The following is a 144,179-nucleotide window of genomic DNA, read 5'->3' as shown; positions in this document are numbered from 1 at the left end:
GGGTACCTTCTGTGAAGAGCTTGGTTCTGGATTTCCACTGAAGAATGGGCTGTTTGAAATGGATGATCAGGCCAGCTCCACCCAAATCCTCCACATCCCTCCAGGGTGGGTGGGAGACTTGATATAGAGGCCACAGTCCACAAAATCTATGGCTACGGAAGGCATTAAACCATTGGGGTCCCAATGCCCCAAAGAGAAAGACAGAATTTTTGGAAAAGCCATGTATTAAGAAGTCAATGCCCACAAAGAGGATAAAAGACCCATTTTGAATAGAAGAGCTAAAATACCAGGAGGCCCAAGCAGGCATCTGGGAATTTTTCGTAGGCCCACATGTGTCTCCGGGCGGCGGGCTTGGCACTGAGGTTCCCCATCATGCTGACACATTGGCAGAAGGCGGAGGTGCTGGTCAACATGGGGTCTCTCTTCTACAAGTGAATCAAGAGAAATGGAAGCCTCAGAGAGCAGGTGGAGAATGGCACACAAGTCCCTAGTATCAACCCTCACTCTCCAGAGAGCTCCCCATCACCTCGAATGGCAAAGGGGTCAGCATGGCCACAGGATGAAGGCAAGAGGCAGACCAAAAAGGGCCAACAGGACCTGGCTCAGGCCTTTCCCTTCTGAGCTCTTCTTCACAGATGTCCGCTGTTGGGGTGAGGTTGGGTCCTGGTACTTTTCCAGTTCACCAAGTCCAACACTCTCTCCAGGGAGAACTCTTGCTATCTATCCTCGGCCTCATCAGCTCAGATGGCTCAACTGTCTTCCTGCTGGGGCGGATTTCCCTTTGGGGATGGAGTGGCAGGCTGTCCTGGTGACAGCACTGCACCAGGAACCAGCTGAAGGAGATGGATCTCCTCAGTCTTCCCCTAAAGTGCGGCTCACGCGCAGCCCGCCCATATGCCGTCTCCACCTGCCCCACCTGTAGTTGTTTTGACAACTGACATCTGCATCGATTCCAGTTGTAAATAAACGATGAGTCAACCTGAGAGACAACAGGCATTCTGGGCTGCAAACTGTATTTACACAGCTCTGCCTAGGTTTCTGAGCACCTGTCATGGAGAAGGGAAGGAAAATGGGGGGCTGGGAGGCTGCTCACCAGGACACCGGTAAGCATGGGCAGAACGTCTGGAAGGCTGGCCTGGAACCAGGCTTGAAATCTGTGGAGAAAACAGCAGCCAGTATTATTTCTAAATGACACAAACTGTCACCGGGACACACAGCCTCTTGGGTAAGGTAGCAGATGGTGATAAACGGTGTCCCTCTGATCTCCAGCAGGTGTGGATCATTTTCTCTGAGGCAGCAAAACAGGAAAGAAAAGGAAAAAAGTCACTGGGTGGATGTAAAGTGGCTTTTAGATGTCTAAGTCTGGCGAATCTGCTTTGATGTCGAATGACAGACCTCGGGGGCAGCTTTGCTGGACTCTGCCAAGCTGACCTTGTGCTGGCTCCCCTCCCCTGCTCCACACCTGTGCGTCCTGTGTGCCCTGCACAGGTGGCGACCACAGTGTGAGCATGTACACTTGTCACAGCCATCAGGAGGGCCCAGATGCACACACGTCTCCATGTGCTGGTGTGGCATCCCATAGTTCCAGCCAGCTGGCCTGGCTGTGAGAACCAGCCTTTCTCTGGTGTGCAAAGGTTTCTAGGCAAAACCCCTAAAGTGCATAGGGAAAGATAAAGAACCAAGAAAATAAGATATGACGTAAAAATCACAGAGCAAGGCAAGACAAAAAAGCCAGGCGGAGATGGCTACACACAGTGCCTCTGGCAGCCCAAGAGGGTGCTACCGTGTGCTTGCTCTCAACAGTCATGCAAGGGCCTGCTTCCAGAAGCCCCCTGGATCCCAAGGTCTGTGGGTGCTCAAGTCCTAAGAGACTTATATAAAATGGGGGTTAGTATTTGCATATAACCCACATGATCATTTGTGAGTGCGTGCGTGTTGGTACTGGGGCTTGAACTCAGAGCCCGGCACTCTTGCTCTGCTTTTTTACTCAAGGCTGGTACTCTACCACTTGAGCCACAACTCTAGTTCTGCCTTTTTGCTGGTTAACTGGATGTAAAAGTCTCATAGATTTCTCTTCCTGGGCTGGCTTTAAGGTCTGATCCTCACATCTTAGCTTCCTGAGTAGCTGGGACTGCAGCATGAGCCACCAGTGCTCAGCTTCCTTGGTCCTTTTGACTTTATTCTTTATTACCATTCTTTTTACTTTGCTATTTTTTTTTTCTAAAGGAGTTCACTTTTTCCCAGACAGGCCGGGACTACCACCTTCCTAGCTGTTTCCCTGGGGCTGTGATGACAGGACAGCATTACCACGTTCAATGTTTTATTGATTGAGATGGGATCTTATGAACTTTTTGTCCTGGCTGGTTCACACTGTGATCTTCTTGATCTCAGCCTCCCAAGTAGCTATGATAATAGGGTGAGTTGTTACCCAGTCCTCTTCTATCATTAAATAACCTCTACTCTTTAGGTTACTAGATACTTAATAGCATGGTGCCATATAAATAGATGCTATACTGAATTATTTAGGGAATGACAAGGAAAACATCTCTCTATATTCAGCACAGATGTACTTTTTCAACACTTCTGATGTGCCTTTGATAGAATCCAGATAGAAAGAGCGGACTGTTTTTAGCAGTTTCTGCTCCAAACTCATGGAGGTCTGACTACCCTGTACCCAGAGGGACTAGGGTGAGTATGGACCGCAGACCTCTGGGAGACGCCACGCTCTGCTCAGGGAATCTTGTGACACTCGGGAGGAGGCTGGCCTCATCTCTCTGCACACGAGAAAGATCACCTAGTGCTTCTCAAGTGGGAACACTATCCATTTCAGGAAATAAAACATTACCTTTCTTCCAGAAACAAGTCTGTGAGCAGTCCCATGGCGGTGTTGGCCTTCTTATCTGAGAACTCGAGAAATAACAGCAGGGCCTCCAACAATCTGCAACAAACAAACCCCAACCCCATAAACACCTCAGAGTGGCCTGTCCTCAAACTCCCAGAGGCCCAGCAAAGAGACCTTTTGAGGAATCTGGGAAGGAGCAGCATCCACGGGGAGAAAAGCTAGAAGGATTGTCCAGGCAGGCTGCCCCGGAAGCCCTGCCAAGGGAACTTGGATGCTTGACCTGGGAAAACCTGGCTTCCCTTGACACTGGACAGTGGGACAGGATGCACCTTCCAAAGGCTGGACCAGGCCTCTGCTGCAGGGTGGGTAGTTTGAGGCTGGTGTATGGAGAGAGCTTCTCAGGATGTGGCTGGGCTGCCTGAGGAGGTGAGCTCTTATCTTCCTTAGTGGGACAGGGAAGCCCACCCGCAACCCCGTCCCATGACAAATGGAAGCAATGACAATCAAAGCTCTGGTTCGGACACAATGGAATCTGGGCATGCGTGCTGGAAGGTCTCTAAGCTTCTACCCATCCCCAACTTCCTCAGGAGCCTACTCCAGAATTCCTGCTGCCAGACACCATTTGCTTTAGAGTCCCTTTGGATTCCTCCTCCTCCAACCATTGAAATCTCTTGTTTTGGTGAAGGCTAATGAAGTTTCATAGCACAGAATGAGACAACAGCCCGAGAGCATTTGGATTTAGTCTTGGGAGACACAGGCAAGTCAGCTTCCTCAACCCAGGACAACGCTCCTCCAGCGACACTTATTACCTACAGAGGACAGTGTGTCCTTCCTTCCTGCTGCCGTCCCCCTGCCCTGTGGATAGAGAAGCTGTCCCTGTGGGTGGACTGTAGGTCAGAGAAGAGTTTCAGGGTACCAATGACTGCACTGTCACCCCAGTTAGAGGTGACCCTGACTCACATACCCCGAATGACTGTAAACATAGGAATCCCAGCGGCATGACACTGGTGGCTTTTCCTACTGTCAAGGCTGAGTGGCCAAAGACACTCCCCAGAACCTCTCTACTACAGAAGCAGGGGACCATCTTCCCCAGCAAGGGTGACGTGCGACACAGTTCTATCCCGCCAGAAAGGAGCAGTCAGCAGTACCAAGGCAGGCTGACCGCCTTTAGTTCCTGTCTGTCACATGTACGCGGCAGGATGTTACCAGTGCTACTATTGTATTAGATTGAACCATAGGAAATGGCCGAGATGAAAACACATTTCTCATGCAAATGTGGTAATTTCATATGTCCGTACTAATAATCGAAAGCTAAAGAAAGCTAAAGAATAAGAAAACGAGTATGAATAAAACAAATAATAAAGAAAGACACTACCAGATACTAGGTAAGGTTCGTAGGAAGCTTTCTTAGGAGACAGACCACTCTAGCTCTGTAGACTTGAGCCATCAACCACATTTGTTTCATGAAGTTCTAGCCTGTGTTGTTTTAGAAAGGGCTCCGTGAGATGCAGAGATAGCACTGCTTCCGCTAGAAGCGGCGGTGTTCCCCTCCAGCGCTGTGTCTGTCACTGATCCCTCATAAAGGCTGATGGCAGCCACACATCAGAACCCAGGGGAGGGCGACAGGCCAATCTGTTCCTGTCTGTTGACTGATGACTTGGGATGAAAGCTGCCCGGGGGCCTTACTGGGTCAGGTCAAGGTGGCTGATGATAAGGCTCCGTCCGTTCTCTGTCTGGGCGAGCTGGAGAATCAGGGTCAGGCTCTGCTGCCGGATGGCCAGGACTGGGGACGTCAAGAAGGAGAGCAGCAGGCCAGCCCTGTCTGGATGCATCACAAGGAATCGCTGGTTTTCTTCTGCAAAACACAGGGGTGACGTGCTTTGTAGGAGTCATGGTGCCACCAAGCCCAGTTCTGCCCCTACCGCTCTAGTGGGTAAACAGGTCTCCACTCATTTGGGAGGCAGGATGATGGTGTCTAAGAGCAAGACCCCAGAACCAGATCTGGTGGGTCAGGATGAACAGGGGCAAGGGGTTTTAGATTCACAGTTATGAAGTCCTGACCCTCCCTCCCCCCCCCCCCCCAGGTTCCTGTCAGTAAGACGAGAGTGGTAATGCACCTACTGAAGATGAATGGGACTCGGTGAGTCAATATATGATTGCACCAGACAGGAACTGACACACATCAACCATCTCCTTCCTAATGTCAGAGGGCTCCGCCGTGTGTGTGGGGTCTGAATACAGGAGCAAAGGGGAAGGAACTGGCCTAAGTGGGGGCTCGCTTCAGACTATCCAAATTCAGACAGGGGCCAGAGCAGCCTTTGCCACCCAGCAGTGTCTGGAGGTGCTGGATGACAAGTCACACATCTCAAGACAAGCTGTACTTTTTGGGGGCAGAGGGGAAAGGGAACTCTCCATCCTTCTATCCCATTAGCATGAGCAGCCATCTCGTGAGACTTGGAGCAGGTGAGGGGATGGAGATTCCACCTACTACTCACTGGGCAGCCAAGGAGGAAGGTTCGGGAAACATAACTACAGTGCAGACCTTGCTTTTTGATCCTCACAGTTTTTGGAGAGAGCGGCTGAGAAGGTCTAGACACCAGCTCTCCAGGGCCCGGCCTTCGGGGACAGACATCATGCCTGGCCACGCAGCCAGTCACACCTGCAGCATGGCGGGCAGAGATGAGCAGGCTTACCGTTCTCGTAGCACACTGCTTGCCAGAGCTTCAGAACAGACACACAGACGGTCTCTTCTACTGCATCCTTCTTTTCGGCTAATAAGCACCTAGAGGGGACAGGGTGAGTGAGCCACATGCAATCAGTATCCATGTTCTTTCTACTTGGTTTTATCCCGAGTCTCACCGGATGCAAGGTTAAGAAAGTAAACGTTTAGGTGCAGAACCACAGGTCACCCACCAGGACTCAAGGACTGCCCGTCACTGAGTCTTGAGGTCCTGGCTTAGGACACAGGATGGAGGGGACAGGTCCGCAGTGGGTGCTGTGAGCCAGGGGCCATGGTGGCGAGCTCACTCCAACCCACGCTGGGACCTTAAGTCTCAGGGTCATCCAAGCACAAGGGAGATATAAAGTAAATTTAGATGGGATTCGAAGGGCTTAGCCAGGACCCAGCTGATTCCACTTCCTGTTATGATTTGCAAATTCAAAAAGCAGATAGAGAATAGACAGCAATCTTGGAGACTCTGGAGAGCAGTATAAAAGGGCCATTTCTCTACCACTGTGATGCCCAGAGCATCTCTGAGGCATGCTGCTGTCTCCCTCTCCATGTATTGCTACAGCCCAACTCAAGTGGCCCCAGGCTCCAAGCTCGAGGGTGTTCACATGGGAGCTTTGTACCAGAAGAGGGAACCCCAGCTGACAGGGATGGGGTGGGGGGGACACAGAGGAATACCACCTCCTGCGTGATCTGCTTACTATCCAGTTTCACATGCGATGGTTGTGTTCCCTGGCCCTGTCTGCCCAAGTGTCCCTACCTTCTTAGGACCTCGTTGTCATTGATGATGCTGAATCCACTGTGAGTTCTGAATAAAGTACGTTCTGTGCCTGAAACAAATCCATGGGAAAGGTGTCAGCTGGTCATGAGAACTCAATTGAGATGATCACGGCATCAAAACAAACCTCTCTCTCTTTCTCTCTCTCTCTCTCTCTCTCTTTCTCTCTCTCTCTCTCTCACACACACACACACACACACACACACACACACACACAGAGGTTCTTGCTATGTGGACCAGACTGGCCTCAAACTGCTCCTGCCTCAGTTTCCCCAGTGCTGGGATTACAGGCATGTGCTACCAGGCTGAACTAGAGACAAATACTTTTTCATTCTGAAAAAAAAAAGAACACAATTACTACCAGCCACTTGATGCCACAGACAGAGGAACTACTCAGAAAAGGAGGGCGGGGCTGTGTGGCTGGGCAGGTTTGTGGCACAAGTCAGCACTGGGAAGTTTCAGAGCCTCCAGGTGCTCTGAAACCTCTGGAGAAGACTGGCACACACATCTGATCTTAAATATTTATTTCCAAGCTGTTTCCAGGCTCTGGAGAAGAAACCTCAGAGCCTCCATTGAACACTAAAGAAAAGCCAGAGAGGCCACGGTTTGTGCAAAGAGCCTCCCGCCACTGAGCAACGAGACATGCTTCAGCCCTGGCTTCGGTGTTGACAAGATTTGGGAGCAGAGAGCAGCGTGGCTCTCATTAGGAGAAGAAAAAGTTTCCTCTGAAACTATGTTCACATTCGAAGTAGCCATTTAGTGTAATCGAGGTGAACTGTGCTGTTTATCCCACTAAGAATCTCTACTGGGTACCACAGGACATTTTGGGGGGAGAGGGGTACATGTAACGTGTTTGGGGCGTGTGTGATGACTGAGTGTGTGGACTAAATACGTGGATGTAAGTATTTATGACGTAGGAGGCATGTGGTGTGTATATACACGTCTATAGACCAGGAGAGTAAGTGCTGTGCTCGTGTGTATGTGGTATTTACTGCGTGTGTGCCGAGCATGTGCGTGTTTGGAAGAGAGGGTGGGGTGTAAGGGATCACTCGGGATCTACATTAGCATGGGTGTGCACTCGGTATTTGTGGGAGGGATTCTTGGGGTCACAACGTCAAGACCTCTAGGCGCTGGCCCAGCATGCTGACTCTACTCCGGACCCCGCCACACATCTGGGGCTTACACTGCTTCATCATTTCCGTCAGGATTTCCATCCCCCCTGCATAGAACAGCGGTGCCTGGTCCGGCCTGGACAGGGTCTCCAGGAGATTTTTGGTGGTCACAGCTGTGTTCTTTCCTAAAGCCAGAATTTCATGGGCTTCCTTCTCTTGAAGATCTACCTTCTCCTGAAGATTGACCTGCATGAGGTATTCTAGCAACATATGGGGGAAAAAAAACTCTCAACAAAGCAATACTCTAATAACTAATACTGTACAAGAACACCTCCCCTCCCTCCTTCCATCCCTCTCTTCCTTTCCTTTCCTTCCCTCTTTCTCCCTCCCTTCTGTTTTTCCTTCCCTCTTTCCCTCTGTCCTCCCTCTCCTCTTCCTTTCTGCCCTCCTTCCCTCTCTTCCTCCCTCCCTTTTTTCCTCCCCTCCTCACTGTCTCTCTCCTCTCCTCTCTTCTCCTCTCCTCCCTTCCTTTTTCCCCCTCTCTCCTTCCCTCCCTCCCTCTCTCCCTCTCAAGGGTGGGAGGTTGAGAAGCATAAAACATTGAAATAGTTCAAACTCTTCTTCAGCAAAGATCAGGGACACAGACAAGGCACAGTCTCTATCGAGAATCTTAAGGCCTTGTGGATTCAGAGCAGTGCGAAAGCTCTGCAAGAAGACACACAGAAAGAAAGGCGCGCAGGTGGCGGAGGGAAGCGAGGGAGGAAGCAGAGCAGGTTTTAACAGGGAGGCTGTGCAGGGAAGGCAGGGAGGGCTGCTGGCCTGGCCAGGGCAGAGAGGGGGAGGAAGGTGGGAAGGCACCTATGGGAGGTGCTGGAAGGGGAAAGAGACTCAGAGAGGACAGCAGCAGGACCGGACTCACCTTTCACCTGTGTCTGCAGCTTGGGGTTGATTTCTAAGATCTTCTCGTAACACTCTCTAGCCTGCAAAACAGAAGCAAGACCTTGCAAAGAGGTTGGGGGTGACGGTGATTACAAAGCAGGCAGGATGAGGCTTCGTTATTATAAGCTTGCTCCCAGCCTGCTCACGTTTCCCGCACGGGAGCTGGCCATGGGGTACAGGGTGTGCACTGGACACTTCGTTTACACTCTTCAGGTTCTGTGTGTGTGTGGTGGAAACACGCATCATTTCAAAACCCATCTGTGCAGTCAGATATAGACATTGGTGAAAAATATCCAGTCTTACCTTTTTTGGTAGGTTGTGTCTATTTGGGATATGAAAAATCATAATGTAAATTCAACGCATGCATATGACATTTGCAGTAAGAAAGAACAGGAGGCTAACTGTTACCTATGCCCACGGGGAAGTAAGGAATAAATGAAACTGGAGACAGTGTTGAATGAGAGATGGGAAGAAGAAGACAGGCTGCCGACTTCAGGACACAAGCTGAGGGCCAGCGGGGTAGCTCCCAGTTGTAATTGCAGCTATTGGGAGGTGGAGATGGGGAGGATTGCAGCTTGACCCCAGCTCAGGCAGAGTGAGACCCTGTCTGAACAACAAGCAAGGTGTGGTGGTATACACCTAATCCTAACGACTCCAGAGGTGCAGGTAGCGGGACTGTGGTCTGGCTGGCCCGGGACAAAAACAACAGACTCGCCTGGAAAATAACTAAAGCAGGAAGGGCTCAGGGTGTGGTTCAATGGGTAGGGGGCCTGCCTAGCAAGTGATCGGTCTTGAGTTCAAACCCAGGTACCATACCAAAGGCCCAGGGTAAAAAGATAGGTAGTCAAGGGTTCTTTCCTGGTGTCATTGACTCTACTGCAGAGCTACCCATCCAGCACCTTTATTAATGGTGGTTTTTGAGACGGGGTCTTGCTTTCTGCCTAGGCATGTGCCTGGACCACGATCTGCCTATGGTAGGCCTCTTGTAGCTGTTGAGGTGTCAGGAACATGACACCGCGTGCAGCTCCCCTCTGTTGAGATGGGGTCTCACAAGCTTTCCAATCCAGGCTAACCAGGAACCACGATGCCGACGTCTCATGCCTCTTGTATTCCCCTACGAACTTACCTCCCTGTAGTTTTTCAGGGCCAGGTGGGCTTTCCCCATGTGGAAGTAGGCCTTTGTGTAGGCTTCATCACACTGCGTGAAAGAGAATGGCTGGTCAGCGGTTTCAGAACGAAGGCAGACACACGTGTTCTCAGGTTGACTGCTGGGGCTGTGTGTCTGTGACTGGTCTGACTGTTGCCTGTGAGGGGTCTGAATGGAGGAGAAGTCCTCTGCCAAGGCAATGGGACACGCCAGTTTTCATCTGCGTTTAGTTGAGACACACTCAGGAAGCAAACCGGAAGCTCTTAACTTGGAAGAGCGCTCGCTTAACATGGGGTTCAGTTAGAATCACCTAGAATGCTCACGATTTCACTAGCTCCCTCTCCCCCCCACCCTTGCCCCCTGGGCCAATGAAATTACTGTGTAGGGTGGGGCCAGGCATCAGTCATTTGTTCAGCTCTCCAGGCCGTATAACTAAGTAGGTAAGTTCGGAGAACTGATTTATTGCAGGAGAAAGAATTGGCTCTGGGAAAACAGCTGGTGCTACCAGTATTTATGTGGGGCCAGGAGGTTTGTTCCTCCTCCCGAGCGAGCTGCAGTACATATATACGTCACATCTATCATTTAAGGTCTGGAGGATGTCCCCCGCTTTCCAAAGACACTACTGAAACATATGGCTGAGAATCTTCTATTCGGGGGAGGTGTTTCTACACTGACCTGTCCTCTCCTTTATCTTTGTTAGAACTCTGCAAAGAATAATTTGGCACAGGGACATGAATCTGATTTACAATAGCCTGGTTAAATTAGCCTCGTGTCCTTACAAGGCAGTAACTGGGTGAGATGTCCGTTAGGGATTAAGGGGTAGGGAACAACTGGTCCATGGACTCCAGACCCTCAAAATGATTTGGGACGAAATGGACCCATATGCTTCTTGCCAGCTGCCCTTGGCTGTCTAAAGAGGCAGATAATTTGCATAGCTAATGAGCTTTGGGGGCGGAGCAAGGGCAGTCAGTCGTGGGACTTGAACTCAGGGCCTGAGCACTGTCCCAGAGTCTTTTTGCTCAAGGCTAGTGCTCTACTCCTTTGAACCATGGTGCCACTTGCAGTTTTCTGGTAGTTAATTGGAGATTAGAGTCTCATGGCTGCCTGGGTTGGCTTCTCATCGAAATCCTCAGATCTCAGCCTCCTGAGTAGCTGGGATTATAGGTGTCAGCCACCAGTGCCTGGTCCCACAAGTGTTGTGATCAATATCCCTGTGGTTTTTAGCAGAAAAAAAGGTTCCCTACCCATAAGCCTTAGCAAGGTTAGGAGGTCATGTGTTCTGGGTAAATCTGTGTTCAACCCCTCACCAGGAGCAGGGTGCTGGCTAGGCCAACCTAACATACTGGATGTTCATTTTCCTGGTCTGGATGGTGATGCTAATAATGGCCTGGAAAGCACGGAGCATGGCTCCAGGCAATGCGTCACGAGCCGCTGCTGGTGGAGTTATAAGAGCGGGAATCCATTTCAGAGCAAAAGCGATCTAAAGAAAAGCCGACTCCTAGTAAAAGAGGAAGTGAGAATTGTCAGAGCCAGCCTTGGAGGTGCGAGTTTCCATGGACGTCCGGAGCAGAGCTGTGAGCCTGGTAATGCCACAGATACCATCAAGGACGCAGGAAAGACACAGTCAAAAGGGGAAAAGAGGCAACTCCAACATTTCAGTTCCTAAACTGAAATAGTCACGGCAAATAATTCACTGGCAGAACACTATGGCGATCCAGGTCCCAAGCTGAAAGCCTGAGCCGTGGCCTCGGTGGGTGTATCACTGAGAAGCAGGTGTCACCGTGGCTCCATCTTCCCCATGACCAGTGCAAGGAGCCACTGGTAGACACTGCTCATATCAGGCCCATTGTCCTGTGACCACGTGTCCACGCTCAGGCTCCCCTTGGATGAGCCCCAGGTTCCCTTGAAAGGAACTGTGACATGGAGGAAGAGTGTATTTCATTGTGTGTGAAGTGTTCTGACAGGAAAGAAATGATCCCAGTCCTGATTGAAAGCAGCCTTGCTGCCTTTACCTTCCTCGAAAAGGATCATCAGTCCTCAAATACCACCACACCGGCTTGTCTCCACCAATTTAAAAGTGTCAAGAATGCTAAACGGGTGTGAAAGCACTAATGCTAATAATAATGGTTCAGAGAATGAAACTTTTTCTTTGAATTTACCGCTTCCACGAAGAACCAACGAATGTTACTACTTTGAGAATTCCTGGAACATTTTGGCCCATCCATCCAAACCGTTCCACCTGGGAGCCTGGCTGGTATTTTAATAAGACTGCCTACTGTGTGTCGGCATGACCTCCCATCTGTGGGGGAAATCTGTGGGGAACACAAGTAGCAGAGATGGCCCTGAGAGGAAGTTGAGTGGGCAGAGCCGGATTTGCTCAGGTTCAGTGTGTAAACAACTCATGGAAGTTTAGGTGCATGATAAGGTATGGCCTTTCAGTGATTGGTTGGTTCCATTTCCTCTCCTCCCACACAGTCTTTTGCTTTAAAAAGGGGATGCTCCCTGTTAATAAACGAGTTCCTGCTTGACTCCTGGGCTAAGGGAGGCTGGGGAACTGGCGAGCAGCCGCACTTACCCCTCCTCGGACCCCGAATGGACGAAGACCCAACACACATCAGCTCTGCTCATCGTTAATTATGCTGTATTATAATTCAGATTTGGGAACAGGCCTTTGTGGAAACTATACCACATCAGGGGATTAAAGGGGGTTGTGGGTTGAGACAAGGCCATTTACGGCAGATGGCGAAGGGGGGTGGCTTACAGTCAGACTAACACTAGTTCTGTGATCCTGCATCCATTACTTAGTTCATCTCTGAGGCTTAACTTCTTGTGAGAAAAATCAGGACAACAGTGGACTGGAGCAGAACAGAACAGGCTGTGTTAAGTGTGTGGCAAATGATGGTTAAAACCACCAATGAGGACCCCTTGCCTTGTTCTTCTCTTGTAGGGTGATGGTGGAGAGAAGAAATCGTGATCAAACAAGGGGGCTGTGCAGGTTAGTGGCTCTATGCTGGAGTGAGGAGACTTGATACTGTCCACAGCTTCGGGTAACTCTTCTAACTTCAGGATCTCTCCAGTGCCCTGGAATGATGCTTGGAGACAGGGGATTCTCCAAATGTCAGTTTTGAAAGATCCCTTGAGTACTGTGAACCGTCACAAGCAAAGGTGGCTTCCTAAGTTGCCTCCATTTCCTTTGCTTACTCGGCTCCTCTTCTCCTACCCCCTATTAACAACCAAGCAGGTAGACAGGGCCAGCACACTAGTGTGAATGGGTAGTCTTGGGTTAGCCATGGCTAGGAAGTCAGGCTGAATGTGCTCTCCTAAGGAACCACCTGGAGCATTCTACTGCCTGCCCTAGTTTTACTTGATCACAAGCTGCTTAAAACAATATTGGCATATTAAAATAAAGAGAAATGCAATAATATAAGGGGATGGGGAGAGATGAGGAAGAATGATGCAAGAGTAGCATTGATCAAGCTGCATTGTACTCAGAAACTGATCTGCTAAATTGAGATGCTGTTAAAGCACTGGAATATTAAAAGTAAATAAATGAGTAACAATAAAACAAAGAGACGCATTTTAGAGAATGCCGTATGGATTCACGAGGGGTTTTTTAAATATTAAAAACATGTTTTAAAAGCAAATTTCTGCTTCTTGTTTGTGGCAGGGTGTGGGGCTTATTTCCCTTCTCTGCAGGCAGCAATGTGTGGGCGCCGACGTCTGAGATACGCTAGCTTTGACTCTTTAGTTACAGACCCCAGTGACAATGGAGCACAGGGAAATGTGGATGGAGGGTTATTTTAACATCTTGTCATCCGAAATAATGTCTCTAAGGAGGCATCATGCCATTTCCCAAACAAACAGGCCTTACTTCACTGCACCTTGGACTGCTTCCTCGGGCAGGCTCTGGAAGGAGTGTAAATCATGGTGGTAAGTGCCTGAGGCCTGACTGAAGTTGAACAACAGGAATTCTCTCTTGTGATTTTTTTCCCTCTACAAATAGGGGTCAGTATAATCCAATTCCAATTATTTATTAAGGCTGAAAGGAAACAGCCTAAATGGATGAGGAAGAATGGGAATATAGTGGAAATGAGCTCCTACAGCTGGCTCAAGAAGAAAGAGATTTCAATGGGGGGGGGTGGAAGGGAGGGAAAGTGGGAGAAAAATGAGGGAGGGAGGAACAGCTTTGACAAGAAATGTACTCATTACCTTACTTATGGACCTGTAACCGCTATGTACATCACCTTGACAATACCTTTTTTTAAAAAAATTAAAAAAAGAAAGTTTTCTAGTATGATGTAGACAAAAGCACCAGATAATAAAAGTGGTGATGGGGGGCAGGAATGAGCCGCTGCAATGCAAGGCCTTGAAAAGTACTAGCAGACATCTGCGGAAGTGCCCGCTCTGAGCTGGGCCGTTTCTGAGTGGTATCATGACCCTTGCAACATTCCATCTCATTGTGTAGGTGAGGAAGCAGGCTCTGGCTGCAGCTCATACTCTTTCCTACCACCAGACTAGCAGCACCCTCCATTATTTTAGGATTAAGACATTTGGCTTGAGCAGAACCAACCTGGGCGCCTGGGAAAGAAGATATTGTCTTACCTTCAGAGCCCAGTCGCAATCCGCCAGCACCTTCTGGTAGTCCCCGAGTTTACTGTAAGCCTGTAATGACACAGATGGACACTCAAACACAGCTCTGCACAGAGCACTCTTCTCAGTACAGAAAGAACAGCCACAAGGAGCAGCTGTATCGGCCGCCCTGTACCAGGCAGGGCCCAGCAGGAAGCAGGTAGCGTATTCACCCTGGAGATCCAAGTGGATTTTGCCAAGGGACCACTAACAAGGGCAGGACAAGGTTCAGGGGCCATCAAGGGTGTTACAGAACCCCAGGGCTATCAAAGTGAGCTGCCATGACCACAGTGAGGAGGACGGAGCACAGAGGAGGAGGAGGAGGGAGGAGAGAAGACCATGTGGGAACAGCTGACATGAGCATTCATGGGAGCTGTGAAGCCAGGAGATGAAGAACCCCATCTCAATGCTGTCCTTCCCTCTGATCTGAACCCCAACAGAAACTAGAGGAGTAGGGGGCCAAGACCTCAGTGCATCCTGGCCAGACCCTTGGTGCAGAGCAAGCCGGAGGAGGGTCAGGCATGGCAAAGAGAAAATGGCCAGTGCACTAACCACAAGTACAAGGAAGAGCTCATCTCCGTGTCCACCGTGCTGTGAGTGTTCCAAGAGGAATCAGGAAGGGACTTTGGAAGACAATGCAAACCAAACTGGGGATTCAGGTGAGGAAGGAAGGCCAAGCTCCAGGAGGGGAGAGTGGCTGTTCTAGGATCCCACCAGTCACCCATAATAAAGCCAATGCCACAGGCAGGGTTGCCTGTGACCAAAACCTTAACGAGGCCCTGTGACATCCCAGTGCTCAGATGAGCTGGTTACCCCAACAAGCCAGTTGTGAGGTCCATGGCCAAAGACAGGGGGGAAAGCAGGCAGTTTCTGAATTTCTGCAGGGCAGCTCTTTGTGGGCATAGGAAGCAAGAGCAGCCCAGTACCTTCATTAACCTGGGCTGTGGGCTAACCAAACAAAACCCTTGGAGCCATCTGTGTTCAGAGCCGTGGGCTGCATTTGAGAGTCAGCTGTGAGGGAGCAGTTAGCCTCTCCATAGAGACCCGTAACCACTGTGAGTCAGGGCCCAGTCTCTACACAGCCTCTTGCTTTTTATGCCATGGAATATTATTCACAGCCATGAAGGAGAATGAAATTATGTCATTGGCAGGAAAATGGGCGCAACTGGAGATTAATGTGCTGAGTGAGATAAGCCAAGTCCTTTTCCTTTTTAAGGCTTGCGCTCAGCACCCTGTCATGTCTCTGTTCTCCTTGGCTTTTTCACATTTGAGGAGGAACTATTCTCTTCTTCCAAAATGGTAATTAAATGCTAAACTCACATAAATGACATCAGCAATCTATTGATCATAACATTAATTCTGGGAGAAAAACAAAGCGGTAAAAGGGTAGGGAGTTGTTATTTATTTTTGCTGCTGTTTTTTTGTTTTTAGCAAGAAACACTCAATTCACAGGGTCCTTATTAAGTGTTTTCCAGCACTGCATGGAAACAGGAGATCCATTTTAAAAACAGTCAATGACTTTCTATTTGTCTCTGAATAAGCTTTCTCTTTGGGAAGCCTGAGAGAAATTACTCCCCTAAAGCTTTTCTTTTGCGTTTACTTGTATTAATCCAGACTCACTGTTGATGTGATTCTTCAGAATGTATCAAAGAGCTGCTTAAAACTGAGTACAGTAAAAATGTAACTAATTTAGACAAACTGGGGGATGGGCAGTCTAATGAGATATAAGTCTAAATTACATAATATTCCCAAAGCAATTCCATTTTATTGCTTTCGAATCACTTCAGAGCCACAATCCTGAATGAGCACCTATCAGTAGATGTTTCTAGGGACCAGAACTGCGAGATAAATCAAGAATGGGATGTAATTGCAGTATTAATTGCTTATATTTAAATGATTCCTCTGAATTGTCAACAGAAACTTAATTCCTTAAATGGATTTATTATGTCTCCAGTTATGTAACTTGCCAAGGATGTGCTGAAGAGCAACTGCAAGCAGAGCATTAGAGAAGGTATATGGCAGCTTTCTGCCTTCAATAACTATAGCTTTGCTACAATGATAAGCTGTACGGTGCTCAATCAACCTCTAGCCATCTTGTCTGTCAATTTACTTCCTTTTACAAAGTTTTACCACACATGAGGTAGGCAATTAATACCTCATCACCAGGTGGATGTCTGCAAAGGGCTGAACTAATGAGGTTATACTGTGCTTGGAATAGTAATAATCATCAAGTGATGCTGCTGCTGCTGCTGATTTTGTGCTAGTACTAGAGCTTGAACTCGGCCTGGGCACTATCCCTTAGCTTTTTCAATCAAGGCTGGAGTTCTATCACTTGATCCACAGCTCCATAGGCCTTTCAGTAGCTAAGAGGAGATAAGAGTCTCAGGAACTTATTCATGCCGGCTTTGAACCAAGATTCTCAGATCTCAGCATCCTGAGTAACCAGGATTACACTGGCAGCTGGCTTGTGCTTGGAATTATTCAACATTACACACTGTCCCTCCCTGGACTCTCTGGACTTCATGTGTCTGTTTCTTGCTATTGATGCTCTTCTTCCACCAAGCACAGCCAGCCGTCCCTGTGTCAGAGAGCCCGGAAGTGATGAGCACTGTGGAACAGCGTCTCCCTGTAGTAAATGACATGCATCAAAGTCGTCTCATCCCAGTCCTGCTGACAGGCACTGATCACCTGGCAATCATGCCCATCCATCTGCTAGCTTCTCAGGCCCAAGCCACAGAGACTTCCATCACACATGGAAAAACAACCAACTACTTCTCAGGGATAAGATCATAGACAACAGTTGTTGTTGTTCCAATTGAGAGCTGTCAGCCCTGTCCCTTCATTGAGCAGCAGGTAATAAGCATCAGGGTGGTGTCCTGGGAAACAGATCCCCTGTGATATAAAACTGAGTTGAAAGGGCTGTGGAAACTCCAATTGGCTGTAAGTCCTTCCTCGACCCTCCCTCCCCCTGTTCAACTCCAGTCACAGAATCTTGAAGAGGGGTAGACAGAATAAGTGAGAAATGAATAGGAGTTAGACGTTGAGATAGAACCAAAAAGAGGGTGGGGGAGGATGAGTCGGACGATGGTAGAATTCTAAGTGTCATAGATCATTGCATCCTGGTGGTCCTCCTACTCAGGACAGAGTTCTCCCCAACTCTTCCTGCAGGACTGGTCGCTTGACATCATTTGAAGCATGGAAACCCATACCTGCTACATACCCACCAGCTCCTCCTACTCCAAACAAGTGCCAGGTTTGGTCAGCACTTGCCAATGTACCATCCCCTAACACCCCACTCCCAACCCCCGCCATGGTACCACCTATTCTAGTCTTTGCTGTCATGAGGTTGGTGGTGACTGCTCCCTCCCCCCCCCCCCCCCCCCCCCCCCCCCGCCGGCGGCGGCGGCCCACTGACCTGGGCTCGGTTAGTGTACAGCACCTTCATGTCCTTCATCTTCTCCAAGCCCTCGCTGTAGTGTTGGATGGCCAGGTTGTAGTCGCCCTTGCTGAAGGCTTCATTCCCCTTCACTCTTAGGGCTGTGAGGATGGAAGTCGTGCAGGTGAGCTCACCACACAAGGTCCCAGCTTCCTGCAGACTGCACTCTCCCGGCTTCCTGATTCTGCTCTGAAGGTCCTAGCCACTCAGTTCTCTCTGCAGCTACTTCAGGACCTGTTCCTTTAAGGTTCCCCGCCCCCACCCCCTTCCTGGTGTTTGAACTCAGGGTCTGGGTGCTGTCCTTGAGCCTCTTTGTGTTCCAGGCTAGCGCTCTACCACTTGAGCCACAGTTCCACTTCTAGCTTTTTCTGAGTAATTTATTGGAGATAAGAGTCTCAAGGACTTTGCTGCCCAGGCTGCCTTTGAACCACGATCCTCAGATCTCAGCTTCCTGAATAGCTAGGATTATAGGTGTAAGCTACTGGTGCCCAGCTTTTAAGTATTTTTCCCCCTCCCAACCCACCTACAAGTCCTCCAGATGGCATCTCAGAGAACGCTTTGTGCATCAAAGTTCAGGAGCACTCTGAGCTTGCCACACATCTAACGTCCCCTGAAAACAATCTTCCATTATACATATCCACCCTCTCACACACTCTGTGCGTATGTCTTTTTTCTCTCCCTTTCCTGTCTCACATTTAGCTTTCTTATTTCGTTGTCCTTTCGGATTTCCTCATCCAGGGCTCAGACTAGCCAGTGGCAGCTCACTCCCTTCTCTCCCTAATGTTCAAGCACTGTTGAGGACTCCACATGTTTTAGAAAGAGGGAGGACTGAGGCTGCCCGCTGCAGCCGACCAGAGGAGACATGACCACTGGCTTCTGCAGGGCCAGGCTCTTGCTGACACGGTCCCAGCTGCAAACTCATCACCTGAGAGCAGAACTTCCGGTCCTCAACATCTGCACACAGGCTCCTGTGCACTTCCCCAGCAGAGTGAAGAGAAAGATGGATGATTACCGTCTGCTAGGACTTTGTTTTCCATTCTTCTCTTGGCTCGCTCCTTTGCATCCTTTTCCATAGATGCCAAGAAGGCCTCTGGCCACAGAGGGATTTCCACCATTAAAAGAAAAACACACATATGGTGTTCAGTTGTCTAGTGGAGATTCCAAAATGCGTTTACAGCCACATTTCTCACACGTGCACGCATACACATACACACGCGCAGATACTTCAGAGCCAACTAGAGTGACGTTTTCTTCCTCTGACATTAAATGGCAATCTGTGTGATACGGTATTATACATGATGACTGTGACTATAAATTATGTCTTTTAAAAGAGATTTTGTTTGAAGAGACTTTTTTCCCCCCCTGTTCCTTTTAGCATAATGAACTTTGAGGCTGAGCAACCGAGAAACTGCTGCATCCCTGGAGCAGCGAAGGGCAAATTAGATGACACAGAAAAGCAAATTCAGTTTACAAAGATTGGCCAGGAGAAAAGGCAGCCAAGTCCTGTGGCACTGTCCAAGCAGACCACTGCTACAGCATCTGGGTGATGAGCAGGATTTGGGTTATGGCTACTTGCAAGCCCAGAGGCTAAAATTTAAAATTTAAGGTCTGGAAATTATAGCCAGTAAAAACAGAACCTAAATGAATAAAACACATCGGGAGAAGATGCTGTTCTTACCTGGATTTATTCCATCTTCATTCTGCAAGGCACGGGTTATCATAGAAACAAAGAAACATATTTCAAAGACTACACTCGACTTAATATGCAACTAAACCAAAAAGGTAAACCAACTACAAAAGAAGAATGAGGCCATTTCTTTTAAATCACCAATACTGAAGGGTCCCAAATTTGGGCGCTTGCTTTAAATTAGCAAATGTGATTGTGGGTGCCGTTTCGAGGGGCTGAGAATCAAGATTTCCCAGGTCATGGGACACCCCTCTCTTCCCGGCAGTGATGGACATACAACTGAGTAAAATGCATCACCTTAACAGAACAGCTGGCACACTAGCTCAGTGGGTAGAAAGGCTAAATTTTCATTCAAACAAACCCAAGAGGCTGTTTAAAGATGTCCCAGGGAGACTAAGCAAGGGAAATCCAGAGTTTATACTCCCTTGTGGAAAATAACGTTAGCAAATCTAAGAAAACAAAAGACTATTTCAGTTTTCACAGAGAGCAGGCATTAAACTGCCCCTCAGTGCAGGTCTTCTTGATGAATCTACTTAGTTAACCCCATAGCAGAATGAAACCTCCTTGGGAGCTTGTGGAGGACTGATGAGGGTCTTGTCCATGGCGATGCGGCACGCGTCCTCCTCCTCCTCTAGGTCTCCCTCCAACAGCTGCAGGTGTCTTTCTGTCTCCAGGACAGCTTTCTGCTGTACCTCTGGGTCATCAGAATTCATGTCTTGAATTAAATTGGCTAGAAGGAAATCAGGTGTGAATCAATCAAGCTGAGTCTTCAAAAGAAACGAAAAAAAAAACCCCAACAACTTCATTCACCGGAAAGGATGGTGGAGAAAATTAATGGGGAAGATCTTAAGGAAGGAAACTAAGGCTGTAGAAAGCAAAGGCAGAATAATGAGAGGCAATATGGAACAATTAAGTACAGGATTTGTCTGGAAAGAGAGCTGCCAGAGAATTTAACGCTAGGCTTCAAGGAATAGTTTTAAGCCATTCTTCAATGCAACCGTAATTTAGGGAAAGCTTATTAGGAGGCAGATAGTCTGCAGAATGTGATAGACAACAATGATGGGTAAAAAAAAAAATCTTTCTGTGATTTGCTTTTGTGAAAAGCTTTTGATCTTGTGTAGGAGACGAAATGCGAGTACAAGCAGCTTTGAGGTTCACATAACAATAGCCCTTTACTTCTTCCCTCCCTCCCTTCCCTCCCTACCTGTATTTCCATCCGGGGCCCATCAACCTGCAGTCATCTCGCCAGGTACTCAACCCCTTTGTCCTCCCGTCCCATCTGATGGAGAAATCTATTCATCTCACTCCAATTCCAGAGGGATCAGTCCACTTCTGCATTATCCTAGGGGAAGTGAATCTCATCTCCTCACATGGGTCCCCAAAACCCCCATAGACCCACACTTTTGGAACCTCTGCTGTGCCAAGTTTCCAAGCACTGCCTTGGCTAATGTAAGTCAGGTGGCCAATCCAGGGTGGAGAAACAGACTCCTTTGATTAAACAACAATAACAACAAGGATTTATGACTTTTTATTTTACCATTAACCATTAACCAGAATGTGTTACAGGTATTTAACTGTTTTTAGTGATTTTTAAAAATAAAATGTACATTCTTTTGCAATCTTTTTCCCTCTCTTAATAAGTTATACTATTTCTACAAGCAGTGTAAAAGAAAGAGTTGCCATTCCTCCATGCTCTTGATATGGTCAGACTTTAACACTGTTGTCACTAAATGAATGGGAAGGATAGCTTCTTAATGCTTCAATTTGCATTTTCTGAATATACCTGAGATCAAATACCTTCTGGGCAGGTCGTTTGTATTTCTTCAGTTGATGCACCTGTTCCTATCCATGACCAATTTTGTAAAAACAGGTAAGCTGTCCATTTTATACTAATTTATATAATTTCTTTATACATTCTGAACTGGTTCCATGTATTTCTACATATTTTCCTCTTGGGTATGGCCTGTACTTTCATTTTCTTCTTATGGATGCTTGTTTTGAAGAGATTTTCATTTTTTAAAAAGAATTCTGTAGTTTAAGTTACCCAGCCTGCCATATTTTGTCTTAGCAGCCTATAGCAGGCTAATACAATTGCCTACACTGAGTTTGCTGTCTTGTACTTTGCAAGTCTCTGTTTCTGTCATATATTACTTTGAAATCATCTACTTAATATGTTTTTGCCACTCAACTAAAACTATCACAAAAGAAAGTAATTCGTCATCCTCTACAATTCCTAAGAATAACATAAAGCCCAAGAAATGAATGACGTAGAATCTATGCACATGAAACCACATAAAACCAAGTTAGTTAAAAATAAATTAAATCAGAACTTCAACTTTTCAGACAAGCCACGTTTCAAATGTTTACTGTCTACGTATCTAGTGATTGCACAAGGGACACTACAAATTGTATAGCATCTCCATTGTTGCAGGAAGTTCTACGGGGCAGTTCTGGCATAAATAATCCCGGGGGGAAATTCAAGGAGGGATTCAAGAGAGACAAAAAGGCCACGTGAGGAGTATCACACACCAGAGTCTGGGAGGGGAACGGCAGCTAGCTGCTGTTCTGGTGTGAGGTGGGCAGAGGTCAGGGTCATGTGAGGACTGAGGTCCTGATGCGGAGGCTCGAATTTATTGTGACTGTGAAGGAATCCAAGCAGAGAAGTGTCTGGCCAGAATTGCATTTCAGATACATTTCCCTGTGGGGAGTGAGAAGCCTGGTGGCAGGGATAACAATTAGGGGTTGTTGAAAGTCTATTGAGAGGAACCAGAATCAAGGGAAGGTTGGGACCGGTGGAGCTGGGGAAAGAGGCTGAAGGCAAGGGCTGATTGGATGCAGGGTGAAAAGGTGGGTGGAGTCCAGAGGCCTCTTGGAGCTGTGGATGATAGTGCCACCAACCGAGACTAGACAGAGAAGGTAGGACTAAGATGGGGGAAGCAGACAGGGAGAGACACTAGGACTCAATTCTGCACACATTCAGTTTGAGGTATCTGTGGACCACAGTGAAATGGCAGGTTCTGAAAAGAAGGCTGGGTGGCAGTTTTGATGTGGAAGTCACCAGCAAAACTGGGTAGTACAGACAAGAGGGCCAAGGCCAAAGTTCATGCAAGATCATTGAGGGCTGAGCAGAGGAGAGGCTGGTGGGGAACATGAACACATCAGTATGTCCTACTATGAGGTTACAAACTGTTTTCAAACTCATGTCTTCTTTATATCCATCCCACCTGCAGCAATTAAAACAGATTTTCAAGTTGCCATGTAAGGTTTGCTTGTTTGTTTCTGGCATCAAACAAGCTCCCTGAAGTCTGAACAGGAGCAGACTGGTATGGCATCTTTCCAACATGATGTGTGAATGCAGAGTGCATTCTCTGAGGCCCTGTCTGTCTTGGCTGCCCAGAGGGAGAGAGAAGATAATACTCATAAACCACCCATATAATCACAGAGAAAGCCATTTGATTTTTTTTTTTTTTTTGGTCTCTGTAGCTCAAACCCAGAAATGAATCTTTCCCTAAAATAGGAGAGATTTCAGACCAATCAGGTGGGCTCTTGAGCAAATCTCTTCCAAGTGGTGGCTCCTTGAAATGGGGGAAACAGCAATTCCTGTTTGCTGCAAAGGGGACTAAATATGGTGGAGGACTCTCGGCCTGAATTTCAATCAGGATGTTAACAATGATACCAGTTAACAACCAGAAAATACTTTCCTGAGGCTATAACTTATTTCTCAATACCCATTCTGTTTAATTTCAATTACAGTTGTTGTTGTTTTTTTTCAGAATAAGAGTCATAAACCTGCCAGGTAACTCAGAAACTACCATACAGCCCTCCTTTCTTGGTAGCCTTTCTACTTCTCCCTCTCCAAAGCAGAATTTAATTCGCTTGTTATTTATTAGTACTTACTGATTTCGTCCACCTTCTTAAGAAATTTCTGCAAGTCTTCGTCTTGATACTCAGCCATGGTGGAGCAGAGTCTCTAAGAGAAGCAGCATAAATTAGAAAATATATAATAAGACACTAAACAGAACTGTCAGGCTTATTAGCCTTCTAAGAGGAAGAGCCGAGTGATTATTTTAAAGGCAGATTTGTGCTTATAAATGTCATGAATAATGGCCTCGATCTATTTCACTCTGGCTGCTGTTGAAGGACCATGGGACACTCATTATTTGTGGCATTACTTCTGGAAAGCTGCCAGCCCTCCCTCCACTGGGAAAACTGTTTTGTAAATAAAGCCACCGTCAGCTGCAGCATGGAGACCAGAAGAACAACTGACAGGTCACCAACGATAATGGAGGATGCTAATGGCCAGCTCCGGTCCTACCAGGCTTGGATCTGGCAGGTGTCAGGTAATCAGAGACTGGACACTTTACATCTAAATGTCTACACTTGTTTACAATGTGTGCCATTGGCTTGTTTCTCAGGAGTAGAGGTACAAAACTGGCTGAAGGGATTAGAACTTGATACCAAGGTGCTTCTTGAATCTTCCCTATGCACCTGGGGTTTATTTTGTTCTGGTATGAGGGCTTGAACTTAGGGCCTGGGTGCTATTCCTTAGATTTTTCTGCTCAAGGCTGGCTATCATTTGAGTCACAGCTCCACTTCTGGCTTTTAGAGTTTAATGGGAGAAAAGAGTCTTACAGATGTTCTTTCCCTGGCTGGCTTTGACAGGCCAATTCTCAGATCTCAGCCTGCTGAGTAGCTAGGTTCACAAGGGTGTGAGCTCCCAGCACCTGGCATACCACAGCTGTATTTGAGAAGGATGGAGACCCCAGTGGTACCCAAAGCTTTGTCTGCACACTGCAGAGCTCATCCCTAATCTTGAAAACACATCCCTCTACCTTTGTCTTAGAGACTCTCAGTCCATGAGCCTGGGGGAGGGCCCAGGAATGCGTGCTTCCAACCTCCTCCTGGCGATTCACAGGTAGGCTAAGGGTAGCACACCTGTAGTGAGATTATGACCCGGCCAGGACTATGCTGAGAAGTTCTTTGCTCTAAGTTACAGTGTCCTTATCTCTTCCAACTACAAGCTGTGTGACCTGGGCTAAGGTCACAGCTCCTCTGGGGCCTCAACCACGCTATGGAAAAGGGAAATTTTGGGGATACACGGCCGGCACCAGGGCCCTCATCTCAAGGCAAGCCTTGTGCGTGGCTGGGCCTCTTTTCTTCTCCAACAAGTGTCGTGAATGAACTGGTCCAAGCCCACGAGGGTCAGAAAGATGGTTTGGAAACCCATGAACCGGGCCCACCACTCGGTTCGGGACTTGGGCGCACATGTCCGAGGGGCGCAGGGCAAGGTGACCCGGGAAGTGCAGCCCGCTCGGCCCTGCACCCGCTCCACACCCGGGACGGCGGCTCGCCCCGCCCCTCCCAAGGCCCCGCCCCTCCCAAGGCCCCGCCCTCCCAAGGCCCCGGCCCGGCCCCCAGGTCTGCCCTGCCTGGAGGCGGGGCCGGCCCCCAGGTCTGCCCTGCCTGGAGGCGGGGCCAGTCGCGCCGTTGCTTGGCAACCGCTCCTCAGCGTCCCCGGCCCCGTGTGCTCAATGGAGGATCCAGTTCCCAACCAATACCGTCCCATCCGTGGGGGCCCCCAACGACGAGGGCCGCTGCTCGGCTTTCGGGACCGGAAAGAACCAGGCCCCAGAGAAACTTTTAGGGCCACCCCGCTGCACTGACCTGGAGCGCCCCGAGTTGGACCGGAAATGACGGCTGTAGGCGGGCTGGGCTGAGGAGAGGCGGGGCCAAAGGCCAGGGGGCGTGCCGTAACTATGGGGCGTGGCCAGGACCGAGGGGCGTGGCCAGGAACCTGGGAAGGGGAGCCCAGCCAAGCACACCACAGGGTTCAGGGCCAAGTGGGGGGTCTAGAAAGACTTAGGGGAGCTGGAGAAGGCTGAAGCCAAGGATGGGGAGAGCTTGGCTTGCTACAGTGACGATATCTAGGGACCTTGACTGCACATTATAGTCACTGTGATGTACAGCTGAAGTGTCATCTGCTGTGTGTTTTTACATATAGGCAAGCATGTCAAGGGAAACAACAGGTTTTAAAAGCATTGCTGAGTTACACTTCGAATCTCTTTCTCCCAGGGGATACACCTTCGACTTGTGCCCAACCGAAATCCCTGGAATAGTATTTCAATTCCACTTTCCTTTTATGTCCTCAATAAGAATTGGAGAACCTGTGGTCACTTTCCACTGCAGAGTAAACCTGAGACTGAAGTGATCATCAGCTTCTGTCTCCGCTCTTCTAACTGCGCACTGGGTGTCACCAGCCCCAGCCCTTTGCTTTGTCTCATGGTCTTTTATAAGCCTACAAGAGATTCAACAACATCTCCCCTCACACACACCCTCATGAGGAATAAGGGCCCTACCTTTGAGATTAAGCTGAGATTAAGGTACATGGCTGCTGGAGCTGCAACTGTCTTTGTCTTCCAGGCACTGGAGGAAGCTGAAGGAGGTTAGCTCTGTTAGGTTAGCTCCTCTCCATTGCTTATCCCAGAACGTATGACCTTTCACAGCAATAGCAGGTAAAAGTGCCGCCTTTGCAGCTCACTTTGCTCCTTCCCTTCCTCCCTTGCTATCATTGAAGGTACCATCTCGGGACTCAGCCATAGACTGTCTGTGTGTCCTTTTGGGGGACAAATCTTCCATTCTGGGATTTGAACTCAGCACCTTGTCTTTGAGCCATGCCCCCAGCCCCTTTTGCTTCTAGTTAATTGTCAAGAGATAGTGCCTCATGATCTTTGCGTTGGCTAGCTAATCTTGGATCTTGACTCTCCTACCTTCCATGTAGCCACTCCATCTGGCTTGTTCTTGGAGATAGAATCTTGATAACATTTTGCACACACTGGCTTTGAACTGTGATCTTCCTATCCTCCCCCCCCCTTCCCCACTAAGTAGTTGGCATTATGAGCATGAGCCAGCAGACCTGAATTTCCATGCCTAACGAATGACAATTATCCGCCACAAGCATATTAGCATCCATGAGGCCAGGGGATGCTTGCTGAGGGCCATACCCTCTCCTGCACATGCATTATGTAATTTACTTCTCTTAGTAGCCCTCCAAGAGATAACTCCCATCTTGCTTCTAGAGAGGATAGGAGAATTGCCCAGTGAGATGTGAGTCCTGATTTGAGATCCAGCGACCCCATCGCAATGTCTACCCCTTCTGGGAGAGTTCTATGCTGGAAAGCCACTGCCCTTGCTTGGCTCTTTGGCTGTGTAAATCTCCTGTCACCCGTCCATGTGCCCAACCCTCCAAAGGGGCGCACCCCCACTCTATTCACAAGCCAGCCTACTCCAGACAGGTCTTTATTTGAAGACTTTCCCTGACAAGTAAAGGAAAGGTTGGGCCTTGAGTGCCAGAAGGGAAGGGTGCCTCCCACCCTGTCTAGAGTGGAGCCGCAGCGCCACCGTGTGGGCGACCTGGCTATACCACCCAGTGTAACCTAAAGTAAAGGCTCTGCCATCTCCCTCCCCTCCCCCCTCCTTTTATTTACTTCTGGCATCACCTACTTCCTGTATGTACTTGCAAAGTTCCCTCTAGGACTTCTGGGATTGCTCCTCTGGAGAATGAAATTATTTCAATAATTTCAACAACTGAGGCTGGCTCGGCCAGCACTCTACTATTTAAGGCTCTCTGCTTGTTTTAGTTACTTATATAGCTTTGTTCAGCTGTTACTGAGTTATTCTGTTATTATTCTTCTACTTTTTCCTGGGTGAATGTTCTAATTGTCTGAAATTATAGGTGAGCATATTACCTTTGCCTTTTTTTTACATCATCATCATCATATTATTATTATTATTATTATTTATTTTGAACTCAAGGCTTCACATCTTACCAGGCACCATGACTAGCTGTATATATATATATTTGTAGGGCCTGGAAGCTGTCCTTGAGCTCTTCAGCTCAAGGCTAGCACTCTACCACTTGAGTCACAGCACCACTTCCAGTTTTCTGGAAGGACTTTCCTGCCTGGGCTGGCTTTGAACCAGGATCCTCAGATCTCAGCCTCCTGAGTAGCTAGGATTACAGGCATGAGCCATCAGCACCCAGCCCAACCGGATCTTAATCCTTGGATTTATGTTGCTTACTTAGTTGGGATATCAGATACATACCTCAAAATATATCACCCTGCAGTTAGGAATCCAACATGCATTTGTTTTTTGTTGGTTGTTGGGCTTCAACTCTGGGCCTGAACGCTGTCCCTCAGCCCTTCAGCTTAAGACTAGCGCTCTACCACTTGAGCCACTGTGCCACTTCCAGTTTTCGGAGTGGTTCATTGAAGATAAGAGTCTCACTGACTTTCCTGCCTGGGGTTGGCTTTGAACTGAGATCCTCAGATCTCAGCCTCCGAGTAGCTAGGATTACAGGCTTGAGCCACCAGTGCCTGGCCAACACATGCTTTAGGAAGACAAAACATTCAGTCTACTTAGGAGGCTCAGACCTTGTGGAAAAGTCTGCTAGATTCTGTTTCCTATTTATTAACCAGCAAGCCCTACTGAAGATGTGGCTCAAGTGGTAGAGCATCAGCCTTAAGCAAAATAAAATTATGTGTGTGTGAATATATATATATATATATATATATATATATATATGAGAGAGAGAGAGAGAGACAGAGAGAGAGAGAGAGAGAAACACAAGAGCTCAAGGCCCTGAGTTCAAGCTCTGGTACTGGCACAAAACGAAACGAAACCAAACCAGAACCCTAACCCAAACCCCATAAAATCCATAATAAGAGGGCAGCACATGTTTTGGAATTAGCATCTGGTACTAACTCCACCTTGATGGTTACTATTACAACCTGCTGCTTTTCACATGTTAAGTTCACTTATTGAAGAGGAAGTAGAATTACTCATTTGCTATTACCTTTTAAGAAGCTAACCCCATGGACGTCAGCAAAATGGAATATGGGAGGTTGGATCCTGGGATTGGGAATTCGAGAGACTCCAAGCACGGCCTTTGATGAGGCTTGGTGCAGGCTCTGTCCTGTTTCCTGGGTATCGTTAGTAATGTCCTGAGCCTTCTCCCTGGGTGGTACCCAGAAACTTCAGGTTGTTCTCAGGGATTCACACACTACCACTTCTTTTACATTAGTAGGAGTTTCCATAAACATCCTCATAGTGCAAGGAACATTCCAAACCTCAAAAAGCTGTTACCAGAAGAAAGGAAAATTACCATCCCGCTCAATACATTGACCCAATGCAGATTTGTGGTGGGCATGGAAAGGTGGTATTTTGAGTCAGGCATCTGGTGGCTTGTGTCTGTAATCCTAGCTATTTGAGGAGATTGAGGTCTGAGGACTGAGGTTCGAAGCCAGCCTGGGATGAAAAGTCTATGTGAGTCTCCTCTCCTATACAATCAGCAAGAAGAGGCTATGGTACCAGTGGATCAAATGCAAGGGCCAAAAAAGAGGCAAAAAAGATTTTTTTTTGGGGGGGGGGTCTGGTCGTGGGGTCTGAACTCTGGGCCTGGGCGCTGTCTCTCAGCTCTTCAGCTCAAGGCTAGTGCTCTACCACTTGAGCCACAGCGCCACTTCCAGCTTTTTTCTTTTTGCTTATGTGGTGCTGAGGAATCAAACCCAGGGCCTCAGGCATGCAAGGCAAGCGCTCTACCACTGAGCCACCTTCCCAGCCCAAGAGATAATATTTTAAAGTGTCTGGCACATTGGGTTGCTAGCCTTCAAAGTTCCTGTAACAGTGATGAGTATTGTCATATCATTATTCTTACTTGGTGAAAGTGTATTCTGTACACTTCAAGGTTCCAAATCAGCGCTGGGCAGCATTTCCTCCTTTGGAGTTCAGCGGATGCAGATGGCTCAGTCCAGGAATGATTCAGAACCCTTTTCTCAGTCCCCAGGGAAGACGGTAGCTTCCATCCACAAGGCCAGCTTGGGGTAAGGCCTGGTCTTCCTGTGATTCTCAGGATGGCCACTGGGTGGCAGCTTTTGCTCGGTCTGTGCCCTTCCCAGCTAGGCCTCAACCATGAAGTACTCTTTAGGTGTTTCTCCTTACACCCCATGTCTGCTGAGACCCCGGGTATTCTGGGGCTGGAGGTGTGTGTGGTGGGGTGCACATAGGTAGATGCATGCAGAGGGTGTCCCTGATGTATCAGGGTGGCAGAGAAATCATGTTAACTCTGAGGCATGAACCCCCGACCTCCCTCCTTCCCCTTCCCTCCCCACCAAAGATTGGTTAAGTGTTGGCAAGAGGCTGAGTGTATTTTTTGGTGATCAGATTTGGTAGGAGACCCCAGTGGGCATGAGTCATTTTCTGGCTATTCTGGAAACGCAGGCATTTTTATGGAGAGCTACCCCTACCCCACCCCTACCCCTTACCCCAGTAGCCACGTAAGTATGGTCTGAACTAACAGGGTAGACACATGGCTTGTACACTGCCCGTTGTGGAATGGCCTTGCTTCTTACTTCTGTGAGATGTTAGGCTCTCTATGCCACCGTTTCCTATGTAGAAAATGGGGTGATAGTGTGTACTATCTAGGATACAATTAAATGAGTGAACACTTGTAAATGCTTAGATCATTCCTCCCAGAGGAAGTGTTAGCAGAAACACTACAGAAAATCCAACTGTCAATGTGGGGAGTAATTTTTGGGGGCTATCTACATTGCTTTGTCCTATTGCATTTAGCATCAATTTAAGTCCCGTAGCCTGTTTGATTTGGTGTTATTAGAATGTGCTCCACTGCTAAGCCTTCATCCTTGGGCTTTGTCATTTGGATTTTCAGGAGGTCACATCTGTCCCTAGGAGAGGACCAGATATCCTCTCTGAGGCTGTCTTTCTCAGCTGGCCTCAAGAGCTATTTTTTTTTGTCGGTCGTAGGACTTGAACTCTGGGCCTGGGTGCTGTCCCTGAGTTCTTCAGCTCAAGGCTAGCACTCTACCACTTGAGCCACAGTGCCACTCTGGCCTTTTCTGTGTATATAGTACTGAGGATCGAACCTGGAGGTTCATGCAAGCTAGGCAAGCACTCTACCACCAGGCCCCATTCCCAGCCCCCTCAAAGGCTCCTTTGAAAGTCCTGCGTTCTGTGTGTGGGGTGAATTCTCTCTCGGGGAGAATTGTCAGAAATTCCTGCGACACTGAGCATTTTCAGCCCCACTCAGGGGCGGGGTGGAGGAGGACAAGGATGGAGGGACAGGTGGCCAACATTTAATCTTCATCTAATTAAACTCCATGCCTGAACTCCATTTACTTATTTATTTATTCTGGAATAAATAAATAGAGCTGCCTGTGATTTTCTTTCCTGGGTTTGGGGCTCCATTCTCTTCTCTTCCGAATCCACATTCACTTCCACATGATTTTTCTCCAAGTCTTGTGTGTTTCTTCTCTTGACCTTCTGTGGTCTGCTAGCCAGCCAGCAGCCAGAGCGGTCATTGGGAAAACTCACGTCAGATGTAGGCTCACAAAATTTCCCTTGACTTTCCATTGCATTGAAGAAATGGGAGATGTTCTAACAGTGTGCTCTCCAGACTCCACATGATGTATCGAGCTCACCAATACCTTTGGTCCCTTCCTCTGTCTTTACTCTCTGTCTTACCCCCTCATTTGCTCTCTGCTCCAGTAAAGAGCTATTCCGTGAAGTCCCTTCCTTGGTGCCTTTGTCCTCTTCCCTCTGCTTGGAGTATTTTCCTTCCCATGTTTACCCACTTCCATCCCTCCCTCCTCTCAAGTCACGGCTCCAATGTCATCCTTCAGAGACCACTACCCCACTCTCTTCCTTAATCCCTGGATCTTGTCCACAGTGCTGTCCATTGCCCTGGGTCAGACAGGACAGGTAAATAATGCCTTGCTAACAAGAGCTCCAAATGAAGTGCTCAAAGTGTCAGGGCTGTCTAGCAGGTACTGGCTGGAGTTAGTTGTTCAACTATTATTTGTATATGTAGTCTTTGCTATGCATTATTTAATAACATTCATTATATTCATATTACCACCTATTACTATGGCCTGTGACCTGGCAGGGTTTTTATGGCTGGCTCTGCTTCTATTTGGTGGAAACACCAAGTAAGGCTGCATCTCTCTCACTCCTGGCCTGGGGGTGCCATTTTGGAAGTATTTACCCCCTGTGGAACTCGGCACGAGCTACACTGTTTTAGTGTTTATCTAGACTTAAAGTGATGGGTCAAATATTTGTGATGCAGATTGTGTGTCCTTTCTGCATCCAATACATGTGAATAGCGTGCACACACACACACACATATACACACACACAGAAAATTAGACAACATTCTTCTAGTGCTCAGAAACATACGCTGGATTAAAAGCCCAACTGGATTCCACAAAGGCACTCCAGCCATTGGCAGAGGTGTGAAGTTCTAAGTGATCTTTTTATGGTTTTACTTCATCTCACTTGTTTGTGGAAGTGAACATGTGAACTCCTTTGGGTTGGGAACTATATCCATGGCTCAGTCATACCTACCTTTAAGCAGGAATGGTTGTGAGTAGCCCTAAAGACAAGCACAAGGAGTTTAGTTCTTGCATATAGCTTCCACTCGAGGGCGGGTTTTGCCCATTGCTGCATCCTCAGCCTCTTGGAGATGCTCAGTACTTCCTGTCATCTGGAGGAAGGAGGTTCTGGAGGCAAGGCCTCATCGGCGAGTGGAGAGGGCCAGAATTTCTTGCTTTATCCAATTTTTGCTAAGCAATGTGATTTGTGTCTCCTTCCCTGCCCCTCCCCCCCAAACCATTTGCAGTTGGACCTCTGACCCCACAGATGCAGGTGGCTGTGTATCATTAGCACAGGCACTGAGGACACAAAGTAATGGTGGTGTCACCCTTGAGGGTGGGTACCTGCCCTTGGAGCAAACTTGGCCCTGTAGCCAGGTCTCTGTCAAGAACTCTGGATCCCATAGCACAGTGGGGCAATTCCAGCAGTATTGTCTGCTTCTTCCTGAGTACCACAGGCAAGAGAATTCTGTGCCAAGGCCTGGTTTTCATGCTACCTAGCTCAGAGACAAACTCTAGGGGCTGAGTTGGGGCCTTTGAATGCAGTCGGGCAGAGCAGAGCAATAGAAGAAAGGCACTAGCTGCATGCCGGTGGTTCACACCGAGCTACTTGGGAGGCTTCAGATCTGAAGATTGTGATTCTGTGGGACTTTTATCGCCAATTAACCACCAGAAAACTGGAAGTGGTGCTGTGGTTCAAAGTGGTAGATTGCTAGCCTTAAGTGAAAAAAGCTCAGGAAAGGACCCAAGTCCCTGAGTTCAAGTCTTACAACCACCACTGCCACCACCACCACCACCACCACCAAACAACAAAAAGAAACATGCTTCTCATGTATAAGAGCCTCATGTGTCTATCTCAGCATTGTGAACTGAAGCTCGGGTGTTGGCAATTATTACAACTGGACTTGTAGAGCACGCACTCCTATTTATAGGATCCTTCAATGAGCCAAGAAAGCACCATGCTAGACTCACATATCCATTGTCTTGTTCATTAACCAGGACTGATTCTCTCCCCCCAGGTTACATCTAGTCTTCTCAAAGAGGAAGTAGATTCTTAAGAGGTGGTGGTATGGGGGGGTGGTTTGGAAGGGCAAAAATTCAGTAATTCTTCTAAGGATCAACTGGGAAATGGGAAAACCAGGATGTGAATGAAATCTTTCCCAATCTGATATCTGGCCTTTCTAAATTAGGACTTATCAACCGATTAAAACAAATACAGAAATCTCCACTCAGGCTACCCACATTGAAGACATTGGGTTTCCCTGACCTTGCTTACAAGGTCAACACCATTAGCACAGACAGGTCTCCATTGGTCTTGCAGACCACATTCTCTCATAGAATGGAAAGAAATCCCAGTTGGACCAGCATTGCTTTTTTTTTTTTTTTTTTCCTTTCAATTTTTATTGAACACAAGTATTCTGACAGAATGCAAAGTCAAAATTCTCAGTTAGTACTCAGTATTTACACCGGTGAGAATGGAAACAAAGGTGTTGTGGATGTTTTCACTTGGTAAAAAGGTTTTATAACAAGAGAGAAGGCCCCCGAAGTACAGAATGCTGGGTAAGGGTCTTTGTTCATGGAGGTCTAAAAAAAAAACCCACCAACCAGACAGACAGCCTAGGGTGAAACCCTGGGATGTGGGAGGTTCCATAGAAAAGCGTGAAGACAGAACTCCACTGCGAAAGCTGCAACTATATACACCATGGGCCCTTCAGACTGGGAAACTGCTCATGGCACCCTAGTGGCCCTCCTGTAGAACTTGGCCTTGCCATTCTTTATGTGAATACATATGCATAACACACACACACACACACACACACACACACACACACACACACACACACACCAACATTGAAACAAATGGAGTTGATCCCTCCTTTAAAAGCAAAAAGAAAGAAAAAACCAAAAGGGAAACAAGAAGCTTGTATCTCTTAACATAAAAGATAGAACATCTCAAAAATGACGTGATTCCCTCTGATTTTAAGAGGAAGCATTGCGCTTTAAAAAAATAAAAGCTCATGCATGCCGAGACAAACATAATATGTAACACAGGAGAGGCAGACCAAAGGGTGGGTGGGCAGTTTGGAGTCCTAGCCAGAGTTCTAGGACTTGTCTACCCTGGGCCAGGCTATCTATGGGCTAACTATACCTCTTGTCTTTTCTCTTAACCATCAGAACCCCCAATTCCTTTGCCTACACACAACCAACCAGTTGGAGGAACCATCTCCAGGAGGCATCGAATGGCCTTTGGCCTGGTTGGTCAGGCCACTGATATCACAAGGTGAGAAAGCGATTCCCCTGGTCAGCCTGGTGACCGGAAGAACCCCTCCACTATCACCACTAGGCCCTCCCTGCCTCAGGTGCCCACCTCTCCCGTTCTGCTCGGTGCTCGGAGAGCAGTCTTCACCTTCCTTTTTCCTGTGCATTTGAATGACTGATCCATGCAGACTAGAGTCACAGGGCTGTGTGTTCTGGAATCCTCCATTTCCATCCCCAGGAGCTGAGAAAAATGCAACATAACCCCACATTTAGCAAATGACAAGACCATTATTTTTCACAGTTTGAAATTATCATCTAGCATCGCCACTGATCAGAGTGCAGACATGTCGGGACACGGGGGAGGGGGCGTGGAGGCCGACTTGCCACCCTAGCCTCTTGCTGCGTGGTACCTTAGGAAAGGAACGAGAGCCCGAGGATCAACTTCTGTTGACTTCTCGTCCTCTTCTTCTTCTTTATTATCACCATCATCGTGGTCATCATCACAATCCGTTTTTCACTTCCTCTGTCTTAAAGGCTTCAATTCCTTTTTAAGATTTATACTTTGTTTCCTGAATATGTGTTTTTTTTTCTGAACTATCTGCTATACCTTTCCACAACCAAACTATGTTGAAAGTTTTATTTCAATACTATGACAAAAAACACGTTTCACACTAAAGTTCACGCATCCACAGTGCACAACAAGCTTGCAGTTCTAAAGTAGAATGAAAAACAAAAAAGCAAAATTTCTATACAAAGGGCTGGCTTTTCCCTTCTCCCCCCTCCCATCCCTCTTGAAGTTTCTGTATTTTTTTCCCCTCTTCACTTGATTTCCAATCCAGGAAAGTTGTGTTATGACTCCAGATAGTTTTTTTTTTTGTTGTTGTTTCCTTTTTCTGTTTGTTTTAAAACAAATGCTGCTTAAGTGAACAGAAGGCCAATGTTACTTCACTTCAACAGATTTCCAAAAAAAAGACACTAATTCCCTGAAGTGTACATGCTCTTCTGCTCAAATCTAGATTCTGGGCTCAAAAGAAAATGGTATGTATATATTTTATTTGGCTTTCTACAAAAAAAAAAAGAGGGGGATGTTTGGGGTCAAAATGTGTGATCACCAAATACCAGCCCCAACTATACAATCTTTTCTGCTTCATTCAACAAAGCATTTGCGTGCCCATGAGTCAGTTCCTTTGTCATAGACACAGGCAGGCGGCAGCTAATCAGAAAGTGGTCTAACCCCTGAAGGATCACCAAAAAGAACCAAAAGTCCAAAGGCAAAACAATGTCAGAATGAGATGGATTTCTACCTGAGTTGGACACAGGCAAAAACTGCAAATGAGGACAGGGAGGAAGAGCCGCCCAAATCAAAGTTGTCCCATGTTCATGAAATAAGGCTGCCTCTAGGCGATATTTGTTACTTAAAAAAAAAAAAGGCAGTATTTTTTTTACATGGACATTGAAACAGAGAACTGAAGTCAAACACATGTCAACTTGTAAACACTGGAAACAAAGTTGTCAGAAAGGAAAGAAGAGGGGTGAAAAAAGGAAAGAAAAAGAAGCCAATGAAATCGGAATCCTGAAAATGGAGAACCCTTCCCCTCCCCGAGAATTTGCAATTTGGCATAATTATGAAATAATAAGCATCTACGTGGGAAATGAATTCAGCTAGAAAGGGTGACACACTTTGCATAAGGGAGAAATACAATGTGAACAGAAATGATAACTTATTTATGAGGTTTGACAGACGTCCAACTCGACTGAAAGTATAAAAATAAAGCGTGGACTTTGTTCATCCAGTTAGTCTTAGTGACTGGAAGTTTGTTTTGTTTTATTTTATTTTTTTCCTTTCTGAAAACTGGTCTGTGCCAATTAGGTTACACCAAGTATGGTCTTCCTGAACCTAGACATTTTTTTTTTTCTGAGCTTCCTAGATTCTTAATTTGGGGTCCTTTTGTTTGATTTTTAAATGGTTTCAGGGAACAGAGTGTCCTAGTTTGGGTTTAACCTTTTGTCTCATGTTCTTGCAACAAAGGAGCCCTTTCTATAAACCTACAAAAAGGAGGTCCTATGTTTATCTGTTTAGTTTTCTTTTCTTTTTTGAAGGCAAAAGACACTAGAGGAATGAGATTTTGTGTGTGTGTTTGTGTGTGTGTGTGTGCGCATGTGCACACGCATGTGTGTGTGTGAGTGTGTGTGTGACATTGGGAAATGCTCTGGTGAAGCCGCTGTGTCACTTTTCCTGGCACCGATCACGCTTTGCTTTCATTTTCCTTTGTTTGTGTGGTGTCATTGGGGACCGTCTTGGCTTCGGCTGGCGCTGGCTTTGCTTCTGACTCCTGGCTTTCCGACTTTGCTTCTACTGGGCCCTTCCTGCAGAGAATCGACAAACAGCACCACTGAGACACAATTGCTGCACTGCTGCACACATCTCCCCCATCACCCCACTTTTTGCCATACCCTGGGGAAGGGGTGGGGAGCTTCTGTGATTTTGGCTCCTAACCTTGGAGGTACACTGGCAGTCACCTGGGAGCTGTATCCTGAGCCAATTTCCCAGTTAACTCCAGGCACAATGACTTGTAAAAAGACCTAAGTGTGCAGCCTTCAATTGCAGTCTTTCATAAAACTTGAGGCAGGGCAAGGGGTGGAAAAGGAATCCCTTTTCTCACCTGGACAAACTGTGCGTCAGTAGCTCAGCTTGCTATGTCCTAGGCTGCTTATACTGTTTTACCCACTATTAACCACCTCTTTCCTGCTGGCCCATTCCCTCCTTACCCCCGTCTCTAACATCTCCCCGCCCTCCCATCTCCATCCCTTGGCCTCCATGCTGTAGCCTCTACATAGTCCAAGTGAGAAAATAGCGAAGGGGGAGAGAGGCTGGAGAGGGCTGCTTGTTGGGGGGTGCGGGGTGGGGAGGGCAGTCCTTTAACTTCCTGACACCCAGATGAGGGCTCTGGGCTACAGCCTGCTGGCATCATACCAGCTATGTGGAGACAGCCCTGGGAACCTCCACAGAAAACCCAGGCCTGCCTCTGTCACCAGCCATGGATCCCAGAAGCCAGAGAGCCAAGGCTGCGGGGAACCGGCACAGACCTCAGCCTTCAGTGCCGTGGTGTGAAGCACCACATGATGAGAAACTGGAAATCGTAAGGACCTGGGACTTAAGAGACCCAGCAGACAGTTATGGGGCTTGAACTCGAGACCTAGGCGCTGTCCCTGAGCAATGTTTGCTCAAGGCTAGCCCTTTAATCCTTTCAGCCACAGTACCACTTCTGTTTCTTGAGTAGTTAACTGGAGATAAGAGTCTCATGGACTTTCCTGCGTGGGCTGGCTTTGAACCGTGAGCCTCAGATCTCAGCCCCCTGAGTAGCTAGGATTACAGGGTGAGCCACCGGTGCCTGGCTCATTCTTTTTTGACCGATCTTCCCAGATACTCTAAAGGCCAACAGAAGTCAACTGTGGCTACCTTGGCTAGTGTGTGGCTACCTCACCAGACCTGGGGGGGGGGGAGGGGCAGAGCTGTGTCTTTTCTTCCTGCTCTCTGGTGCCTCTCTTGGGGGAGCACTCAGCCCTGTCCCTGAATGTCCCTGTCCCCCACATCACTGTGGGCCCAGGTGGCAGACACAGGCACCGTGGCCTCCTTTAGCTCTTTCCTCAGGGGTCTGACTGCAAGGCAACCTCCAAGGAGAACAGAAGTGCAGCCAGGATGATGAGATAAAACGTAATTAAGGTGGCCTAATTAGCGAGCAGGAGGTTGGTGGCTCCTCTCCTGGTTCACCAGGACCCTGCTGGCTGTCCCTTCTTCTACCTCAGCCCAGCCCTCTGGTTGAGTCACTCAGAGAAGCCCCCGGGGGAGGCCGAGGACACATCTAACAAGGAGGACACAGCACACGCAGCACACACGCACACAGGACACAACCCAATGACAGCAGACAGAGAGAGGTCGTACTCGATCTTGGCTGGTGCCGGTGGAACCGAGCTCTCGGCAGTGGAAGATACAAGCTCAGGGGCTTGTCCACTGGCCCCAGCGGCGGGAGCAGGAGAGCCCAGGGCTGCAAAAACATCCTTTGCAAGGTCAATATCTGGGGTCTTGAAGTTCCCTTCGTCCATTTTTAAGTCCTCGCCCTGGGAAGGGTTTGTGGCGGTGACGGAGGCAGCCTCGCTCTTCGGGCTAGCGGAGGCTGGGGAGGCCTTGGGTGGGTTCTTCGCGGTGTTGGGCTGGGTGGGCTCTGGGTCCGGGCCTTTGGTGCTGGGGGTCTCCTGCTTGGCCTGGGGGGCTTCTGTGGCCGGGGCAGACGCTACGGGACTGGCTGTCCCGGTTGGGGCGGAGGCTGGGGGAGGGCTGGGCTTGCTGGTGGGGGGGGTCTTGGGGGCCTCCCCGACACTGGGTGGGGCGCTCGGGCTGAGGACGGCTCCTTGATTGGCCAGGACACTAGAGGACAAATTGTTAGCAGCCGGGGCTGAGGTGGGGGTATCGCTTAGGTCAACGAGGGGGGCGATCTTGGGGGCTGAGGCTGGGGGAGGGGAGGAGGCAGCAACCCCAGACCCCTTGGAAGGGGTGGCCTGGCCAGCGGGCACAGAATTGGAGTCCAGCGTGGCAGTGGCCGGAGGGGCAATACTGGAAGTGAGGGTGGTGGTCTCACTGGTGGGGCTGTTCTGAGCAGTGGCAAAGGTTTCGGTGATAGTATCAGAGTTAGTGGTGACGGTGGTGACAGAAGGCAGCATGTCCTCGACAGTGGCTGTGGTGTCGGCAGGCAGCCTGTGGGGAGGACAGGAAGTAGAAGAGAAGACACGATGAAGCAGAGACATGACAGAGAGAGAAAGAGAGAGAGCCGGGCAGGAGGGCCGGAGAGAAGGAGAGGCGGGGGACGGTGGGTGGGTCATGCATTCACGTACAGGCAGGAACACTGGGTCACAGAGAAAACAAGCACGCCAAGAGAAGGCACACGCCCAGGCGGGCAGAAGAGGTTACAGGAGACGACAAAGAACGTGGCAGTCGCAAAGGGGCTCTGGCTAAAGCTTTCTTCCCTGCCGACGGACCCCCAGCTCTCTGTACAGTGCTCCCACCACCCCCTGCACACACAGGTCCTCAGCTCTCGGATGCCCGCTCCAGGATCTCCACGCCAAGAAGAGGCAGGGCAAGATTTCCTGGGCCCCAGAAGAACTGACCCCTGGCAACTCCCCTGCAGGGCTCCGCAGGGCAAGGATGAGGAACAGAAAGCAGATAACATGTGATCCCATGGCTCCCGAGAGCTATGCATTCTTCCAGACACAGCTCTATTCCTAGCAGCTCCCCAGGATCCTCTCCCACCAAGCCAGGCAGGACAAACACAGCTGGTCGGGGTCTCTGAGGACACCCCTCCCAGGAGGCTTCTGATTAGCAGAGGGGTCAGGGAACTCTACCAGGTCTCCTCACCACTCTGATTCTTTTAGGAGGAAAATTGCACAGGACTATGTTTGTAAGTGACCCTCAACAGGATTGGCCAAGCCTCTCTCCATGAGGCCATCTCTAGAATAGGTATGTAACTTGAGATTCCCCCTTGGTACATAATAGAGCCAAGAATGCCTTCCCTTGAAGCACAGTGGGTTCAAGCGCTGCCCGGCCAAGTAGGTCTTCTGGCCCAATGGCTTCAGAATCCAGGCCTGCCATGTTTGGCCGGAAGCCGAGGGTAGGAAGCAGGGAAGGCATGGGTAGGGTGATGAGGTGGGAGTGTGGGGTTCTACTAAACAGGTGCCAAGTCCTCCCTTCCGCCCTCCCTCCCCCCACCACATACTCAGGCTCTGTCAGTGGCGTGGTCTCATTGGGCTCTGTGTGTTTCCCCCCGTCGTGGTTTGGGGTCCGCTCCTCTTCTGTTCGAACTTCCACGATGGGTTCCTTGGATTCATCTTTCCTGTGGGGAGTTCTGCTGGTTAGATCCCGACGCAATCCGGCAGTGGGTAGGGCAACAGCTACCGCTCAGGTAGGTACCTAGGTCTCGGGTGAGGCTGGCTGGGCCTCGGAGTCAGGGAGGAGTGTACAAGCCTCACAGCCCAACTTTCAAGAGCTGTGTCACCTTGAGCAGCTAATGGAATCAGCCCTGCCTTAGTGTCTTCACCCAAAGACAGTGGCAAGCGTGAGGATGCATTTCACCTGGTCTGAGTTAAATGAGCCAATGCATACCAAGCGCATAGCATGTTACGGCAGTGAGAGAGCAAGTGCTCAAAAGCACACACACGCATATACATGTACGTTGTGAAGTATGTATATGGAGGGTCGTGTGCATGTGTGCATGTAGAGGTATATCGCAGGCATGTGCGATGCGAGTAACCATCGCCCCCTTCTGTCCCTTCTCAGCAGCAGCTGAGGGCCCTCAAAGCGCCTGCAATTTGCTCAGGATCCATTTCCTCAGAAATGCTGCTGGAGGAAACAGCCTTGGGACCATTGGCTCACCCCAGGACGTGGCTTTTTATCTGCTTGGCTCCCTAGAGCCTGGGAACGCTGCCTTGCACTCTGGAGCTACAGGAGAAATGTTTTGCCGGGTGATGAAAAGACGAGTGAATGAATGAGAGCCAGGTAGGTAATGCGCCCCTTAAAATGCTGGCCACCCACTTCCATCTGGGCTCTTCTTCAGCCTCAGCTCTGATGAGTCTCTTATTCAGGTGACCTTCCCGGGGATCTCCAAACTTCTGACAAGTAACCCCACCACCATGCTTAGAGACTTCCCATAATGCTCTGCCTCTCAGGGTTTCAACCTGGGGAAGGAGAGCTAAAGGCAAGGTCAGTGTGGTTCTGAAGGGCAGCTCTGAGGTGTGACACACCGCTGGGTCCTGGCTAGGGGCAGGGCCCGGTGTGAGGGTGAGGGAGGGCTGTACTCACGAGAAGGCGGCCTTGCCCTCCTCCATGTCCTTGCCCTTGGCCCCAGGTCCGGCCTTTCCGCACAGGTTGACGGCAATGCACATGAGCAGGCCACACTTGTTCAGGAAGTAGCAGGTAATGTCCACCACGACCAGGAGCAGGACAAAGATGACGATGAGGATGCCCACGATGGCTCCGGTGCTCAGGCCCGAGGTGGGGCTGCCGTTGGCTTAAGAGGGGGAAAGAGATGGCTGGTGGTTAACAGACTGAGAGAAGAGTTTTCTGACCCTGTGATCTACTGCCCTTGGGGTTAGGGAGGGCCTAGAGCCTAAAGCCATGGCACGCATGCTCAGTGGCACCTTCTCTCTGGCCTCCGCGTGCCTGCTGTGGAGACAACAGCATCTCTACCTCTTCCAGAGGGGAGAAATGGCTGCCTCGGTTCACCTAGGAGACAGCAGTATGTGAAGATGTAAGTTGGGATTTGGGAGTCATGTCTCCAATCACCCACTCAGCCTTCCTGAGTTCTGGGAGCAGGCTGAGCGCAGCCACACAACATCTGGGGATATTGGATGCGGACAAAGTGATTGGGCACTGTGATATGTGTCTGGTACCTGAGCAAAAGGCTTTACTTTCAGGACAGGCAGGTAATGGTGGCCGGTTTCAGGCTGTGAGGGGAGGGACAGGGTCCCTAATGGCTGCAAATGGTATTTCCAGGGTTGCCTGGAGCTAGCAAGGATGTCAGGGCCAATGGGATGGGTGCCTTACTCTCCTCTTCCCCTTTTGCAAGTAACTCTAGCGAATCCCCCGCCCCCACCCCGCTCCAGAGCAACCCAGGGCTCACAGCTCATCCCCGCTCTGCCACCGCCCAGCAAGCTGAATGAAGTCACATGACTCCAGAGATGTGGCGTCTCCCCAGGCCTGATGGGTAAGGTGAAAGATGTCTGGGAATACTCACCGTCTAGGAGCTAGGCAAGCTTGCATCAGACTTCAGGGAAACCAGCAGACCCACGTGACGCTACACACTCACACACAGCCATTCCCACACACGCACCCTGGCAAACACATTCCCAGCAGTATCCGGCTGCCATTCTGGTGGGACTCACTCTGAACGACTCAGCTTCTGTGTCTAGCTCCCTGGTGTTCACCTACAGTCCCGAATGCTATCACAGAAGGACCCAGGCTCGGCTCCCTGCATGGCTGTGATTGACATCAGTTGACCAAGATGCACCCGCTGACCCTTGGTGACTGCCAGCAGTGTCTGAGAGGCAAGGTAAGGCAAGGGGCGATGGTGTGGGATACACGATCCCATGCAGAACTCTGCCTATATGTCAGCATGGAAGCAATGAGCCCCATCTAAAATATAGGCACTGCTGGTTAGTTTTTCTTCTGGAAAGACTTGAGTCCACAATTGCAAGAAGGCAGGAAGGAAGGAAGCAAGCAAGCAACAAGGAAGGAAGGGAGGAAGCAAGCAAGCAAGCAAGCTTCCTGTACTCTCGGGGTCTCCTGAGGTTACCCAAGATCTCAGGAATTGAGTAAAGAACTATGGGCAATACAACCTGGGGCTTGGTCCCATCTGACCCCAAACTCAGCTTCCTATGCTTGGTGGGCTGGGCCCAGCATCCTGCCATTCATGCATCACACAGATAATGGGAGCGCTGTGTGACCCATAGTAGCCAGCACTATAGATGGGGCATTTAATCAGCACTATAGCCACTATGTTTGCCCTCCCTCCCTCCCTTCCTCCCTCTCTCCCTCTCTTGCTGAGCATTGAGCACTTCCAAGGCAGGTGCTCTACCACTGAGCTCCACCTGCGGCCCCTTTCTCTCTCCCTTTCTACATGGGCCAGCCAGCCTGGGCTGCAGTCTTCCTCCTTGTGCTTCACTGGAGGTGAAAGCTGCACACCACTGGGCCCAGCCAGTGTGCTTCCCTGAAGGTAAGATAGCAGGCAGGCAGCCAGCGATGACTGAGATGGACTCTCTTGGACTCTTATGCTGGCTGGCCTCAGCACAAGATTCCTCCATCTCTGCCTCTTGAATAGCTAGGATCACAGACTTGGGTCACCGTGCCTAGGTTCGTTCACTCCTTCCTTCTTTTCCCTCCCTACCCCCCATTTCTTCTTTCCTTCTTCCCTCCCTCCCTCCCTTCCTTTTAAGGTCTTACTATATGTAGCCCAGACTGGCCTTGAACTCATGGTCTTCTTGCTTCAACCTCCCAAATGCTGGGATTACATGTATGTACTGCTAAACCCCACCACTGTTATCTTCTCATATAGCCTGTGCTCCTGGGGGAAGATGCTCTGCCCATTCCAGGGATCCTTGTGCAACCACTGAACAACTTTCCCAGTGGCTGTGACTCTTGGCTGGTCCACTTCAAACCCCAGTTCTGGTTATGAGCTACTGGCCTACAAACCACACAGGACCACTCGCAACCTACTACTCTGGCTGCCATGGGGCCTGAGTTGGAGCACATCAATGGTTTAAGTCTCTTTGGGACCTTGGATTGCTTCTCAGAGTTTTCCTCCTCAGGCTCCCTAGTGGGTCCTATTCAACTTTGTACGGAGGACCTCACCCTGTGCCCTCAGGCAGACTCACAACTAGCAGAGGACTCTGGCTACCTCGTCTCTGGGTATAACCAGAAGGTCAGCTGCTCACTTCAGCTGTCAGCTAGAGTGGGTCATTCTCCTCAGCAGCCTGCTAATGCAGAGGTGCTTCTGGCTGGTTATATGAGAAGGAAGCGCCAATCTGCTTCCCCATGGCCCTCACCCCTGTGAGAACAAAGGCACCACAGGCTTTCTAGATCCTTAGGAGAAGCCAGAGTGGCTTTCTTGAATGAATTGGGCATCTTAGCCTTGTATTTTCCATTCTAGTGGCTTAAAGCCATGACAGTGTCCAGACATTAGTAAACTGGTTGGTGTATGTTCATACTTTCTGGAGGAGTTGAAAGTGGTTTTGAGTGTGAGTGTGTATATGTGAATGTGTGTGTGTGTATACACCTGTGCATTTGCACTCAATGGCACTAGGTCTGAGACTTTTACATAGACTCTTCTATAGCCGAGCCTGTTCTTAAAAAGGAGAAGTAAGCCAGGCACTGGTGGCTCACTCCTGTAATCCTAGCTATTCAGGAGGCTGAGATATAAGAATTTCAGTTTGAATCCAGCCTGGGCAGAAAAGTCCCTGTAAGACTCTTATCTCTAACTGACCACTCAAAAACTGGAAATGGTGTTGTAGCTCAAAGTGGAAGAGCACTAGCCTTGAGCAAAAGAGCTCAGGATCAGTGCTTAGAACCTGAGTTCAAGCCCCGCCAACTGACAAAAAATTAAAAAAATAAAACAAAATAAAGGGGGCTGGTGGCTCACACCTGTCATCCTAGCTACTCAGGAGGCTGAGATCTGAGGATTCCCCGTTCAGAGACAGCCTGGGCAGGAAAGTCTGTGAGATTCTTATTTCCAATAAAGCACCAGAAAACTGGAAGTGGCACTGTGGCTCAAGTGGTAGAGCACTCGCTTTGGGCTGAAGAGCTGAGGGACAGTGCCCAGGCCCAGAGTTCAAACCCCACGACTGACAAAAAATAAATAAATGAATAAATAAATATAAATAAAAAATAAAAAAAAGAGAAGTGAAGCACTGAGACCTGGTGGATGTGTGAGGACACAGCGCTGGCTGAGTTTCCGCTCTGGGCTCAGCAGATGTAGTTGGGAGGCTGCCCTGGTTCTGGGCGCACTGGAGAGGAGGAGCATGAGGGTGAAAGACTGTATGTGCAGTGACACCAATGAAGTGTACAGCAGTGGTCTCTCCTTCCATTTGATATACAGTCCACAGAACATTCGCCCTTGGTTGAATGTTCTGCGGCTTCTGCCCAGCCCTCTAATTGAATTCAAGGTTACTACCACCAATCAGGAGTTCCAAACCTTCTGTGTTTCGCCTTCTGAGCATACCAGCCAATCCCGTCCCAGGGCCGATTGACTGACTGGAAAACTTCCTTCCTAATGAGACCCCCATCAGAGGCCCTCGGGCCTCAGACTTCATACTGCCTTGGAGTAGTCTCCCCCGATCTCTTTTATTCTCTTTTTCATTACCACCTACTACTTTCTATTCATTCTAATCATGTCTAGCCTTTCCCTCTAGGCCACCTTAGCAGGTGTCCTGTCTCATTTCTCCAGCATTCAAGATAACCTGTTCACAGAATATCTGTTGTACACTTGAATATTGTGTTAAGCCTGCTTCTAAATATTTACAGGTGTGTCATAAGGAAGTAAACGTAGCTTTGTCCCACTCAATAGATGCTAATTATGGGGATGAGGGAAGATTGCAACTTCACACGAGAAAGGGCGAACCACCTGCTAGTCAAAACAGAGCCGTGGTGGGTGAGCTCCCTGATGGAGGCATTCAAGCAAAGGTGAGACAACCCTGGGTAGAGATGTTGTAATGTTTGGGATCCCAATGTGGTACCCAGCAGGGCATTCTGTATAGGATGTCTGCAAGTCTTCTTTAACCACAAGTGCCCACTATTCCAAGTCTGTAACTGTGCACATGGAACAGATTCCCTAAGCCACTCTCTCTAGTATACACTGAGAAAGAGTTTTTTTCCTGGAGGACAGAAACACTTGGTCTAGTCCATCTTAAATCACTAATTCTTGTGATTTTTATTTTTTCTTTAAAAACCCAATGCTTTGACTCACTCTGGTGGAGTTCTTGGGGGTACTCAGATTCTGGGGCTCCCTATTTCTCTGGAATTATAATCCTTGGGATGAGGCACAGGAATCAGGGATGGAACAAGTACCCAAGCTGATACAAAGGGGGCCCACGATTCCTCTCCTGTATCACAGTGAACCACAGCAGATTTTAGGATCCATCGCCGAGCTAAAGCTGTGCAGCCACTACTGATAACCGGACCGGGCCTATGGGACTGAACAGCTCCAGAGAAAGCAGACTTTCCTGAAGGAAGAGGGCCACCATGCTAAGAATTAAGACTTCCAACTCAAATTGGAAGGAGAATGCTGCCTACATCCACAAAAAGAAGTGGTAAACAAAGACAGGCCATGTTCACTTCCTTCTTAGTAGCATTCTAGGATTGTTTAGTCAAGGAACGCTGGAGGGGTAAACGTTTTCCCCACATTTCATGTAACAGTTCATAAAAGTGTTTTTTTTAAACCCCAAGTTTGTGGAGAGGCTCTGTTACTGCATTTGCCACCATGATTTCCCCATCTTTCTTGTATATCCTACATGCAATGACTTCTTGAGAACAGTCCCTTTACAGCCTCTGATGTCAGAGCTGCCCAGAGCAGGGAGGCTACTACAAGGCTGAGGCCACTGGTCTTTGCAGTTACCATCTTGGGAAGTTGGCATTCAAAAGCAAACAGGCTTGCTCCAAGACTGAGACCCACAGATACCTAACTTATACTTTTGAATGAGAATACAGGCCTCACACTTTACCAGAGTCCTGATGGGCCCAAGCCATTGTGTCCATGAGATCTAGGTGCAGGAGTTCCTCCCTCCCTGCCCCCTCCCTCTCCTCTGACTCTCAGATTTTCAGAATGGTTCATTTAGGTAGGGGTCTAGTTCATTCACAAATCCCTTATACATCTGTTTATGTCATCCTCAAACTGGCTACCACTGATGGTTGGTCTTAGGCGTTTGTGCAAGGTGTCTTAAGTGTGATTCCAATCAGAATGTAACTTTCCCAACAGACACTTCTCTCAGTTTCAGCCTCTGACAGGAGTAGTCTAGGTGGCTGTGTAACTGGAAGGCTTTGCTCCAGAGTGATGTATCTGGTGGCTCAGAATGTGTCACTGTCCCCAGAGTGACCACCTCCCCACTTCTGCAAAAGCATAACCCTCTCTCCCTGCTTGCTAAGAATTCCAATGTAGCCAAGACCCATGGTGTGTCTTAGGAGAACCAGGAAAGCCTAGAGCGCCCCCACGAGGAAGGGAAAAATAAATCTCCATTGGCCAGAACTCCAGTCTCAGGCTACAAATGTGAGGCCCAGTGTGAATGTTTCTCCAGGTAACTGGCTATTGGGTTGATGCGGGGTGAAGGAAAAGGCCTTTTGACACTGTGTTGGGCACACATGGAGCAAACAGAAATCAGAACACACGAACGGCGAGTTCACACAAACCGTTATATCCTTTAATAATGCGAAGGTGTAAACTTCATAAAGGCCTCACTGATTATCTACACAACATGGTTAACATTCTTATTAGTAGAAAAAAACGTGATCCAAACCTGCTGTATAAATATTCCAAAAGTGAGCAGAGAGCCCCCACGGGCGGGTTGCGTGTGGGGGTGGTACTGATGCAGGGCACAGAGGCAGGAGGCTGAGGAGGCTCTCTGAGAGTTCCTCTCCTAAGGACTCCTGGCGGGACCTCAAGAGTCTGGTGTGCTCAGGTGGGCGTGGACACTGTCTGCCAAGGGGTGGACCACTGTAAGCTACAAGCAAAAGGTCTGAATGGATTGGTTGCAACGACCCTCCACAAATGCACTGCTCTGCTGTGCTGGTGGGAAAAGGCCCAGGCTTCAGAGGAGAGGTTTCTGCCTATTTGAGCTGTTGAGCAGCATGGATGCTCTCTCTATAACTGAACCCTGGATCTATCACCAGCAGGTACCAAGAGGTGGCTGAGGGCTGCGGCATCAGGGTGGTGTCTAGATCTCTCATGTAGGAATAGATCTTCAAAGGTCCTTTTAGAAATAGTAACACTGTGGATGGACCTGGGATCAGGCTGAGGTAGAAGCCTGGGCTGCTTCCCATAGGATGATGAAGGCAAGTGGCTTCTAACCAATCGGAATGGCCAGGAGATGATGAGGGCCTCTCCTGCCTTCACGACCGTTTTCCTTAAGTCATCTATAATTCTCACTCCAGGTTTCTGTTCTCTACAGCTTTACCCTGTATCTAAGAACTATTTCTGGAAGAGGCCCAGGGCTCCATTGCTGAGGTTCCGGCCTGGGCAGATGGCACTGTCTGCCTGAGCTAGTGAGCAGTATGGAGTCTCTATACTGACTGCTGGAGGCACCAGCGGATGCCAACAGGTGGTCTTTGACCAGAGAACCACAGTGTGGGGTTATTTCAAGGCTAGTTTTGAAGGCTAATTTTTGAACATTAAAGAAAAAAAAAGCAACAGAAAAAAATATACAAAAAGAACCTAAAGAGAATGTAAATCCAACTTTTGTGGAAATGGTCAGAGAAGAGACAGGTAGAATGACAGGTGACTGCAGTGCGGGAGATTTTATCCCATCGAAGGTCCATCCCATGACCGGGCAGGACCCAGCCCTGCGTTTCCTTCCCCAATAGCAGACAGGGGTACTTAGCTTTTCACGAGACTTTGAGACGTATCATCAAACCAAGACACCAATAGGGAAGGCAAGCTAGGGCACGGTGGAAGTGGCCACAGTCTCCACCTGAATTTATTGATACGGTGGCTTTGAGCACTCTGGTAGGGGCCCCGACCTTCCGCGGGTACAGCTGCGAGCATGTTTGGGGAAAGTAGAAACCTCTCGTCTCATTCACAGTGGGTGCCTCCAACCTGTCCTACATACTACGCTTATAGCCACGGTGCAGGTCATGGCTGGTCAACAACCCCAGGAACCCAGAGACTCTCCCCTTACCCATTGGTGTGACAAGCTTCTGGGAAGCAGTGGAGTCACACATCTGGGAAATAAACACCTTTCAAAGCTGACATGTGTGGGACATATAACGGCTTTGCCCTGTTCACAGAGGTGATAGAACTGGCATTCTAGAACATTCATCAGTCCCCCCCCAGACTTTATCTAACAGTATCCAATTGTTTGTCCCCCAGTGCATGGGCCACAGGGGCATTCGATTGGCCCATCCGATCAGCAGAGTGCTTAATGGATCACCACATCTAGGTCTTCCAACATGGGTAAGCAAAATCAGTTACTTCCTGGGGGTGGAGGAGAGGTAATGGGTTAGAATGAGATGGGCTGTGTTGATCTCAATAATCTGAGACAAACTTTCCAAGGCCTTAGAATTCTCCTTCTGCTCTATTTTAGATATGAACCAAAAAATGCAGTAAGTAGCAGATATGTAAAAACTTCTCTGTAAACCTAGTATGATGCTTTAAAAAAAAGTAATAAAGAAAGAGTGCTGAGATTCTTCTCTCTCTCTCTCTCTTTTTTTTGCTGCTGTTGTTAACTGCTCTGAAAAAGGGGCAGACTCCTTATCAAGTGGCACAGGAGGGTTTGTGAAGGGCAGAAATGTCAGGAGGTAAAGCTTTTTCCCAATGCAAAACTTTCCTCTTCCACACTGAACGCTGCTTGCTCAGAGGCTATGGCCAAGCTACAGTGGCTCTGACAAGGTTCTTCCAAAGAGGGGGGAGGGGTACCGGTCATTTCCATAGGATCTGGGGGGGCTTTGAAGCAAACGGAATCCTCCCGTTCAAGTTCCTAACAGAGCAAAAGAAGAGTCACTGCGGAGAAAAGCAAGGAGACAAACGTGTAGGACGCAGAGGTGCATCCCAAAGTGGCTGCATTGTCAAGCAATGGGGTGTGGGGGGGGTCCCCACAGAGAGTGTAGTTGGTTGAAAAATAGACGTGGCAGTGGGGATGTCCCAAGTGACGTCCAAGATGACAGGTATGACGACAGACACAGGAAGGGGTCAGGGTCGGGGAGAAGAAAAGAGAAGGCAGAGACAGAAACAGAGGAAAAAAAATAGATAAAAAGAAAAAAAAAATTAGGTCCAATATAGAAAACACAAGAATCCAAGGTTAATGCAACTTAGTAAATTAAACCAACCAAAGATTAGAGGAGAACTCATTGCAGTATCAACATTATCATAGGCCAGGTCAGAAGCTCAGCAATGCCAAAAGCAGCATAGCGGGGTTAATTTGGGGGTTAAAGGGCCAGCGAGCAAATGAAGTTAAAGTGACAGAACAAGAACCTCCACAGTAGAATGCTAAGGGTTTGATTAGGAGAATGTTACCTTCTTCTAAGGTCAAGCCTCTTAGGTGCAGTCAATGAGTGTAGTTCTTCTAGCGTCTAGTGGGTTTTTGGCTGGCAGTATTGGTAGAGATGCAGTGGGTGATTCAACTGTGTGTAGCCCTGTGCCCGGCCCAGGGTGGCCTCTGCAGACCACATCTGATCTTCTTTCCTACTACGCCCCTCCCTCAGCCCCCATCATGCTTTGCATGAAGCCTGCCCACTTCTACCACTCTGCTCACCACAGACTCCAAGCACAGTGCACATCTTGTAATGCAAACCAAGTTTTCTCCAGTCCCAGTACAAGGGTCAGGAAGGCCCAGCCAAGCACGGGAAAAGACATCAAACTCTTAACACCTGCGCCCTACGTCATGAAGCCCTCACAAAGTTGAACAGCCCCCAGCCTTCTCTGGCTTACGTGGGAGCTTGGGTGTTTCCCAAGGATGCAGGAAGACCAGGTCTTCCTCTTCTTTTTAGCTCTGACACCCAAACTCTAGAAGTTCACATTTGCTGGCAGTACCCAGCCTGGGAACCCGGCTTACCCAAAGACTTGCTCATCCATTATCACCCCAGGGAACAACTGTGACAAACTGCTCACACCAGCCTCACCCTGCCATATCTCCTACGTGGCCCTAAGGCAAGATGGATTTGACATACTCATTGTCCTGTCCATTTCACAGCAAAACACACCAGAGCACCCAAAGAAAGAAGGGGAAGAAGAAAACCAGGGCCACCTCTCTTCAGACTTCCTTTTAATCCAGGGAGAGAACCATTTCGGGCGATCACCTCCAGGTTACCTTGCCTTTAGACACGCCCACCCCATCATACACTAAGGGGCCTTAACCACAACGCATTGGATACTTCTATAGTTTCAAACTCACCTGCCAACTTGCTGGTGCTGGCGGCCCCCACACGTCTCCCAGCCATTCACACACAAACAATCATCGAGAGTCATACACTGGTCTCTCTCTTTGTGACAGAGACCTTTCTTGGCCTGTCTCCCTGCCCCCTCCCCGCCCCCTTGCCCCAGGAAGAGCAATTGTGTCAATTGACCAAGAGGTTGGCAAGCTCTATACACACAGCAGGCATGATGGGAGCTGTTCAGGGCTATCTTCCTATACCTTTGGCCTTGGCAGACTATATGGGCCCACATCTATGCCCACATCGCCTGTCTACAGTTGGTATTCAGCTGGCCTGGAGAAAGCACAGGCATGGCAGAAGAGCTCTGTCTTCTTGGAGGGGATCTGGCCAATGAGGACATGTGTCCACTGTACAAGGACAGGGCATATTGGACCAGAAATCAGGACTCTCACTTTAGTCTCGAGTGAACTCAAGTCAGCTCTGATTCCCTAGAGACAGATATGTCACCTGCCAGGACAAATGCTGACACCACAGTCTAACAGACTTCCACTGATGGCGTTTTTCTAGATGCTAGCTAGTCTACCTGTTCATTTCAAGAGGTTCAATTTATTCTCTGTTTTTCATGTCTGTCACTCACTGGACACTGTCTCTTCCTTCTCTTGGGGTTACCAAAGAGAAGAGAGTTGGACCATGGCTGTGCAGTTAAAGCAAGCATCAGATAGGAGGCATATGAAAAAAAGATACTAGGTCCTGGTATGGGATGCAGCTAGCAGATAAAGTCTCATTAGGCTCCTTCCTCAACCTGTGTTTGAGGCAAGGCATTTTCCATCTAAGGAGGCTTATAAACTGGTTAGCATTCAGCCGTTCACGGCTGAATGAGACAGGACCCTCTCCCCAGGATGCTTGGCTTAGCTCTCCTGGGGCCGGTCAAGCACATCTCAACCCACTGCACAGAGAGCTACAAGGCAAAACTAAGCTTGGCATGGGCAACCAGTCATGAGGACGGCTGTAAGCAAGCGATTGTCAGGGCTGTTCAGGCGCATTAGGAGTGCAGCACGTGTGCATTAATTCAAAGCAGGACACTACAGAAAGCAGAGGGAGCGAGGTGTACCTGGGATGGCCGTGGGCTGTGCCGAGGTCCTGAACACAAAGTGAGCCGCCTTGGATTTTCCTTGCTGGTTCTCGGCCACCACATAGACTTCATACTCAGCATTCCATTCGAGGGCCTTGAGCATGATGTGATCACTGCCAGAGGGGAGCCGGATCTCTGGTTTCCATTCGGAGGAGAGCTTCTGGGAAAAATTGGCAGGAAGGACAGAAGACACCAGAGAGCTTTAATAAACAATCTTGGCAGGATTGGCTACTACGAGAGTAAAAAATAATGACTGGTGTTAGGGCTGGGATGGTAGCTCATGCCTATAATCCTAATGACTTGGGAGGCAGAGATCAGGAAGGCTAGGAGGGCAGCCTGAGCCAATATAGGCTCCATTTCTACCAACATGCTGGGAATGGTGGTATGCTAGGCTTGCAGCTAGGATGATCATGGTTCAGGTAGGCCCACGAGGAAAACACAGGACCCTATCTGAAAAATAGCCTAAAGCAAAACAAAAAAATAGAGGCCTGGAAAATAGGTTTCAAGTGATATAATTCCTGTGTAGGAACACCAAGGCTCTGAGTATTGCTAAGCAGGAGGAAAAAAAGAGCAAATAAAACACGCAAAACAACCCCAAACCGAAACAAATAATGATGCAAAAACCACAAAATCAGGAAGCAAGTACAGGGCCTGGGAATTCATTTTTACTGAGCCTGAGAAGTCTTAAGGATCACACAGATCAGGAGGCGAGGTTTGCCATGTTCGTAAAGGATTGCATTCTGGGATGCACTAGGATTTCCTAGAAGACTCATGTTTCTGGTCATATTTCACAATGCTGCCCCCATTCCGGTGTGTACCTCACCTTTGGACAGGTGAATGCTGCGTAGATTCCAGTTTTACCACAAATAGGCACTGTCATTTATTGAGCACCTACAGCGTGTCAGGCGCTTGCCCTGTGGAAGTCTGTCCCCACACATTTTCTCACTGAGCCCCGGCCACAAGTCTAGAGGGGGCGGTGAAGCTCCTATTAAACTTGATGGCGGGGATGTAACGGCCAGGCTGGGTGGCTTTCCAAAGTCACCTCACAAGTCAAGAGCACAGCCTGAAGCTGTCTTCTTCACTTTCTGTAGCAAGTGCTCAGCAAATGTATACAAATATTCCATGACATGCGGTCTGGTGGCTACAGCCTGCAGCTGGACAGATGAGGCTTTGCTGTCAGACTCAACCCTGTGGGATGTTCAGAAGGCCCAGAGGAGTGCCTCATTCAGCCAAGCAAGCACTGCCCAGGGCAGAATGAGAGGCACAAAGCTAGAGTTCTGGGAGCCCCCTTTCTTCTCATCCTATGCTCTTTCCAGTTATAGCCTACACATATGTCAGGAAGTCTGTACTGAAGGGGAGATTACAAAGCTGTTGCTAGGCAACTGCATCTCAATTAAAGAAGTGGGAGAAGACTCAGACTTCCCAAGGAGTCTTCAGATAGTTTCACAACTGCATAGCTCACACACAGCTGTACAATCTGACTCTCTCTCTCTCTCTGCTTGTTTTGGGGCTTAAACTGAGGTACATGCATTCCTGCTTAGCTTGCTTGCTCAAGGCTGGTGCTTTACCATTCAAACCATACCTCCATGTTGGCTTTTCTTTTGTCAGCTATGGAGCTTGAACTCAGAGCATGGGCACTGTCCCTGAGCTCTTTTGCACAAGGCTAGCATGCTACCAACTTTGAGGCACAGCACCACTTCTGGTTTCCTGTTGGTTGATTGGAGATAAGAGCCTCATGGATGTTCCTGCCCTGGCTGGTTTTGAACTGTGATCCTCAGATCTCAGCTTTCTGTGTAGGATTACAGGCAGGTGTGAGCCACTGGTGGCCAGCTTAGCTTGTTTTTTTTTTTTTTAATTGATTAATAGAGATGGAATTTCACAGACTTTGCTGCCCAGTTTGGCTCTTGATCTTGACCCTCTAGATCTCAGAGTCTTTGGTAGGTAGGATTACTGTGGCATGCCACGTGGGTTCCTGGCTCCCTCTGACTTTTTCAGAAATGATATGCCCAAGGTACATGCTGGGCAAGAAAGAGGTCTGACAAATATTTACTAAATAACATGCTGCTCCATGGAAGACTAGGAAGTGGCTCAGCAATCACCCTGGGCCCTGGGCCCTGGGCTGAGGCTGGATGAACAGTTACCTTACAGCAAAGGGGCCCTATCAGTGCAAGATAATTAGTTAAAAACTTCAAAATGGGCCTTAGGGATGTGAGTGCGCATGCTGACGGGGGAAATGCGGGCAAGACAATTGTGGTTTCCTAAAATCTAAAACAAAAATAAGGTTGTGTATAATCACTACAAAGCCCTGTTTGAATTTGAACTAAGAAATTGAGCTGCCTGTCTTTGCTCTTCTTTCTGTCTTCCCAAGCAAACATCGTTACAGAAGAGACAACCAGACAATAAAGCAAGCACTCAATAAAGTAAGCATTCTGTTGTATCATACATATTAATATATGATAATAGTTAGCAAACATTAAGCGTTGAAGTGAAAGAGAGAAAAGTCTAAGTTGTTGGGATTATTATTCCCCCCATTGTCTTTTTTTTTAGCGCAGCCGCTGTAAGCCATTCAGGCGATCTGACAGAGGAGATATTTCCAGCTGGAGCTGGCATCTTTACAGTAATTAGTTTCCATTTATAGAGGCTCCCGAGTGTCAGGTACATTTCAGGTTCCTTGCAAATATTAAAACGAGTCTTTAGAGCAACTTGGTGAGTTATTCTATCCCCATTTTACAGATGGGGAAATGGAGGTCTGCAGGTATGGTCTATTGAGGTGTAGATGCTGGAACTGGTTGGTTATAAGACCCAGGCTCTTCTAACCGGGCCACATTAGCCTAATAATGGCCAGAGGCATTTCGCTCTCTCATTCCTCTGATTCCAGCAAGGCCTGGATGCAAGGCCACCTGCCCAGTCCTGCATCCTTCCCTGTCTTTCAGTGATACCTCTGAGCTAGGCCTCAGGGAACTCAGCTGATGCTTTCCCTCTTAAACCAGCTGACTTAGAGATAAAATGAGAATACCAACTGGGTTGGCTGAGAACCTACCTGTACGTATACCTTAGACTCTATAAGGATTCTGTGCTGGACCACTTTTTGCAGAAGCGCCATCAGTTAAAAAACTACATGTCACTTCCAGAGGGGTAGACAGGGAGGGAATAAGCCAACTTGCAGACAATAAACAAACAATAACAACCCCCCCCAATTTATTTGGGTTTGATGAAGAAGGCAAAAACTTCTCTCTAGCTCATTATCTTCTAGGGGTAAGAAGCCCCAGCAACAAGATTATCTGCAATGGACAGACACTGTTTCTAAATCTCCCAGTAACAACTGGCTTGCGGTTGTGGATGTCCAAGTATCATGCTAAAACGAAAACAAAAAAAAAACAATGGAGAAAGGGGTTCTATTGGGAGGTTGAGGCAGAGAGCTGGGTAGAAGGGAGGAAAGCAACTGGAAGGATAGGCGTAGAGCCAAGCTCAATGCCAGCACAAGTAGACTGGTTGAAGTAGAGAGACAAAATACAAGCGAGGAAACAGATGCTGTATTAAAATTTGAAGACTGCTTGGGCAGGGAAAGAGCTCAGGCTCTTCAGTCAAGCCTGGATTCAAGTTCAGGCTCACCCCACTGAGTGGAGACTGCCAATCACTGATTACCATAGTTGCTTCATCTATCGAATGGCGTTAATGATAAGACCCCCCCCATGGGGGTCTTTGTATAAAGAAGAAGCCTTCAGACAGAGCCTTCCCTGCAAGCTACACTTGATCAAAATGAGCAGTTATTCAATAGTTGTGTGACATTTTCACAAAAGTACTTGATCATGGACAAATGGCTGTGTAGAAAGGTTCAAGCAGAAGGCAAGCCAATCATGGTGTGGGTTTGGTACCACCTCACTTTGAAAAGTTTTTCAAGGGCAGGGGGAGGAGTTGGGGAGGGAAGGGATGCTAGGGGATAAACAAAGGAGGAGGTAACAATGCTCGATAGGAAATGTACTCATTACCTTACTCATGTAAGTGTAACCCTTCTGCACAGTATTTTTACAATAAAAACATATACAAATAAAAAAAGTTTTCAACCAGTTTGCCTCATTTGTAACAATTAGTATATGTGTTGGATAGTTCTAGCAGGGGACCACAATAGCTATGCATATATGGCCATATAAAATGATGCTAATTGAACTGAAATAAGAAATAACCAAACAAGTAGTTTACAAATGGTCTCAGCGTGGACATAGTTGAACAGCTACAGGTTAGTTTTGGGATTCAAAATCCTGCCCAAGGCCCCCATATTGCCTGTAAGACACACATCAGGTGTTAGTGCGAGGGCGGGTCTGGAGAAGGAGGCCACTTACCGCTCGGTACTTGACGAGGTAGTGCCTGATGGGAGAGCCACCATCGTCCTGCTTGATCAGGTTCACCTTTATGGAGTTCCCGTCCTCGCCCATCTGCCCTTCGAGCTTTGGTGCACTGGGTTCCCCTGAAACAGCCAGCAGACTCAACGTGACATTTGGGAATAGAATGAAGATGGGGTGCAGTGATGGGGTGGGGGCTTCTCTTTCAGAAATTCACATGGTTTAACCAAAAATAAAGCAGTAAGCATGAAATGCTGAACTCCACCTAGCTGCCTTAGTCTTATCTTCTCCCTCTTAGCATCACCCCTTTTTCTGGTTAGAAAAGGCTTGCTCTCTCTTCTTCACTGGTACTTGTGTTTTCTTTCAGCTGCTCTCAAACTACAGATTTGATTTTTAGAACTCTGACATAGCCTTCCCTACAGCCTAACGTATGAGGAAAATATTCTAAGTGTTTGAGTGTAAAGCCTACATCCAGGAAATTATTATTATTATTATTAATTATTTTCCTTAAAATATCATTTTTCCCTGAATCTATCATTCACTTCTAAGGCCCTAGGGCCCAACCCAATAGGAATGAATGATACTGCTTTCTTCCAACTAGCTTTGCCATGAATTAAGTTTTACTGCTTAGATAATAAAAATAAGTTTCCAGTGGTGGTTAAATAAAGCACAACTTGCCACAGGCAAGTTTCCTATGAACACACTGCATTTATGGCTCAACTGAGTGAGTGAGTGGTAATCCATGATACTTGGATTTATTAAAGCCATGATCATCAGAGTTCTTATTCTTTGTGAGAGGAGAGGGAACAAATGGCTTGGGCATGGCTCAACAGAAATCAGTTGAGGTTGCTCTTTATTTGTGGTATATACTTGCTTAGGCTTTAGCATTGTGAGATCCAAGCTGGGGAAGGAGGATGAACTGGTACTGGACAAATTAACCGAGGCTGGGCTGGTTCTTCGGTCAGACACTGGTTTAATTTAAGAGACACTCTGCTATCAGTATGTGTAGAAAGCAATGAAGTAGGAGACTATCTGATAGCAAGAGTTAAAATTAACTTGGCATGTGGGAAGCCTGGATTTCCTGGAAGAGGCCACCTCTGCTCATTTACTTCCGGTTCTCAAAACACTCAAGGAGGGTAGAGGACAATGAACTTCTGGGTGGTCACCATGGTGTGTGCTCTGGAAAACAGAACCCCAGATGGGTGACGGGAGAGCCAGGAAGAAGCTGGCCATCTATCCACTGGCCTAATCACTCCATTCCACAACCCAGCCATGGACGATGTAAAGGCCTGGGTGCCCTATAGAGTTACCTTGGGATCCTCTTCCTGTGACACAAGCAGAACAAGAGAGAGGGAGCTAATGGAGCTCTACTCCTAAGCCCCTAGCACCGGCCACATTCATAGAGCACCTGGAGTTGGTTAGAAACACAGATAACGAGTTATCTGCGTGAACATTTAGTTTTAAGAAATAGTGGCAACAGGAACATATAAAAGCTGAATCAGGGAGGACCTGCTGAAGGGATTCAGGAAAAGCCATGTTTCTGATCTGTTTTCTACAACCTGTCATCAAAGGAAAATAAAAACAGAATATAGAGACAAGGTGAAGACTTGGCCTGTTTGGTTAAGCCTCTATCTAGCTACTGATCCCAAGTGTTCTATGGTAAATATTCAGGCTTTTGGTTTAGACATGTCAACATCTGGAGGCTTTTCAAAATCCTCTGGACTCTTCTGAGTCTTGGACAGTGATTCAGTTACATCAGCTGAGCTATGAATGTCCAGTGAGAAAACAAAAGTCCAAGTGCAGTTTATTGTAGAGTAAGGCAGGAACTCTGGGTGTGTGCAGCAATGCCAAGCAAGTGGAAGGAGAAGCCACAGTGGAGCTGGGTAAATTCTATTTTCAGACTGACTTAGGGCCAACAACTCATCCCAGCCAAAAGCATCACCGCAAGTTCAACATCCTGTGACATCTTCCTTAGTCCCAGGTAAAATTGGACAAGGGTGGCCCTAAGATGGATGAAAAGGGACATTAGTCATGGTGGACATTAGTCATGGTAACCTTCTGCCCTGAGAATCCCAGTGTACTTTGGATGGTCTACCTGCCGTAGGAAGGGAAGGATGGGGTTTACCAGGCAGTGCTGGTGGCCTTTCCAACATCCCCACCAGCCAAGGACCACATCCAAGAATGGGAGACTCCAGAGATGTGCCTGCAGCTGCTGCTCTACTGTACCGTCTTTACTGCTTAAATCACTACCCCAAAATGCCCGAATTCCTCTGAATTCTGCAGCGTGGGAGGTATGTTGTAAAGCGGGAGTACTGGATTAGACGATATGCAAGAACCCCTTCCGGCCCCATTGTCATGGGCCACAGCAATGTGGCTTCACTAGACTGAGCTGGCAGTGGTATCCTGGCTATTTTCTCTGACATCACAGAAGACCGAACACACACAACAGGTATGTGACCTTCGGCCAATGTTAGGGAGATGCATCCTTTCTCTAAGGCACAAAGTCATCAACTTTTTGCTTTCTAATTTTAACAACATTTCTCTAAAAAAGAGTTCTATCTTTGAAATAAGACTTTTAAGTCTCTTTAAAGACATAGGAACAAAAATCTCTCTGGAAAATCCCTATAGGCCCAACAGCCCTGAGGAAGATACTCTCTCATCTTTGGATTTGGTTTAGAAAAATTAGAATTGGAAGTACACACACACACACACACACACACACATACACACACACACATCACCCTAAAAACTGTACTATAGTTCTATAAACTTACCGTATTGAGAACATTATAATTTGTTATTTCAGCTGAGAGAATACCATATTACTCTGACAAGTATTCTTTTCTCATAGAATTTAGAGCATTTTATATCATACATACTATACAGGCAAACCACTTAAGAGTATGTGGTCTATGATTTAGTCCACAAAAAGTATATTGTGTGTTTACTAGATATTAGGCACTCTGTCACAAGCCTCAGAAATAAATAAGACATGCTTTCGCTAGACAAATGATAAAACTGAACTAGGACCATTTAAAAAATACTGAGGCCTTGAGACAGGAAAAAAAATAACCTTTCTTATGATGGTGTTCCTACAGGAATACCATTTTCAACTAACATCACAGAGATTTTTGATCAACTTTCTAGCTCTGTAATTTGCTACACATATATTCTAAGATTCAGCAAGCGTAGTTTTTCAACCATTTGTTTCTCTCTTCCTTCCACAGTCTGCTGCTTGCTCTTATAAATAGGACTATAAATAAGGTTAAGAATCTTTCCTAAGCTTCCTGTATCAAGCCATGCCTGACAAACGAGGGACCATGGGAGAAGCAATGGGACCTGGGTATTCAAGAGGCTCATTGCTTAATTGAACACATTAGTAGAGAAAATTATTTATAGGGTCCCGAGGTTCTAAGATGGCTGTTAGGATTGAAATCATTATGGGTAATTTCAGCAAAACCAATATTGTAATTATTTGTAAATTCTGGTCTGCCATAGAGAATCTCAGGGTTCTGGGGTGGCAGCTGGGATTGAAATCATTATGGGTAATTTCAGCAAAACCAATATTGTAATTATTTGTAAATTCTGGTTTGCAATTCAGCAGCAATAGGCAGGTTGCCACAAGAAGACCCCTGGGGTTAATCATATCCTTTGAGTTTTGCTTCAATTATGACTCAGTATTCCCCTCCACCCCAAATATTTTCTGTGAAGATGAAAGCAGCAATACCTCAAAAATAGTCCTTGCCAATCAACAAATATGGAAGACTTGGCAGTTTGTGTATTTTCTAGTACCATGTAACTCATGAGTGAAAGGGGGGAGAAAGAATACATACATAGGCAAACCCTATTAATTCCTTTGTAGGAATGTATTAATTGAAATGCACATTTCAAACAATACAGATTATAAGAGTCTTCATTTGTAATGTTTGGGCTTTTGTGACCTTAAATCTAAGTCTGTTTCATGCCCTTCCTCTCATCAGCTAGAGACACAGAGTTGTAAAATACTATAGAATAGATGAATCCCACAACAACAACAACAACAAAAATGATAGCAAGTCCAGGGTTGTGGGAAGTATTTATGGACCCGCTGTGTTTCACTCAAAACAGCCAAAGCACTAATGGTGAGCTGAATATTTTGCATGAAATTCCAAGGTGCCAAGCAGCCTGGTCTGAAAACATTTCCATCTTTTTGCTCATCTCCTCTTTCTTCTCTCCTATAGGGATCTATGCAAAGTTCGGGTGTAAACCAGTGATGGATGCAGGGCTTGGATGAAAAATCTATTTTTCACTACCAAATAGCAGTGTGAGGCATTAAAATAGTGATCATTTCATTTATCCTAACTCCTGTCTCCTTTATAAGCAATCTGAGCCTTGTCTATACTTTTTTATTTACTTTTAAAAGAAAGTCCAATCTGTGTGATTTAGTTATTCAGATATGAAGCCTATTCCATTTTTTCCCCCCAACTCAGAAACATTATAATTCCATCAAGAGGTTATTGACTGCTCTTTAGGGGGATCAGCAAATTGCCTTAGGGAATCATGATTTAAAACTATTAGGCCACTAATTCTCCTTCCTGAAAGAGAGCTCTTAGCTCTAGATGTCAAACAAATGAATGTAATATGATCTATGTCACATACATTCCTTCAAAGTCTCCCTGGCGCCTCTTTTGGTTATCTCCATGGCTTTCTCACAGTTCTAAAGAATGTTAACGATGGGTATTAATTTGCCCAGCATTATTTCTCCCCAAACCTTAGGAGTTACATATTCTCTTTCTTTTCTTTCCAGGATGTGCTTGTTCTCAAGTGACTCAACTCTTTTCCATTGAAGTCTCTGGCTCCGGGAAATTCTAGGATACCGAATGTATAGATGCAGGTAATGCCCTACGTTTTTACAGAGAATGGATGCTCAGGTCTCTGGGACCCAGCTCAGTAGGCACTTGGTTCATCCATCCTTTTTAGTCCCCATCTCCTTAGGAATTATGAATGCATGTGTTGAGAATGGGGTGGCCTAGAACAGCACAAATTAATCAGCAACAAATGAACTCTGACAGCCTCGACCACACACACCAAAAAATCCATTCCTTTCTCATGGGTGTCATGAAAATACCAACAGATTAACTGATCAATTATCTTTGTTTCATCATCCTAAAAAGAAAATATGACCATGAAGGTATGGCTTATGGTTATGGGGACCACTTAGGCTGAGAAAGGTATGACAGTATTAACTATCACCAACACTTAGCTTGGCTTCTACCTCTGAGGCCGCGGGGTGGGAGGAGGGGGGAGTGGAGGCATGGCTTCAACACTGTTTCATGGCTATTAGATTCGTTATTAAGAAGAATGAGACTCCTGGGATGTTTCTACGCTCGTACTGATAATCTCAAGGGAACTGGCAATTTCCAAAGCCAGCAGTGACCCTTGATCTCTGCCCATAGGACTTGGGCTGGTACCATCACTGCCTCCTACTACAGACCCCTTCTTGCTAACTCCCTACCCTGAGAGCTGTCAGTACAGGAAATCCTTAGAAATAAAGGCAATTAGAGCAAACACCCTGCTGGAAAGTCTGTGTCCACTTTCCAGAGCCCATGCCCATCCAGACACACAGCTGCAAAAAATGAAGTCTATATCCGTATACATATCAATATAAAATCGATAAAAGAGGGCATGGAAAGGGTAATTAGTGATGTTTTTCAGTCTAAGAAGGAAGAGTGGGTGTTAAGAGTTTAATTAATTGGAATCAGCAATTCCTAGTACAGACCAGTGTCAGTAGCTAAAGGAAAAAAAAAAGATCATTATGAATGGGGTGGGGTAGGAACCATGCTCCAACATGCAGCACTGATAAGAGGGGGACAGGGGTGGGGGTTTTCATGACACACATGCTGATGGGGGGAGATGGGAAGTCCCATTTACAGAAGAGTCCTCAGGAGGTGACACACAAAACCGTGGCTCTGTGAAGTCAATGGAAGCCATGCAGGTACCCAAGATTCAATACATATTCACACAGAGACTATTTTAGCTAGCAGCAGTAAACTAGCTCTTGCCATGCTAATCTACCCTCTGCTCTGCAGGCCCAGGAGCCAGGTGACCAGAGAGAATGGTGGTGTCCCTTCTTTGTTCAGTGTTGTTATTGGGCTAGTAAATATTCACCCAGCTGAACTGAAGAGTAGATGGGACATCTGGCCCACGTGAAGGCTGATCCCAGGCAATGTGGGGCAGATAGACAAAGGGACATTAGATTTAATCAGTTGCTGGATGTGCTACCGACTGACTGTATCTTTTAGCTCATTGAATCCTTTCAGCCTCAGGTCCAATTCACTTTAACAACCATGGAGAAGAAGATGTTAACTCAACTCGATTTCCCTCTCCTGTAAACCTCATTTGCTCTGGCTCCTCCATTTTCTAAAAAATTGTTATTAAAGGCCCTTTCCTCTGCTGGTGACTGAAGTCTTCTGCCTATGCGTTATAGATGGGCAGGACAGGATTCACTACAGATGGAAAGTGGGAGGGGTGAGGGATGAACAGAGTTTTAGAAGTCCATGGGGGTATTGAGTGAATCTTTATTTATTTATTTACTACTGGACAACCAGTAATTGACAGCCAAGATCAGCCCAAAGGTGTAATCCTAGGGCAACTACAGGAAACATCTCCCAACATCTCTTGGCTTGTTTCCATGTCTTAGAGAAGTCTCTTCAGGAGCACACACATTTCTATCTTGCTAATGCTGTGCTTTGTTTCATTCTTAATTGTAGCAATGCACAGAACTGGACAAATTGTTTCTTAAAAAAACAAAATTAATAAATGAAATGAGTTTTAAAATTCAACATCCTGCTTACACTTTAAGAAATATGAAACCACCACATATTTAAGGTGAGATTCGAGTTTAGCAGATCTAAAACTTGCACAAATTCTCTTCTCTAAGATCAAGATAAGATTTTTTTTTGTAGGTCATGGGCCTGAACTCTGGACCTGCATGCTGTCCCTGAGCTCTTCAGCTCAAGGCTAGTGCTCTACCACTTGAGCCATAGCACCACTTCCGGCGTTTTCTGCTTATGTGGTGCTGAGGAATCAAACCCAGGGCCGCATGCGTGCAAGGCAAGCACTCTACCACTGAGCCACCTTCCCAGTCCTAAGATAAAATAATTTTTAAAGGATATGTGAGAATCATTATTGTGGATTGTATCACATTAGATTTTTTAAAGTTTTATTTAAAATTTATTTAATTACAGAGGTGTTACAGTTACATGAGTAAGGCAACGAGTACATTTCTTGTTTTGTGCTAGTCTTGGGGCCTGAACTAGAACCTGGGCACTGTCCCTGAGCTTTTTTGCTTAAGGCTAATTCCCTCCCACTTGAGCCACAGCTGTACTTCTGGCCTTTTTGGTGATTAATTGGAGATAAAGAGTCTCATGGATTTTCTTACTCTGGCTGCCTTCAAGCTTCTATCCTCAGATCTCGGCTACCTGAGTAGCTGGGATTATAGGAGTGAGCCACTAGCACCTAGCGAGATATTGTCCTGTTTGGGGGAATATTCCCACTTTTGTTTTCTACAATGTCAAAACTAGACAGCTCCTTTTTGGAAATGAGAGCATCTCCTATGCAAATCTGGGAGTCTGGCTGTAAATGGGACTAAATTAACGTGCAGTTGTCATACCTACAAAAAAAAAAGGGGAAGTCTTTGTGACAGGCAATGGGAGGCGAAGAGAGGGGAAACACACAGGCTAACACACGTGAGGCGCGTGACCATGACATGGAACAGACTAGGAACAAAGAACATGCAACACAAGCGTTGATGGTTTTGTCTGTGTGGATGTCGCCCAATCAGTTCTGAGAGAAGTGGGACCCCGGCATGCACGGGCACACTGGGTGGTTATTGGGGTTAGTTCTGTTTTTGTGATCAGTGCAGCCTGTGTGTGTCTCAGGGTATGATGCCAAGTAAAACTTTCCAGTTAGGAGCGAATGGAATGTGTATGATTCCCAGGGCAGGTTCTAGAATAGGTGTTTGATTTTAGTGAGAGAAGCCATGAGTAGAGAGAGGCCTCCTTCTTCTCTCTCTCTCTCTCTCTCTTGATGGTATGCGAGAGATGTTTGAACAAGGTTGTGACAGGCACAATATTAACTAATTATTTTGTCACTGCTTTGTGCTTAATTAGACTATAATTTCATTTCCTCTGCTACAAGGGTCAATCACGATTCTTGATTACTCTGAAATTCCAGTCATGGTAATTGCCAAGTGACTGCTGCTTGATTTGTGCCCCCACTGCCTGGATGAGGCTCCCTCTTGAAGAGTGGCACCTTACAAGCAATCACAGCCACGCAGCTCTTAGCTAAATTCTTATTTCCGAGAAAGTCTTCAATTTGCATGAATTTTGTGATGTGCTTTCATTGGTTTGATACAAATACCTTTGCCAGGGATATCATTCTTTCTGTAGCATTTCCATCGCAAACATGTTCGTGGAATGGTAACCCATTTTTAGGACCACTGTGGTTTTAGAGAGCTATTTAGGCATAAAGATAAACAACTGCCATAAGGCTTGTTTGTTTTTCATAACTCTCTGGGGAAAATTCAGGTTTACACACTATGCGGTGGCGAATGTGGCTTTATGGTAGAGAGCAGTGGGTGTGACCAGGTGTCTTGGAAACAAAGGGCTGTCATGTCATCCAATGGCCACGTCAAAGTTGTATGAAACGGTGAATTCTGGATGTGAATTGAGAATAAGAGGAAATCTCTCCAATGGCTTCACTTTGAATATTGGAAAGAGAGAGAAATGAGTGAGCCCTGGGTGCCAGGTTATGGTCCCAGGCTTACTTCACTTATCAGAACAAAGAATTTTACCTTCTGTTCGCCAGCGTGGACGACATCATCAGCACCATGCAAGCCACATGACAAAGTCACATGATACGCACGCACATGATTGGTTGAAAGGAAAGTGGAGGAGGTCACATGGAAAATACAAAAAAATTAAAAACTGATGTAAACAATGAGCAGGGAGAAAAAACCAATAACAAAATCACAGACTAAATAAAAAGAGAAATCAAATTAAATTAGCAGCATATATAGGAAACACATTGGGAGGACAGTAAAAAAAAAATCCCGGAAATTGAATAATAAATCAAGAGCACTTGGTTAACCACACCAATAAGCATTAGCTACCACTGCAACAACATTGCACATTAAATTAATTATTAACATCAAGGAGTGTAAACCGTTGTTTTGAAATGGGGAGGTCTTTCTCTCAGGACTCCTGTCAAAGTCAATCCTGGAGAAAGTCAAGGAAAAAGAGAGGGGGGGGGGAAGGGAGGGAATGGGAGAGAGAGAGAAGGAGGAAGGGAGGGAGGGGGAGAGAGAGAAGGGGGGAGGATTGTTATTCACAAATTCCAGAAATATCTCAGCATCTTTGGGAAGCAAGGACGGTGAAACAGGCCATGGATCACCAAGTAAAAGTCCTGAGATTGTGAACCCTGAAAGAACAAAGGATTGCATTAAATCAAGGAACGTCATCTCACGTTTCCACTAGTGAAGCCAGGAGATGGAAGCTGAGCTGTAGGAAGCCGGATGGATGCAGCCCAAGGGAGGTGGACTTGGAGGCGCTCACCTCACTTCACCACATCCACAAGGCTCTTGGCTTTGGTGGGGCTCCCCAAAGCCAAGACACACACACAAAGGACAAGGCCGGTGCTGCCTGGGAGGTAGGCTCCTTTTGGTGGTTGACATAATGATCTGTTGACCCTGAAAGGCAAAAAAGGAGTCTCTGGCCCAACAAACTGATGGTCTGTCATGAAACAAACACTTGGAGGTTTGAAGTGATAGCCCCGGATGTGTGGCTGCATTTGAAATTTACAGTGTGGGGGAAAAAAAAAGTAATGTTCCTGCTTGCATCTGTCTATGTTGTTCTTGGGACCTTTCTTCTGTGCTATATTCCCAGATGAAATGGAATGACCCTGACTGCTTAGCGAGGGTATTAGGTTTTTCCAGCTTAACTTTCACAGGCCTATTGGGGGCTTTGGCAAATAAAGCTTAGAGAAAAGGGCAAAGAAGGGAGGTAGAAAGTAGTCTTTCTGCCCAAAGCATGCTGCTGATTAAAAATAGAAACGTTTCAGCCAAGTGACATATCCCCTTGTCGCTATGAGCTAACAGAACCAAAGCTCCTCATTCTCCGTTCAAGCATGCGCGGCTGAGATGATAGATGGTTGAGCACTTTCTCTTGGTGTTTTATTTGGGGATACCTCTATTCCCTCTGATCCTAAGTAGAGCGAGACACACACACACACACACACACACGGAAAGGTAGGAGATACACACACACACACACACACTCACACGGAAAGGTAGGAGATACACACACACACACACGGAAAGGTAGGAGATACACACACACACACACACACACACACACACACACACACACGGAAAGGTAGGAGATACTATTCCATATTTTCAACCCTGAGAATGTGACTTGGCATGACTTTCCTCACAGCAGCTTTGCTATTCACATGTGGTGTGTGTGTTTCATGCTGTCTGGTTGCTGAAGAACATGCTCATATTAAATGTGGGCTCCTGCTCTATCGTGAGTAACTCTCCTTTATCTCAATATCAGCGAGGCCCTATGGTTGAAAACCAGACAGGCTACGAAGCTTTTCCCTTGGATGTCACCACATTTCACCTGTGGTCAGAAAGTTCTGGTGCTTAACAATTAAACACCCATCATTCCTTCTTCAGGACAAATATGGAATTAAGACCGTGTTTTACTGACACAAGCGTCCATGCGACACAGAGACACACAGTCATGCAGATTCATCATGTAGTTTTCTCCCATTGTGTGAGATACACACTGTAGCACAGGCTACACAAGGACAAGAGGGACACCAAACAAGAAAGGGTGTTGTTAGCTGCACTGCTTTTCCAAATGCAACAGTAAAATAAAACGAATCCAGACCATATCTGAATTAAACGCGGGCAAGCTTGCCGTCACCTGTGCTGCTCTGCTCACAAAATGAAACCTCAAAAGCTTCTGGGATTAAAATTCCTTGCCACACACACACACACACACACACACACACACACACACACACACACACACAGCCAAGAAAGCAAACCCTTAGGTGTGTTCTGCAGAAGAAAAAGGAAACATTTCATCCAACACTCAGAACCAGAAATCTCTTTTCTCCCTTGTTTAATTATGTATCAGAAGCTGGGCTTTCTGCTTCTTGCCTTCTCGCTCTGACTGCTTGTCCGTGGGATACGTGCCGTTTGTGCTCTACACCCAGAGATATTGTAAAATCTGAAAGCCACACCCAGCTTTAGCCCCTGAACACTGCACATGTCTACACATAGTCCTATGGCTGATCTGGCTTCATAGAGTGTTGTAAATACCAGCCCATAACGGGTGATGGTCTACACTTAAGTGTCAGGTGTCCATGATGGGAGAAAACTGTATCATCTGAGTTTTGAGTCTGTTGTCAAGAACAGAACTCCAGTTCTTTGTCTTGACTTTAAACTAAGAACAAGCCTGGGCTAGGTGTCTTTGGTCTATCACGGTTGCTTCCTTCCTTCCTTCCTTCCTTTCTTCTCCCTTTCACCTTCCCTCCCTTTCTTTTTCTTATACCACCCGAGCCATACTTATACTTCTAATTTTTTTCTGGTTTATTGGAGATAAGAAAGAATCTCTCTTAAATTTACCTGCCCAGGCTGGCTTCCTGGATTCTTGGATCTCAACCTCCCCAGAAGGTAGGATAACAGGTGTGAGCCACCAGTGCCCAGCTGGCAAACCACATTTCCAGCACTGAGAAAACCTGAAGGGCCCCTGCCTGCATGTTCTCTGAGTATTCTGATACAAAGGCAAGCGTGCTTTCGAAGGCAGCCACTCTTCGCTTCTCCACATCACCCCTAGCATATGTGGAGGAGCCATTTCTTATTTCTTCCTTTGTGCCGAGTTGTTTTGCAACTCTACATAAGTGTGAGTGCGTGTGCATGTGTGTTGTGTACATGCATGCGTGTGTGTTCCAGTGTGATTTTCCTGGTCTTCTCTATTTTGTAACATGAGACTCAATTTGGAAAGGTCTCCTGTGAACTGAGTATTCTAGAAATAATCCCCCCTGATCTGTTGAGGATGACTGGTTTGCTCTCTTGGCCAAGCAGATAGCATGCATAGGAAACCACACTAGGCTAGGAGCCTGCATGCATTCACAACTGTTGCTTCTCATGAAAGAAAACATGGGCCGTGATTCCACCCGGAAGTCTACAACAAACAGCCATCAGAGGCAGCTTCTCAGCGATGTACTCACTAGACAGCTCTGCAGTTGTAAGGGCAGGAAGAGGCCAGGTTGCTATGGAAACATGAAGGGCAGAAAGGGCAAAGAAAGGTGAAGGAGGGAAGGGAGACAAACTCAAATCTGTACGCATGTGTGAATGCATCTATATATTTTATATGAGCATCATGAGAAAGAAAAGACATGAGATGGCGAAGCTTCCTTCTTCCCTGATTTATCAATATTAATATAAGTATTTTAAAGAAATCTTCAGAGATTTTTTTTACTGACAAATGACACTCACACAGCAAGTGATAATATATCCCCCAATTACTAGCATTTACTATATGTATATGTGTCTATATATATATCAAATTTAATATATATATATATATATATACAGATATGCAGAATCTATCCTTTATTTTAGGGATGAGAGATCTAAGACTGAAGGAGACATGGAATTGCATAGGAAGAATAGAAGTGCTGGGATTTGAACCCAGTCAGTCTGGTCCAAAGCCTGAGCTCCTTTTTGCTAAAGAGGAGTGGTATGATGGGGATATTTCTGAGTCATACACATGGCATTTGGACTTGGGGCTTGAGTGTCCTGAAGTGGAGGGGGAGGAGACAGAGGCTTGGGCTGTACTAAGCATAGTGCTAGCCGGCAGGACCACCCTGCCTGCAAACTCTCTGTGTGTGCCTCTCTGAGCCACTGTTGGCATTCCAGCCCACGCGTGCTCAAATGTTGTCTAACTTTGCTTTATTTCTTCCCTCTAGAAAACTAGGTTCAAATGCCAAAGGGCAGCAGGCCTGGTGTGCTTTCTTCTCTGGATGATTCAAGGCAATCAAAAGACAGGGCAGGAAAGAAATGACTGGAAATCAGCCAGCCTCTGCCAGGTTGAAGAAGCCAGAGCATGACTGATCTCCATTCCCACTGGGTCAGTGGTACTGATCCAGGGTGAACAAGGCTTACCAATTTGAAAAAAACAATGCTTGTGAAGTTTGCTGTTTTCTTGATGGGGGTGCATGCTGAGTAAGCGCTTATTCGATTTTAGAGAGGAGAAAAGCAAACCTCCCTTGCAAAAGGTTAAATAATTTGTGGAGGCCGTGACTGCCAAGAACATCTGTAAGCAGACACTTTATTTTCCTATGAATATTTACAAGAAATGTATGTGTTTACGGAGAAAGTGCAAGCTACGGGCCTCACTACCTAATGTCAATGTTGGAAATCCAACTGTGCCAATTAAAAGAAAGGGTGAAAAACCTAACACCTCAAAAGCATTTTGTATGACCCTCAAGAGGAGATATGTGTGTATATATATAGATTTTTTTCTGTAGTAAATTCCTTGAGCTTCTCCAAATATCAAATTCTAGCCCATGAGAAATCGTGGGGATGGCTGGCCTCGGCAAATCCAGGGAGGCTGTCGGCAGGGCTCTCCTGTTCACTCCTCTGAATCTGACAGGCCTTGTGCCTATTGCTCTTTTCCTTGGCTTCTCTAAAGTCTCAGTGATTCTCCTGGTAAAAGAGTTAACATTAGGCCGACAAACTGTAGCTGGTGGCAAGCAACCTGCAGAGAGACGGATGAACAAAATGATACTCACTAGCTGGCGAAGACAATGGAACAAAGGTAGAAGAGCCAGCAGGAGCCACTGAAGAAAGAAAAATGAAGATTAAAAAAAGGGGGAGGGAATTGAGGGGAGAGAAACAGATCGAGAAGGCACATGGATACTGAAGAAATAGAAATGGCAGTCTTGGGAATGACAGTAGGAGAAGCTGATGCAAATTCGAATTAGGAAGAGAAACTTCATGCATGGAACAGGTGGCCCGCAGACCAGCACAGGGCACAGCTCTCTTTTTAACTTCAAACCAGGAGTCTGAGCGTCTGCCAAGCCTACTGTTCAGGTAAGGGAATGGGCCAGGAACAGCTGCACGGCCTTAAATGCTGGCTGAAAATGAACAACTAATTCGGCAGGACCAGCTGGCTCCACAGGATCAGAGGGACAGCAGAAAGGGAATCTGATGGTCCTCAGCAGAGAGGATTAAAATAAAAAAGACCAGTTTTCATGTCCTATTCTTCGTATGTGTCTATAGTAGGCACATGTTTATATCCATGGTGCACATGGATAGCAAAACATACATGCCTTGCTTAGCTCTGTTTTTAATAACTAAATGAAATGGAATAAACCTATTCTTAATGACTGGGTGAGGTCTGTGTTATGCAGAAGCTGTCCCTGGCTTGTTTGTATATGAAAGATACAGCTGCCCTCCAGCATGCGCCCTATAGAATAAGACTCTTTGGAAGTTGCTGTGGCACAGAATGCATACACTGTTCCTACCATTCTTTCTCTCCTGCAGGAAAAGTACATGAAAAAGAGGGAGGGATAATCAAGTTACACTAAGCATCTTCCTGCATGGAGGGTGTTAGACATTGCATACTTGGAGAGACATGGATACTTGACGGATCTTTTCTTTTCCACTGGCAACGTCCCTTTGGAGAACTAGATGAAAATTTGGAAAACACCAACCTCTTTCCAACATCACCTTAGTATGGCTTGGTGATTCCATACTTCCAAGGTGTAGGTATCTGTTTAAACCCTCAGGGTACAATGTCACTGGAATCAGAGTAAACAGGATACTAAACTGTCGTGATCAGACAGCCTGATTCATTCTGGTAAAGTCCTCTTTCTCCCTCTCTCCCTCTCTCTCCCTCCCTCTCATAAGTTGGCTTGGATTATTTGCATAATTCATTCATACTGTTCTAGAAAAAGGGTAGAAGTTTCTGTGTTTTAATCACATATAATACATCTAAAGTATACTTTCATATGCCACATAGTGGACCCCATTTAGAAACAAAAAATGTCAGGGTACCTCATTTTTTTTTAAAGTAGAGACTATGTACTCTCTGTATCTGGAAAGAACTGGTCTATTTTGCTGTACAGAAGCAAATGAAGATGTAACTTTCAGGCTTTGAAATTCTACAGGTGTATGGTTCAAATAGGGGGATAGATAAAATTATGTAGTTAAGTTGTAAATAGTTCCAAGGGAAGAGCCCCTCTCAAGGCAAAATGAGGCTATGAGCTTAGCACTGGAGGGTCTTGACAGCATGTAGGCATTTGGCTTAAACAATGTGAATCAGCAACATTTCCCCAGGTTAGAGTTTATCTATGTTTTAGAAGCACAGCTCCCTCATTCCCTTCATGCACACACAGGAAGAACACACAAAGGAACCTCCAAACAGGTAAGCCATGCACGCGTACAAGTGGGGGTCCTTGAGTTATTTGTGACTGCTGCTGGTTTAACCTGCTTTGATAAGCCTATGTTATTATATGGGGAGAGGAGGAGTCCATTAAGTTACCCAGAGAGAAACCCCCCTTTATTAAGACTACCCCAATAACACTTCCTGACTCAGGGTCTTGCAGACAACACCTCTCTGTCTGGCATGTAACACCTGCTGGCCATGTGTTTGCATCTTTCCCTGGGGGACAAGGGTCAACGCAGGGGGAAACTCCAGGGTGAGCCCACAGATCTACAGGATAAGGTGCTCAGCACCATTGGTTCCCAGGCTTGATTCAAACACAAAGCTCAACAGAAGGGGGATGTGTTCACCTGAGTTCAGGCATACTCTGAACCTTCTTTTTTTTTTTTTCCATCATGGGGGTTGAACTCTGGGCCTGGGTGCTGTCCCTCAGCTCTTCAGCTCTACCACTTGAGCCACAGTGCCACTTCCGGTTTTCTGGTGGTTTCTTGGAGATAAGGGTTTCACGGACTTTCCTGCCTGGCCTGGCTTTGAACTGCGACCCTTAGATCTCAGCCTCCTGAGTAGCTAGGATTACAGGTGTGAGCCACTGGCGCCTGACTACACTCTGAGCCTTCTGAGGAATGGGAGGAAAACACTGAGAAGGGCTTTCCTCACTACCTACTGGGAAGAGGCTGCCTGTGTCCCAGCAGTGTGGCACACTGGCATCATCCTTCTAGGGGGTGGCCCTTCTAAGGACAGGTCTGGACATCAGGAGACCAGCCCTGGGCAAGTCCCTCCAGGCAGTAACTCAGGAAAGCTTAGGAGAGATCATAGTCAAGTTCTCCTACATGAGGTAATGTTCCCACATTTTTTACTGCCTCATCCCTGCCAATACTGTGGGACAAAGGTACATTCGACTCCAAGACCGTGTGTGTGTGTGTGTGTGTGTGTGTGTGTGTGTGTGTACTGATAGTGGGGTATGAACTCAAAACCTCATGCTCTTGCTTGCTGCTTTGCCCAACTTGAGCCACATCCACACTTCTAGCTTTTTGATAGTTAATTGGACAGAAGGGTGTCATGGACTTTTCTTCCCTGGCTTTGAATCATGGTCCTCATATCTCAGCCTCCTGAGTAGAAAGGATAACAGGTATGAGTCACCAGCACTGGCTAAGAATTTTGCTTTTGTTTTAAAGAATTCTTTAAATACAACTTTGTCATGATTGAGAACAACTTACTGTGCCACATTCATGATCCCATTTATGATCTATGTGGATGCTACTAGGAATCTCAGCTCATGATGCACCTTCATACTCTTAGACAAAGGTGTTTCTCTCTTTTTGAAAAATGATTGTGCCAGTCCTGGGGCTTGAACTCAGTGCCTGGATGCTATCCCTGACTGAATTTTTTGCTCAAGGCTAGCACTCTACCACTTGAACCACAGCTGCACTTCCAGCTTTTTGGTGGTTAGTTGGAGAGTCTCATGGATTTTCTTGCCTGGGCTGGGTTTGGATGGTGATTCTCAGATCTCAGCCTCCTGAGTAGTTAGGATCACATCTACTACACCAGGATCACACTAGCCACCAGCACTAGGCTCAAAGGTGGTTTTTTTTTTGGTTCTTGTTTTTTTTTTTAAGTAAAACTAAAGCAAACAATTAAAGCAAACATTTTAAAATCCTGACTTTAAAAGCAGCCTCTGCTATATGAAGAAAACATCTCAACTTTATATAAAGGACTGGTCTGGCAGAGCCTGAAGATGTGTCAGACTCCAGCTCCAGGCACTGGGGAGAAAACCCAGCCTTCCTCTTATTCATATAGCAAAGCCAGCATCTACTTGTGGATCACCTCTTAAATAGAAAGAACTTGAAAACTCTGTTAGGGCTTACTAGAAGAATATAGAAGGAAGGAGCTGTTCCTCCTGGGCTCCTGTGGGGGCACAGCTGCCAGCCAAGAATAGGCTGACAGTCCTATAGCTACATGCTCTCCTTCCCGCCCTGCACCTGCCACTCTGTCACCATCTTGAGTTAGTACTTTCAGACGTCAACTTGGCTGAGGTAGATTTTATCTAGCTCAAAAAAAAAATCTCAGAACAACCATACTTTGTGAACTTTGTTTTTGCTGTTGTTGCAGTATTTCAGAATACATTTCAACAGGGAAGTTTTCCTGAATGCCTTTCTTTCTGGGTCTATCTGGGTGACACTTGGCTCCACTCCACTTTGTGCTCAGCTTAGGAAGGAGGAGCCAGGCCTCTGTGAAGGAAAGTTTGGGGAGTCTGTGTGTAGACTGAGGCATCAGATAACAGTTCTACTTCCTACAGCAACAGGTCCATTCTGTGTACGCTGTGTTTCCTGTGTCCTGCATGTGTAGCCTGCATAAGTAGTGTGTCATTTCCATGGGAATTCTCTCCCTCTCTATGTGAGACCAGCAGAGTTGTAAACTTAGCAGATCAGTTTGTTCCAAACACATGTTACAAGTTATCTACTGCTAACAAACAGAGATGACTGGAACTGAAGGTTTAAACCCTGAACGGTTTCCTGCCGGACAAGCTTCATGGTGCACTTTTTACCCTGGCAGCTGCCACAAGGGGCCTCCCCAGCCAGTCTTGCTATTCCCCTCTAACTACCCACTGACAGACAGAAACACAGGGAAGCAACTGCGTTCTAGACTTTTCTATCCTAAAAAGCAAAATGTGGAAATTTCTTTCAGGTTCTTTTCTGCTTGAAGGTAGACCAGGAATCGACAGCTAGCTCTCTGGTATCTTGGCTAAAGGTAAGGAAGTGCTGTAGCGTGTTACTCAGGAACCATCTGCACAGTCCACCATGCTTGGCTCAGCAAACGTTATCTTTGCCACAGGGTAATCATCACACGCAAAAATTAATAAATAGACAATTTCAAAACACACGGAAGTTGCATGCTCTAAAACAAGAAGTGTTAGCCTCTCGGAGGAACCTACAGACGTTAACAAGGGCACAACTAGACTAAGGTCAGTGTGGTTAGGGCCTAGACAGCACCATCTATGTCAGCCTCTAGGGGACAAAAAAAGGGGACCAGAACTAAATTAAGAACTAGAACTAGCAGATGTTAAGGCTATGGAGACAGGTAATGAGGTATGAAGAGGCACTTACGTGAAGGAGGGCTATCTGCATTTTCCATGGTTGGAACACAGACGAAAAGAAAAGCCAAGAGACAGACCCAAGGGGTGGGGGGGGGGAGAAAAAAATAAGATGTAAAAGAAATGAACAGAACCTGCAGAGCACATGGAGCTGGAAAGGCAAATTATCAAATTACGTCTAATCCAGAAAGAGGCAATCCCTGCAGAAGGAAGACGAGATGGGCTATTCTACTTCTGGGATGAGGTAAGGTGATTCCTTTGCAGCTCCCTGGCTTAGAAGGCCAGCAAGCAAAGGATTCTCTCATGCATGTTAAATCCAGGGGCCAGGGAGAGCCCAGGAGCTCTGTGGAAATCAAGGAGTCCAGGTACAGCTTTGTCTTCATCCAGACAGACTCACGAGCCTCTCAGGACAGAAACTCTGGTGGGTAGAAGGACATGGCCAGGGCAGGGCTTATCTAGTGCTGCAAAAAGCAAGGGCAAAAGCTGGGCAGGCATGGGTTAAAGAAAGAGAGGATGATAAGGGGAAACAAAGGCAGCCCTGAGCAGCACCAGGGAGAAGCAGCTCTCTGGAGAGAGAGATAGCCCATGAGGCAGGTAAACCGAATGCTCCGGTGGGGGGTGCTTGGGGGGGTGGGTGGAAGAGGGAGCCAAACATGTCCAAGGCCAAGGCTGTCCTCTTCCCTTTTAAATGCTGGGAAGTCTGTTCCTGCACACGTATCATACAGTAATCTGTTTTCCTATGGTATGCCCGCCAGGACTTAGATGAATTGTCATCGTCTCTATCTTCTCCCTTTAAGGCACAGGATGCTCGGTATATCTGTAGTAATTCTCTCGAATCCCTCCAACTCACCTGCTGGCTTTATTCACTCTCTCTTCAATGCAATGTCAGAGGGAGCACCCCCTGGATGTTATTAGCCTCCCCAACCCCTTTAAGAAAGACAGGGTAAGAGGACTGTGTGTTAGCCATCCCTGAGAGCCAAGTGGGCTAAGTGGGCAATCATGAGCACAGGGACCTGAAAGACCAAAAGCTGTCTTCTGAGCCACAACTGGGCCAGCTCAGGGTCCTGGCTACGCACAAGAAGAGCAGAGGTGAGGGTGAGAGGCAGGGCAGCTGGCTTTACTTACGGACTGGCTGTGTCTTGAACTCAGAGGCTGCGCTGATCTCACCCAGCCCCTTGCCGTTGAGGGCTGCCAATCGCACAGCGTAGGATGTCTCAGGCTTCAGGCCCACGATGGTGACAACACCCTCCATGTTGGCTGTTGTGAAAATATAGGACGGATCACAAAGGGTGGAAGGGTACTGATGAAATGCTGCTGTGGAAAATAGTATAGTGGTACCATTATCTGACATAGCAATTCCACCTCCAGGTACACACACACACACACACACACACACACACACACACACACACACACACGAATTGAAAGCAGGGACTCAAGAGAGTAACTGTCCGCATTTCCAATAGCAGCATTCACCATAGCCAAGAAGCAAAAGCAAATCTAAATGTCCCACCATTGGTAAATAAACGGATCCATGAAATATACTAAAGAGAAGCAGTGGAATACTATTCAGCCTTGAAAAGGAGATGAACACTTGACCCATGACACCATGGATGAACCCGGAGGGCATTACGTGAAATGAAATAAACTAGAGCCAAATGGACAAATATTGTACAATTCTATCTACATAAGACACCTAAAATGATCAACTGCAGGAAGTGGAACCGTGGGGACCAAAGGTAGGTGAGGAAATGGGGAGCTATTATTTCAAGGGCAAAGAGGTTTGGTTTGGGATGACAGGAAAGTTCTAGGGGACAGATAGGAATGATGGCTGTGTTTTACGCTAATGAGTTTTAATGCTACAACTTAAAAATGGTAAGATGTAAAGCTTATGTATGTTTTACAACAATAAAAAAGCATAACAACCCTAGAAGCAATTTTAGGATAAAAAGAAAACCATAAGCCAGGAAAATGTCACAACGTAAGTATGAGAAAGGATGGATTTCCTCTGTCTCTGGTCCTGATTACGTAGCAGCTCCTCTTAGTCCCTCCCTCCCTCCAGCTGTCCAGGAGTGGAATGATCCATGGAGGTTTCACTGCAGACAAAGTCTCAGGAAGATTGCTTGAGACCTGGCTCTGGATGGCTGAGAGACCCGTATTCCTGCCAGTTCCTGATTCCACCCTAGTTCCCCCATACCAGACAAGGGCTACACTATAAGAACACAACATTGAGTTACCCCAGTTACCAAAGAAGGAGTCAGATATAGATCTATCTGTTGTCTGCTGCTCTGGGTTCAGATCTCCCAATTGCAGTAAAATCCAGAAGACCTTTTCAGAATCTTTAACTAGAAAGATATCTCAGGATTGCCTTTAAAGCAGACTTTCTCTCATCACCACTTGTTTATTTGGTTCCTGTCATAATTACATGGCAGCTCCTGGGTACAGATACCCAGGCAGGACTAGCGAGGCATTACAGGTAACAGATAGGGCCACAGCAAGAGTAACCTGTACTCATCCGGCTGTGTTCAGCATCTATGCGGGGCTTCTGCTCAGCACATGGTGGAGAATAGGATGTCAATACCAGCAGTAGAAGGACAATAGCTCTCCATCAAGATCTGACTGTGGTCCTAATTCTTTAGCGACTCAGATGGGGGTGGCAGATGGTGACATCTCTCAAGTTGCAGAGCCATGTCACCAGACTCCAACAGGAAGCTGAGATGCTGAATGCTGAGCATGAGTGTACTCCCTCAATACCAAGGACCAAGGTGATCAGTCCTCCAGGGGACCCTCTCCCTTCCCCACTCACCTTCCTTGGCATCGTACCACTTGAAGTGCCACACTTCTTCACCCAGCGCTCTCCACTCAGCCTTGTATTTGAGGATGGGGACTCCACCTGTGGCCTCTGGCTCATCAAACTGCACCTGTGCTGTACTGGAGTATGGTTCCACTCCATCGATGGAGGGTGAAGATGGGGTGTCTGTGTGGAAAATACAAAGAAACCCAGATAAGCAGCACTTCTTCTTATTATTTTTATTTGGTGCTGGTCCTACTGCTTGAACTCAGGACCTGGGTGATGTCCCTGAGCTTCTTTGGCTCAAGGCTAGCACTCTACCAGTTGAGCCACAGCTCCACTTCTAGCTCTTTTGGTAGTTTATTGGAGATAAGCAAGCATCTCAGACTTTCCTTCCCCAGGCTGGCTTCGAACTGTGATCCTCAGATCTCAGCCTTCTTAGCAGTCAGGATGACAGGCATTAGCCATTAGCACCCAGCTAAGCAGTACATTGAATCACAAAACATATTTCTCTCATTTCTGTGCATTCTTGGGATTCCTGTTGTCTGTCTTCTGTCCTCCGGGCCCATTTCCCGACCTGATCCTCTCCTTGATTCATCTCATGCTTAGATCCTCACACCTTCAAGACTCCCTGCGTTTCCTGACCATCTGGCTTGGTGGATCCTGGTGCTTTCTTCTTCCTGCAATCCTGGTACCCGTGAGGTGTCTTTGATGAGCAGCAAGGGAGGGGCGAGTGGCACTCACCTGCTTGAACAAGGATGAATTCTAAGGATTCCTGTCCAATGCGGTTCACTGCAGTACAGTTGTAGTTTCCAAAATCATTTTCAGAGTCTGGGGTCACCTTTAGAAAGAAGGAGGCAAGTCTTTTGGTTATGGATAAAGCACAAATCATTCATTCCAGTCCCAGTCTAGTCCCATAGACAGGACCAGTAGTACAGCAGAGAAAAGCAGTTTCTTCTCCAGCTAATGGTTCCCCGGTTTACAATGTGCCAAGGAAGCGAGAGAGAAGATGTGAGTGGCACTCAAAAGCGTATCCAGCTAGGCATCTGTGGCTCACGCCTGTAATCCTAGCTACTCAGGAGGCTGAGACTGAGGACTGTGGTTCAAAGCCAGCCCAGGCAGGTAAGTCTATAAGAGTCTTATTGCCAATTAACCACCAAAACCCCCCCACAAAAACCTTGGACACAGAACTATGGCACAAGCGGTAGAGTTCCAGCCTTGAGCAAAAAAGCTAAAGGATAGCACCTAGTCCCTGAGTTCAAGCCCCAGTACGTTGTATACACACATATAAAAGGCCTTTTCCACCCCGCTGTACCCCCCAACCTTGACATACCTCCAGATAGCTGGCTGAGGGGGTGTTGTAGATCTTGATATTGCTATAGTTGGAGCTCGGCAGTAACTGACCGTCTCGGAACCAGGAGATCGTAGCACTGGGGTAAGCAAAGACCTCGCAGGTGATGTTCACCTGATTCCCCTCCCATGTGTACACTGCCACAGGACCCTGTAGCTTGGGGGCATCTGCAATGAGTTAGAAACAACAGCTATCAGAATGATCACCGCTATTGGAGCCCTCCACATCCTGTCTCTTGGCTCTGGGGAAGCAGATGTGTCTCAAAATGGAACTGGAGGGCTGGGAATGTGCCCGAGTGGTAGCGTGCTTGCCTAGCATGCATGAAGCCCTGGGTTTGAGTCCTCAATACCATAGTCACAGAAAAAGCCAGAAGTGGGGCTGTGGCTCAAGTGGTAGAGTGCTAGCTTTGAGCTGAAGGGCTCAGGGACAGCGCCCAGAGTTCAAGTTCCATGACCAACTGAAAAAAAAAAGGAAGTGGAGACAGGTATGTTTCAGCGTTCCTGTGCGCATGCGCTGCACAGGAAGGCTCAGGATGGAAGGCCTGTAAGAAGGCCCAGGGTGGAACCTGTGGTGGTGGCTTGGGAATATGGCCGTGAAACCTCTTAGGGCCACCTGCTATAGGAACATGGCAGAGCTCCTGGGAGGTGTGTGTGAGGGGGGGTGCAGCTGAGGTCTAAGCTGTGTCCTGATCCTGCCCTACTCCTCCCGCACTCCCTGGAGTCTGTCCTGTTCTTCCTTACATTGCACTTCGAGGTACATGGACTGCGAGTCCTGGCCGATGGTATTGCTGGCCGTGCAGATGTACTCGCCGGCGTCCGTGTACTGGATGCTCTTCAGGGTCAGGGATGACACGCGGGCGTGGCTACGCACCACCATGTGCCCGTCCAGAGTCTGTCAGGAGGAAAGGCGCAGCGTCAGAATCAGAGTGGGGCAAAGGGCCACGGCTGGGAGACTAAGCTCGTCTGTGACCAGTCTCCCTCACCCCACCCCCCTTTGAAGTTAACATCTAATCTCACTTAATAGATTTCCTCCTAGGGAGGCCCTGGGAACACCATGGAAACCTGGGTGTACCCAAAATGGCGTGCATGGGGGCACTTAGGTATGTCAATTGGCCTGAACTAGGTGGGTGGGTTGGAGGGGGGCGGTGAAGGCAGGCTAGGTCTACCAAAGCTGTTTTGTTTGGGAGAAGTAAACGGAAACAGTAGCCCTGGCCAGCAGAAGTTCTAGCAGCAATGGCCCTGGCGCATGAGGTTTTGGGGGGAACCTTCCTTTCATCCTTTCCTTCCAGTTTCTCTACCTCCCATTCCATGGTGCATGTACGTGTACCTGGAAGTTCTAACACTCCCAATGTAGGAAACTGTGCAAGAGAAACTGACCCCCCCATCTTTTTCCTGAAGATGCCTCTCTTTCTTCGATGCTAATTTTTTTTTTAAAAAAAGGGAAACAATTCCACTTCATAAATGGAAGTGTCAACAACTCCAAGTTTAGGAGCTGTTGAACAAGGGGGACCAGAGTTCCTTCTCCAGGGACACTGGCACAGACAGGCCTAGGCAGATCTAGGAAGATAGTCACTAACATTTCCTAGTCCTGGACACTGCCATTGGCTTCCTGGGTTACTGGATGCAATCAAGAAGAGAATAAGCACACGAGCCTTAGGCACTAGGCTCTAGATTCCCTCCCCTGCTTTATCATTGTTAAGTAAAATGGCTGCTGACTCCAGTAGAGTCTAGGCATGTGGCTTTAACCCAAATCCTCCAGGGGGCTGGACAGCTGAAGATTCCTGACTCCTTAGCGGCTGGGCCACCTTCTTATCTCTAGCGTATAATGTTCTGTAAAGATGGACGGGAGGGTACTCTGTATCTGGCATCTGCCGTACATTGGGGTTTGGTCTTCAGAGAGTGAGAGGACCTCTGGGGTTCTGTTGCTTTGGAAACCTGGGGCCCTGAGTCACAACACCCTGTAGCAGATAGCCTGGGAATCTCAGAAGCAAGGCAGAACTGGCCTCGTGCTACAGTTTCACTAGCTCTGTCATAAGCAGTGCCTTTCACCCTCAAGGACAAATCTCATCCCCATCATATATCCTACCTGGAAACTAGAATGTGCTGCCCAGCAAGGGGAGAAGAATCAAGCAAAATCATCACCACCCATTGCTGTAAGCACCTCTTCTCTCTGAGATGAACACCCTGGTGTTCCCATTGGACCTGTAAGTCTAGGAGACTGGCCAGCTCTGAGAAACTGCATCCCAAGAGATGGTACCAGTTAATGCCAGCAGACAAGTGAGGAGCCCTAGCTAGAAGAGCCTTGAGACAGATACTTAGGGTGCTGGAGACCTTGTGACTCTTCTACTTGGATACTGGCAATGCTGTCAGTCGAGCCCAGTGGCTATTTTCATATGCCAAACCCTAATCTTTACCTGTCAGTAAAGATTAGGGATATCCAGAGCATGTAGCCATCGCTGCAGGTATCTGTAAAGGGCTGGCCTGATCTACTCATCATTCTATTTTCCCAAGAAAAGCAGAACGAAAGGCAGAGGAGACCTGAGGTCCATCCCTGGCCTGGGCAGCCGTGAGATGAACTATGATTGTTTGTGACAGACTGGATTTATCCTGGGGCTGCTGTACATGCAATCCTCAGAAAGCTCAGAGAATATTTCCACTTGGAAGAGAGATAAAAGAAGGTCAAGTAGGAAGGAGGGCATTAACAACAGTATTCTGTTGGGCAAAGGATGAGCAGTCTTTACTCAGAATAATCTAGAAAATGGTTAAAGAGAAGCTCAGGAAATGGATGTAGGGACAGCCAAACTCTTTTCTTTCTTTCTTTTTCTATCTGATCTCTTTCCCCAAGTTTCTCATTTACTTCTGTTGTTAGGCCAGTAGGCGGTGCTCTGTGGAGAACAAATTTGCATTTTCTGGTGGCTTGATGTAGGTTTGATAATGGAGCTAATTAGCCAGATGCCCAGTTTGGCCTTTGAGGATATGTAGATAGACTTTCTCTCTCTGAAATGTTTTACTCTTGCTTCAGGACAAAGGCAGGCTGTGCCACCCATAAGACATCCTGATCAAAAGTTATGCTGACCATGCTGGCTTCCCCAGAGGGAACAGACGAGCTCAGGGTGAGAGTGACCAAGTGTTGATGGCTCCTGCCTGCAATCCTAGCTACACAGGAGGCTGAGATCTGGAGAGAGTCATGGTATGAAGCCAGCTGTAGCAGAAAAGCCCACTGCTATAATAATCAGCAAAAAAGTAAGATTGGAGGCATGGCTCAAGTGGTAGAATATCCACTGAGCAAGAAAGCCAAGTATGTATGAAGCCCTGATAAACTGTATCAGCAATAATAATGATCATAATGATGATGATGATCATACTAACAATGATAATGGTAAAAAAAGGGAAAAAAGATCATTATGGCCAAAAGATTTTTTTTTAGGAAAAGGAAATATATCAAGCACAGTGTTGGTTAGTCTTCTCTTCTCATCCATCATTTTTGTCTCACTTCTTCCAGGTGAAAGTGTTAAGGCTTTTCAGCATTTATAGAACAAAACTGTCCATAACCCCAGCTTTCTTTGACTGTCATATGGCCTATAGTCTTCATCTCTGAACAAGACAAATAGAAGAAAATGGAACTTCTGATCCTCAATTATGTCCAAAGTGAAACATCCAAGGTAAAGTTATTTCTGGAAAATGGAGTGTGTTGGGGGTAGGGTGGGAGAGAGGGTGTTGTGTGCTTTCTTGGGAGTAAACTGGCTACTTCCACTTGTACTCACAATTCTCTTAACATCATCTTAATGCTCCCTGATAAAATTTCAGCTTTTTGCTTATATAAGTCTAGATCAGAATGACAGGGAGAAGAAGTATAAGGTAAAGCAAATGAAATCATCTGTTCTTGAGCTGCGTAAGACCCATTGATCATTCACCCTTCTCCTCTCCTTTCCCAAGCCCAACAGGGCCAACACTTTTGGGCAATAAAACATCCAGACTGTGACAGCACTGAATGATTTCTGTGTCAGGGGAGGGGAGCATTTCAGTAAGGACATGTCCTGAACTATAGTCCTTGTAGCATCAAGGGAGGTTTGTTCATGTGCCCCTGCAGATACTAATGTCCATGCCTAGGCAGGCACTCAACTTTTAAATATTAAGAATCATTAAATATTTAAAGCCTTGACCTGAACACATGCATTCTGTATTGTAGAACTAAGGATCAGTTTTTTCCCTAAATTAAAATACAGACTCTATATGACCTTCTGTGTTTATAGTTTTACAGTGTGCAGGCCTCATTTGGAGAAACAGACAAAAGCAACTTCAATTAAAAATAAAAGTCTTTGTAGATGAGATCCTTGAACTTCCTTTAAAGTAGACCACCTTTCTACTTTTATACTAACCAAGGAAAAGATGGTGGGCATGATTGGACATGGGGTCTTGGAAAGTAAGCAATGAAAATTTAAGGTTAATACTGAGTTTCAGTTGCAAACAAAGTCCCCCATTACCTAGTCAGAAGCAAGCAGGCATAGAAATTTCAAAGGCTAAAGGCTACTGACTTTATATAATATAAAGCCATTTGTACCAATCATTCCCAACCTCATCAATTTATTGCTCTATAAAAATAACAGATATGTTTAACAATTTGTGTAAACCAACAAGAGATGTCATTTGTGTTGCTTTTGAGATGAAATGTGATACGATCATTTGACCAAGACCGATTATTATAAAATAAAGTGAGCGACAAGATGAGTTGAGCTGCCAAGGAAGGGGCTGAGTGGGTTTTCAATCACTCACTTTGTGACTTTATGGTCCAAAGCCACATCTATTGTGTGAGAGTAAAGGGGTAAAAAAAATCATCATTTCAAAATGCCTGGCCTGGGAATTGGACAATTTATATTTATCAATATAATTACCTGAATGTGATTTTTTACCAGCACCAGTGAGAGAATAAGATCCCATTTTAGGATATAATAAGGATTTTGTTCATCCACTCCCAACACAGCTTGCTTGCTCGTTCTAAAAACAACTAAAACTATTACTAAGTAAGGTCTAGCACTATGGTCCTATTCCGTAATCTAACCAACGTACTAATTAGTTTAGCATGTCTGGTTATTCACTGTAATGATGAGTTAACGCTGCAATGCTTTCAAAACTAAAGACTGGCTAGTGGTCAGGTAAGCTATACCTCTTGTTTCTCTGGTCGAGTCCACGAAGCCTGGAGAGAACAAGATATAAAACACAACAAGAGAGCAGTAAAATTTTACAACATGTTGCTTCAGAGAAGTGATGCACTATACTGCATTCCGTGCACATGCAGCTGCTTTTCCATTTTGAACTGTTTCTAAGGCCCACTTTCCGTAGTGTGTTTGTTACCCGATTTAATCAAGGCTTTAGATTACGTTCAAACCTCCCCCCCCACTAATGAACATTATCTCGTGTAATTCCAAGATAAAGGGATTCCTCATCTTTGGTAGATATAGATACCAGAAAACAGCAGATATATTTTAGACTTCTTTATAGTGATGTTACTAGTTCTAGCCACATATTCTAAAAGTACTAACAGAACAAATTGCTTCCTTTGAATTTTATTCATCAGCTTACCACAGATAGACGAATACCATTTTATGCTCATGCATTGTATTACTGCATGCATTTTATAAAAAATAAGTTTTTTATTTTTTAAAAAAGGAACAAAGCAAGGAGCAGAGAGGTACATTAGGAATGAGAAGGATGACGTCTCTAAGGATACCAAATGCCCAGGGGCTATGGTAAGCTCCACCCCTTCAAGGCAGGCACTGCTAGATGGCTCACAGGCTGGAGCCTGTTCCATTGTCATTCGACATAGCATTCTCCAGGAAGAGACACTTAGATGGAGAGTTTTCCACTCACAACTAGATTTTTTTTTGCCTACTCTTTTGTTTTGTTTTTCATTTTTATCCAGCACTTGGGTATCTATTCTGCTTCCGGGTTTTTCCCTCTGTTTTCATGCTGGGAGTCAAAGACCTCAAAGCTGCATCATCGTTTTTGTTAGGTGGCATACATGTCTAATTGTCCCTGACGTTCAGATGGGGACAGGACAGAAACAAAGGTGCTAGTGACATGGCACACAATCTGGGGAACGAAAACGAATGAGTGAACAGTTAGTAAGCCCACAAATGCAAGGAGTTCTGGTGAGAAATGAAGATGGAGATGGCTGGCTTAGATTTTACAGGATGCTGGGATGAAGGAGAAAATGAGAACAGGGGAGCATGCACAGATAAAATAACAGGGCCAACACGTCAAATGTTGCCAATTCCACATCACTAATAAGCTTGTTTGTCACATGCCAGGGCTGCATGAATTGAGGTTGTTTTTAAGGGAGTTATGTCACCTGAGGTTGGTTGTTTTTCAAGTCTGATTCATCTGTGTCCTTCCGAAATCACCACAGTTCCGTGGCTTTTAGACTAAGTAGTTGCTAATGACATAATGCTTCTAATAGCTTGACTTCTACCTGTGTGCTTGGTGGAATGATGATAAATATATTCATCTTAATAATTTAGTTGGAGGTGTGGTCTATTTTAAGATGATCTGATATGCAAATACGTACACTTAGGAAAATCACAGGGTGTGATTACTGATGTTCCCCAAACAGTTCATTCTAGGTTGTTTTTAAAAAAAGTATTCCTATGTTTTATTGCCTTGCACACAAATCTACAGGTATTTGTACATAAACTAAAGCAAAACACTCCTATAATTATCTCAAATGTTCCCTGTTATACACTTGCCAACATCTCAGATAAACCAGATTCTGATTGCTTGACGCAATCACCTCTACCAATGTTTAAAATCAGGCACTAAGCTTGTACTGACTGAGATAGTCTTTCCAGTGAAAAGAAAGCTCCAGTTTCCCAAGAATCCAGAATTTCTAAAATGTCTCTTATTTGCGGATACTCTGTTAGCTCAAGATTCAAGGTTCACAAAATGCCTTTATTTCTATCAATGTCTTCTGATATCAAGCCTTCAACCCCCTCTCCTTCTTTCTCTTACTCATATACCTTTCTTTCCTCATTTCAAAGGCACAGAGGCATTCAAATAAACATGGATTTTTTTTTTCCTGCCAAGGATTGAGTATGTAAGTCATTACCTCTGGCTCTCGCTCAATATGCAAATGGTACCTGGAATTTAGCAACAGTCACTCAAACACCTGCGAATATTTGTGATGAACCCATGTGGGATGATCAGTGAAATGACACAAATGCACAAACTTTCTGAAGTATTACGAAGATCTTCATGAACATCCTCCAGCTGATCCATTTTGATGTCCTTTTTTTTTTTTTTTGGTCAAGATAAAAATGACTACTTAGAATTGGACCAACTTTTGGACTTCTGGTCTACCTTAATGATCTCAGTGATCTAACCAACTAGAGTTAACCTTACCAGTTGCTAACCTAAACTGCTTCAATCAGATTACACTTAACAGATTGATAATGACCATTCTCAATCCAGTGATTAAACTTGGTCCAATGATATCAAAGATCAGGTAGGGCATTCAGACACCCAGAATTACTTCCAGCTTATTCTCTTCTTTTTCAATGAAGAACATTGATATTCCATTAGAAAGCCACTGTGTGTCTCTAGAAGAAAGCCTTTTCTCTCTTTCAGTCAGAAGAGTAACATCAGACTCAATGATGTAAGACAACACAGCTTTAATTCACATATATTGTAACAAATGTTATTCAAGGAGTCTGTACCTCACCCAAATTGCTATGTGAATCTTAAGAGAGCACCTGTGGTGCTAGGGGACATCATGTGCTTTGCCCTGAGTCACTTCCCAGAGGGAAGTGGTCTCTTAAGGAATATGAACTTGACCTTTCACCAGTCAATATCTACATCAGTGATTTGAGCAAAGATATGTCACATAAGTGTTGATCCAAGGTTGAAAGTAACCCCTAACACAAATGTTAGGTGACAGTTGCATGAGGAAAGTTATCTGCACTTGGATTTTAGGGCTGGGATCACCTTGATGGCTCTACCTCATTCCTTTTAATACACACACATAGGGAGCCTACCAGTGCTGATATGTTCTGACTCATAGACTTTGAAGGACAAGTTCGAAAGATGCTCTGAAACAGCCATTCACAAGGCAGGGGGTATTTGCATAAGTAGCATTTTCAGCAATGCATTGATATTTAAGGGGAAAGAGGTCAGTTATGCTATATTGTTGGATCAATCCCAATGAAGGAAGGTCCTTTCCACATCACCGCTATGACCCTGTTCAGAAACAGGGATGCAACCAACAAGACAGAATTTTTAGTAGAAATAAATATTTAAAAAACATCTTTCACTGTTGGTTAAACAATCAATTGCATGTGACCTAAGTCAGTTGAGGTGAGTGAGTGATACCTGTGCATTACCTGGAGTGTATCACTTTGACAATGTGGTACATTTAGTCAACCATAAGCTCAATAAGCAACAATGGAGTGAGGACCGAGCTTAGGAGCTGATGCAACTCCCAGTGGAGTCCAGATCAAGGGGATGCTCTACTGAGGTCTGCCTGAGTTACCCAGGGCATGGCACAGAGGAACTTAGGGAAGCACAGAGGAACTAAAGCTGTCTAGCACAGGATGGCTGGAAGAGTGAAGGATGTGGAAACAATGCCATTCAAAAAACAGAGCAAAGGGCCTCAAATGCTAAGTGAAGAAGGGAAGACTGGCTAGAGGAAATTCTAAGAGCTGCTTCAGTGACTCTTAAAGGACTGTGTAAGGAACACTGAGGAGCAGAAGACACAGGAAACATCCCTTCATGGTCAACAGAGTTGGCCAAGGGTCCCACAGAGGCTGGACACCATCACCATCAGAGAGAAGCTAAGTGATACTAGAAAAGAAAGCCAACTGATTCTAGAAAACTGTAAAAAGTGCCTTCCAACCCCTAGTGATTCTAGTCTTTCATGTGACCTTGCTCTCCGGAGGCTCCTTTCTTCTGCCATTCCATATAATTTCTAAGCTGACACGCCTCCTGAATCACTCCAATTATCAGAAAACACTGGTTCATCCACTTCTATAATTCAATGATGCTAGCTATCCTCATTATCTAATTACCTGTCATGCAAAAAAACTTTAGTTGGAGGAGAACTTGAGGAGAGCTTGCCAAAGTAAAAAGTGACCTGGTTACTCCTGCATAGCTCACATTTGTTTTTTTCTTAATTATTAACTATCGACAACTGTCAGACTGATATCATCATGCTTCTTGGATGTCAATATTTAATTACTTTAGAAATGGCAAATTTTGTTAGGATTTCATTTAGGCAACTGTGTTAGTCTGGTGTTATCAGAGGCTGATTTGGATGATTTGCTCTAACATTGACTCACTCAGCCTCCAATTATATCATGTTGACTACACTTGGAAGAGGATCCAGGGCAAAAGAAAACCACAACACAAGCGATGTGAAAGGTCTTGCATAATTATCTCCCAATAAGACAGATGATCTAAACTGAAAACTCAATTGTAGAAAAAGTCATTCCTTTCCAGGCTTGAGACATGCTCTGCTTGGTACCTTCAAGTCTCAGTATTTCGTAAGGATGAGTCGTTCAGTTTCTGCCTATTTATTCTTACCCCGTGAATGTGAACTCCTAGGTATAAACCAGAAGTGCCAACCTATTAAAGAACTCGAGGTAGGCACAAATCTTAATAATCTTTCTGGTCTCAGTTGGCTGTTGAGCTATTTCTAGCGAAGATAGAGAGTGTCATTCAACTGAGATTGAGGCTTCTGTCCTTTACTGGAGCTTTCAGAATCACATTGGGTCACTTTGCACAAATCTACTTGTTAAGTCTGATATTGCAAGATCTGTCAAGACACAGCCCTGTGAATTGAGCCCTGAAATGTACATTCAATCCACACAACACACAAGAGGGAGCTGAAATCTTAGCTGAGGGTTCGGTTCCAGGGTTGAGAAAGAAAGTATCCAAGTACACATCACATTAAAAAAAAATCTAGGTTTTTTTTTTTTTGCGTATCAAAGAGCATATGTGAGTTTCAAAAATATTTAGCAGTTCCTTAGTTGCATTTTTGTTCAGTTGAAATCAACTCTGGATGCAAAACTTACCAAAAAATAGGTTATTTGGAACAGCAGTTTGGGTTCCATTGGATTTAGCTTTGTTTTCTATTAGTAGGATGGGAATTAGTTCCTCAAATACGAATTCCAAATTTAGCTCTGGTATTTCACACTATCCCTTTTGGCTTTATTTGAGTTGATTGCTTTTAAGGAATTTCCTTTTAAACAGAACAAGTGAAGATCTAATATATTTTAACATTCTAGTCAATAAGCAATTCATTATACATGTTCTTTAAGGTGAAGGCTATTCCTTCTGAATAGGTAAGAGGGAACCGGCCAACTAAAACGAAGGCAATTACAATAGGATATACAAAATGATATTGGAGAAGGGCCATAATAGAGTTGACGTTGTTTTAAAATCAAGCCTTTACATCCTTCTGATTTTGGCCCACTCAGTAGCAAAGGGCTACATTATGAAGGGGCTCATACCCATCTTTTATATACCATCAATTATAAAGATAGATTTCTAGTGGCCATAAGTCCATGTGTTTTAAAGCTAAATATTCCTGGTCATTTTTAATTTTCCAGGAGGGTCAGTACAGTTTTCTCAATCTCTCTGTGAATCGACCATCATCTTGAAACTGCTAATTATTTTTGCCTTTAGAACAAAATGAACTCCAAATGTGACCAAGAATACAGGCAGACGCAAAGGCAACCAAGCTTTCGTACGTGTAGTGCATGTATATAGCATGAGTATACAAAACGCAAGGGAGAGAATTAATAGGCTCTTTCGGGTCCCTGTTATATCTTTGGATGCTACTGCGATGATAATCATATCATCTGCTACACTGGGGTCTCTCTTGTCTTTGTTCCTCACGGTTCCAAAACCCCAGGTGTGAACATCACTATCATCTAAGACAACCATGCCCACAGCACCACACCCCTACCAAATTTAGGCAATGAATCATGCCCCTTCTACTTCAAAGGGATGCTAAGCAAGCCTCATCCTGGAAAGCTAAGGGAGGGAGATTGCAGGACCTCTAGTGACCATACCCCACTTTCCAGGACCCCAAAGAGAACGGGGCATGGTACAGACTCAGTGTGCCTTAAGTCTGTGCTCCACAACCCTGAAACTCTTGGGTGACACTATACCTTTTCTTCGCTGCTGATGTTTCGGGTGGAAGTCCTCCAGGTGATGGAGGGAATGGGGTCTCCGGAGGCTTCACAGGTGAGAGTCACCTGCTCCTCCAGTTCCATGGCAGTCTGGTTCTCTACATATGTGATTTTGGGTTTTGCTGAAAAGAAAAAAAAATTCTGTAAGTTTAGCTAATTACATAGATACATTTTTCTGAGTTTGAATGATGACATGCATCCATTCAAAACAAAAGTTATCTATTTTCTAAGTACAAGGTCCTATTCTAACTATGACAGGAGACACAGAATTGAATGGATGCAGGAGCTATGATGTATGCTATCCTGTTCTGGGCTTTCACCAGGAGATAGCTTTGGGGCTGTGCCATGAGATTTTCAAACAGGCACAACTTTGGCCTGGAAATGAAGTGATTCCAAGTATAGACAAACTGCTTGAATAAAAGCAGAGAAGCTGGGGCATATAAAAGGGGGGTTGGGAAGAGGGTAGCTCTCTATGAGGAAGACAGACATTAGGCTAGGTGGCTGGAATTTCCCCCACTGACTGGCCTCCACCACTGACCACCACAATAGGGGTGATCATTTCTATTTTAAAGATGGTGAATTTAGGAACATGTCAAGATGATTTAGAATGGAGGAGGACTCGAGGTAAAGATACCAGTTTTAGAAGTTCTGGCAAGGACCCAGATGTGAGCTCATACTGTATACTAAAAGAGTTTGTTTTAGGGTGGCGGGGGAGAAGGAATGCTTTGACTTGCAGGTGTGGGGGAACATCTGGCTTATAGGCCATACAAGTCTTGTGAGCTCATTTGGTACATGAGGGAACAGACCCCAGACACAGTGCTTCTGTGCTTCCCATTGGCTTCCCACGGCCTATCAGCCTGGATTGACAATTTTGTATGGCCAATATCCAAAGAGCTCTCCTTCTTGGAGTAAGTGGAAATGAATAGAGGACTCCAGCAGGGGTGAAAGAAAGGGTTGACATTCTTACGACAAGAAGCATGGTGGTGCTAGAACAGTCTCCAGGGAGGAGACTAGAAAGAATGCAATGGATTGGAAGCTTCTGGGTGGACTGAAGATCGGAAGAAAAGGAGTTGAGATGAGTTCATTTTCCAAATGTTTTGGGTAATGCACGAAGCACAGGCATTCCAAATCTGAGCGAAATGCTAACACATTAGGGAAAATTGAATTCTTTTCCCCAATTTAAAACAATTATCCTCTAAAATGGTTTCTATAGGAGAAAAAAAGAGATAACACCAAAGAAATGTAACTTATTTCACTAACGGAGGAAAAATAATTCTAGTCAGTGAGGCAAATAACACCCAGCTACTAGGTAAATAGTGGAGGATTATAGAGTTCTCCTGCTTACACTTGGTTCACTCTAGCACCAAGGTTTCATCTTCCAATAGTCTGACTTTGTGTTAGTGTCTTTTGTCAGCCCATGGTGTTTGGATCACTCTCCTACTGTTCACCTGGCCTCCATGGAACTTGGTATCTCGAAATGCTTCATTCCTTCTTTTCCTTGTGAACCCCCCTGTGAGATCTGCCATCTTGTGCTGTTTCCCAGCACTGTCCGTGCCTCTGCAGTCAGCCACTGAGGGCTGGCTTTGTCAATGCTCATTCCAAACCAAGCCCCAGCAACTCTAGTCCAAGAAGAACCCTGGGGCTCTTGTTTCTCTGAACAACAAAGCTGGATATTCTACTGCCACTCAGGATGGGGGTACGATTCCCCTCGGGTTCCTGCTGGTCCTAAGAAATCAGCTAAGCAAGGCTTCTGCCCACTGGCATACTTCCCTCAGCCAATAGCAGACATGAGACTTAAGAGCATTAGCACAAGTGTAATAATCTGCGGAGACAAAAAAATCCCTTGCAGAAAGAGTCCACAGGGAGAAGAGCAATGGAAATTCACTGCCAACCTTAAAGGAGGGTAGGACATAATTACTTAGCAAAAGGAGCTTCTAACTGATAACTAGGGCAGGGCATGCTTGAACTGGTCCTTTCTTAGATTAAAAAAAAAGGCAGAACCATTACCTTGTTCCCCTAGTCTCCTTACCAAAGACTTTGAGGTGGATGGATGCATCCTGTTCGCCAGCCTTGTTTTCAGCAATGCAGACATACTCAGCCTCATCATTCTTATCCACCTTCCTGATGGTCAGCTCGGTACTGTCGTCACTGAAGATGTACTTCTCTTCGTCCTCCTCATTCTCTATCAGTTCCCCATCCCTGTAGGGTGCAAAAATGCAAAAGACAAAGATGCTGAGCCCAGGGCCCTTCTCAACGATGTAGACTTCAGATTCCTTTCCTAAGGCTACTTAATCCTTTGAGTCTGTCCAAAGGATGTAACTGTGTTCTGAGAGGTGTCATAGACTCTCCTACCCGGCCATGCTCTCCCAATCTGCCTCCACAAGACTGAAAAATCTTATGCCTGCACAAGGCAAGAGAATGTGATGTAACTGAAAATCCATTCTTCACCTGGAGAATTTCCAAGAAGCCCCTCCCCAAGTCAAGGCTATACCAACATGCAAACGGTTCCTATGATAGTCCCCTTCTCTTGCCCATGACCCAAGGCAGGGGTCAGTTTCTTACTTTGTCCAGCTCATCGTGGGTTCTGGGAAGCCGTCTGCATCACACCCCAGGGTGACCGATTGGCCCAGATTGGCGGTGGCATTCACAATGCTCTGCCTGGCATGGACAGTGGGTGGCACTGAAGGACAGAAGAATGGCAGGGAGATTGTGAAAATAAGAAAGAACTCAATGACTCAGAGAAGGGCCCCACACAGGGGCCAGGAGTCCTGGGTATAGAATTAGTGTAAGAAACCTAAATTCATGTGTGGACTAAAGAATTACAGTGAACAAAAATCCCACCATTTCCCCACATGCATGCATTGTTGGTTTTCAACTTTAGATGCTATCATATTACATTTTGCCCGTGTTGACATGGCATGTGATTTACAGTAGCTATTTGTCATTATGTGTTTTCTCAATCAATGTACACTAAATAACTACGGGCTTGGTGGACCTCGATGTTAATTTAACAAACAAACCAGTATCTCCATAAGGATAGTTACTACTGTGAAGAAACCCACCAACTCACCAAAGAAGGTCATTTTCCTAGAATGATCATAAACAACTTGTACACAAACTGGTTCTTTTTCCCCAAAAGAAGAGCGAGATGGGGGAGAGTTTGGCAAAAACATACATATCAATAGCCAAAACAATTCAAATGTGACTTATTTTCTTAGCTCTGACATTATAATTTCCTGTAAACATCTTGTAAATGTCAGATCGATTCTGTGGGTGTGTTTATTTGACACTGCAAATTAAGATTCATAAACCACGGACCATGATTTGGACTGTTTTGAAATTAGAGTGAAATGAAATAGTTTCTCTAGACCTTGAGCCAGAGGGACTCAATTATGATAATATCCAAGAACAATGAGGAAGAAGAGGAACTTACTAGGAAGTGTGTGGAACTTTTCTAGTTCTGTAAGATGACAAAAGATGTTCAGTATTTGCATCCAAATCCCCCATCATTGATGGGAGACCCAGGCAACGAGTTTATTTAAAAAAGAAAAGGAGTATTTCTTCCCCTAGAGGTTATGGTGGGGAGTTGAGATGAATGAAGGAGTTGAGACGAATGGACTGGGAAGACCAGACTTGTTTTAGAAAGCAAAGAGAAAAAGTGAAAGGAAATGCTTTAGCGGTGGTAGGGAAGGGGAAAACCACAGTTGCAGCAATGGAGAGAGAGCAAAAATGGGACTCCTCACCATTCACAATAACCTGAATGTCCTTGAAGTTGATCTCCCCCCGTGCCAGGATCCTGCCCTCACAGCGATAAGTGCCCTCATCCGTTTTCTTGATACCCCGGATCTGCAGGTAGTTGTTGGACAGGACTATGAATCGGACTAGAAGAGACAAGAAGCAGGTGTTTATCCAAGGGTCAGTCAGAAACCGCTGAGATCTGCAGGCAGGTAGCTGAGCCTCTTCCTCTTCCTTCAGTCTTACAAGGTAGGGGTTAGGGCTGACAGGATCTCACATGAGCCTGGCTCTGTAATAAGATCTGAGAGCAAGAGTCTACTGAAAAAAAAAATCAGGTGCTGGAATTTATCACCTATGTCCATTTGGGCTTTGGGAGTCCAAATATTGTGGGTCTAGGGGAACCAGAATGTGCTTTTGGCCTGGGAATGCCTCAGAAGCTGAGAAGGATGAAGATGAGGGAATCTAGCGGGTTCACAGGGAATGAATAGTGTCTCAGGCAATTCAAGTCTCACCATCTTTCTTCAGGATGACATCTCGGCCTTTGTGTTTCCAGATGATGGTTGGGGGTAGAGAGCTGACCACGTCACACACGATCACGGCATCCTCTCCCTCTCTGAACTCCTGTGGGGTTGGTGCGTTCTTGAACATGAGCTTCTCTGGAAAAATGAGCAGGAGAAGCATGAGGAAGAAACTGGATCCACTCACAGGAGCACTTCTTTTTTTTTTTATTTTATTTTGTGCCAGTCCCGACCTTGAACTCAGGGCCTGGGCACTGTCCCTGAGCTTCTTTTTGCTTAAGTCTAGCACTCTAACACTTGAGCCACAGCGCCATGTCTGGCTTTTTCTGTATATATGGTACTGAGGAATTGAACCCAGGGCTTCATGCATGCTAGGCAAGCACTCTACCACTGAGCCACATTCCTAGCTCACAAGAGCCCTTCTTAGTAGAGTTATGTTACTGGACCTGAGTTCCAGGCCGGCCTCAATCCCTTCATACAGTTCTATAAGAGGTACTCCCAAGCAGCAGCTGGTCATAGATGGGAGACGGAGAAGCTGGCACGTAGGCTGCCAGTGTTTAGCTACTGATAGCAGAAACAATCTACAGAAGGGGAAGGAGTATCTTCACCGAGAATTCCTTGCCACGTGGGATGGTACCAGTGAGACAGACGGACGGGCAACACAACTGGTCTATAATAGCAGTCCCTTCTTTGTCTCCCTATAGCAAAGAGAATTCTGAAGACAAGGAGGGAAGCTGAATGACAATAAATATAGGGCAACTGGTATTGTCCCACTAGCTGTCACCCGTGTTGACTCTGGTCAACAGGACAGAGGCGCTGGAACAAAGTAATGAGGTGCCATCTCTAGATGGGGCTTTAGTGGTAGGTGGAATCTCCTGCTGTGAGCAGCACTGAATGCTCAAGTAAGGAGGTTTGATACCACTGGCACCTGGGCAATATCCCCCGCTGAAGGACAGTGAAGTAAAAAGGAAAGCCTCAATGGTCTAACCACAAGACACCGAGGGAGCCCTATCAGCTTTCTGGGAACTGTGTATTTTGAGCCAAAGAAGGCAGACTAGTGGTTTATGAGTTCTGAGTTCCCCAAGGACCGATGGAGAACACAGAGGAACTCTGAGTTAGGTCAGGAAAAGACTTACAAAGGGGAACACAATCCTGCCAGGGCCGCACTAGTCCTTTTACTGCCTCCTCACTATTTCTACAACCCTACCATGTGTCCTGCTGGCAAAGCAGAGAATGGAGAATGACGGAAGTGGGGAGGGAGGTTCTTACGGAAGATCTTCACGTTGACAGTGGCCTCAGACTCGCTGCCATCTTCGCCCGTGACCACACACTTGTAGATGCCTGCGTCATCGATGTTGGCGTTGTAGATGGTGAGGGTGGAAGAGGAGTCGTCATTCCACACCACCGAGATCCGCTGCTGGTTTGGGCTGAGCTTCTCTCCATTGGGGGAGAACCAGGAGATATCCTTGTCTTTGGCATCTCCTGCCACTGGGGAGGGAGAGATTCTTTTCAAACCGCTGAAATCGTGATGATGAAGCTCATGCAGAGTGACAGTGGCTATTTAGTAAGCGCTACTGGTATCTGGGTGGTGAGGAAGGGGGACCCCGCTGGTTTAAGAATGCCCAGCAGCTCCATTTTACATCTGTTTCATTATTGTATATCTAAGATGGGGAAAGATGCCACACATGCCTGGGCTCCTATTGCTTTCCTGTTCATTTGTTGATCATTGATTGTATCCTGTGTACTGAGCTGATGTACTTCTAGATATGCTGAAGTTAGTATATCAGTGGGCATGAGCCCACTGACCAGCTTATTTTCAAAGGACTGGATTAGAATCCTCTGAGCTGGAGACATGAGACAATGTCTAGTCTAAGAGTATAGGCTCCAATTACATTGGTTTTAGCATCTGTTTGTGCATACCAGCATAAATGTCATTCCAGCACCTGCTACTTTGGACAAATGTAGCTCTTCCTCTCCTGTGGGCATCTGCGAGGGGCAGACTACTGCTGCTGCCGAGCTGACCAATGGTGGGCTGCGGCTCAGCCAGGGGCGCTTGGTTCCGGCAGATGTAGATCCTGCAGCCTCTCTGCACGGAGCCCCTCCCAACCCACCCCATCCAGCCCCACGCAGATGCTTAGTATGGAAATGAAGCAGTCTTCCTTTCAGGACCCATCGTGTTTTCAATAAATATCACTATTTGCAAGATGTGCTGTGGGCTCCACGGCTGCGTCTCCGGATCGTTGGGATTGCTGTAATGAAGACAGAGCCGGAGCGGGTGCATCCGCCGGCCACAACTACCTCATTGGATGCAAATCATGATGGCACTTAACAGTTCTCCCCCCTGCCAAAAGCTGCTTGCTAAATGCCACGGTTCATATCCAGCTCCACTCTTTCCAGGTTCTGCCATGTTCTGAATTCCCAGTTGGTTCCTATTCAGAGAACCTGAGGCCTAATTCTATTAATTATAGGAGCTGCGGAGGAATAAAAATGCATGTTTTCTAAAAAAACACAAGGTTTGACACAGCCCAGAGCTGCAGTGGACAGAATACTGCCCCATGAGGCTTTCCCAGCAGACCTGTGGGGCACATGCCCTCCGAACCAGAGAAAGCACTAGGCATTGCCTTTGGGGCAAATTTTGAATTTCTTGGACTTACAAGGTAGGAGATTCTAAGCAATGAGCCGTAAGTTAATCTGTCAAAGCATTGCTGGTTGGTGCCCATGTTGTTTTCACTGACAGAGCTAGTGGGACACAGATCCGGAGAAGCGAGATGCTTTGCTGCCTAGGAGTTGTGCTCCTATTAAAAAAAACTCTTGGGCTTCCCTCCACTGCCAATCAGACAATAAATACACATCACCCGGATGGTGGCAGCCTCTGAGAGGAAACAAGGGGGCCTGAAAACTCCTCTATCCCGGGGCACAACAATGCCCAGAAACCTAGATAGTGCCATCAACTGGACACTCAAGGAACTTCTGCCTTGTCTGATGTTTGTATTGATTGGGTACTTGGGGTTGAACTTGTGCATGCTAGGCAGGTACTCTAGCCCTCTGTTTTCTTTGGTGGAGTCTTGTTTGCTTCCTGGCTTGGCCTGGACTATGGTCTTCCTATTTAAGCATCTCTGTGTTAGACTCAGCCATTGGTTAGAAGGAATCTCGCAAAATTATATATCCAGGCTGGCCTGGAACAGAGATTTCCCCAGATCTCTGCCTCCTCTAAGTAGCTAGGATTACGAGTTTGAGACACAGACTCCAGCACCCAGCGAGTTTCTGAGGTGAGCTTGGAAGCGCGGAGGGACACGGAACACTTGCCTTGGCACAAGAAGAATTTGGACTCTCCAACGCTGATCTCCCCTTGGCTGGGAACGATATCCACCTGCAGAGAAACTGAAGAAAAAGAAAAGAAGACAAAAAAGTCCAGTTCAACTTTCACATTTGAAATTTTGAGAATGGAACCCAGAGCCCTTGCTGGAAACAGGGTCCCTCAGCTCAGTGTAAGAGAGGCTAAAAGGTGGAGGTTGTGCGGAGCTGAAGGCCTTGTCACCACCAAAGTACCATCACCATGCAGCTGTGACAGAACCAGAGCATCCCACAGGGGAACACACTGTCCCTGGGGAGAGCTCTCTATCCTAAACGTGACCCCTGACCCTTGAGAGGGCTTATGGTCCCAATCTAGACTTCAATGTGAGCTATACCACAAGTGTCTTTTGATGGTCAACTGGGCTGTGTCACCGGCAGGAAGCCTGCCACAGCAGAACTAGGCCCCAGGGTCTCCAGAAAACTCCTCACGCCACCCTGTTTATCAATCATTGTGAAGATGCAAACTGATTCTGAAATAGGAGGGGCCAACAAATGCCCACCTTACCTAGCAACTTGGACCATCACACCTGATTCCCTAACAGAATGTACCGGCAAACACCATCACTCTTTTTAGACAGATGCTTGCCTAAAATCCTGTATTCTGTGCCCCCATGGATTTCCCTGTATCCCTTGGCTACTTCCCCTGAATTCTTGTTTGAATATTCGTATGTGCTGTCATTTCAACGCACTGATAAGAAAACACACGGCCCCAGATCTCACCGATTCCTACATTCAGCCTGCTCCTCATTTATCTGCTCTGAACAGATAACCGTTCCTCAGGAAAACCGTTTTAAGATAGAAAAGAAAATGCTTTATTCATTTGGATTTGACTTCCTTTTGCCTCTCCTCTTCTTAAGTAAATCTGAAAGCCAAACATTTGGTTCAATGCATAGAGCATTTCAAAGCCAAGATGAAGGAGGCGCCTGAACAAAACAAGCTGGGTCCTAGATAGTGACTCATGGAGTCTTTCCTTCCAACAGCCATTTTCTGTTCACAGTGGAATGGAGAAGCTTGTTGCCATGGCGACTGGCTTGCAGGCAGGGCTGCTGCAGCTCTAGGTCTGTGCTCATGTGATGGAGAGACCACAGCTGTTCTCAGAGAATACAGGGGCCAAAGGGATGGTTTGGGGTTGTGCCTCTGTGTGTGTGTGTGTGTGTGTGTGTGTGTGTGTGTGTGTATGTACCAGATGATTGGGGGTACAGTCTTTCTAACCATCCCTCCAATAGACAAAGCAAGTCATTGAGAAATCTAGCAAAAGGCTACAGAGAAAGGAATGATGAGGTAGAGCCAAGGATAGAAAATGGAAGGAGCCAGGACAAGGGGAAGGGATTGGAACAGGAGGTAAAGCAGGGAGGGGACTGAGCCCTGCTGTGGACAAGAGGAGAAGGTCAGCTGCTTCCAAATGCTGGACTGGAAGAAGCACTTCAGTAACCTAGGGATGGCTGGCTAGTCTTTGCTCTTCTCTAGAGAGAATGATCAGCTCCACACTGTGAGATCCAGAAAGGGTCTCAGATACCACCCTGCCCTGACTCTTTCCCTTCCAGATGAGGAAGAGAGACAATTGAGGATTGACCTTCTCATGGGCACTTCTAGTAAGAGCCAAGGTACCCTGAGTCCAGGCCTTCTGGTTCCAAGGTAGGTGTTCTGTGAACCATGCATGTAATTAACAGACCACTACTGTGCTTAGCAGAACGTGAGGATCAAAGAGCCCCTAAGTACGGGGAGAGATGTTTCCATTCCGTGTAAGGAATGATTTGGACATGCTGAGTTACGACCCTCAGCTTTGCCACTCCTTAATGAGAAGAGCAAGCCCAGCATGGACAAGGCCCTAGGGGCCTTACAGGAAGGGCTGTGGGCCAATACTAAGAGGCCAATCAGGGCCTCTTCTATTGCTTCCTTAGGAAGTGTAGAATCCTAAGCCATTCCTTACCTGAGTAATGGTCCTTTCTGGAGTTTATGGGGGCATTTTTTTTTAGAAAATTGGAGACATATTTCTGGAAAGTTCACTGGCCCATATGTTGAGCATTAGCTTCAACATATGGATCCGGTTACTCTGGTAAGAGTCCTCATTGCTTTGAGAAGGATATTCTTATCCTGAGTGAAAAAAAAAACCCAGCCCGAACTTGCTTTTTAAAGCTATTTTCCAAAAGAACATGACTCTCAAGGGGAAGCCAGAAAACTGAAGAGTTTTCATACCCCAAAGTGGCCAGGATCTAGCATGGACCACAGGGAAAAATAAGAAATGAGAATTTCAAAGGAATTCCCAGCTGCATGGGATCCCACGCACACATTCATTATGACAGAAGTTTAAAAATAGGTCTTCCATTGAGACTCCTGGCCTTCTGCACACATGGAAAAGAGAGCCATGTACCTCATCAAAACGCCAGACAATGCGGGGCCAGAGGGACCTTAGGATGCTGGATAAATGATGCCTGGGTATTTTCAACTGTAGCACAATGGTTCATCATTCTCCTATGAAGTACCAAATCTTGAAATATCAGCATTAGCAATGATGAAGTAGAAACCATGCTCTGGTGTCTTTCCCGCTGGGGCTTTGTGTCTAACTTCTACTTCCCTGTTAGAAACTTTTCTTGTTTCCAAATGCCTGCCTCGAGTTTCACATTCCTTCAGTAGCATGGGTGGGTGAGATTTGCTAACCAGGAGTAATGCACACTTTCAAAGACACTTATAAAAGCAGTTTTCCCAAAGAAAACATCTCATCCTGATTCCCAACACTCTCTGTACAAATGCAGGCACGTTTGCTGCATACAAAGATCCACGTTTCCACACCGAGGTGCAAGGACCTGCCTTGGTCACAAGACAGCCATTTCTATACCCTCTTCTCAAGAACTCATCTCCCAAGTCTACCAGGAGCCTGTCCACCCTCTCCAGTTGACAAAACGCACTGTCATATTGCACCTGATCTCCTCACAGGTTTTAGAAAGTTCTAGAAGGGCATGGAATACTATATTCATTTTACAGAAGAGGAAATCAAGGGCACAGAGAAGTGAAATAACTCAGGGAGGACTTCTCAGCAACCAAACCAAGAATGATAAAACATCTTATGCTAAGGCTACTGATCATTCCCCATCTTATCTTTTGCAACCTCCCAATGGGTTATTATATCTTGGTTACTACTTATTCTCTTTCCAAATCATGGTGTAGAAAGAGCTTGGCCCTTGAAAAAACTTTTTTTTCCTTTGGCTGTCATGGGACTTGAACTGAGGGCCTGGTTGCTATTTCTGAGCTTTTGTGCTCAAGGCTAGCACTCTACCACTTTGAGCCATAGCCCCACTTCTGGTTTTTCAGAGGTTAATTGGAGATAAGAAGCTCATGGACTTTCCTGCCTGGGGTTGGCTTCCAACCACGATCCTTAGATCTCAGTCTCCTGAGTAGCTAGGATCACAGGCATGAGTGACTAGCACCAGGTGTGTGTGTATGTGTGGAACTATTATAATCCATTTGCTTCCATCTTTTTTTTTTCTTGATGACTATAACTCTTTGTTTGCAGTTAGTGAAGGCATGGTAACTCCCATTTTGGGAACAGGTAAGGGTCAAGACTCCTATCCAAACTGAACAGTGTCCCAAGCCCAAGCCATTCCTTTCACACTATTCTTACTCTTGTGGATACACACACACACACACACACACACACACACACACACACACACAGAGAACAAAATAATTTTCCTTTTGCCATCTCACTTGAAAAAACAACAACAAACCCATGAGAGATGGGCATGTTCTGAAATATGTCTTCCACTTAAATGTCTTAAAAAAATTGAATTGATGAATACTCCAACAGAAATGCTGACGCTTTCAGGTGTAGACGGAAGTTTTATAACTCACCAACCCCCCAGCAGAGGTAGGCAGTCTTAGTTGCTAAAGAAAAGCGAATTAAAGGATGATAGAGTGCTTATCAGACGAGGTGGCCATCTCACGGCAAAACAACTGAGAGGAATTATTCCGATTTCAAAAGGGAGTTCGTAGATGTCGCTGAAATTGGCGACTCTTCCAGCGGTTTACTTTTACTGCTTTTCTTTTCGGATTCCAGTGGGCTACAGGGGAGGGGCAGTAAGTAAGAGCAGGCTGAGCGGAGGCCTCTCCTGAGGCTAACTGGGAATACTTCCACAATACCTTATGAAGTCACTGGCTGTCAAAGAAAAAACTTCAGCTGTGCTGTGGTTCACGGGCCACCGTGCACATCTGAGGGCAGCATCCTGGTTCACCAAGGGCATGGGTAAGTGGCAGAGAAGGCTGTGCCTAGCGAATCTCATAGCACGCGGACATTTGACAAAGGCTCCAATCTGTGGTCAGTGGACTGTTTCTGTTTTCTACTCCCATTTTAGGCACTTTATTTGTTGTTTACTGAATTCACTCAGAGCCCCTCCCCCTAAATAAAACCAGTAACCGGAGTAGTAAACAATAATGATCTAGAAGAGCCACATTAGCTTGGTCTCAGTGCTCTTGTCTGCACAATGGAGATGGTGGGAAAATTGAAGTAATGGGATTGGGTCATCACAGGAATTAAATCGGGTTGTGGTTAAGAATTCAGGGCCTGCAGCCAGGGACACTTGGGTCCAGATTCCAGTTCTGAGACTTAGTGTGAAGTTGTCAGGTGGATCACAGTGCCTGGATTCCTCAGCTAAAAATGAACAGAATGACTCTACAGGTCTCAAAGGGTTACTGCAATGATTTAGACAGGCGACACACACACACACACACACACACACACACACACACACACACACACACACACACAAGACCTCAACCAAACAAATTCAAATAGCAGGGAGGAGATAGCAGAAACTTCTTGTATATTACTGGATTCAAGCAGTCCAAACTCTATACTCTATATTATGGTATGGGCATATGCATTGAGATCTATATGTAGATGTGGGCATATCCACAGAGAAATTATACACGTGTATGTGTTTTAATAAAACAATGCAACTTGCCAGACTCAGGTTGTTGCAAGAGTAGACAAGTAAACTTATTTGGGGGAAATGATAAGTTTGGGATCACAGAGGGGTCTCACCTGTACTTGACCTGAGTTCTAACAGTATGGCTTGAGATGATGTTGATAGCTTCACATAAGGGGGAAATGAGATGAGAAGTCTAATAGTAATCCAAAAGTTAGATACTATTTCAAAGGGTCTTACAAAATATGAGTTCCTAGCTGGTTATGGTGACTCACACCTATCTATAATTCTAGCTACATGGATGCAGAAATCAGGAAGTACAATACTGAAGTACTGAGCTTACTCAAAAGACAATTAATTAGACCCATTTCAACATACTAGCCAGGTGCAATGGTGTACACCTATACTCCTAACTACATAGGATTCACAGGTAGAGGATGGCCAGCCAAGACCAACCCCAAGCAAAGAAATACAGCCCTATCTGAAAAAAAAGGACTAGCATCATGGCTCAAGTGGCAGGGTCTAGCAAGTGTGAGTTCAAACCTCAGTATAGTCAATGTAACATGCATCTCCTTCAAGTTTCCAGGCCAGCAGTACGATCCTTTTTCATTAAGCCTTAGCCCACTCTCTCTCAGTGATCAACAAATGAAGAGAGGAATGTTCCAGAGCCCCTCATTCTGAGGAGCAGGCAGCTGAGTACACTGAGTGTCTACTAAGAGGTATGACTGTTACCACATGGCTTCTCGGTCTTGGTTGCATGGGTTCAAGGCCAGGATTGCAGAGCCATTTAGTAACAATGAGGGTTACACCGGAAAATATCTAATGTACCACCTGCACTGCCTTTATTTTATCCCAGGAATGCTAGAACAGAAATCCAACAATCCATGCAGCAAAGGTGAGGAGCTGTGGGAACTGGCCTCACCTGCTCTTACTCGACCTGTGTGTCATTTTCTTTGTGTGTCTTCAGAAACTATTTCTCTGTTTCTCCTTTGCTTTGTCCTGCCCTCAGTCCCCATCTCCAAACCAGCAAGAGTGATGGAGTGATTCTCTTCACTCTATAAGCTCAGCCAGATCAACTGGACAAATGGTATGTGCTCTCAAGTCCTGTGGTCAGCAGATTACAACTACCCACTGTGCAAGCCAGGTGCACTTTTGTCACCGAAGCTTACTCCTTGCTTGCTTTGTTCAAGCCACCTTTCCTGGTATTTTACCTTTGTGAGGGTGGCTCAGCCTTTCTGCAAGAAGCTGCATGACTGAATGGAAAGCCAAGGATGCAAATAGATGATTGGGACTTAGCTAGGTTTCTCCAGATAAACAAAATACAATCCATCCACCTGCCCCGATACGCCAGACTTCTTGGTAAATTGCTGCATGCTATCTGATTGCATCCAGGATGCCTCTGACAATGAAGTCTTAGGTGGCTCTCCCCAAAGCTTGCCTTGACAAAAATGGCTTTGACAAAATGACGAACTGAAGTTCTTTTCTTCTGGCCATAAAAAGGTACTGATACAAGGCGAATCGTCTCCCTCCCTCTCTTCCTCCCTCCCAAGAGCTTCTGCTAACATGGCAAGAAGTTGGGATTATATCTTTCAATATTTGTCCAGCTGTTGTTTGCAGATGCTGGATTCTTTACCCTCAGAAAATAGAAATTGAGAGAATGCTAGCATGCAACTTCATCCTGAGAATTTTAGATATTGCCTCTGTCTTTCACAAATGTCCTTATGTGTTGATAGCTTTACGCACATCTGGGTTATTGAAGATACAAAGCCGACTCTCTCTCCAACAACCAGTGCAGAGAATTGTTAAATTTGGTTTCTATCAAGTGAAAAACTCCATATTCTGAAAGATACATATGTGGTTATTATGTGGCAGGTGCTGTGCTAAGCAGTTCATTCCTACAATAATCCCCACAATGGGTCCTGCTATTATTCTACTTGACACACAAAGAAACAGAGGAATCAAAAGGTGAAGTAAGGTCCCAAAGTTGGTCAAGTGGTAGAGCCATTTGGAGTCATCTCCAAATGAACTTTGAGGGGAAAGGGGGTTGCTTTCCTGCTGGGTAAAGTGGCTGATTGGCCCACAGATGGAGAAAACTACATGTACTAGGAGCTTACCCTGACTAGAACCTCTGGGACAACCAGAGCAGGAGCTGGAAAAGAATACTGGGATTTCCCAGCCACTAGGCCACTCCCCACTGGCCTTTCCTCTCCCCTCCTCTTCCCGGCCTACCACTTGGGAGGAGCCTGCCCACTCTGTGGTTGCTGTAGGTCCATGCTCAGCACTGGTCCTGGCCAGCCTCAGTGGTAGGCCCAGAGGAGTTCTATGGGCTCCCCTTCATCCCCCAATCTCAGTTCCCCATTAGAATATCGATAGTAAAATGATTCTCAGATGATAGGTTGTGACTGATTTACCACCACCACAGCAGGGAATGCATTAGAAATGGATTATCCATGCAACTTCTGGGTGTAACATGTCAAAGCAGCAATCTTCTGGGGGGAAGGAACCCAAGTGTGTGCAGTAAAGAGATATTCCTGTTGGAGGTCATATTCTTTTTAACTGGGTGGAGAATCCATTCCGAAACCCCGCTCTGCCACCGTCATTCTCAATTAGATGGCTTGACCTGGGAAGAAAACCTCAAGCTAAGTTATTAAAAAAGAATTGAAGTGGATAGAGCCAAAGAAAATGGAATCACTTAGTTAATAGCTCTCCAGACAGTGTACATGATAATATTTGGGGAAGTGCTTCTCTCTCTCTCTCTCTCTCTCTCTCTCTCTCTCTCTCCCCCTCTCTCTATTAGAAAAAAAGAGTAAAAATGCAGTCCCTGGGATCCATGGCTCTCCATGGTGATCAGGGTTAAGAGCTGAAATGTCAGATTCTTATCACCATGTTTTCTCAGGATCTTAGAACCCAAGGCTGCCATAATTCACGGTGGAAAGAAGAAAAGAGGAGACACGGCCATAGCAGACAAGGATCTGGGATGGTGTCGCCCAATGGAAACGGATCCTCATCTTGCAGGTCTGTGGTACTGCATCTGTCAACACCCTGGTTCAGTGACCCCAGAATCACCCAGAACATTGCTTCCCGATTGTCAGTTAAAAGTCCTTTGGCTGCACTTCCAGCTTCCTTCTGTCTCCACAGTGTCATTTCAGGGACCCAGAAGAACCTTACCCCAGGCTGACATTCTATCTTCAACCGTGGCACTTTTATCTCATGATTTATGTGCCTAATAATAGCACGGACCTCTAGCTGCACTTGAGGTTGCTAGTGGCCTTTCTTGACTTATAACAAATCCAGGTTTAGGGAGAGTTTCTTGGGAGGTCTGTAGAAATGCCCACAGGGTAGGAGCAAGGAGCTTGAAATAACACAGACAAATGTATCACTCCTTTCTTTCTGCCCAGAATAATGCTTCAGCCCTAAGAAACAGCTAATAATTCACAAAAACCGAGCACAGAATGGGATCCTTATATCGATGCCCGTTTCATGCTTCTGATTGTTGTTTGTTAAAAGTATGGTTTTAATGTAAGTGATCATTATGAGATTCTGTCACAATCTGCTTAGCAGCTCCCCCTCCTCCAGTCAACACCCACCTGTCTTTGCCACATTCTCTGTATTTTATGGAGCAGGTAGGAGAGCCTTTAAATCCCAGCTTGTGACATAAATGGCAGGAACATTAAAGACAGGTACCATGTCATCATGTGCTTTGATGCCCAAGGACTGGAATGGAAGAAGATCCCAAGGAGCCAATTCAAAGGTCAGGGACAAAGAAGGAGGCTCACTGGAGAAACAGGCATTAACCAAATTCACCCTGCCGATCACACACACACACACACACACACACACACACACACACATACACAAAAGCAAAAGGAAAAAATCATCTTCAATAATCACTAAACTTGGGGATGCACAAACTAATTTCTATTTCCAAGTGGACTGATCTCAACAGCCCAAGAAACCCCAAGACTCTTATCAACCCAAACTTAGTTGAGACATCTAAAGTACAGTTCTCTTCTATCACATGACAAACTCCCCCAAACAAACTCCAAGCTAAGCACACCCAAGGACTCAGATAGCCCCTTTTGGCACTTGCTGCCTCAGAAGCCCTCACGCACCTGTCTGCTCCCAGGATAGCCACACAGCCCTCCCTTTGAAGTGTGGTTTGCAGTCTCTGATCCTAACAAATGGGGACAATATAGGACACAAGTTCCATGGGGACTGGGGTATTCTGGGTAGGCTTGTCTTTGTCTACTGACATCCCTACCTTTGCTCCCCTTCACCCACCTGACAGAGAAACAGAGAGACACAGAGAGACAGAGAGACAGAGAGGTATGCAAAGATCTGTCCTTGAGAAGGAAAACACCATTAGATTAAATGAAAGAGATGGAACTGTTTGTACGACACATTATTAGTGCTATGTGTCAGTGTCTGCTCAGGAGCCTTAATAAGACGACACTCATGCTAATTCTTCCAGAAACACCAACTGAGGGGTCAGCTTCGTTCATTGCTATGTGAGAGCATCCTTCTCTCTGGTTGCATGCCTCAACTTGGAGACTAAAATCTACAATGAGACCTCAACTAACTGCCTACAGTTAAGCAAGACAGAATATAGGGATTTTCTTAGAGAATTCAAGAGAGGGAACATTTCTAGATTCTGTCTTTCATGAAAAATCAATGCAGACCACTCAAGGGATGGTTTGGGGGCTGTCTCTTGGTCTTACCCATCAAAATCTGGTCACAGTTCTTCTAAAACCATGACAATTACTTTGAGATTCACTCCAGTGTAACAGTTCCTATGTGTGAGGGGCTTCTGCAGAAACTCTGATTTCATGCATTTGTTTTCAAGTTTGTCACAGCAGCATTTTAAGAAGTACAACTCTACACTCAAAGCCAACTGAGACGGTCAGACTTATGTACCACCTGGCCTGGGCTACGGAGTACCCAGACATGGGTTCAAATGTGATTCTGAGTGTGTTTATGGGATGCTTGTGGGAGAGACTGATGTTTCTATCAGTAGACTGGGGTGAAGCATACTGTCCTTCCTCATCTAACTTGATGGAGAGCCTAAACATAATGAAAAACTCAGTGAGAGAATTACTTTTCTCTGCCTATTTTTGAACTGGGGGACCAGTCTTCTACTGCGTTTAGACTTGGACTTGAACTGGAACTTACATCGTAGGCTCTGCTGGTTCTTGGACTCTTGGCTCTGACAGGAACAACACCATCAGGTGCGTCTGAAATGTTTCCTGCATGAGCTATGGTCCAAGGTTCCCACAGATGAGTCTGCTGGTCACAAAGTAAATGTGGCATGGAAATGGATTCAGTAAGGCGAGGGGATGTATAAACGGAGGGGGGGGCAGCTTTCTCTTCCTAAATGAGACCTCAGAGTTCTAAAATAAAGTCTTCAGCAATTCTGAATTAGCTATAAATCATAAAATGAGATGAATAACTGCTATAGTATCTTCAAAATGGCAGTTAGAAAGGACACCCAGCAGTAAATGGCAGGCTCTTTAGTCTAGGAAGTTTTCTGATCTGTGGAATAAGGAACTACTTGCCTCTTACCTTTATTCTATTATACTGATGAATTTCAAATCACGACAGGAGCATTAATAGGATTCTCAATCCCCTGCTGAACCCGATAAAAGAAACTGTTCAATTGTTTTTAACAATTCCTAGTTGAATTCATCTTTGCCTTCAAAGCTGCAGAATCCCAAGGACAAATATTCTTCTTCTATGTAGAAGAATTATTATTTATTTTTTATGTCTCTGCTTGTTCATTGATTTTCCCCCTCCCCTTTTCCCTACAACACACGCCTCATTTGAAAGGAAAAAGGCAGTTGGTGGTTCATTAGCTCTGTCTCCAATGTGAAAATTTGTAACCCCTCCTTTAAGTGTGGCTATGTTTACCACTGAAGTTACAGATCTTTCTGATCAGTCAGTGTAGATCTCTGGGGCTTCTGTACATACTATGCATTGCAAAATACATATGCAAAATACACAAGAAAATATACCAATACATTTCTCCATATATTTTTTGTCTTTTTTTTAAACTATAGCTAGATATTGAATGGCAAAGAAGTTATTTGTCCCTGCAGCTCACTTTCCTGAGGACAGTGAGCCACACGACCCAAACCATGTCTTGTGTATCAAGTAGGGACTTGGTTTGCTTTCCAAGTGGTTGGTGCCTTCCCTAGAAACCTAGAGAGTTTTCTGCTATAGTTTGAACATAAGCAATGGCTCCCCAAGGCTCTTGTGCTAAAAGCTTCATCCCCAGGATAGCATCACTAGGATTTTGCCCTTCAAAAGGATTGTGAGAAATAAGGCTCTCCTTTCTCTCTTGCCCTGTTTCCTGGCTCATCACATGAGCCATCACCCATCCTAATATACACGCCCTGCCACAATGGGCTGCCCTTAGCAGCAATCCAACTCCCCAGGGCCAAACCTATCCTAGACTTGAACCTCCAGAACCACGAGCTCCAATAAACTTCCTATTTCATAGGTAGCCTGACTCAGGGATTTCATTATAGGGACAAAAAGCTGACAAGCACAGCTTGAGGAGTTCTGGCTGGTCAAAAGAAAAAAAAAGTGATTGGAATTTTTTTCATCATTACAGTTAGGAAGAAAAAGAGATATGACTCAAGGAGGCCATGAGAGGAAGAGAGGGAATAAGAAAATCACGCCAAGAAGCCTGAGGAGACGCTATCTCGAGGAAGGTCAGGTCATTTCTGTAATTTCAAAGCCTCACACTTGGGTTCTGTATCGAGCAGGTTCTGATACATGCTCTCACTGACAGCCACCTTCCTTTCATTTATGTCTCATCTCTGGAGGAGAAAGAATATAGTTTCTTAAATTGCCTGTGTGTGGTGGGGAAATGTAGTTCAATAGAAATGCCTAGGACCATCATGACCAGTGAGTCGGTGGGGTCCCACGGAATGAGGGTCACTATTCCCACATGGTACGGGACCCAAACCCATGTTTCTAATGACTGGATTATTCAGCTACTAGCAGAGGCAAAAGAGAACAAAGCAGGAAAAGCTATTGATAAGAAGACCCATAAAACCAAGCTTTTCATTCTACTCTTTGTCTATGAAACAGATCTCACTAAAATCTCTGTTTACTTGCTTGGAAAGAAAGGAAGGGGTTGGCCTCACTGGTTGTAAGTCTATTCTACTTCGATAGTCACATGGCCGCGGTCAAACTGGCAATTTACCCAAGAGTTTCTCCATCTTTCTTGTGGGACAGTTTGTTCCAACCCTGGGATTCCATGTGTTTTTGAGTCTCATAGTTCTATAGCCAACCTTTGCTGATCCTGGCAGGACAGAAGAGGCTTCAGCAGACTGGGAGGCAAAGCCAGGTGTCCTGGTGTCCCTAAGGGGTGTGTTTCTTGCCATTTGCCTCTTGAGATATTAGCATTATCATTTAATTCTCTGGTACTGGCTGAAGTTCTGGTCCAAACTAAACCGATCAGCCAGAGCAGTGTTCCCTTTCACCTACTCAGCCAGGACTCCTGCTACTGTTGGGCTCCTGCTGCTGAAACTCTGATCCCAGGGCCTCCTGGGTCTTCTGCTTTGGTGAAGCAGTGATAGCCAGACCATCTAATCCTAAAATGGTAGTGAACAGGTATCAGAATGACACCAGAAGGGCCTGAGATGTAGTAACATTCAATGAATGATATCATCATTATGATCGATAACCATAAAATGGGGTAGAAAAAAGAAAAAGTAAGTGCCAGAAAGTTGATCATGGCATCAGATGAAGTCCAGAAAAACAACATCAGGTCCAGGCTGATGGAGAAGACAAATGATGCAGATTAGCAAATTTGCTTTCCATACCCCTGCTTAGCTAATTCCAAGATTCTACAGCTGGAGCCCAGTTTGTTTTTCTTTCCTATGTGCCTGGCATCCCTGGACACTTCCCCATCTAGAAAGAGAATGGGTTTGGAGAACCAGAGAACAAGACAGCGCTTCTTCTAATGAGTGTCTTCCTTCCTCAGGGTACAGTAAAAAAAAAACAAAACTCAACGTTTCTGCCAGTGTTAAGCGATCCCTGTGGATTTAAGTGAATGGATGGATATGAAGAACTCTGAGGACTGTAAGCTGTGTTTTATCAAATAATACCATCACAACAAAGGCTATAAGAAAACCAAGGACTAGAAAGAAATTACTGTCTTTATTTCTCTCTTTTTCTTTGCTGTGGGTTTATGTGGTAGTGAGCAATTTAGACATGTGTAGTCTGGTTGTACCCCTGAGGCCTATTTCAAAGAATACTTTTTTGAAGCTAAAATGACTATGGAGTCTCATCCAAAGAACTGTTAAGTTCTGGAGACTACTATGTCAAAAATGGGAGTCATTTCCATCCATCTAATTCTGAGTGGCTATTGGCCAATTCAATTCAACATGCAATCAGAGAGGCTGGACCAATGTGGCACTGCCAGGACTCCTGGGTGCTTCTGAGATTTCAATGCAAACACAACAGCTCTCCATTCAATTTAACAATCTCCCTGTCTCTGAAGAGGAGACGAAGGCCACTTGGGGGGAAAAAAACCCCAAACCACAAGGTAAATCCCCTTTCCTAAGGAAAACTCTGTCAGTCTACTCACACTGAAAGCAGGTACCGAGGCTGCAGAGCTTGAGCCTGCCAAAGCCAAACACAGAAAAAGCCAGGCCATTCAGCCTCTGTTCCATCAAATAAATTTGGGATGCCAAGTTGACACTAGCAGCAGGTGAGTGACAGCCTGGAATGGGTGACAGGTCTGAGACCCCTCCCTCATCAGATCTGTCCCGTATCACAATGTGCTCAGAGCATATCTAAAAGCCCTCCTTTGAATCAGCAAGCCAACTCCCAGATTCCACTATAGGGATTCATCTTGATGAGGATATTCATGAAACAGAACATAGCCACGAGGGATACTCTTGTTCTGTGTGACTGAGGATTAGAGAGAACCAGCCCCATTTATACAGAAGACACACGCAAACAAGCAAGTGTTTAATGCTGCACCAGATGCTTTACAAACATCATCTCCAAGACCTGGCATGATCCCTGAAAACTTACTGGTTAAGTGGTTGAACTTTACATCCACCCCGCCTCCCCCCATCCCTCACTCTTAGAGAGGTTGCATGAATCACCCAGTATTCTACAACCAGTATATGGGAGAGCTGGGTTTGAGAACTCAGGTTGGCTCTGCTCCCAAGTCTCTTATTTCTCTTTCCATGACACCCCCAATAGTGCAGTGAGCCCTCAAAAGTGAGATTGAGTCCTCCTCTCTATCTACTCTTAAGTACAAGTCCCCGCTGCTTTTGCCTATGGGTAGAGAGGAAGAAAGCAAGCATCACGCAATGGGTAATCTGTCCCTTACAACACAAAATGGCACACAGTATTCACGCTTCCAGAGAGCCTATGTCTCCCCCAGGTCTAATGTGCCCAGGGCTAGCAGACTAACATCAAGCTTTAGGAAGCAATTCTTTGGGTACCAGCTCTCATGCTAAGAAGGCTCCACCCTCATCCTCTTTACCTCTACAAATTTAAGCCAAGCCTGCCTTTAAAGAAGGAATCTTGGAGATAGGGATGAATTAATCCAACATGCTTCCTGTTGCCATTCAATGTTTTATAACACCTAACTACCCTTAACTAAGATGTTCCTTGTCTAATGAGCAAGATGGGACCAATTGTGTGTTTGGGACAAGGGATACACTATCATTCAGTATCTTCTCCATGCTCAGCTGCACCTGTGCCCACAGATGCTCAGTGCCCAGCAGATAAAATGAGAAGAATGCAGAATGCTCAGTATATCGCCTTCCTTTGTCAATGGACTCTGGGGGAGGAGAGAGTGAGAGAGAAGGAGGGAGGGGGAGAGGAGGAGGAGCAGGAGCATTGATGGCGGTAAACTTGTCACTGTTCTCATATTGCTGGAGGGAATTTAGGATCCTGTCCCATCGGCTGACCTCTAGAAAGTCACAACCCCCAGGCCCCCAGCTCCTCAGATTCTTCTTTTTTACGATCATAGAGATTGAATGTGAGCGTTCTTTGACTCCACAATCTTAATGAGTTTCATCCTTCCTTATCTACTTTCTTCTGTTGTCCAAGATGGCCTCAAAAGTCACATGGTCACAAAAGCCACATGCCTCCACATGTTAAGAAACAGAATTTAGCCAGGTGCTGGTGGCGCATGCCTGTAATCCTAGCTACTCAGGAGGCTGAGATCTGAGGATCCCGGTTCAAAGCCAGCCCGGGCAGGAACGTCTGCGAGACTCTTATCTCCAATAAACCACTAGAAAACCAGAAGTGGTGCTGTGGCTCAAGCAGTAAAGTGCTCGCCTTGAGCTGAAGTGCGCAGCAGGGACAGCGCCCAAGCCCAGAGTTCAAGCCCCACGACCAGCAAAAAGAAAAAAAAAAACAGAAAGAAACAGAATTTTAAAAGCCAAAGAAACCTCAGCATTTCCTGCTAAGGCATTTTTGAGACATCTTCTTATCTCCAGCCATTTCTATGTGGTTGGTTGGAAGCTCTTTCTAAAAAGTTTTTTTTCTGTCTATGCTTTATTATAGCCCCCTGAGGGAGGGCAGGGAAGAAAATGACTCAAAAGTGTTGATAGAAAAGCCACACAAAGCCTGCCTAGCAGTGTTCACTTATTAAGCGAAGCAGGCAGAGCCAGAGATGGCTAAATCATATACCTGCCTCTCCCTCAACACTGTGCCGTGTGGCCCCACACAATGGGCCTTTGGAAGCTGCCAGCTCGTCATCAACATCTCCTCGCACAGTGGGTGAGCCGAGGCAAAGATAATTTTCCAGGCTGCTTGACTATCAACAGACACCAAATAGCTTAGCTGAGCAGACACGATTTCCTTCAACTTGTTGCAAAACTCTTAAACAAACCCTGGAAATGGAAATGTGTTCTCATTTTACTTCTCAGTTAAAGAATGATGATTTACCCAAAAACAACCCCCCCAAACCAAAAAAACCACACACATACACACACACACACACAATACAACCCAACAACTTGTTTTAGGAATCAACAAATTCTGGGTATACACATAGATGTAGACTCTCACAGAGTACAAGACTAGGTTTTACAACAGTTGAAAAAATATAGTCATTCATCCCTCCATATCTGTTCATTTCAGAATTTACAGATCCAAGCTACCAAGAATCAAAAACACTTGGGGGGGGGGAACCCTGCATCTGTACCAAATGTGTACAGTCTTCTTGTTTTTCTCGTCCTTTATTCCTGAACGACATGGTATAACATAGATGACCCAGAAGTACACAAGAGGGTGTGTGGAGGTTACATGGACATACTACGTATCATTTTCTAAAAGTGATTTCAGCAGCCTGGGATGTTGGGATCTGCAGGGGTCCTGGAAGCAAACCCCTGTGGAGATTGCAGGATTACTATAATTTAGAAATCCAGGAGACATTTTCTTTATGTATTTTTCCTTACCCGGTGGCCTGTTGAGATATACTTATCAAAACAGCCCTTGGTGGTAAGTGCAGCCTGGATTTGTTACCCTCACTAATGTCTGTGGTATAAACACTCTTAAGGCCACGAAATCTTAAGCTACCAATATGATGTTCCTAAATGCACAGATGGGAGGAAACATACAACTGGCTCTCAAAAAGCCAGTGGATCAGCTCCAGCCTCCTATCTAATTGTCCAGCCTGGTATTTAACCCTGGAGGCCCTGGGCTGCAGAAGCAAGAGAGAGGTGGGAGTGGGGGGGGGCATCAAGAGCCTGCTTCTCCCACTGTGATATTCACAGCAGGTTGGTGAGCTGGTTCAAATGAGACTAAAACATTTCAGCTCAAGGTCAACCTTCCAACCTTGAGCTTTCCACTATAATCTTTCAAGTAGTCATTACTCCTTGGACTCCAATCCCCAGTTTCTCCACTTTTCAGAAACAGACAACATTTTCTGTCCTCAGATCGGTTGGGGAGCTACACGCCATTTACTCAGAAAGAACTGATTCTTTTCCACTGAGTTGTCTGCCCTTATCCTAGTAGCCAGCTTGCTTTGGTGGTCCCGCCTCTGCCAGGAGCCAGGCTATTTGTCAGAAACTTGCAAAAACAGCAGTACACGAAGTGGTTTGTTAATTGACCCTGCATAAGACAGGACCAGTCTGGGTGTCCCTCTATGTCTCAGCATCACAGTTAGCTGAATATACACTGGAACTACAAAGCATTTCTAAGGAGTAGAAACTAGGAGTAGAAACTAGGCCTTCTATTGGAGATGTACTCTGAAGTCTTATTTAAGACAACGTCGTGATTCACGGGGCTCGTGGTAAGCGACAGCATCCAGGCCCAGTTAATTTCATTCCTTGCCTGTGTCTTTTGCTCCTATTAGGACCCCTTTTATTTTTTCTTTCCCAGACTCTGCTCCTCTCTCAGGTTCACTTTCTGACTCTTCTATAATTTCTCTCTTCTAAGATGGAGGCACACACAGAGAAGGAGGGTAAAGAAGAAAGGAGGGAAAAATTTTAAAGTACAGCCTCTATTTGCATTTCTTTCATCTGTATGGTCTATCTCCCTCCAGTTCATTTCTGGGATTTTATATCCCACACAGTCTCTAAGGCACTTCTTTTGAGAGCTCAACTCTCCATTTATACCATTGCCTAAAATAACCTTCTTCACACCCACTCTCCTCTAGTGAATTCCTCTTTCACTGTTGCTACAGCCTGCCTGTCTTTTGAGGGAATGATGGGAGAGCCCATGGGGGTGGGGGATGGAGGTGAATGGGTAAATAAGTAAGAGACACAGAGAAGAGAGGAAAAGCAGAAGTGGAGAGAATGAGGACAAGTCTTCCTACCCATGGGCCTGCATTTGCCCAGGTGAGCCCCAGCTATCCACTGATATTAGCTTCCTTCATCTCAAAGTGCGGGATCTGATCTGACCTGCACACCACTTGCCTTCCTCAAAGAGAAATAAGTTGTGTCTGGTCCCGTGATTATCACCAGTGGCTTTTTAAAGACAGACCATGTATCAGGTGGTATATGTCTTTTACTTCCTGAAAGCAACAGCAGCGTAGCATGGTGGGGGAAGACAGAGGCTTGAAAAGTTGATGTCCTTTAAGCCACTGCATGTGGAATGCCACTTGCATGGTGACAAGCACCAATACTCTTGGCATTCCAGCCAGAGGTTCACTGAAACACACAATCTAGGTATCATAGCCAGGAAAACACATCCCATGATACACTTGGAGTAAGATTTTGTGAGCTTGCCAGTGACCCTTTACCACATTGTCAGACAAGAAAATCTAAGAGGTTTGGTGAAGATGAATCAGGACTACAAATTCCAGTCTTCCAAAGTCAAATCTATCCACTTTCCTGCCCTCCTGCATGTGAAATCTTCATCGAGAACCCAAGTTCTCTAACAGCTTGATAGACTAGCTTCTTCTCAACAGGGTGGGAGATGAATGAGGAACTCTAATGGTACGATGGACACAGCTAGAAAGCATTGATTGTATTGCCTTTAGGAATTTATTGAACTAAATTTGGCTCCATCCCAATGACCACAGAGAAAAAAGAAACACATAAATTAAACACACACAAAAAATAAACCACGGGGTGATCTGCAGATGTCTCATATCTTTAGATGTAATTAAGAAAAAAATTAATCTTTGCACAACTTCATAACACCTCCTTTGAAGAGCATGGGGTGTTTTGTGTTTACCCCTTTCAGACTCCTGGGTGTTCTCAAAGTGGGGAGTGGGATGTGACCACATAGTTTTTCCAACATGTCTGAGAATTGGACAGCAGCCAAAGGGGCTTCTTTGCATAATCTCATGCCAAATGTGACGATTCAAACCATTGTGGGTGAAACCATTTTCATGAACTTTCCTGCCCTAACTCTGCATCATAGGCTAACCAGACTATAGCCGAATAAATGTAAGGGTAGTTACCAAATACCTTCCCACCCTCCTTTTTGGAGGTACAAGAGTTTGAACTCAAGGCCTAGAGTGCTTACTCAGCAAGCACTCTACTACTTGAGCCACGCCCCCTCAACTGGCTACAGCCATCAGCCTTCTAAGGGTCACATGTGTGACTAAATCAAACCCATTCTTCGCCTCTTTCTGTGACTCCATCGCCTGCATCTCTGGATTCTCAGCTGTGTGCTCTTGCCTTTACTCTCTGATGAGTAGACTTCTTCTTCTGAGATATGCTGTATTTTCTCAAAAATACTAGCATCAGATAGTAGTGTGACCAGCCGCTCACATTCTTTACCATCCCTCTTGACTCACTCATGATTTCCCCTTCCACCCACTTACCAACGTTTGCACTGCTTCCAGTCACCTTAAATAGCACTCTCATTCCCTATTTGTGCCTTCTCCTTCTTGATTCGCTCACCATTTTCCCTTCCACCTACTCATCAGCTTCTGCATTGCTTCCAGTCAATTCAAATAGCACTTCCCCTTTCCTATCCTTGCATTCTTCTCCATTCCCCACTTCTTTATTTTTATATATGCATATTTAGATATGTGCAGAAATGTGTTGGGCTTATAAATATAGAGACAGAAGAGTGTGTGGAGATATGTAGGGAGGAGGACTGATGTTTTTACACAATGGTGAATTAGATGAAAAAAAAATGCTAACACATATTTTGTGTTAGCATTTCTCCACGTGAAGACAAAGAGCGAAACTCAAGGATTCCTCCCTCACTGTGAAATACCAGCCCCAGCAGCAAACGCTGAGGGCCTACAGGTGAATTCTCCAGGAGCTTAGGCCTAGCCAAAGTCTAAAACCAGATACACATGTGTGGTATATTGAAATTTTCCTCACCTGCTATGGAAGAGCTCACTGTTCACTAAAAATCCCAAAGCTTTCTACATGGTGATAAATGGTGAACAAATCAGTGGCATACATGTGACCGGTAGGGCGAAGTTTCCCAACTGGGGCTGGTGTTCATGATTCAAGTGTTTCCAAATTGTTACAGAATGCACTACTCCCATATTGTTCCTGCCACCTCTATTCAAGCAGTACACATGGCCGCCATCTCTTGGGCCGCGGTTTATTGTGGGGCTGTCATTCACAAATCAGCACAACTGGTAAACTCTATTAAGCTTCCATCAACTCCTTGTGTTGCATTAGAGACCTCAGTCAACCTTTTGACAACAACTGTAAAATGTCTCCAGATGGTTAACGTAACACATCAAAGTTAGTATTCAAAGACTTCAGTCAGTTTATGAAACACTGGTCTCCCACAAAGGCATGACATCACCTAGCAACCTCAGTTGCCAAAGTACCTCTGGAGACTTTTATTTTGCAAGGGCTGCTGCCAAAACTAAGCCTTTTGGCCCTCAGATTGTGTGAACTCTACACATATACGACCGGCAGATGCAAAATTCTATTCCACAACGATGGAGATATAGCTGTTGGCAGGCCTGCAGGAAGAGAAAATATGAGCATAATACTTGACGTGCTCCCGACTCTGGTAGGGTCCCTGCAGAGGGAGCTTGTGACATTGGAGCTCCCTGCTCCCTTCACTATTGCTTCATTCTTTTCATGACTCTTTGCCATTTCTTTTGTGAAAATACAAATGGAGCCAGGATCCAGGGACTCACACCTGTAAGCCTAGCTACGCAGGAGGCTGAGATCTGTGGATCATGGGTTTGAAGTCAGCTCAGGCCGGGAAGTCCTTGAAATTCTTATCTCTAATTCACCACCAAAGCTAAGTTAAAGTTAATGGCTTAAGTGATAGAGGCCAGCCTTGAATAACAACAACCCAAAAAGCTAAGGGACAGTGCTAGATCTTTTTGGTGGCTCTGTATAGTCAGGAAGTATTTAGAAGTGGATTTATTTATTGATCAATCAATCAATCTGTCTGTATATATACATATAGAATTTTCCATTTCTAATCTAGGTGGAGGCTTTTATCCTCTCCCGCAGACCACACACATTTATTCTACAGACACAAATGAAAAGGTAAGATGGTACTGAGATTATTTTTTTAAACCTCCAGCACATTTGTTAGGGGAAAAGGGGTGATTTGGGAAAGCAAATTCTGATACCCAGAAGCAATACAAATCAAGGTCAGAGACTGATCTTTCTGCCCTCATTAACTATTAACTCTCCACACCTCTACCACAAATCCTAAACAGCCACATCCTCACATCCTGGACTAATGTTGTCTTGCTGCTCACCTGGGGCAGAACTTAGGTGTTCAGGGTTAAATTTTTTTTTTAAAGCCTCCAACTAGATGAGAATGAACTTGGATGGAGATTATCTTCCCCTTACCCAATGGTTTTTTTCAATCTCTCCTACTGTCTTGAAAATCTATGTGCTCCAGGTAATGGGCAAAAGTCAGTCTTTCATTTTCCACCCCTATACCTAAGTGCTCACATGCCTGAAAAACATATCCAGATAAACTGCTGGTATTAAAGCAGAGGAGGCCATGCGTGTAGCCCTTCCTCTGTCTGGTTTGTCTTCCTTGCCCACCAGGCACGAGCAATTTATATCATCTTGCAGCCCCCTTCTTCCTGTGCGATTAGGGCTGAGGCCCAGGAAAGCAATTCCAATTAGACCCCAGGTATAAGGAGAGTCTTTACCCATCTATAAATATTCAAATCAGGGGCCCGGAACTTGGCAGAATTTTTCTAATTAAAATTTCATTCCAATGAAATCAGCCCCATTTTGACAGCCATGGGAGACAAAAAGCTTTGTGGGTTTTGTGATGGAGTTCCCCCTCCTTAGTTCATCAAAAACATGGCTGGTGTCTCAGAACAGAGAGGGGCTCAGGCCCTATCTCCGTAGTAGTCACATGGGAATGACGACAGCGGCTCATAACCAGAAACCTTGTTTTCCCAAGCTAACGTTACTGTAAGAGTACTCTCACTTACAATTCAGAAACTCAATAGACTCCGCGTGGAGGCTTGGAGGTGGCATGTGCAATATAGTCTTCAAAAGTAAAACTTGACAACATCACAGGGAAACTATTCGACATCATTTGCATCTCAGTTCGATCCCAGATTAAAAGCCTTCAAAACACAGCTGCCGTGCACAAATTTGCAAATACAGATACAAATTTCCTTTTTTTTTTTATAACACTCAGACTTGTAAAAGGCAAACAAAATAGACAATGCAGCACTCAGAACATTTCCAGCTTAAGAAAAAAAAAAAACACCCATTCCAAGATCCAAGGCAAAATACCTACTTTTCATGGCAAAACAGCTTTATTCATTTCCACTTCCTTCGCCGAACACAATTTAAACTCCACATAATTTTTGCTATCAACTCCTCTCCCACAGACTGTAACAGCTAAAATGCCAGTCTGTCTCCAACATAATTAAACAAAATGTGCAATCTTCTAAAATCTGTGAATAAACAATATAAGGCAAAATAAAAGACCCAGACAAAGGCACATACTCAGATCAATCCTCAAGCTATAATATTCTGACATTCGGCTAAGGAACACTTACAGAATCTGTTGAGGTAGAGAAAAATAATAATTCCAGAACCCAGTGAGGATGGGGTTGCTGGGGAGGGGAGCAGAGAGTTTGCTGGGAATTCAGGTGAGGACACTTATTTGGAATGCAGAAGCAGAGAGATGAGCATTCCCTCTAACATGTTCATTATGGAATACTCAAAGTATTACATGAGACAATATAGCTTTGATATAGCTCTTAGATGCTATAAGTACATGACGACAGCATGGAAGAAGTACCAATAGCTTAGACTATACTACTGATAAGGGGCAGATACAATAGTTTACACGTGCAATTCTGTCACCTCAGGAGATGGAGACAAAAAGGGACTGAAGTTCTAGGCCAGCCCAAGAAAAACATTAATGAGATCTCCCATTTCAGTCAATAACCTGGGCTCAGGAAAGATGCTGGCCTGGGCGAAAGCAGGAGACCCTATCTGAAAGACAAACTCATAGCAAAAATAGTCAGTAGTGTACATTGCACCTGCCTAACAAATTTGAGACCCTGAGTTCGAACTCCAGTGTCAACAAAAAAAGGAAAGAAAAATTGTAAAAGAAATAAGGCACGAGTACTAGTTTGCTAAACACACTACCTGAAACACAGTGTTGCTGGAACACACTAACATACACTGAGTGGCTTTGGCAAGTTCTAGATGCTAGAAATCAGAGCGTAAGGTGCTATGCTTCCTCTGAAAGTTCTAGAGAAGCAGCAGTCTTTCTAGGACTCTCTCCTATTACTGGCAGGTCGTTGGCCCGAGGGAGCATAATATCTTCACAGATTAGAAGATAAATATTATGTGTTTGTCTGTCTCCAAATTTCTTGAGTGTAAGGATGCCAGGCACGTTCATTCAGAGACCTCTCTATTGCAGTGATGTCATTCTAACTAATTTCTTCTGCAATGCTGTATTAGTAAATATAATCAACTTGGTAAATAGTAGGGGTTTGACCTTCAACAAAGGAATCTGGGTAGGGCACTTTTCGACAGTAATCAGTACATACTGAGTAATAAGTAAATCCAGCCCACATTTACTCAGAGAAAACAATGTCCAGGAAAGTATCTCTATTCACGAGGATTTCAAATCAAGTATCTCCCTCCCCCAATTCCTCTTGGGAAATAATACGGGGAGACAGACCAGAGATGTCTGGGTTCAAACTCAGGCTCTGCTATATACTAACTGTATGTTTTGGGAACTGTTCTCTCTGAATGTTTTTTCCTCTGTAAATGGAGTTAACAGTTTTCTGAAAGCAGTGTAGTGGGTACTATGTAAGAGAACATGAATATAACACCCATTTGTGATGGCCCCTGGCAAACAGAAGTTGCCAGCACTCATTGATTCTCCTCTGCCTCTCTGCCAGCCCCTCTTGAGCTCTGCACGTCATATAGAAAGCCAGGCATTTGAAAATCAAGTCTCAGTATTCTATTTTTAATTACATTACAGGTTTTTCAAACACAAACATGATGTAGCATCAATGTCGGCTTAGATCACCTGGTCCTTATTTACAGCAGTAAAAACTATTTGCACGCAATTAGCTTTTCACAAGTGTTGGAAGACAAGCTTAATGCTTTCTTTGCCCACTCAAGAGGACTCTGATTCATGACTCCCCACATCTAATCTATGCAACACGAAAGAAAAAGTGGGTTCTTTCTTTGCCCTAAGTTTTCTCAGTTGTTCTGTTTTATAAACAAACAGGTCAGAGAGACGTAAGAATAAAATCCAGTGAAGCTATACAAAGATGAAAAGTTAAAACAACACAATCCACAAAAAAAATCTCCCCTTTTCATCATTCTTCTCCCTTTCCTTTCTAGTTCTTCCAATTTTTCACGTCATTTCAACCTTTGGGATTTTTTTTTTTTGAATAATGGGAGAACAGATCTACACTTTCCTATTTTCTGCACATCTGGGCAGCTGTGCATTTCCGAGTTCCCTTGCTCTGTAGCTCCTTGTCTGACACTCACCATATCCGCATTGTACCACTTCTGTTACCGAGAACTGGAGAGGACAGGCAGGAAGAAAGGACAATGTGCTAGAGTTGGCTTATTCACTGCTGTGACAAAATGCCTGACATCAACAACTTAGAAGAGAAAAATGATTATTTTGGTTCACGGTTTCAGAGATTCAGTCTGTGTGTGCCTGCTTACTCCCATCCTGTCAGCTGGTGCTGAAGTGAGCACTGGCTGGAAAGGGGCGTGGCAGTGCAAAGCGCTTACCTCCTTGCAGCCAGAGAGAGAAAAAGAGACAGACAGACAGACAGACAGACAGAGGGGAACACCATCTTCAAAGGCAAGCCCCCTTCCTCCAACAGGACCCACTTTTAGTTCCCCTGTTCCCCTTGAATTCATCAGTGATGAACTTGATCATCAGCCCATTGATGAAGTTAGTGTTGTCTTGATTCCATGAACTCTCAATAGCGCCACCTGCTGGAAGTCAAGCCGTCCGCACATGAGTCTTTGGGGGAATACTTAATTCAATCGCATCAATCCTGGTTTAAGAATGGTCCGGATTTGAGAGAAATCACATGGAAAAAAAAAAAAAAGAAAGAAAATGGGAGAAAACTGCAATGAGCTTCACTGGTTAGAGATTGGGGATCTATAGACCTGGCGTTGAATCTAGTACCTTCATCCTCATGAACAAGTCTTTCTGATCTCAGATACTGTTTCCATGAAAGCAAAATGCTGGCATCCTCCCTCCCTAGTTTCAAGCTGCTACAAATTCCTGATGAGTTGGTCCTGCACATTGGAATATAGTTGCTAGGAAAAATAGCATTTTAAAGAATACTTTCATTCTTAAGCAGTTGTACAAAGAGGTTACAACTGCTTAAATCAGGTTACGAGTACAATGCATCCTGCTCACTGTTACCATTTCCATCATATTCTCTCCCATTGGAAAAAAACTAGCTTTTGATCCACAAAGCAGTAAAGGATTTGAGACACATGAAAATGAAACACATGAAAATTAGAGGGAAGGTTTTAGATGGCTTACTGCACAGCTCTTAGAAAATAAACAATCGATCAAAAAAAATGAACTAATGAGTCAATGTTGGGGAAATTTCTCCCATCTGACTCTGAAACAGCAATGTATAATGACCCAAACCAACACCTTTATAAAACCTACAGTCATCTCACCTACCAGAGCCCACAGGAGAATCTTGTGAGAACATAAGACATAAGTCCCCCTGGGTAACGTTCAACTCAAATTTTGTGGCGCTGTCATAGGCAGGGACAGGCCACTTGGTACTTGCTTCGCATTCCCCAACCAGCGATCTTCCTGCATTATTAATGTGGGGTTGGTCTGCACTTCTGATTTTACACTGGGGAGAGTTCCATCCTAATTATTCTACCAATAAGTGGAGGCAAGTTGAAATGATCTGCTAGCGTTGTAACATCGGTAACCACAGATCGGTCTATCTACCCATTAAACCACAGAAACAACTATCTCCAAATTTGGTTCTTGGTATGCAGTTGGTACCAACTAGGTCACTGTTATCTTGGTTTTCTCAGGACTATTGTTACTTTTCTAAAACCATTTGGATATGGGCAAAAACAGAGAGAGGGGAGAGGGGAAAGGGAAGGCAGAGCAAGAGGAAGAGTGAGAGGAAGAGAGAGAGAGAATATCTTTAAGAGGCACACAAGTTCATACACACACACACACACACACACACATTCTGCCTCCAAGTTCACACAATAATTAGTATACCATAATAACTCCATTACAAAGCTTAAGTTTGATCACGCAGTAAAAAAGTTTTTGTGAGAAACTGGGGCTGGGAAGGTGGCTCAGTGGTAGAGCGCTTGCCTTGCATGCTCAAGGCCCTGGGTTCAATTCCTCAGCACCACATAAGCAAAAAGAAAAAAAAAGCTGGAAGTGGCGCTGTGGCTCAAGTGGTAGAGCTCTAGCCTTGAGCTGAAGAGCTGAGGGACAGCGCCCAGGCCGAGAGTTCAGGCCCCACGACCGGACCCCCCCCCCAAAAAAAAAGTTTCTGTGAGGAACTGGTTCCCTTCCCTCCTCAGCCAATCTGCTCCTCATGTCCCTCACCTCACACAAGCGAAACATTTCCCATTGATTTAAAAAAAATGCTGTAAGGGAAACTTCCCCATCATCCGTGGTTAAATACAATTAACTCAGGATTTCAACAAAAGAAACTGGATCAAATTGCTCTGCAATTTGGGGGGAAGAAACAAGATTTCTTCCCACTGTGCACAGACTAAGCCAGAAGCAGCAGGACAGATCTGAGAAGTTAATAACACACCTCCAACCTAAGTGGAAGAAAGTACATTAATTACTAAGCAATGGATATCAACACTGTAACTAACGACAATTACCCAGGCTTAAGTGACATGAGGTGTGAATCCATCTTGGAGGATGCACGCTGTCTCTTCTCTTTTTGTAAGGCAAACTACATGGGGATACCTTGCACCTCAGAATCGAATTTGTCAGTGTGGCCACCAACTGGCCAGGAAGCTCTAGCAGCTACAGTGTCTCCCCAGCATGGCCCTCAGAGTAACAGTTCTGGACTCCAAACTTGTGTTTCCAAAAGCAGTAAGAGGGCTGGGAATGCGGCTTAGTGGTAGAGTGCTTGCCTAGCATGCATGTAGCCCTGGGTTCAATTCTTCAGTACCACATAAAACAGAAGAGGCCAGAAGCGGTGCTGTGGTTCAAGTGGTAGAGTCCTAGCCCTTGTGCAAAAGCAGCTCAGGGTCAGTGCCCAGGCCCTGAGTTCAAGCCCCAGGACTGCCCCCCGCCTCAAAAAAAGCAGGAAGAGTGCACTGAGCAAAAAGAACAGGAAATGGAAATAAAATAAAATAGGAGGCAGAGCTCAGAGTCTGTTTGCTTTTTGGTTTTCAGATTGCAGACTAAGGTATTGTGTATACTAGCATCATCTTCTAGGCAGCATTTTCCAAAGAAAATCCTTCAAAATACATTCAAATTAGCTTGGTTATCCAGCCTAACCTCGTTAGGGAGTCTTTGTCCATTTCCTATCTCGATACAATTTAGAATTCAATTCCATTTCCCTTCAGCTATGGAATAATGTCTACTGTCAGATTCTGGCTTCAGAGCCAGGCGCTACCTAACTTATCTCTCTCATTTGCGAAGGAGTTATGTGAACAGGTACAGAAAGATCCAGTTCCATTATTTACTGAAGAAAAAAAATAACCAAGCTATAGAAAAAAAAACAATAACACGTGTGTGTGTGTGTGTGTGTGTGTGTGTGTGTGTGTGTGTGTGTGTAGACTACAGCAAACTGGCCACATCAAATCCATTCTGAAAGTCTGCTTGTTTACCTGGCCTGAATTAAGTCCCACTCAAATTTTGACAATGAACTTTGCAATCCACATGGATCTTGTCTCTCCCCATCATGAGCTACCTGCCGACTTCTGCCTGAACTCTCTCCATGCCCCAGGGTCTGACTCTTCTCTTTGGTACTAAAGTTTTAAGTGTTTGTTGACTGCTGGGCAAGGGTTTTTGGGTCAGGCATGATGGAAAGCTTCTGTAATCACAATTGCTTAGGAGGCAGATAGCAGGATTGTAGAAGGTCCTTAATGAAGGAAAGATGGGGCCAACAGTAGTACAAGTTTACAGTTGCTTCTGCCTGCCTCCTGTTGTATCAGTAAGCAATAGATCTTTGCCATATTGCAATATTTTAAGGAACACACACACACACATATATATATATAGTCTGTCTATCTATCTATCTATCTATCTATCTATCTATCTATCTATCTATCTATCTATCTATCTATCTATCTATCTATCTATCTATCTTCTCTGACCTTTGTTCCTGACATAGAGATCCCCTTTCCTTGGAAATGTCTGCATTTTAGGAATGTCCTGGGTTCTACTGATGAGACTCTTGGATTCTTGATAGGAACTGATCACCAGAAGAATGGAAGCCCTTCCCTGAGGAAAGGGAACAGAGATTAAGAACTGATGATAATCAATGTACAAAGTCTATAAGCTTCCAATTTGAGGAGTACATTTCAGGGAAGGGGTCTCTGGAGGGTGGCAGGAAGCTCTGTGCCTCTTCCCTCTTGTCTGTCCTGTCTCCTTCTGGTGTTCATCTGTATCCTTTGTAATATCCTTTGTAATAAAGGGGTCAAAGGGAGTAAAGTGTTTTCTCAAGTTCTGTGAGTCATTCTAGCAAGTTACCTGGGGAGAAGGTGATGAAAAGTCTGATTTACAGTTGGTGGTGGCAGAGGCAAGGGCCATGATCTAGGATCTGAGATTGGCATCTCAACTCTAAGATGGTAGTACCAGAATTGAGTTCCACCACAGAACAGGCTATTGATATCTTCTGAAGAATTGCTTTGTACATGGGGAAAGCCTAACACATCTGGTGTTAGAGGTACTGAGAGTGAGACTATTAGGAGAAAGCAGCTGAAGAGTTAGTTTGCTTTTTTTTTTTTTTTTTTTTACCATGTGGTCCCTTTCTACAGGGGACTATATTTAAACTCATAATACAATACTAGGAGCAAATTGCAGAGTGGATTCAGCAGACAACTGGTCTACCTGCAATGCCACATGGAGGTGTGGTGCTTCATTTTACTTTTGAAGTAACCATGCCCACGCTACTAACCTCCATCCAGAACTCTACGGCATTCCCTATGAGGATATGATATGCCCAAAAGCAGTGGGATGCTTGTTGACCGCACTCAGTAGCCATGTGCGAAGGCAGCCACCAGGAGGCCCATCTTGAAATTCTTATCAAAGACGTTTCACTTCCTATATATGCCTTCTGTACCTGACTATGTCCTCTAGGATATAAAAGCCAGCTTTCTTTTGCTCAGCCATGCATCTCCAGGACTAGATCCAGTGCCTGATGTCTTAATGGAATATATGACAATAGCCAACTGACCCTTTCACAATGTCACTCATTGCCCACAGGGGAGCTGCCTGGCTCTGACAAGTTACTTTCCTGAAGGCTCTTAACAAATTTCCAAAAGAAGAAGGACCTAAGACTCTGCTCTGAACTTGCTGGCTGAGGACCAGTTCAACGGTGCAACCCGCAGGGGTCACATCTTTTTCTCCTGGGAGATGAAAGGAGATTCTAATCATAATAAAAGCATTAAGTCTGACTGGCTGACCGGGCTGCAGAACCAATGTTGATATGAAACAGCAGCATGAGTGTTTTTTTTTAAATCAATCTTTTCATCCCTTTTGTGGTATTTATTTTACAGATAGAAAAAGATAGGCCACAGACTAAGAAAATTCAATCCCTGACTTCAATCCCCAGGGGGGTTTCCCTGCCTTTCTTCTGGAAGGCAAGGGGACATTTTTTTTTTTCCTCCTTAAGCAAGAGAAGGTGGGCAGGGACTTGAGGTCTGTGGGATGAATTCTCCCAATTGCTCTTTTCCTTACAGCGACAATTCTCCACCCTGGCTACCTATCAGACCACACAGGGAGCTTGAAAACCACGGATGCCTGGACCTGGAGCAGATTGTGTAAACGTGCAGGGGTGATGGGAGGGCATCAGTAATGGCAAAGACACCCGGATGACATTTTCGGATGCAGCTAGCCCCATTCCTCCATGCATTTCAAATCTACACAAGAACCGCGGGCTCCAGCAGCCGCTAGGGTGGCGTGTTGAATCATTAATGAGATTCTGTCTCTGCTGCCTCCGCCTTGAATGCTGCCCCACTGACAATACGCTCTGTGACTGTCACAACAAAGACGAATACCCAGGGCAGAACCCAATAACATTTTCTGGTGGGCACAAACAGTGAGACATCTTTTTGTTTCAGTCTCCAGCACATCAAAGCTCGCCTTACACAAACGCTTCCTATTTATCCCAAGAAGCCGTTAAAAACATTTTCTTTTCTTTTGCCTGTTATTTGTTCATGGGCTCACTTTTCATGCAATTTAGAAATGAGAAATGGATTCTTCGATTTTTTTTTCCTTCCCAGCGGTAGAGATTAAGCCAGGAGCAGACACTGGGAAAACAATCCTGAAGGCAACAGCAGGTGCCCTGGTCTCTGCCTTCCTATGTGAGCAGCCCACGAGGACCGCAGCACGCCCCTCAAGCCCGAGCTGCCAGCTTTTGTTTTATTTTGACAAATAAATGACAAGACAAGGGATCTGCTCCAAATGACTGGAAACCAGATAGACAAAGGGCTTGCTATAATGCCATGTTTTGATATTTTTAGCTTTGTTTGCAAAGGCTAAATTACAGTAGGACCCTGGATTCATTCCTGTAGCAATTACCTTATAATACACCATAACCATTTCAGGCTGCTCCTCCCCTAAGGAACTGCAAGTTGAAATTACAGATTATACAGAAATAAAACCCTCATAACTGCTTGTTTGTTTGTTTTACTTAAACGGCCCTGACTTCCTAGCATAACACCATCAAATTCTGAAAATATCTCCAACAGCAGGCTCACCTGGCATACATACATGGTTTCCTGTTGATTGCAGGAAGCAATCCAAGCCAAGGTATCATGGAAAAATCAAGATAAGGGATGGACAAATATGACCAGCCACTTCTTGGCACAGAAGATTCTGTTGAAACCCAATTGATATATGGATCCCAGACCCAAGGCCTGCTTGCTCGCTTGCTCTCTCTCTTCCCCCCTCTGTCTCTCTCTGTCTTTCTCTCTTTAACCCTCAGTTCTATTGCAACCCCCCTCACCCCCAATCTCTCAATATATGCTGAATGGTGGGGAAGGCTGGAGAGAATAAAGTCAAACACATAAGTGTTTCTTTTACTATATTTAACAGGAATGGGATAAGGATTTTGTTGTTGTTGTTACTAGCATAACATACTGACCACACTCAACAGGCAGAGGGATATTGCTATATGCTTATCAATGATAAATGTAGTCAGTCTTTTTATTTTCTTTTATAGAGATCAGCTAGCCTTAGGAATAAGCTGTTCAGAACTGATAATGAAGTTAAAGGAGCTCAAATAATTGTGCTAACCCAATAACCATATATTTGGAAGTTAGAACATACTCTAGCAACCCTTTGAGAACACCCAGTGATACTGGGTAGGATTCAGATTCCAGTGACATCCACCAGTTTTAAAATGCCATCCAGATATAAAGTATGAGAAATAAAAATTTTAAAGGCTGCAGAAGTAGTTCCATGGTAGAGTGTCTGACTAGCAAGCGTGAGGCCTAAGTTCAACCCCCCAACCAAGTTTTTAGCATGTAGTTTTCATTAAAAAATAAAAAAAGGAAAGTGATTACCTTGTTGGGGGGTCATTTGATTCCCTTCCCTCTTCTTTCATTGGTAGCATAAATTCTAAACCAGCCTGTGAAAACTAAGCTCAAATATAAATGAATGATCTCCTCTTTTATTCTCTTCACCATGAAATAGAAGTAAAGGCTGAAAACTCCTGCCCAACTATATTTTCTAGCCATGAGGCTTACAAAAATCACATCCATATGCCAAGATATAAGACGATATAGCTGAATCCAAACTCTCAAAAAAAATCCTAGAAGAATTGTTAGGCACAGGCAAGGACCAGACACAATTTATGGTTGATTTAGCCTTGTAAAAAATTCCCTAGGTCAGCAGATCCAGTGTGCTGTGTGCTTCATTGTACAATCTGCAGAGAACTCCTTCCAGAAACCACACTATAGAAGGAGAGCCTGCGGTGACCCTCTTTGTGTGGAGCTACACAGCCCTCTGCAACTGCAAAAGCAATCATTTTGAGAGCTCCTGATGAACACTAGGGCAACCACTGGCACCGTAACACGAGCAGCTTCCAACAAAACAGTGCTGGGCGCCAAGTGGGTTTGAGGCTTTGTATTGGCTGCTGTTGGTAGAAAAAGGAAAACCAGTTCAGAGAAAGAAATGGCTCTGGAGTTTCGCCTTTTTGAAGATCAATAAACACCGGTTGTGTTGGGATTCTTTCATAATTCCTGCAAAACTCGACAGTTCCAAGTTCACTCCCTCTCGGTACAAGATTGGGGACTTTTGTACCAGTGCCAAGAAAATTAGGCAACATAAAAGGGGCCCTCAGACTCCAACAGCTTGTTCCAACGTCTTGCAGTTGGAATAGGTCCATGGAAATTGGGGCAGTTGGTAACCTGACTGAGGCAGAAGTAAAGGGGGAGTAAAAGCTCATTCTCTGAGACACCACTTAGCTCCATGATGGCAGTGAAACTGTCAACTCCAATGTGGTGAGAGAGAATCCAAGGCTCAGTTCCTCAGTTGTGTCTGCAAAGACTGTCTGAGGCAGGGACTGATAGGAATAGCATCAGCTGTAAACCAGGGCCTCCTGGCTGGCCCAAACCTCTCGAGGCTTGGGACAATCATGGCTCATGATATTGGCAGGTATGTCTGACATGTAAGTTTCAACAGTAGAGGGAATAGGTGGGCTGCTTACAGTAAGTAATAAAGAACAGAATCGATTACTGCTAAGAGGCATTTAAATGATAGGAGAGAAATCAGATTACTCAAGGCTTCAACTGGATTTTCGTATGTAACATGCATTTCACAGAGATCACTTTGTATATGGATGTTTACATATACAGCAAAAGGTCTGAAAAGAGAGTTAAATTCTTCAAAGGCCACACCACAGTTTCCCAAGTAACTTTTGTAGTATCTGATGAATTTCACCCAGATGTGAAGTAGCTGTTTGGGGAATGGTACTAAGGGACATGGGTGAATTGAAAAAGGAGGCTTATTTTCTGCTATACATACTGTTCTAACTGGATATTCCCAGTTATCTAGTATGATTTGTAATAAATGTGTAAATGTAAAGGCACTGTACCATTATAATATATGAGCACTGAAGGGATCTACTGAATTTAACGTGAAACACAAAGTGTAACTTCTAATTATAAACCACAATATCCCTGACTGTCAAATTTGAGAAACTATACTAATGTATAAATTTTTTAAAAAATGATCTGATTAGGGGCTGGGAAGGTGGCTCAGTGGTAGAGCGCTTACCCTGCATGCTCGAGGCCCTGGGTTCAATTCCTCAGCACCACATAAGCAAAAAGAAAAAAGCCGGAAGTGGCGCTGTGGCTCAAGTGGTAGAGCGCTAGCCTTGAGCTGAAGAGCTCAAGGGGCCCAGAGTTCAGGCCCCATGACCGGACCCAAAAAAAAAAAAATGATCTGATTACACTTGCAAATAAGCTTCATTAGGCTATTGATTCGATCAGAACTTTTACCTCACAAGCTCCCATAGGCTCCTATATATAATCCACAAAGACTTAATCAGCTTACTCAATGGGTGAATTCCCTATCTAGAACAATCCCAGCTTGTTCCAATGAATGCTTACTTCAGTTTTCAGTTGTTACTATTGGTCTTTACAAAAAAGTCATTAATATAATCATTATTGAAGAAATATACCCAAATATAAACCTATTTTAAATAAACACAAGCTACTGGTTTTTTTAGGTGATATTGCTTGTCTTAATAATTCGATTTAGACAAGATGTGGCCTAAATGACTATCCTTAATCCAGCAAAGAGAAGAAGCTCATTAAATACTCTCACCCAATATTCAGTTGACAACTATGTACTGTGTGCTTACTATATGCATAGGCAAAATGTACTAAGGACCAGGAAGAGAGAAGCTGTATGAAGTCAACCCTCAGGGGACTCCACAATTTGGTGAGCAAAGTTACAACTTAAAAAAAAAGTTTTAAAAACAACCAAGACAACTGGGTGCTGACGGCTCACACCTACAATCCTAACTACTCAAGAGGCTGAGATCTGAGAATTGCAGTTCAAAACCAGCCTGGGCAGAAAAGTCCCAGTGAGACTCTTATCTCCAATTAGATACTCAATAACTGGAAGTAGCACTGTGGCTTAAAGTGGTAGAGCACTAGCCTTGAACAAAAGAGCTCAGGGATAGCACCTGGGCCCTGAGTTCAAGCCCCATGACTGACCAAAAATAACAACCAAAACCCAAACAACCCCAATCATGACAAAATAGCATGTTCAAAGACAAACGGTTACATGGAGGACTAAGATAGAGACAGGGGAGAGAAGAGTGGAGGGCAGGGGGCGGGGCATGAGAAGAACATGGGAATAGTCCATCCGACCAAGGGGAAGGAAGGGAGGTAAAGGTTTTCTGACAGGGACTGAGATGTGACAGTTACTGCACAGAACTGAATTGTGAGTTCAAAGTGGCCACATTGTTTCAGGATCAGTGTTTTCAGACTTGGGTTATTAGAAGATATTTCTCAAATTGGAATGAACTCAGTTTGTCGTTTTAAGGAAAGTACTTGGAAGTATTTGTGATGGATGGTGAAAATTCAAGTTTTTGAGCAAAATTTAGCACTTCAGAAAGCCAGCACACACCCGCGTGAACTTAACAGCTTTCCAATAATTATGTGTCTTATATCTAAGCCAATTTCCTAAAGAATACGAACAAAGGCAAAATAAATCTGGCTGAGACTGATTTGGGGGGCAGGAAAAGCAAAAACATGTGAAGGCAAGGCTTGCCTGCCAAAGCAGAGCACTGGAAGGAACGCATGTGGGAGATATGCATTTTTCAGCATTGCATCAGTATTTTTAGAACATACGACACTGACTCATTTCACATGTTGGCTTGGAGACGAGAAGACCCCAGGGATGTGTGGCAGTTGCAGTTTCAATTTGAGAAGGAGGAAGAGGAGGAGGAGGGGAAGGAAGAGGAGGAGGAGGGGGAGGAAGAGGAGGAGGAGGGGGAGGAAGAGGAGGGGGAGGAAGAGAGAAAAAGAAGAAAGACGGAAGGAAGGAAACAAGAAAGGAAGGAAGGATGGGAGGGAGGGAGGGAGGGAGGGAAGGAAGGAAGGAAGGAAGGAAGGAAGGAAGGAAGGAAGGACATTTGTAATGCTCATAAGCAGAGAATCACGAACTCAGCAAGACAGGAGCGCAGGCCAGCCCTAGCAAGGATACTGTAGTGTTACACTTGCATTTGGTTTGCCAAGCTCTAGCATTTGGTTCATCAGGTCTGGCTCAGACCCCACTCCTGAAGTATGCTAAAGGAGTAAGATCTGATCTCTGGCCCTAAAGTTCAGGTGGAAATATGGCTGAATGCAGATTCAGAGCTCATTAAAAGGTTCTTAAATGTTCGGTTGCGGAGCCAGGCACCAGTGTAATACTAGCTACTCAGGAGGCCGAGATTTGAGGATCATGGTTTGAAGCCAGCCCAGATAGGAAAGTCCATGAGACTCCAATAAACTACTCAGAAAAAGCTGCCAGTGGCACTGTGACTCAAGTGGTAGAATGCTAGCAAAAGAAACCCAGGGACAGCACCCAGGCCCAGAGTCCAAGCCCCAGGACTGGCAAAAGAAAAAAAAAAGGTTGCTAAAGTCATTCTAGAATCTACCTGTTGCTAGAAGGCAGTGTGCGGTGGTCTGGTGCTCAGTGCATCTCTTCTGTCCCCTTCACTTCCCATCCCCCTCAGCCCATGCTCCTGCTGAGGATGCTTCTAGCCTACGGTTCACCATCCACTTTACATCCTTTTCAAGTTAGCTGCTGAATTCAACAAGAGACAGGGGACCCCGGGGCTACCGGGGCCTCACTGTGCGCTCATTACATTTGGGACCCACGCACAGTCACACTGATGATGGTGACAAAGCCGAGCAAACTACACTGCAGGTGGCTGCTAAGGACTTGGATCTTCCAGCAAATCCCCACCCTATAATAAAGAACTTTCTAGAACACGATTGACGCAGGTGGCAGACTAGGATGAAAGAGACAAACACAGATCTTTGTTGGCTCTCTCACTCAGCTCTATTCAGCAGTGTTCGATGTGGAGTCCCAGCAAACCTGCCTCAAGCAGGCAATTCTATGGCTTTCTCTACACAATGCCAACTTGCCTTCAATGAGAAAAATCCATCAACTCTCTCCAGCAGGGTAGCAGAGTAACTCCTGACCATGTCCAGTCTCCCCAGCAGTAAGCACAATTCCATTTACAGTGAATGACTGCAGACCATGACAGATGGTCAGTTTGACTCTGCTATATTTTCTCTCTCGTGAGCTCCCCCACATGCTGCCTGAATGGCCTGGAGCTTTTGCTATTTGACAAGGGTCCTATGAGCTTCCGTCTCTGCTTGGCAAGAATTTCCTATCTGGATTCTTCTTCCTTTCAACTGGGCGGCAGCTGCCATTTTCAGGTGAAGGCCACTCCCCTTGTCCAGGTAGGATGTGAGTCTTTGAGTGAATAGCCATGCGCAGGTTAAAATCTTATAAGGAAGTTGGACATCTCAGAACCTCAATGTGGCCAGCGATGCCTCAGCGTGGAATATAAGCACCATTGCCAAGCTTTGTTCTTATGTCTATAGTTCCATGTTCAGTATCATTGGGTCTTGTCAGACATACCTTGCTCCTATTGCTTATTCGATCAAGATTAACCTCTAGCCAGGTACTTAAGGTCTTCAAAACCTTCCCTCTCACAATTACCTAGGCTTCCTCTTCTCTCATACTTGACACACACACAGGATGAATTTTGATCATTCCTTCCCACCCAGCATCTTTACTGGTCCACCGAGGGTGATGACAGTCTATCCGGAATTCATTTACTCTTCCCAAATTCCTCTTCATCCAATGTCTCCTCAGACCCCTTCTCTCACAGGTCTCCCTCCAGGTCCCACCTTTACCCCAAGCATCCCCAAAGAACGAATTGTCTGATATTTTTGGGAACAAAACCTACTCTATCTTTTACATATTATAGCTTTGGTGTGTCTGTCTCACTTCCGTAAGGGAACTAAGAGTTCCTTAACATCAGGGAAAGAGTCTTACGTTTCTTATTCTTTTAGTGCTTACACTGTTGCTGGCCTATGAAAGATGCTTTATAAAGACTTGTTGCGTTGAATCAAATATAGCAGCTTGGCTCAAAAACGATGCTCTCTTCAGGACATACCCTTGCACACCAGTGCCTGGTGACTCACTTGTTTCCACACTGACAGCCACGCAAGCAACTCTTTGTCCACAGGCAAGTGCATTTGCTCTTAAAGCAATTTAAACCAGGTTGTACTGTTCAATCCATCTTTCCCAGGTACCTTTACATTGTCTGATATTGTAATGCACATTCTTTACCACTCAAAGATACATTCACTGATATGGTTTCTTTCTGGAATAGTGACTTATCTTCATAGCTTTATGATTCATTTCCACCATAGCCAGATCTACTTGTTCATTCAGTCAGTCATTTTCAATACTGAGGCTTGAACTCATGGCCTGGTATTCTCCTTTAGAATTTTTTTTTTTTGCTCAAGGCTGGTACTCTGTCATTTGAGCCACAGTTCTACTTCTGGCTTTTTGCTGGTTAATTAGGAATAAGAATCTCTCAGGTTTGTCTGCCTGGGCTGGCTATGAATTGTGATTCTCAAATCTCAGCCTTCTGAGTAGCTAAGGATTACAGAGGTAAGTTGCTCTCACCCAGCTGATTTATTTCTTAATTTTTTTTTTGTTGGTCATGGGGCTTGAACTCTGGGCCTAGGTGATGTCCCTGCGCTCTCCAGCTCAAGGAGAGCACTCTACCTGTAATCCTAGCTACTCAGGAGGCTGAGATCTGAGGATCTCGGTTCAAAGCCAGCCCAGGCAGGAAAGTCTGTGAGACCATATCTCCAATAAACCACTAGAAATCCAGAAGTGGTGCTGTGGCTAAAGCAGTAGAGTGCTCACCTTGAGCTGAAGAGCTGAACTGTGATCCTCATGTCTCAGCCTCCTGAGTAGCTAGGATTATAGGCATGAGCCACTGGCACCTAGCCCCCCCTTTTTTTTTTTACAAATAAAATGCAATAAAAGAAGCTCACAACTCTGTATTCTTCCAAGACTGTTAGAAATCTGTAAATTCATTTTCCATAGAAACAGCATTATACATAGTAATTCGGTTTGTTCTTTGGCTGGGAAACAAACTTCAGTGAATCTGCCTGTAATGGAAACTAGCAGAAGGCAATATGGTCACAATATAAGCAATTAAGCGAAACACTAAAAAGTGAATGCAAAACTTGATGTTTATCTCGGCTGGTACTTGTTGAAGAAAAGCAGGGAGATGGAGATTGTGGGGATCCTGAAGACTTCCTTTCATCACTGCCATCCTTCAGGCTTTAGACCTGCCTCCATCCTCATTACCAGTCAATCCTTCCTTCATCTCACTTCGCATTTATCCATTTTCTCCTGTGGACCTCTGGCCCAGTCCCAACAGGATATTATTTGTCCTCACCTGGATTATTACAAGGATTTCCCAGGTGTTTTCTCTTCCTTAGTAGACAATTTGCATAGGGTCTTTAGCGCCATCCTTCCTGAACCTATAATTGATCATGCCATTGTTCAGTTCAACAGCATGCCATCTGGCCCATCTACACAGAAAAGCGGGGCTCGGTACTGCTCAGTACTGCAGTGCTTGTCTGGCATGTGCAAATCCCAGGATTTGTTTCCCTCTACCCCCACAAACAGGGCAAATACCTTAGCTACCCTGTCTCAAAAGACAACCTTGAGTCCAGCAGAGCCTGCCCAAGGTCAATGGAGACACCAGTTCTCAGGGAAAGTAGTTGGGACTCCAGGATGACCTTTAGGATTCTCACCAGAAGGCAGCAGGTGTAGTAATCTTTCCCCCTTGAATTCCCTGACTAGTTGTTCTGGTCTTGAAGCCAGAAAGAAAAAAAAGCCCAATTTGGTCATTGCCTGGGTCTGCTACAGGAGCTGGGATGCAGTCGTTCTTGGGCCGTGTGGGAGGAGAGAAGGGAGGGCATCATCCAGTGGCTTCTGTTTTATCTTGGCCTCTGAGAAGAATGAGGAGCCCTGTTAATAGGATCCTGCAGAGATGTAGCTCAGCGCAGTGGAAGGGCAGTGCAGCTTTTCTAAGGCTGTGAGGCATCTTCCCCTTGATCAAAGGAACATGAATGTCCTCCACCCAGTGTTGTGGGGGCAGAGCAGACTGAAAGTACCCGTGGTAACCCAACAAACACACAGATACCGGTGGCTGTGCCTCTCCATAGTCAAGATAGGGGAACATAGCAACGCTTCTGATCAGAGCCTCTACATTCTGGTCAAGCGCCAGCCAGTGTTTTCCCTTGGATGAATGCCTACTTACTCAGTGCTGGGCTATAATTCCACATAGAATCTTGTTTTGTGTTATACCCCTTTTGCTGTCTCACCTTGAGGAAATAACTAGGGAAAAGAAAAGGACTGATTTATGATCAAATCTGAGAAATATTCAGGAATTAAGATGACAGAGAAATCCAAATAAGACACAGAATCTACCTGGGTATAGGAAGGAAGGAAGGAAGATAGGGAGGGAGGATAGGAGGGAGGAAGGGAGGGAAAGATGAGGGAAAGAAAGAAAGAAAGAGAGAGAGAAAGAAAGAAAGACAGAAAGAAAGAAAATAAGAAAGGAAGAAAGAAAGAGAAAGAAAGAAAAGGAAAGGAAGAGAGAAAGAAAGAAAGAAAGGGAAGAAGGAAGGAAGGAAGGAAAGAAGGGAAGAAAAGAGAGAGAGAGGGAGAGAGAGACTATCCCAACAAACAAACAAAATAAACAGGCTACTGCTGGCCCAAGCAACTGATGTGGGAAGCTGGGAGCTGAGCAGCAGTCTGTTGTCATGGCAACAAGAGCATCCTAACCAGCCCTCTGGGAGAGCAGAGATTTCAATGGCTGAAAAGAGCCACACCCATGTGTCCTGCAGGGACATGTGCCCCAGCCCTCAGGGCCAGAGCTCTGTGATCCTTAACTCAGGCTTCTCTTCTCAAATTTCATAAAAAGTGAAAGGAGGAGTGGGAAGATGTTTCCATTCTCTGAGAGGTACTGTACTCATAGAAACAGATATTTTAGGACTCATTGTTGTAAGGCATTATATTAATACAAGATACATATGTTTGCACATAGATCTATTTTTATCCCTTTTCTAACTGGCAGAAGTACGATGATAGTATTCTCATTCTGTAGAATATGGTACCTAGAGGGGAGGTCACAGGCATGCCATTTAAACCATCAGAAATGTGGAACATCCTATTTTGGCATAATATGGCAAACGAGGCTTGCTCTGACTGTGAAATTGTCAGTGACAAAGCTTAAACTGTCATAAAGCTATCACTAAGTGAACTGCTGCCTAGTCTTATGAGAATGAGGCCACTCTACCTGCATCTTATTAGAAAAGCATGTAGGGTAGCTGGCACTTGGGTGTCTGTGTCTGTGTTGAAGCTGTCCTGGTTTCTAGCTTTCAGGCAGTTTGGAAACTATGGGAGATATCTGGAAACAAAGACTATAATTGCAATCTGCATCTCTGAGTCTCCCAAGAGCAAAGCAGTCCCACCTACTGTGCAGGGAGGTGACCTCATTAGAGAAAAAGAATCATCCATGGAAAACTCGGAGCCTCCCAACCCTCTGGCAGTTAAGCCTGGGCCTGGAGAAGACATCCAGCAGTAGTAGCTGCCAACAACAGGACTTCTGTCCCCCTCTGCAGCAAAGGTCTCCCTCTTTTTAGGAGCTCGAGCTTTGGCTTTGTTTTATCCTCAAGCAAGATGGCTGCTGATTGCAATGAGCTCAGAAGAGCACAAAGTAATTAAAAATTCATTTAAAAGAATCCATCGCACATTTTAACGTCTATCTACAATGAAGAACACGGCTGGGGTAAATAAGCTGGCAAGCTCTTTAGGAAGGCAAGAAAAAGAGTACTCAGGCAGCCTTTCGCTTGAGGTGTAGAAACAGTCGATAAAAAGAAGGAGATTGCAGGTAGCCCCTATACCAACGTCTGTGGGCCTTTTCCTGCAAATGCAGGTGGTCACTGTAGAAAGCAGTTATTTATCCAGCCTTCCCCTCCCTCCCGTTCAACCCCAGAGAATCTGGCAGCTACCTAATGGCCAGACCAGCGAATTTGCTGGCTGAAATAGTTCTTTGGAAAATGAGATCTCATACCTCACCCTGAGAGTAATTCTCATTAGGGTTAGTGGAAAACAAGGATGATAACTTTAAACATTTCTTTCACTTGTTTTTTTTTTTTCCTGAGACAAGGTCTGACAATATAGCCCAGGCTGGCCTGAACTCTCAATCCTCCTGCCTCAATTTTTCTACAGTGCTAGGATTACAGGTACATACGGCCACACCCAGCATAAGAACTGACGTTTTCTTCCTGTATCATTGATCTTATAGTACGAGGAACCTTTCTGAATTGATTTTTCTACCTGTGAACTACAGAGTGACACATGAAGGAAAGTCAAAGATCCTCAAGCAAGGATCCTTGGCTTCCAACCCTCCCACCAAGTTCTTACTGGCTGTTCTTTAGTTCCAGACATGACTGAACGCTGAGCACCCTGCCACTGACTGCTCCTGTCCCCAGGACAGAAGAGCCATGTCATTAGCCACTGGAAGCAAGTTCTGTTGGAAAACAGACAGATATTTTCTACAAGGTAATCCACACACAAAGGAGACTTGCAGGGGGAAATAAAGATATAAAAAGCACACAGCTGAAAAGAAGTTAACTTCTATTATGTGTTCTATAGATCCACTCACAAACTGTTTTCGGTCTGAACATCACTTTATATCAGTTTTGAAAGCTGTCTAGGTGGCGATAGGAATCCGATGATGAATATAATAAAAACAGGTTCATTTAGCAATCAAATTACATTATTACCACCACCACATTACCCATTCTATTCTAAAATTTATGTTCAATTTCAGAATCAACCACAGTCTGCTCACTGCACTCAAAGCAGTGGACATATTTTCTGTTTAAAGGAACTTGTCAGACTCCAACCTCAGAAATAAATACAAATCAATTTATCTTCTACCTCCTTCTTCCCACTCTGAAAGCAAATGTCAAGTGTTATAAGGCTCCCCAATGATGTCAATAATTTTATTAAAAAATTGAGATTTAATATCGGTCCTCGTATTCCTGATGGAAGCATAGAAGGAGGTTGGGTGATAAAACTAATAATCTATTTTTTTTCATGGCAAATATTTTCATTCACCTGGGACAGAGCAACCCAAGGCCTTTATGACATAGTTAAACCAGATTATGAGCCATTTTGATTAAAATCAAAGACAGTGACATTTCCATCCCCAAAAAGAGAATCACTGGAGCCAGTGTCTGTGCTGATGTTTGTATCCGGATCAATCTAGAAGCTGGTGTCAGGAGAAGCTGCCTTCAGAGGGTGGTAGGCCTCTGTGATTGCATTTGGATGTCTTAAATTCTTTTTTTTTTGGGGGGTCCGGTCATGGGGCCTGAACTCTGGGCCTGGGCTCTGCCCCTTAGCTCTTCAGCTCAAGGCTAACGCTCTACCACTTGAGATACAGTGCCACTTCCGGCTTTTTTTGCTTATGTGGTGCTGAGGAATCGAACCCAGGGCCTCATGCATGCAAGGCAAGCGCTCTACCCACTAAGCCACCTTCCCAGCCCTGGATGTCTTAAATTCTTATGCGTGCCTACTTGCACCTCAAGCTGTGGTTGTAGGGTGGTGGAGATACAGTAAGGGGGGACCACTCTATGGTAGCAGCATACCAGCCAAATATCATCTTCACCACAACTAACAAACACCTAAAGGCAGAAATGGAAGTATTTATGTAGACCTGGAAAATGTTCAGAGCAAACCTATTTCCTGTTGTACAGCAAAGAGCAAGACAACAGATCACTAGAAAGGAAGAAACCCAGTAAGGTAAAATAATAACATGTATATTTTCACTCTAAGCAATGTTGGAGTTGTTGCCATTAATACAGTTAAGGATATTTTCAAGTTTCTGAAGCAAAATAAAAATTGGGTTGAAGATTCTTATTCTTTTTCCCCTACAATAGAAATAAATGTTATCTCATTTATCATATCCTATTTGAATATTGCAAGGTTAGTTTGAGGCTTGATTTCTGAATTCTGTAACAGTTTTGCCTTTTACAATTTTTTTAATTTAAATTTAAATTTTTATTGTGAAAATACTGTACAGAGGGGTTACAATTACATGGGCAAGATAATGAGTACATTTCTTATCAAGCATTGTAGCCTCCTCCTTTGTTTCCCTTTCCCATCCCTTCCAAGCCTCCCCCACCTGCCCATTCAGTCCTCCCCCCGCAAAGTTGTAAAGTTCGTTTTCCCATATAACAACTTATACATTTGATTATTGCAATGGATCCACCTGTATCCCACTTTTGGGCATTTCCCAAATGATCACAAACAAGGCCACACTAAAGCTATCAGCACGAAAATGTTTACTGCAGCATTATTTACCATAGCTAAGATATGGAACCAACCCATATGCCCCTCAGTAGATGAATGGATCAAGAAAATGTGGTATATATACACAATGGAATTCTATGCCTCCATCTGAAAAAATGACATTGCCCCGTTTGTTAGGAAATGGAAAGACTTGGAAAAAATTATATTAAGTGAAGTAAGCCAGGCCCAAAGAAACTTAGGTCCCATGGTTTCCCTTATTTGCAATAACTAGTATATGTCTGAGTCAAGCAGAAAAGGTCAGATAAGTTGATGTTAGGGAAATGAACCCTAAGATAAGTATTCAAAGGTTTTTTTTCTTTCAGGTGATTGTTTCTAACACATTTATAAGATTATTTCTTTGTTGCTTTGTATGTCCCTTCCCCATGGTATAACCCCTGCTTTTTTATATTTTGGGAAAAATGATTGAATCCAACACAGGTCCAAATAGAAAGAATAATGACATTTTATAACCGTCTGTTTTGTAGATTCTTTGTTCATATTATGATATGTTTACATTGGAAGATAAGACAGCTGTGTGTGGTAATTCTGGGGCCACTGAAATTGAAAACGTTAATGAGTGAAATCTTTTCAAGACAGAATGGTCCTGTTGTTTGAATTAGTGTATTCATTTTTTAAAAAAATTACACCAAGATGGAGGTATCTATCTTCCTTGGGTGATGAGTTAAGACAGTGAATCGTCGCAAGGTCGATCCAATGTTATGAACCAATTAAGATGATTGACATAACTTAATAAGTTCTTGCTCATGTAGATTGGCGGCAGGACCCTCCACTCAGAAGGAAATTGCCAAGGACCCGGTGATATCATGATGTCTATGATCATTAACATTTGTCAACACCTGTTATGAAGCAGACACCATACATATGAGCTTTCTGATTTATTTTCATCTCCATTACACTTTGATATAGGCCTTCCTGTCTTATGAAGGAGAGACATAGCTTTGAAAATTTAAGAAGTTTGTGAAAAGCTACACCCTACGCATTCTGCTGATCTGGAGAAACAAATGCCGAACTGATCTTTATAATTAAAATTCAACACAACGTTGCCTTGGGTAATGAGTGGGGTCAGCTCTTTTTTTCTCTTAGGTTGTTGAATTGCTGTGAATTAATTTCTTTCAAGAAGAAACTGTAATATGTGAATGCTTATCCTTTTTAAAAATATGTAACTCTTTCTAATTACAATAAAATTTCTCTTATTCTACATGGTCACAGAATAGACTATTCTGATTAATACACTATTCTGGTTAATGACACATTGGGGGAAAGACTACTAATCATCCAGAAATGGAGCATAAACAAATGTGCTCCATACAGAGTAAGTCAGGTCATGGCAATCTTTCTTCTGTGATCCAGAAAACACAGAGGGGTCCCCTATCAGCACGGGGTGAACACAGTAAAGACCAGGGGACACAAGGGGAGAGGATGGCACCACATAATGGCTGCTGGAATCTTGGGTTTGATGAGCTAGAAGGCATACCAGAGACTGGCCAAGCCTTTTATTTAGTGATAAGGGATTGGAGACACACATGAGTAGTAGGCTACATGATTGACTCAAAGTCCCCCAGGGGTCCAGTGGCACATACTGACACATTTTGCTTTGTGAGCTCAGAGTCATGTGGATTTCACTTATCAATATAAAAGAGAGAGAGAGTGAAGATGAGCTGTCCCTGGCCTTCTAAATTTGATTTCCAAGCAACCATAGCTCTCCCCTTGCTTATATTTCCTGTGAAAGCATTGTCCTGGGTCTTCATTTTCTTAGACCCTACTTCCACTGGACAACAAACACACAGATGGCTCATTGCAAACAAGACACAGCAAGTGACAGGCTTTTCCTCTGAATAGTTCCTGATTTTTCTCTCTGGTTTGATATGGTTTCTATTAGGACTGGAACAGGAAGAGGAGCATTCGATTCCAGCCTCTTGCAATTTAACTTCCCAGCTTTAAGGATCAATCAATTATTTACTTAGCTGGCACCATTTTCCTGTCACTTAAATCATATTTAATTTCAAGTCTATTATAATCCATTATTGGTACTGAGCCAAAACTCTTGATGTACTATTTGCTTATGAGATGGTTTCACACATATAGCATAAAAATACTAAATGTCCCATGTATATTACGGATGACAGATTGCCTCTGTTAAAATGTGGTTCATACACACACTTTAGAGATTTCTCTAGTTTACGACTTTAGCATATCCGGGGCACCATTTACAACCTAGTGAGAAAGCACCGGAACAAGCTAGATCAATAGTCTGTTCAATCTAAAAAAGTTATCGTTCTTGTAAAAATGAGACTGAAAATTTGGTTTTTGAAAGTCATCCAGATTTTTTATCCTTTAAAATCTAACAATGTTTGAGATATAAAAGCCCAGTGCAATGTATGAAATTCAATCAAATCCTAATTTGGATAGAAACACATGATACATTTTGGTCAGATAATTGCTCTGGGTATTACATGCTACTAGAGAATTGGTGTTAATTTTTTATGTATGAAAAATGCATCGAAGAAATACATTATGGGACAGTGACCTTATTTTAGGAATAACACCTTGCCTTTTAGGAGATGTAGTGCTGAAATGTTTGGGAGTTAAGTGCTGGAATGTCTGCAGCGCTTTAAATAGTTCCAAAAAATAGAGAGAGGCAGCAAATGCAGAAAAACAGCCACTTAAATGTAGGTAAATAGGTATCCACTGTAATACTTTTCAATTCAGAATTATTTAGTTCATATATACCCACATGTCCCACAGAAAACTATTCGTTGGGGAAAAGTGGTGAGGCAGTAACATTCAACAAAGAAAATAATGTTTGCCTAATTCTCCAGCCATCAGGACAATCAGAGAATGATGGACTGAAGCTGAAGGTAGTGGGGACCCAGGGAAAGACTACCCCGCTGAGTCACCAAGGGGCCACCAAGCTGTGTCACTTACTCTCCATGTCTAGGCCCTAGCAACTTCTCCATTACCATCCTCTGAGGTGGCCTTGTTCACACCAGGGAGTCATGTGGGCTATAAGCCCATACATATTCTCCTAAAGACACACACCAATGTGAAGAGTCTGCTCCCTTCCTGCTTCGAGTCACCTCCAGCCCCACCCTTCCATGCCTCCATTTTATAATTGGTAACATAAGCAT

At 45.5% G+C, this 144,179-nt stretch overlaps 2 protein-coding genes across 3 annotated transcripts in view; both read right to left on the bottom strand.

Moving 5' to 3' along the window:
• Ttc12 (tetratricopeptide repeat domain 12) overlaps positions 1–24,980 on the bottom strand; it is a 33,425-nt gene extending 8,445 nt beyond the window's left edge. Inside the window, exons 1-16 of one of the 2 annotated variants that reach the window (XM_013009557.1) lie at positions 24,963–24,980; positions 23,196–23,268; positions 19,859–20,028; positions 19,290–19,311; positions 18,624–18,701; positions 17,591–17,712; positions 14,149–14,208; positions 9,526–9,597; positions 8,380–8,440; positions 7,532–7,720; positions 6,331–6,400; positions 5,536–5,624; positions 4,529–4,697; positions 2,846–2,938; positions 1,094–1,154; positions 288–425 (exon numbers count right to left, since the gene is read on the bottom strand). In XM_013009557.1, coding sequence (XP_012865011.1) covers positions 288–425; positions 1,094–1,154; positions 2,846–2,938; positions 4,529–4,697; positions 5,536–5,624; positions 6,331–6,400; positions 7,532–7,720; positions 8,380–8,440; positions 9,526–9,597; positions 14,149–14,208; positions 17,591–17,712; positions 18,624–18,701; positions 19,290–19,311; positions 19,859–20,028; positions 23,196–23,253 — 1,452 coding nt within the window. In that variant the 5' untranslated portion in view covers positions 23,254–23,268; positions 24,963–24,980. Of the gene's footprint in view, positions 1–287; positions 426–1,093; positions 1,155–2,845; positions 2,939–4,528; positions 4,698–5,535; positions 5,625–6,330; positions 6,401–7,531; positions 7,721–8,379; positions 8,441–9,525; positions 9,598–14,148; positions 14,209–17,590; positions 17,713–18,623; positions 18,702–19,289; positions 19,312–19,595; positions 20,029–23,195; positions 23,269–24,962 lie in introns of those variants that run through there. The other variant, XM_013009558.1, reaches the window with a different exon arrangement.
• An 11,165-nt stretch (positions 24,981–36,145) lies between these two features.
• On the bottom strand, positions 36,146–97,642 carry Ncam1 (neural cell adhesion molecule 1). The gene is made up of 20 exons (XM_013009565.1): positions 97,568–97,642; positions 95,531–95,749; positions 94,256–94,399; positions 93,752–93,889; positions 92,571–92,688; positions 92,038–92,207; positions 89,988–90,130; positions 79,567–79,717; positions 78,809–78,993; positions 78,220–78,316; positions 77,491–77,661; positions 75,810–75,941; positions 74,698–74,712; positions 69,939–69,986; positions 64,924–64,926; positions 56,091–56,215; positions 51,730–51,907; positions 40,851–41,058; positions 39,769–39,885; positions 36,146–36,367 (listed from the first exon to the last, which is right to left on the bottom strand). Exons 3-20 carry the CDS (start codon positions 94,389–94,391, stop codon positions 36,247–36,249), a joined length of 2,256 nt encoding a protein of 751 aa, XP_012865019.1. The 5' UTR covers positions 94,392–94,399; positions 95,531–95,749; positions 97,568–97,642; the 3' UTR covers positions 36,146–36,246.
• Between the last annotated feature and the right edge of the window lie 46,537 nt (positions 97,643–144,179).

Source organism: Dipodomys ordii, unplaced genomic scaffold (genome assembly GCF_000151885.1).
Source record: "Dipodomys ordii isolate 6190 unplaced genomic scaffold, Dord_2.0 Scaffold10, whole genome shotgun sequence".
NCBI classification, from domain to species: domain Eukaryota; kingdom Metazoa; phylum Chordata; class Mammalia; order Rodentia; family Heteromyidae; genus Dipodomys; species Dipodomys ordii.
This window is presented reverse-complemented; position numbering and strand designations above follow the sequence as displayed.

Excerpts from the sequence above, each read along its gene's own strand:
- Ncam1 (XM_013009565.1), bottom strand. The coding sequence starts at position 94,391 with ATGTTCAAGAACGCACCAACCCCACAGGAGTTCAGAGAGGGAGAGGAT. Across the intron at positions 78,994-79,566 it reads CATGTACCTCGAAGTGCAAT|ATGCCCCCAAGCTACAGGGT; the intron begins GTAAGGAAGAAC and ends AACTCATTGCAG. Across the intron at positions 51,908-56,090 it reads ACCTCGTCAAGTACCGAGCG|CTCTCCTCCGAATGGAAACC; the intron begins GTAAGTGGCCTC and ends TTTTCCCAGAAG.